Source organism: Vitis vinifera, chromosome 17 (genome assembly GCF_030704535.1).
Source record: "Vitis vinifera cultivar Pinot Noir 40024 chromosome 17, ASM3070453v1".
Lineage (NCBI taxonomy): Eukaryota > Viridiplantae > Streptophyta > Magnoliopsida > Vitales > Vitaceae > Vitis > Vitis vinifera.
In genome coordinates, this window is record NC_081821.1 from 8,839,153 (window position 1) to 8,982,779 (window position 143,627).

At 36.7% G+C, this 143,627-nt stretch overlaps 9 protein-coding genes across 14 annotated transcripts; 4 read left to right on the forward strand and 5 right to left on the reverse strand.

Moving 5' to 3' along the window:
* Positions 1–657: 657 nt before the first annotated feature.
* Positions 658–7,486, forward strand: LOC100251853 (pentatricopeptide repeat-containing protein At1g74850, chloroplastic). Its single transcript, XM_002280521.4, has 4 exons — positions 658–2,695; positions 5,564–5,878; positions 5,954–6,061; positions 6,735–7,486. The coding sequence occupies exons 1-4, from the start codon at positions 846–848 to the stop codon at positions 7,069–7,071; spliced, it is 2,610 nt and encodes an 869-aa protein (XP_002280557.1). The 5' UTR covers positions 658–845; the 3' UTR covers positions 7,072–7,486.
* A 6,903-nt stretch (positions 7,487–14,389) lies between these two features.
* LOC100265707 (transcription factor MYB1R1) lies at positions 14,390–16,216 on the forward strand. The gene is made up of 3 exons (XM_002283860.5): positions 14,390–14,840; positions 15,176–15,384; positions 15,570–16,216. Exons 1-3 carry the CDS (start codon positions 14,504–14,506, stop codon positions 15,993–15,995), a joined length of 972 nt encoding a protein of 323 aa, XP_002283896.1. The 5' UTR covers positions 14,390–14,503; the 3' UTR covers positions 15,996–16,216.
* Positions 16,217–19,270: 3,054 nt separating this feature from the next.
* Positions 19,271–24,435, reverse strand: LOC100244943 (serine/threonine-protein kinase AtPK2/AtPK19). Its single transcript, XM_002280487.5, has 6 exons — positions 23,352–24,435; positions 21,601–21,683; positions 21,390–21,510; positions 21,097–21,270; positions 19,805–19,912; positions 19,271–19,719 (listed from the first exon to the last, which is right to left on the reverse strand). Exons 1-6 carry the CDS (start codon positions 23,940–23,942, stop codon positions 19,438–19,440), a joined length of 1,359 nt encoding a protein of 452 aa, XP_002280523.1. The 5' UTR covers positions 23,943–24,435; the 3' UTR covers positions 19,271–19,437.
* A 1,668-nt stretch (positions 24,436–26,103) lies between these two features.
* LOC100243383 (transportin MOS14) lies at positions 26,104–78,128 on the reverse strand. 2 transcript variants are annotated; one of them, XM_002283818.4, is made up of 27 exons: positions 77,934–78,127; positions 67,447–67,524; positions 67,148–67,210; positions 65,315–65,362; positions 65,067–65,213; positions 55,200–55,331; positions 51,922–51,962; positions 50,872–50,963; positions 48,374–48,501; positions 46,625–46,700; positions 46,311–46,431; positions 46,130–46,229; positions 45,710–45,791; positions 43,414–43,496; positions 39,646–39,765; positions 38,983–39,034; positions 38,532–38,687; positions 29,412–29,535; positions 29,226–29,307; positions 29,057–29,145; positions 28,899–28,973; positions 28,746–28,800; positions 28,097–28,216; positions 27,920–28,012; positions 27,681–27,826; positions 26,824–27,001; positions 26,104–26,710 (listed from the first exon to the last, which is right to left on the reverse strand). In XM_002283818.4, exons 1-27 carry the CDS (start codon positions 78,063–78,065, stop codon positions 26,432–26,434), a joined length of 2,892 nt encoding a protein of 963 aa, XP_002283854.2. In that variant the 5' UTR covers positions 78,066–78,127; the 3' UTR covers positions 26,104–26,431. The 2 variants fall into 2 exon arrangements, with proteins under 2 accessions (XP_002283854.2, XP_010663227.1); XM_010664925.3 differs by lacking the exons at positions 26,104–26,710; positions 26,824–27,001 and having other exon boundaries at positions 27,687–27,840; positions 77,934–78,128.
* An 11,197-nt stretch (positions 78,129–89,325) lies between these two features.
* LOC100250081 (paired amphipathic helix protein Sin3-like 3) lies at positions 89,326–97,835 on the forward strand. Of its 4 annotated transcripts, none has more exons than XM_010664922.3 (5): positions 89,326–89,489; positions 89,596–89,739; positions 96,204–96,387; positions 96,466–96,558; positions 97,346–97,835. In XM_010664922.3, exons 1-5 carry the CDS (start codon positions 89,455–89,457, stop codon positions 97,454–97,456), a joined length of 567 nt encoding a protein of 188 aa, XP_010663224.1. In that variant the 5' UTR covers positions 89,326–89,454; the 3' UTR covers positions 97,457–97,835. The 4 variants fall into 4 exon arrangements, with proteins under 4 accessions (XP_010663224.1, XP_010663223.1, XP_010663225.1 ...); XM_010664921.3 differs by having other exon boundaries at positions 89,329–89,489; positions 89,593–89,739; XM_010664923.3 differs by having other exon boundaries at positions 89,330–89,502; positions 89,593–89,739.
* A 4,299-nt stretch (positions 97,836–102,134) lies between these two features.
* LOC100248510 (uncharacterized) lies at positions 102,135–104,042 on the forward strand. Its single transcript, XM_002283797.4, has 3 exons — positions 102,135–102,518; positions 102,681–102,747; positions 102,861–104,042. Exons 1-3 carry the CDS (start codon positions 102,453–102,455, stop codon positions 103,772–103,774), a joined length of 1,047 nt encoding a protein of 348 aa, XP_002283833.1. The 5' UTR covers positions 102,135–102,452; the 3' UTR covers positions 103,775–104,042.
* A 10,531-nt stretch (positions 104,043–114,573) lies between these two features.
* EDS1 (enhanced disease susceptibility 1) lies at positions 114,574–117,216 on the reverse strand. Of its 2 annotated transcripts, none has more exons than XM_010664719.3 (3): positions 116,406–117,216; positions 115,582–116,328; positions 114,574–115,471 (listed from the first exon to the last, which is right to left on the reverse strand). In XM_010664719.3, exons 1-3 carry the CDS (start codon positions 116,721–116,723, stop codon positions 114,746–114,748), a joined length of 1,791 nt encoding a protein of 596 aa, XP_010663021.1. In that variant the 5' UTR covers positions 116,724–117,216; the 3' UTR covers positions 114,574–114,745.
* A 1,979-nt stretch (positions 117,217–119,195) lies between these two features.
* LOC100255242 (formin-like protein 8) lies at positions 119,196–122,169 on the reverse strand. The gene is made up of 2 exons (XM_010664920.3): positions 121,017–122,169; positions 119,196–120,916 (listed from the first exon to the last, which is right to left on the reverse strand). The coding sequence occupies exons 1-2, from the start codon at positions 122,066–122,068 to the stop codon at positions 119,554–119,556; spliced, it is 2,415 nt and encodes an 804-aa protein (XP_010663222.2). The 5' UTR covers positions 122,069–122,169; the 3' UTR covers positions 119,196–119,553.
* A 1,685-nt stretch (positions 122,170–123,854) lies between these two features.
* LOC100258759 (two-component response regulator ARR5) lies at positions 123,855–126,622 on the reverse strand. The gene is made up of 5 exons (XM_002283751.5): positions 126,150–126,622; positions 125,967–126,043; positions 125,660–125,737; positions 125,280–125,350; positions 123,855–124,388 (listed from the first exon to the last, which is right to left on the reverse strand). Exons 1-5 carry the CDS (start codon positions 126,418–126,420, stop codon positions 124,109–124,111), a joined length of 777 nt encoding a protein of 258 aa, XP_002283787.2. The 5' UTR covers positions 126,421–126,622; the 3' UTR covers positions 123,855–124,108.
* Positions 126,623–143,627: the final 17,005 nt, after the last annotated feature.

The window sequence follows — 143,627 nt, forward strand, 5'->3', positions numbered from 1 at the left end:
GTCTTTCAATTATAATAATATATATATATATTATTTTCTAAATAAATATTATAATGAAAATTGTACCCACAATTTATCACTTTTAATAAAAAAAAATTCTTTCGCATTATTTTTTCAATTATTTCGCTTATATCGGAGGATTTTCATGAAATTTGTATGTACAAATTATTAAATGTATAATATCTTTTAAGACATTAATGAATAATCGTGAACTACTTCAATTTAAATATTAAATATTTTAAATTATATTTTAAAGAAACAAATTTAAATTTGAAAATTTATATTAAATTTATTTTTTGAAAAGACAATACACTATGTTATAGGTTAAAAAAATAATTTTAATACAAATTTTAAATTTTAAAGGTAATTAAGCCAACCGTTTAATAACCTATTTAACCACACAACAATATGTCCTCGATAAATATGAATGATATGAATTCTCTTATAGGAAAAACCCTAACAAATATTCTAAAAGAGAAAACAAAAAGAAAACATTTTCCTTGTAACAAAGGCAATTCAATTCCAAGTATCAAACCATTTCTTACCGTCGTAGCAAGATTGGGGCCAACCCGTGTGCAAGGAAGAAGGTCATAGGACCAATACCACGTGATCCGGCCCAAGCCCAAGGTCCTGTTATCCATATAAACTACACGTGTCTTTCTTCGAACCAGTTCAAGCTTGTTCTTTCTCGACCCATTTTCTCTGTAATTTTCTCGGCAAAATTAGCAAGAAAGTGAAGTAAGCATCTGAGAAATTTTCATTTTCTTCGTTTCATCGAGCGCGGAAACCAGTTCGCACCCGCTCAAAAGTAATTCTACAAGTCACATGCAAACTAAAATACTAAAATGAACCTCTCACCCTCTCTCCTCATCTCTTCTTCTACCTCTGCGACTCTCCTGAGACCCTCTCATGTCAATCTCAGACCAAACCCTAACCTTAACCGACATTTATTCCCCGCCAAAGCAACCGATTTCTTTGGCTATCAGAGAATATTAGCTAGTGCCGCAAGGATAAGGGCGAAGCCCAAAGAACTCGTCCTCGGAAACCCCTCCGTCACGGTCGAGAAAGGGAAGTACAGCTACGACGTCGAAACTCTGATCAACAAGCTCAGTAGCCTCCCTCCTCGGGGCAGCATCGCTCGATGCCTTGACGTCTTCAAGAATAAGCTATCTCTCAACGACTTCGCTCTCGTTTTCAAGGAGTTCGCGCAACGCGGCGATTGGCAGCGGTCGCTTCGACTCTTCAAGTATATGCAGCGCCAAATCTGGTGCAAACCGAACGAGCACATTTACACTATCATGATCGGCGTACTTGGCCGCGAAGGCTTGCTCGAGAAATGCCAAGAGATATTTGACGAAATGCCCAGCCACGGAGTGGCTCCTAGCGTCTTCTCATTCACAGCATTGATCAACGCGTATGGCCGCAACGGTCAGTACAAATCTTCGCTTGAACTTCTTGATAGAATGAAGAAAGAGAGGGTTTCTCCCAGTATTTTGACTTATAATACTGTGATTAATTCTTGTGCTAGGGGTGGGTTGGATTGGGAGGAGCTATTAGGATTGTTTGCTCAAATGCGGCATGAGGGTATACAAGCTGATATTGTTACTTATAATACTCTGCTTAGTGCTTGTGCTCGAAGGGGTCTTGGGGACGAGGCAGAGATGGTGTTTAGAACAATGAATGAGGGCGGGATTCTTCCTGACATTACAACTTATAGTTATCTTGTTGAGACTTTTGGAAAATTGAATAGGCTTGAGAAGGTTTCAGAGCTTCTTAAAGAAATGGAGTCTGGAGGGAGTTTTCCAGACATAACTTCTTACAATGTCTTATTAGAGGCTCATGCACAATCAGGGTCTATAAAAGAGGCAATGGGTGTGTTTAGACAGATGCAGGGGGCAGGATGCGTGCCAAATGCAGCTACTTATAGTATTTTGTTAAATTTGTATGGGAGGCATGGGAGATATGATGATGTCCGTGATCTTTTTCTTGAGATGAAAGTTAGTAATACAGAGCCAAATGCAGCTACTTATAATATTCTCATTAATGTTTTTGGGGAGGGTGGGTATTTTAAGGAGGTGGTGACTTTGTTCCATGATATGGTGGAGGAGAATGTTGAGCCAAATATGGAGACCTATGAGGGGTTGATATTTGCTTGTGGGAAGGGAGGGCTTCATGAGGATGCCAAGAAAATTCTACTTCACATGAATGAGAAAGGGGTGGTGCCGAGTTCAAAGGCCTATACTGGGGTTATTGAAGCATATGGACAGGCTGCTTTGTATGAGGAAGCGCTTGTTGCATTCAACACAATGAATGAAGTGGGGAGTAAGCCAACTGTGGAAACCTACAATTCATTGATTCAAATGTTTGCAAAAGGTGGGCTTTACAAGGAGTCTGAAGCAATTTTGCTGAAGATGGGTCAGTCTGGTGTTGCACGGAACCGGGATACGTTCAATGGTGTGATTGAAGCTTTTAGACAGGGAGGCCAGTTTGAAGAAGCTATAAAGGCTTATGTTGAGATGGAAAAGGCAAGATGTGATCCTGATGAGCAAACCCTTGAGGCAGTGCTAAGTGTTTATTGCTTTGCCGGTCTTGTGGAAGAGAGCGAAGAGCAGTTTGGGGAAATTAAAGCTTTGGGAATATTACCCAGTGTCATGTGCTATTGCATGATGCTGGCAGTTTATGCAAAGGCTGACAGGTTAGTATTCAGTTATTTGAGTGCTCTTTTTTCCATTCTTAAACTGTAGAGTAGTTTTCATGTTAAGGTTTTTGTTGATTATCATCCAAAATTATGATTTTGCATGAATAAGAGGGCAGGGGAGATATGGTGTGGTAACAAAGGGTAGAAGGAAGATGAAGTCATCCTAATTCACCTCTATGTATGATGTTAAGCCCTTGCTGTAGTATAGAAGTTCGGCAATATGATGGGCTACTCTAGCACTCTCCATATTGAACATGAGGCTGGACAACTATACTTCCTCTCTTTAAAATTATTGGATTCCTACTGTTATCACAATGAAGTTAAAGAAGGGTAGTGGCAAGATAATGGAAGACAGAAGAAAGTATACATGTACAGTAAAAAAACTAGTTTTCCTTTTATTATGTTATAAATTAAATCTTTTGAGTTGATGGTCAGGAGCTATGTAGGGCATTGAAAACACTTGTCAGGACCATAGTGGAGTTATTGGCTCAGCAAACATGATCGATGATTTTAAGGTGCTGAAATGATTTTAAATCATGTACCTGGGTGGAGGATGATAGGGTATCTACACAGGTTTTTCTAGTGCTAACGGTATTTCTGGTCATTTCACTAGAGTCCCCTTCATGGATGTAATCCAATTTTCTCATTGATAAGATAAATACATTGGAGGGTGCTGAAATGATTTCAGATCATGCAATTAGGTGGATGATGATAGGGTATCTACACATAGGTTTTTCTAGTGCTAACGGTATTCTGGTCATATCACTAGAGTCCTTGTCATGGACGTAAGCCTATTTCTCATCGATAAGATAGACACATTGGTTTCTCCTTCTCTTCTTATACACCTCAACTCAACCAATCAGTATGAAGTTGGGTTGCCTACACATATACTTTCACCAACCAACCAGCTCATCTTGGGATTTATCCTGAAATTATAAGCTATCATGATTCTTCTCACCCACCTAGACCAAGTTGTCATTTCTTAGCTGCCTTGTCTGTCTCTTTGACTTTCCTCTTGTCCTTGTGGCAACTTAAGTTGAGTCAAATAACTCCTCATTGTGGCACTTATTAGTCTTTGTTGCACATGACTGAACCATTTAGTTGGTTTTATCAAAATCATCTCTGTTGGAGGCACTAGGGTTGTCCACAACCCAGTGTATATTTCAGTTCATTTTTAAATTGTTCTGGGAACTTTTTTCCTATACTTTATATTTGATTTAGTATTGAAATTGTTGGTGTTTAGGATTTCCATATATTGATCGATTAAACTTTATTCAATCTTTACTTTCTGTAATGCTGGCTTCCTTACCAAGTAAATGCAAGAAGACAAAAAAAATTTGCTTTTCTGCATGGTGATTTGGAAGAGTATATTTTGAGCAATCTCCCATATATGTTGCTCAGGGAACTGAATGTACAAGTATTGTGGTTTTCTGTGAAAGGACTAAGGATATGATTTTCACTGGCTTTTTAGCAGAGAAATGATGATTGATGGTGAGTAAAGGGATTTAACTCTGTATATGAAGATGATCAGTTGAATCATATTTTTACTAAAGCATTGGGAAGAAATTATTTTCATGAAATTTGTAGTGAGCTGGGAATGCTTGGCGTTTATGCTTCAGCCAAGGTAGGGTGTTGGAACATCCATGCATAGGCTTTCAAAAACTAGGGGTTTTCTGGTCATCTATCAGACTCTCACACTTGGATAAAAACCCTTTCCTCATTCCTATGATTATCATTAAGTTCTCTTCATTATTTATGCTCCTCCTCATGGGCTTCTCTTTCTTATTTTTCTTCTTCATCCTCTTCTCCTTCCTGTTTTCTTTCATTATAACAGAGGATACAGCCTTGTACATAAAAGGAGAAACAGGACTTGCCTTTACAAACCTCAAATTTTTTGGAAAGGGCTTCATGACTAAATACCATTTCTTTCCCTTTTTTTATGGGGTAGATAAGCCCATGATTACAGTATCATATTTTGTTTTTTGTTGGTTTCCGCTGCTTTGTATCTTGATGTGGTGCTTGGTTAGATGTCTTGGGGGCAATTTAATAATGAGCAATCAATATTATCACTATCCTGTGATTTATTGAAAACATTGTGTTAGTGGGTGGAAACTTGCCTTGGAGTTGAGTAATCTAAAAATCCATTGTGTATAACTTTCTATCAGCAGAAAGAATGGGTTTATTAGCCAGTACTTCCGCCTGAAATGTTTTACCTCTTTTGCTGTTTCCTGTCTTGGCAACCTTAATGATAGATGACTCTTAAAACAACTTTCATTAGGTGTGTAAATGGCTGATTTGAAGGGAGAAGAGGATGCCACATTGTATTTTCTTTTAGGAGAAAGATACCATTTTCTTGATATATAAGTCATAAAGTTGTGTATTGATTAATTGTAGTTTTTGGGAAAGTAAGAAAAGTGTGACGGCATTATTTCTTGCTTTACCACTGAACTTTCCTGTATTAAGGATCTGGGTTACCTTTTAAATGAATGTTATATAGTAGTTCCTACCATTGATGATCAAACTGAAAATATATCTTACCTGGATATTATCTTTTGAGCTCATCCACCATATTATGGATTATACCGTGTTTTCTTACAATGTTACTTCGGGTTTCTTGTGTTTTCCCACTGTTGATGTTGGTTGCAGTTCTCACTCCAGATACACAGCATGCATTCTGTGGAAATTGTTCCACTTTAAACTAAAACATCGAATTTTGTGAAGTTCAAGTCTGGTTATGATTCAGACACTTTAAATGTGCAATTAATGGATGGAATTTTGTGGATATTTTGGAAGTGAAATTGGAGACATTCACTTCAATCTCCTTTTTTGGTGAATCATCTTACCTATTGAGCTCTTTACTTTCAGGTGGGATGATGCCCATCAATTGCTGGATGAGATGTTTACAAATAGGGTATCCAACATTCATCAGGTAATTGGTCAGATGATCAGGGGAGATTATGACGATGATTCTAACTGGCAGATGGTTGAGTATGTCTTTGAGAAACTCAAGTCTGAAGGTTGTAGTTTGGGAGTGAGGTTCTACAATACGCTCTTAGAAGCACTTTGGTGGCTGGGCCAGAAGGAACGTGCAACAAGAGTACTCAATGAAGCAACAAAACGGGGGCTTTTTCCTGAGCTTTTTCGCAAAAACAAACTTGTGTGGTCTGTAGATGTACACAGGTATTAATTTTTCATTTTTCCAAATTGTGTTCTTTCAATTGATTTTCTTTCAATCTTGACATCATTCATTTTCAGGATGTGGGAAGGTGCTGCATGTACAGCAATATCAGTTTGGCTCAATAATATGCATGAAATGTTCATTAGTGGGGATGATCTTCCTCAACTAGCAAGTGCTGTAGTTGTGTAAGTAATTTTCTTCTCTATCAATTTCTCGTGTTCTTTTTCTTGCATGACCATTCTTTTGAATTGGGCCTAGCTTAGGGCTCCCTGTTCCATCCCAAGTTTGTACTCTACTGGACCAAAAGACCCAGAAGAGCAGAAGGGGTGGGGAGCACTGGTGCTGTTCGGTGGTTTGAGCTGACCTTTGCCAAGCCTGAGGGCTAGACTTGCTGTGATGTGTTTGTTTCTAGAATTCAAAAATCTTGAATAAGTTTCATTACTGACCTTGACAAGTTTATCAGGGGATGTGAACTTTGGGTAAAACATGGATGAACTTGATTCAGGCAACTGTAATGCAGGCTGTTTGGGCTTGAGCTCGTGTTTGGGGAAAATCTTGCTTGGGGGGTTGGGTCCAACAAAGTTTTGTTCTGAGCCATTTCTTAACTGTGGTTGCAAGGTGCTGCTCAATTAGGTTGATATGCAGCAGGATTTACCATGAGTGGGGAAGGTGTCATGGTCATGGTTTAATTGGAGGGGGCAGGGAGGTTTATTATTCTGTACCCAAGGTTTACCTTCCTAATGCTATTTCTTCATCATCCCCCAAAGATTTAGAAACAAACACCATTAGGATCTGCTAATTAATTGCATACCTAAAGTTAATTTTAACTGGAAGTCATTTTTTTTTTCTGTTGATCAGGCGTGGGCATATGGAGAAAAGTTCAATAACGCGTGATTTTCCAGTTGCAAAATCTGCATATGCATTTCTAAATGAAGTTTCATCATCCTTCTGTTTCCCTGGTTGGAACAAGGGTCGAATTGTCTGCCAGCGCTCTCAGCTCAAGCGAATTCTATCCGTTACAGAGCAGCATTCAGATGAATACAAAAAGGATAGAATAATCACTCTAAGTAACTCTCCCTTTCCACTTCCTGGAACAAATACATCCATGAGTAATGTCAAAAGAGACCAGCTTAGCAATGCTGATGCTGAAAGAAGCATTATGACTAGAACAGAGCTTATGACAAGCACAGTTTAAATAAATATACAAAAACCATTCATCTGTCTACTGGGCTCACCCTCTGCCATGAACACGAAATCTTCATTGTCAAAACAATCATTTTGGTGACAAGTTTTCTGACCTTTCCCGTTCTGGAGGAGTGTCGGGTTTTTATCAAGTTAAGATTTCCAGTTTTCAGAAATGATCGAACAGTGGGATATAATGCTGTTATTGTGCTTGGCGAAGCTCAATTACCCAGTTACAGACTGGCTTGATTTAAAGGCAGGTTTGGTCCCCGGTGTTAGCAATGGCAGAGACCCCAAACAGCAAGATGAATGGTCATGATTTTGTAACTCTAGAACTTATTTCTTTTTTGTTCTTTTTATTTTTATTTTCTTTTAATGTACATGTACATTATATTTTTCAATATATTGAGATTCTTCTTTGGAGAAAAGCTATGAGAATAAGTTTGGTTCAGCAAGGGATGGCCTCTACATTCCTATGATCTTAAGTTAATAAAGTTTCCTGTAAATGTAATATTCTGAGCTGCAAATTCTCTATGTTGCTTTTTAGTTTCATGATCTGAAAGTGCCAAGTTGCCAACAGTGTTTCCAGGCTTGACACTAGATTCTCTGGATGCCAAAATATTGCTCTATTCCATACTTTCCTTTTGCTTTTTCTAGTGAATTAGGATAGAAACCTAAGACCTCCTAAGTTGTGAACAGTCATCGAGACGCATTAACATTCAACGGGGAATTTACAGAAATGGAGATAATAAAATTTTCAGAGAGGAAGAATTTCTTACAGATATATTCAATGTGGATGATGTCTGTCTTCACTAACTTTACAGGCTTTCCATCTCCTTCCGTCTTTTATGCCATTCACATGAGGCAAAAGGGAGAGAAAGGAAAGTTCCCAGCAGTTTGTCTGAGTTAATGCACCCCCAAAACTTGAATTCTTTCCATTGAGAAAGTTCACAACAGCCCATGAAAACCACTAAGGAAAGACCCACCTTTTAATTTGAGAGGCTAAAAAATTAAAACCCATGTGTTAAACGCACGCCTATTTTCCTTCAACCCTAAGTAAAAAGCTTTATGGGTGACTACTGAACTCCTTTGACTCATCAAACAAAGCAAAGGTAAAAGCCCCCAATTATCACTTCCTAAAAACAAAGCGAAACAGTGAAAGCAAAAGGCCAACAAAAAAATAAAAAATAAAAATAAAAATAAATAAATAATAAAAATGAGAAAAAGTCCCAGCTCTCAACACATGCAAATGAGCAGTGAGTGAGTGAGTGAGGGAGTGAATGAGGGCAATGGTGGAGCCCTCCAGGCATTATCTTTTGGTCTCTGTGGCTTAGCCCTCGACGCATTTTCCTTCGGTCTCTGTGGCTTATCCCCCTTGACTTATCCCCACCACCATTATAAAATTCATTAAAATTTAGTACTGCCTTTTGGAACAACCAAAATATCTTCTGCTTAGTGGACAGATTTTGGAATATGCTCCTGCCCCAACGGTCCATATTCACCACCATCTTTTTTTTTTTTTTTTTTTAATCTCTCAATTTCATTTTTATTTTGTTTTATTTTTTGTTTTTACGTATGTTTTGTTGGCGTTACTTTGATATCAACTTGTGGGGACGATGGGATCATGGGCGTGACAATTTTTTCACGGGCTATGGACTTGTTTGGAAAGATGGGTACGATATAAAATATTGGATAGAGGAGTTCGGTTTTGAATCATGATTCATGTTGGGTACTTTTGCATATACTTTTATGTTAAAAATAAAAAATAATAGTTAGTCTTAAAAATATTAAGAAAAAAAATAATTTTTTTCATATTTAAATTCACAATAAAAGGAAAAAAAATAAAATATAATTAAAATTAATTAAAAATTTATATCTTTTAAAATTATTTAATTTTCATATAATAAAGAAAAATAAGTGAAATGAATTTAAAGAAAGTATGAAAAAAGCCTATTTATTTTAAATTTATTTTTTATTTTTAATTAATAACAAATTTAAGAATAATTGTAAAAGTTAAATATTATCACAAACTCATCTTAAATTTAACGGGTGTATAATAAACCAATTTAATAACTTAAAGTGACTTAATTAACTTAATTTAAGTTATTAAATAAATTAAATATATTCAATAAAATAATTTAATGATACTAATTAAAGTGAAAAACAACTTAAAATAATCAACTTATTGTTAAACTATATCGTTATTTTACCTTTTTATCTCTATTTATCCTAATTCATAATTCATTTGTTACTCTACAATCTCCATTATTTCTTGACCTTATTTTCTTTAATTATAATTTATGAGAATAAATATGTCAATTTATTCAATAAGACTTAAATAATAAGTTTTAAGTTAATAACTTAAATCATTAAGTAATAAATATTAAGTTTTATCAAATATCTTGGTTTTTTTTATGACTAGATTTTTTTTATTAAAATATTTATAATAAAATAGAAATGCTAATGGATAATATAGAGGTTTAGACAAAATGATTCACACGATTCTTATTAGAAGAAGAGGTATAAATACAGATTTGAGAAACCAAAATTACTCCTAAACTTGTGCTAACGTATGTGAAAATAAAGGTAAGAGTGAGCTGTACAGATTTCCTAAACTAGCTGATCAAATGCAGTTACAAATTCTCATGCTGATTTTCTGCATGAATACTAGCTGTCCTTATATGCCCCCTCAAGATGGAGGTGCCATCTGCAACACCAATCTTGGATCTTAATAGTTGAAAGCGTTGACGTGAGAGTGATTTGGTAAGAAGATCAGCTAGTTGATCAATGGTATGGATGTGCTGAACACGAATAGTTCCCTTTTTGACAAGATCTCGTACAAAGAGGAGATCAATGTCAATGTGTTTCATCCGTGTGTGCTGGACTGGATTTAAACTGAAATGGTTGGCGCCAATATTATCACAAAACAGTTGAGGTGCTTCTCTGAGAGTGAGACCAAGTTCCTTGATAAGAGAATGAAGCCAAACTGTTTCTGATGTGGCAGTAGCTAGTGCCCGAAACTCTGCTTCTGTAGATGATCTTGAGACTGCCCTTTGCTTACGTGCAGACCATGAGATTGGATTAGGACCAATGAATGTGATGAAAGCAGTGGTTGAAACACGAGTGTCCGTATCTGATGCCCAGTCCGCATCACTATAGGTCTTGAGTTGGAATTGATCATGCTTTTGGAGAAGGATACCATGAAACATGGTCTGTTTAAGATATCTGAGTAGTCTTTTTGCTGCGGCCCAATGGTTTGTTGTCGGCTTCTGCATGAACTGAGATAATCTGTTGACTGCAAAGGCAATATCGGGACGAGTGAGCCCCAAATACTGAAGTGCTCCAATGATCTTGCGATACTCAGTGCTGTCAACACATTCGGAATTATCTTGAACCGTAAGCTTGGCTGTAGTGGACATTGGAGTGAGTGTTTCTTTAGCATTTTCCATGGAGGTTCGTGAAAGGAGATCCCGTATATACTGATGTTGAGATAGAAAGAGCCCCTGTGGTGTTGGAATCACTTCTATCCCCAAGAAATAATGCAAGGAGCCCATATCTTTGACTGAGAATGTAGAGCCAAGCTTGTTTATAATGTTATTCACAAAGCTGAGTGTGTTGCTTGTGACAATTATGTCATCAACATAAACAAGGCAGTAACACAAGATATTATGAGACTTATAGATGAACAAAGAGTTGTCAGTGGCCGAGTGAATAAAACCAAAGCGGAGGAGGGCATCCCGAAGAGCCTTGTACCACTGTCGTGGGGCTTGTTTAAGACCATAGATACTTTTTTTTAGCTTGCAAACATGCTGAAGTTGAGATGGATCTTCAAATCCTGGAGGTTGATGCATGAAGACTGTTTCTTCAAGATTACCATGCAAGAATGCATTATTGATGTCTAACTGACGAAGGGGCCAGCCATGCATGACAGCAATGGTTAAAAGAAGCCTAATTGTTGCTGGCTTTACGACGGGGCTGAAGGTTTGAGAGTAGTCAATACCTGGCCGTTGATGAAATCCTTTAGCGACAAGTCGAGCTTTATATCGATTGATTGTTCCATCTGGATTTCGTTTCTTCTGAAACACAAATTTACACCCAACAAGATTCTGGCCAGGAGTGGGAGGAACCAGTTCCCACGTCCCATGTTGAAGGAGGGTTGTCACTTCTTCTGACATAGCCTTGCGCCAGTGAGGGTCTTTAAGAGCTTGACTGACACAACTTGGTTCGGGTGGTTCAGGTAAGGGGTGTTTGGTGGTGGTGTGGAGTTGTTTTGGCCGAAAGATATTGTTCATCGAGCGAGTGATGATGGTTCGAGGACATGGTGGTGGAGAGGATGGTATTGAATTTTCTGGTTGAGAAATAGAAGTAGAAGGTCTAAGAAGTACCTGAACTGAAGTGGAGAGTGGTGCCTCTTGAGGTTGCACAAGAGCTGGATCTTCACTTGGAGTCGAAGAAGCAGAGGGGATAACTCCTTGAGCCCGTGTGATTGCTGGAAGCTCCCTGGAAGCAAGCTGCAAAATTGGTCCTGAAAAAGAAGAGGTTTCTGGTGGGGATGAGTCAGTGGGTGATTGCATGGAAACCTGTTTGAAGGGGTAAACAGATTCATCAAAGGTTACGTGTTTGGAGGTGTATATGCGCTGACTTTGTAGATGAAGACATAGATATGCACTTTGGCTAGTAGAGTAGCCAACAAAGATACAAGGAACAGATTTCTTTTGAAATTTGTTTGTGTTATACGGCTTCATCAAGGGAAAACAGAGACATCCAAAGGAACGTAATTTTTCATACCGAGGTTGTTGCTTGAAGAGAGCTTGAAGAGGTGATTTATGATGAAGGACAGGTGATGGAAGTCGATTGATTAGATATGTGGCTGTTGCAAAAGCATAAGCCCAATATTCTGATGGAAGAGAGGCATGACTTAGAAGGGTTTGACCTGTCTCCACAATATGGCGATGACGACGCTCAGACACGCCATTTTGTTGGGGTGTATAAGGGGCTGTCGTATAATGACTAATGCCATGGGTGGTGAAAAAGGGTCGAAGAGCAGTGAACTCACCTCCATTATCGGAATAAACTCCTTTAATTTTTATGTTAAAACGAGTTTCAATCATTTTGTAGAAATGAGGAAATATGGTTTTAACATCTGATTTTTGATGCAATGGAAAGAACCACACATATTTGGTAAAGTGATCTACAAAAATAACATAATATCTGTGGCCATTGAGACTAGGAGTGGGAGAAGGTCCCCATACATCAGTGTAAAGTAAATCAAATGGTGTTGTGCTAGTTAGACCATGTTTATGAAAGGGTAACTGATGAGCTTTATTGATAGAACACGAATGACAATTATTAGAACCAGAAAGACATGAAGTGGTGGGAAGGGAGAACGAACTAATGAGGCGAGTGACAACTTTGAATGATGGATGACCAAGGCGCTGATGCCAACCAGTGACTGATGTGCGTTCATGGACAAAAGCAATTGGAGTAGCAGCAGGCGATGAGGGCATAGGGTAGACTCCATTTTCACACGGTCCTTGAAGAAGAATCTCCCCCGTTCTCCGATCCTTCACAAGAAAATAAGTTGGGTGAAATTCCAGGATAACATTGTTTTGCTTTGTGAAGTGGTGAACAGATATCAAGTTTTTGTTAATGGTAGGAACACATAGAGTATCTTCAACTTGAAATTTTCTGTTTGGAAATGAAAGAGTAAGAGAACCGGAATGAGTAATGGGCAAACCTGATCCATCTCCAATAATAACTTCATCAGTACCATCATATTCAGAGTGAAATTGTAAATTTGAAACCTGAGAAGTGATATTATGGGAAGCCGCAGAATCAATGAGCCAACGTTTGTTGGGACTGGAAGTGGTAGTTGTGCAGTTCACAGTGGCGTCAGAGGGTTTCAATTTCGGACAGTATTTTGCAATGTGGCCTTGTTGATCACAATATTGACACCTTGGAGGGTACTTGTATTGTTTCGATTGTCGAGACTTTGATCTGAAGTCATTCTTGGATTGTTGATAAGTTGATGAAGACTGATTCTTTGAGGAGCGTGAGTCCCTGCGTTGAGTGGTATTGGCAGTAACTACCAAGGATTGAGCAGTGGAGTCAAGCCTTCGAAGATATGCCTCATGACCAAGTAACAGATCATGTAATTCTTCAAAGGAGAGTGAAGACTCTCGGGCTCGAATCGGGGCAACAATGTCACGAAAATCCGATCCTAAGCCATGAAGAACATATAGGGTGATGTCATCTTGAGATAATGGGGCATCGATGAGAGCAAGCTCATCGGCAATGGTTTTTACAGAGTGTAGGTACTCTGTAATGCTGCGATTGCCACGTTGCATGAGAGTGAGATCCTCTTTGAGCTGCATGACACGAGTCCTGGATCGACTAGCATACAGTTTTGTCAATTTGGTCCAGGCTTGATGTGACGTCTTTGAGGTTGCTATGAGTGGTATCACAGCTGGGGACACTGAAGTCAGAATTGCACTTAGAATAAGTTTGTCCTGACGGAACCAAAGGTGATGAGCTGTAGTGGCAGCTGCATCAGTTGACGTCGGTAGGGGTGGGCAGGTATGAGTGCCATCGACATAGCCAAAGAGGTTATAGCCGAGGAGGAGAGACTCAAATTGAGCATTCCATGAAGGGAAGTTGGTTGGTGTGAGACGTGCAGTAATTTGCTGGGTGGCATTGATGGCTATTGGAAAACTATCAGAGGAAGAAGTGGCCATAGCAGAAGCGAGAAAGACAGGAAATACTCGTTGGAGTTTTGAGGCTTTAATCTGATACCATATAGAGGTTTAGACAAAATGATTCACACGATTCTTATTAGAAGAAGAGGTATAAATACAGATTTGAGAAACCAAAATTACTCCTAAACTTGTGCTAACGTATGTGAAAATAAAGGTAAGAGTGAGCTGTACAGATTTCCTAAACTAGCTGATCAAATGCAGTTACAAATTCTCATGCTGATTTTCTGCATGAATACTAGCTGTCCTTATAGATAATGTCATTTATTATCGTATGTCATAGTGACCTACCAAGCAAAAAAGATAAGGCCCATTATATTTGTTATGTTATATCTAAATCATGATGAGATTATAAAGAGGATAAACTTAAGAATTTTTCTTCTACCATTTTTTCTATCCACTTAACATTATTTTTACACATATTTATTAAAATTTTGGTGATTTAAATTTAATTAATTTAAAAATAAAATTGCGAAAATAGAAATCTTCAGTAGAATCCCAAGGGATAAATATGAATTAATAGAAAATCCATGAGGATCCCATATCAACACAAAATCCAATAAATACAAGGCTCAAATAGACAGAGCAATAAATCCCACGTATCGAAGGTGTGGGAAATGACGGTTTGGCCCCCTGGCTCCACGTGGTCCACGCTTGTATGCTATATATTTGGGACACTGCCTCCATCATTAGATGCGGCCGCTCTGCTTCTTTTTTCTTCGGAGTCTCCGACGTTGCTCCGGCGAGATGTCTCGCTGCTGTTCTCAGTGTGGTCATAATGGTCATAATTCTCGCACATGTGCGGAGTCCGGTGGCGGTGGCGGTGGTGGTGATGGTGGTTCCGAAGGGATCATGCTGTTTGGAGTGAGAGTCACTGTGGATTCGATGCGTAAGAGCGTCAGTTTGAACAATCTGTCGCAGTATGAGCAGCCTCACGAGTCTTCCAACGCCGATGCCACCCCCGCCGCTGGATACGTTTCCGCCGACGATGTGGCTCACCACTCCTCAGGGAATCGCGAGCGCAAGCGAGGTTCCATTCACATCTCCGATCGTCGTTTTTGTCTCTTTCCTTTTTTTGTCAATATTTTCCTTTATTGATTGTTTTTTTCCGGTTTTGGTTGAGGTACAAATTATTTGGTTTTTTTTTATCTATTAAATCTAAAAGTCATCGATTTGTTTTTGTAAAGATTGATTTCTGTTTTATCGTTCAAATTTTTTTTTCCTCACCAAAATTTTTGGTAAATAAGTGAATTCATTAGTCAGTGTTTGTTGATTCTCAGTCGAAGTTGTTGATTTGATCGTAGAAATTGTTGCTTTCGGATCTAAAAGTACTTGATTTGTTTGATGCTTTTGGAATATTTTCAGGTGTCCCATGGACAGAAGAAGAACACAAGCTTTTCCTGGTTGGATTGCAGAAAGTTGGAAAAGGAGACTGGCGAGGAATCTCCAGGAATTTCGTGAAAACTCGAACTCCAACACAGGTCGCAAGTCATGCTCAGAAGTACTTTCTCCGCAGAAACAATCTCAATCGACGACGCCGCAGATCTAGCCTCTTCGACATCACCACCGAATCGGTAATTCACAGAAATAAAATCTTCAAACCTTTTCAGTTACTATTACTTCTTTATTTCCTCGGCAACCAAACGGACTATATATTCGCTATAACTATAACAACTATCTCAGTTTAGTTGTGTCAGATTGCAGCATCGAAACAGACCATAATCGTCATTCTGTAATTATTTCATTTTCTGTGTGTCAGGTCACGGCAGTTCCCATGGAAGAAGAGCAAGTACTTCATCATCAAGAGAACACATCTCAATCGCAGCAGTCTCCTAAGACTTTTTCCGAGACCGGCAGTGGCGGTGGATTTCCGGTTGTGCCAGCTTTTCCAATGCCGATAAATCCGGTGGTTGTACCAGTTCCGATTCAGAATCCAATGGAAAACCTAACTCTAGGACAAAATGATGTTAATACAAGGCTGGTCCGTCCGATTCCCGTTCTTCCTATTCCTCCCGAGTCAACGGATCTCAACTTGAATCTGAAGTCCTCAGTTGATCCATCCCCCTTGTCACTGAAGCTCTCCCTCTCATCCAATCAGAATCATCCAAATCAACCATCTAGGCACTCCGCTTTTCAGGCTATGTCAAGCTTCAACAACGGTGATAGCATCATAAGCGTTGCTTGAGAAAAACCGTTGATGAATGGCTATGGATAATTAGAGCGATCAGGTTAGGGAAAATTAGGTGACTATGTGTCTCTAGTATTTTCCTTTGTTTGTACAGGACCAGTCTTGCTGCTTGCAATTTTTTTTTTTCTTATGCTCTTGTATTAGGTCCTTGTTTATTTCCCTTCTTTTCTCTCTAGTTGTATAAACTCAAAACAATACAAGTGCTGTTTCATTGCTGATATTGGTGTTTGGTCCCATGTGGGTTAGGATTCTCTCTCCTGTTGCTTTGATTTTATGTGATGGGAAAGTTAGACACACTCGCTTCTACTTCCTGTGGACATGGGAGGAGCTGTGCAACCGCTTTTTGTATGGATCATATGTTATCTAGGGTTTTTATTTTCAAAAAAAAAAGATAATATGTTGCTTTTGTGTGGTGGGTTGGCTCTGTGATTTCAATTGGGTTGTTTGGCTTTGGTTAGATAGGAAAGGTGGCTGTCAGTACCATTTTATTACCGGTGGGATGGGTTGTATACGGTGAAATCTGCCTGAGTAGTATGTGAGTATGTTTGATTTAAAATTAGTTTGGTAATGATTTTAAGAAGTATTTTTAATATTTAAAATTTTTTATTATTTAAATATTAAAATTACTTTACTTTTTAAGAATTAATCTTAACTTTATGAAAATAATTACGATAGGCGGAAGGGGAGCAAACAAAGATTTGTTTAGGTCCACTATTGAAACCAAACGAGGGCGAGAAAGCCGTACAAAAACTGGTCGTCCATTGAGGGTCTAAGGTAGGAGACACCTAACACTTTTAGGCTTAAGGGTAAGCGATGCAAGCAATGAAGAAGTAGAAATGGTGGAGATGGGATTGCTTGCCGGTTTATTTATCGGTAATTTCAACAAGTGGGTATAAACAAAAAAGGAAAAAGAATATTTCCAACAAGTGGGTATAAACAAAAAGAAAAAGAAAGGTTGAGATCCAAAGTCAAGTTCTGATGTTGTGGGAATCACGCATGAACATGAGGTCTGTACGATGCCACTACATTATGTTTGGTACTTTTCATTTTGGGTGAGAAGTGTACTATTAACTTCATTATTGCACCTACTTACCGCCCCCTTTCCAAAATATATAATTGGAACTACCCCAAACCCAACACCCATCACTATCCAGCCTGGATTACCAAACACAAATCTCTTTATTTTATACCCATGATCCTGTTAGGCTCTTCTTGTCTGTCGTGTCTCTGGATAAGCCGCCCAAATCTACTCCTTAATAAAAGGTAAAAAAAAATCAACTAAATTATTTCCGGGGTGAAATGATTGTCTGAAGGGGATGGGGGGAGAGAACATAACACCTATGAAGTATGTTATTTGATCCTGAAGCAAAGAGACTTGGAACGAGATTCTTCCCCACTGCTTTTCCTTTCCCTACTTTATACTCTTCTCCATCCTTAAGGTTTTACCAATGCTTTTCATTCAAACCTCCGTTTATTCTCTGGTTTTGTTTCTTTCCTTTTTCCTCTTTGAATGCTTGAATCCGTCCATGGTTTATCTCCTCAACATGGTCTTTATGTTTCAACACTGCCATATTCATTGACAAATTGAGGAAACTGCAATTAACGAACACAGGGAACATGGCAAATGAAGAGGGCAGTATATTTCTGGTAAGAGAAAGCAGGAAAATCTAGATAAGACACTGGTTATTCATGCATTCCAAGCGAGCAAACCATATGACTGCATTTGCTGGCTTATTCTAAGAAATAAGTAACTGAAGATGGTGCTACTTTACAACATGAGGTGGAGGACGGATTGATGTCTCCTCTGAATCAGATAGGAGGCTATGTATCTTTCTGATGTAATCCGAAGCCTTCCCATCAACGCCTTTCTCTTCCTGAATCACATATGAAGACCCTGCTCCTTCATTTGGCTCAATTAGGTATGTGATGGGCTTGGAGCTACGCTCTGGAACTTGTGACCTGCTGCTTCTACCAGAATGCAGATGGTCATTAGTAACTGTGTTGGGGGCTGTTGAGGAAGCAGAGTTCCTGGGGGATGCTGGTGTTCCACCTATTCCCAGACTCATCTTCGCAATGGAAAAAGATGACAACTTAATCATATTTGCTGCCACCAGGATTGACTTCTCACAGAGGGACTGGTAACTGTTGCTTCTGGCATTGTTTTTCATGGCTACTTTCACTAGTTTACAAGAGTATTAGAAGAGATGGATGCAGATCAACAAGTGAAGCGGTAGGGTATATATAACCATAATATACTTGCTTTAGAAGCAATGTGGTAGCTATTACAGCCAAAGAGTCATCCAACTTTCTTCAGTGGGGATCCCTTTATAATTCCCCTGAATGAGATCTTCTTTTCTTAAAAACCTGACTAAAATGTAATATGACCGGATAGGAAGAATTTATCAGTTCCATTCACACATGCAAGGTAGCGTGGCTGGACAAGGCTGGACAAGGCCACTGTTCTTCTTTTCTTGAAAGACCTAAACGTAGTATGACTGGATAGGAAGAATGTATCAGTTCCATTCACACATGCCAGATAGCGTGACTTGACAAGGCCACTGTTCGAGGGTCCTCATCATTGAAGTTCAGTTCTTAGTTGTGCGTTTTCCACTGGATGCCCAGCATACCTTTATTTCTAAAAAAGATTGATCCAGATTAACCCAAAGAAGAAAATGCCAGTTGCAGCCCTAACTTTATGCCAATCCTTCTGAAAATCTAGGTTGAAGAGAGGAGAACTGATTCTAAGCTATTAATCTAACAATGCCACTGATCACATGGATAAAGTACATAAAGTTGGAACAAAACCCTTCTATACTTTCTACTATTTCTTTCTGCTTTTCTCAATGCTTCTCTTAGTTAACCATTGCTTTTCATTGTCTTCACAAATATATTCTAGACGAATTCTCAAAGCATTTAGAAGAAGTCAATCCAGAAGGTTCTTTTGTATTTTGGATTACATCACCTAATCCGGTTTAGTGGCTAAATGGGGGAAGTTTAAAAAATTTCCTCTAGTTATCAACAATTAGCGTGGGAGCCACCGAAGATAGCATTCTTCCAAATCAAGAAAGAAGGAAACTGTTATTCGCCAAAACTTAAGAAAACTTGCAAGCATAAACTTTGTTTCTCTAAGGTCCCACAGAAATGGCTATGGTTTGACAAGACTGTTAGGATGTCCCACCTGAACGGTCTAAAGGGTGGTGGAGCAGGTGAGCAGACATACATAAAGACGTTTGTGAAGTAAATATTTAAAACAATGCTGTAAGAAAGAAAGCTTGAATGGGACTCATGTTTTTTATTCATTGAAGAAAAGTATAATGTACATGAGAGATGAACACTATACAATTATTTCTTATTTTATTGTTTGAAAATAAAAATAAGAACAAACCTACAAGGATTACAAAGTGGATGGCTGGCTTGCTTCATTTCACCATTCAATTTATCAAGATGAAAGCCAAGGGTTAGGTGCAACATAAGTATACCCTTGGAAATGCCCACCTGCTGTTGGTGTGGGAGCTGGGGAGTCATCCAGAGGCATTGCTGTCCAGCATTGGTCGAAATTGGCTGTGCAGTCTTTTCCACTCACATCTGGCTTGAACTTTGGCTGCAATTCTCTGGCCTCCAATTTCTTCCAGTTGATTGACCGAAACCATTTATGATTTTGAATCTCATCTCCTCCAGTAGGACCACTGCCTAGCCTTCTTGATGGTTCCTTTTGCAGCAACTGACAATGTGAAAGCAATTTCCTTGTTAAAAGCTGTTCATTTGAGTTAAAAAAGATTAAAAGCCATATTGATGCATCTACTTACTCCTTTGAGCAAAGAGTGAGCTTCACTGCTTAGGTATGAAGGAAGCTTCACCTTCTCTTTGATAATTCTCTGCTGAAGCTTTTGTCTATTTGCATGTGTGAATGGAGGCTGAAGAAGATATAATCAATTTTGGTGTCATAAGAATTACAATAAAAAAATTGGTAACTTAACTGCTCTCTTGAACCTTGAGAACAGTTTACTGCTGCATAACACAACAATGAACTTGAATGGGCAGTAAGCTCTGAGATTTAACACGTTCTGATTGAACAGGAATAACTGGCTCCACAAACTATGTGACAAAGTGATATTATAAAAAATTAAAGAAAAACTAAGATGAGAGTGCTCTCATTGGCATATTAACAAGCTCGCCATTTCAGAGACTATTGTAGAATTCTCAGGTTATAATACCCCAACTTCACTCGCATCAACACCATAGGACAAAGGTGTGGATATGACTCTAAATACCCCCATTTTGCTTTGGGTAAGACTATTTGACTTTTAATTGATTTCTCAATTCTTTTTAAGTGTCTTAAAGAGAAAATTTCATTGAGAAAAGAGGCTGTTTGGGAAGTGAATTTTTATGAAAATATTTGGGGATAAGATAGAAAAGAGAGGAAATTTTTGTAAAGGATATCTTTGCTTCTAAAATTCTAATTAATTTTTAATTGGATCTGTCTTCTTTTTCTTTTTTCTTTTGTTATGTTATATTCAAGCACCTGTATCCATTACTGCAATCATCGTTAAGGGATATGAAAGATCACACACCTAGAGTGCAACATAGATTTAATGTGTCCTACCTTCAAATAGAACCTACAAGGGTCTTACATTATACAAACTTACATTCTAAAAGATGATATGGATTAATCATGCCATGAGTGCTGATGGTGTTTAGGGTATATATAGCTAAATTTTGCTCAAAACTCATCTACATTGGCTGCAGGTAAAGAAATGCTGAGTGGTGGTTCTGGTTGGGCTGTGGAGAGAAGGAAGGAATAAGAGAGGTGAGAAAAGGGATGATAACTCTTCCCCAGCTTTCTTGAATGTTTCTTAAGGAACATAAGGGTTATTTAACGCATAATTTCTCCCCTTATTTCCTCCACATTTTCTTTTCCCTTCTATTTTTCCACAACATCCAAACAATGAAAATTAGTTCTCATCACCATTCTTTTCCTTTACTAATTTCTGAGATGCATACATTCATTTTGGGTTTGAAAATGGAAAAGGTTCCTTATGTTGCCTAGACAATAATATACAATAAAAATTGTAGTAATAGAGAGCACTGCCAACATTACCTGCCCAGTTAACATTTCATACAAGAGTATCCCAATACTCCACCAATCCGCATCTTTATTGTGCCCCTTAGAAAGTAAGATTTCTGGAGCCATGTATTCTGTGGTTCCACACATTGAATTAGATCTGCTTGACTCATCAATTTCTTTTGCCAGTCCAAAATCAGTTAGCATAACCTGTATGACAAGCACTGAGTTCAGCAATGGAACATGCATATTCAAAATGAAAAGGGATTTTTCATAACTTTCATGCATGTTCCAGAAAAAGTATAGGAGTCTATGGGCACTGTCATTACATGCCCATCAGCGTCCATGAGAATATTTTCAGGTTTAAGATCCCGATGTACGATGCCGCTCTTGTGAAGATGGGAAACAGCAGATACTATCTCAGCAATATAAACCCTTGCCTGATCCTCGCTACCCAAGACATCACATACCCAAGAACTCAAATCAAAACAGGTAAACATACATTGTGATTAATGGTTTAAAGGTTTAAAAGCAAGATACCTGAAGATGCCCTGTCTGTATAGATGAAAGAAGAGGTGCCCTCCATTTACAAAATCCATGATCAAATAGAGTTTAGAGTTTGTCTGTGAATACAAAAGCGAAGAATAAGAACACAGTAAAGCATAGACACAAACACATACATGCATGGAGAGAGAGGGACAGAGAGTACAGAATGCAGCATTTAATTCATACCTAATTAGCAGTTGAGAACTGGATCTTATCCCATGCCACTTACAATTATGTAACTGTGGATTGCAATAGGAATTCATTACTAAAATGATTTGGCAATTACTAGGGGCTAATGGACCTCAAGTTCTTATTTTGATAAAGATTAATTTCCAATAAGCCTCTCATAATCCTCATGTATGAAGAGGCAAAGTAAGGCCTAATCTCCTACCATAAGGAAGGATGTTTTTAAGATCTATGATCTGTGCCCTGTAATCATTTAGCATAAAATTTTCTTTATCCTGTCCAAATGAGCAATGCAAAAAGTATTAAGTGCTGAAAAAACTACAGTTGAGGATGATAAGATAGCTGAGCGATGAGTGAATGCCAAATGAGCAATGCAAAAGTATTAAGTGCTGAAAAAACTACAGTTGAGGATGATAAGATGGCTGAGCGATGAGTGAAGACAGGATGTAACCAGAAGCAAAGCATTTGTGAAAAATTAGAGGTGGCATCAATATGTGTAAGCCATATCAAAGTTGAAATTGGAAGGATACAACTAAGAGTTGATGCACAAAATGCAAATTAGGATGGTAGTTGCTTCAAGAGGTGCAATTGCTTTTGGTTTGTCAGAAAATGCTGTTTGGAAGTCTTCTTCTTCACAGAGAAATCTAAAAAATGCAAATTAGGATGGTAGTTGCTTCAAGAGGTGCAATTGCTTTGGGTTTGTCGGCAAATGCTGTTTGGAAGTCTTCTTCTTCACAGAGAAATCTAATGGTTTATAAGTTATCTTCTTCTAAATCTAATGGTGTATAAGTTAATAAAGATATGACCTTATGTAGAACCAAAGGGTAGAATGTAATTTGGGAAAACACCTGAATAGTTAGGAATTAGGATAAGCTGAATCTACAGCGCCTTACATGCATATGATGTTTTCCATTAGCTTTTGGGAATGCTCATCACTAACAAACATCTTATTTGGGTGGCAGCAATGAGCTCTTAATGGACATTTTAATGACTCAAGAAGAACCTCATTATTCCATATGCCACCTATGCTCTACCTGTATACATTTTGTTTCACAATACCATTTCATTTTCCATTGAAAACTCTATACCTCCCCAACAATGTAGCTATCTAAGAAGTCCAATTAAATTAACATAGAAAAGTATAGTTGAGTTAGCACAAGAAAACCCCCAGTCCACATCTTGAAGGGAGAAGATGCCTATTTCCAAGGAAAGTGAACCAAAAAAGGTATTCCAACTAAACAATCATCAATCAATGCCTCATAATCTGTTCATACAACTACCATCCATCATTAATATGTTAATAATATGGGCAGATGAACAGAAACCACATACATAATAAGCAATCCTGTTTTAATTCATGAATAAACTTCTACATTTATTTGATTGTAAGGTGGTCAATAATGATAAATGCAACCTACTTTCCCAATCTTTCTAAAACAAACTAACCCTTTGCATGCCAAGTAAATGGAATACCGAATACTCCAATAGAGCAATTCTTCACAATAAGACAATAATAAATGAACACATAAGAAATCAAATTCAAGCAGAGTAACAATCACCTGAAAAGAGCACCTAAGGCTGACGATAAATGGATGCTCCACTTTGATGAGAATATCCCTCTCAGCCTTCATATAATCCATGTGATTCTTGCTTATGATAGTGTCCTTCCTCATCACTTTCATAGCAAAAATGCCATCACTATCGCCAGAGATTTCAGGTCCACCCTTCTTCCTGACCTGAAAAACCTTCCCAAAAGCACCTTTCCCAACGACCCTCATAATCTCAAAGTCCCCAGGCCCCACCCTTCCCTCACCCACTTCATCCCCACCCTCCTTATCACTTCCCTCGCTCTGAAAAACCATATCTTCCTTGAACGGAAGAAGAGGGGCGGTCACTGCAAAGCGAGGCGAGGGACCCAGTAAGGAGTGAGATCTGTTGTGAATAACTTGTGGGTCACCAAGAGCGACACATGGTGATGAGGATGAAGGGGATGAAGAAGAGGGTGAGGCTTTGTGGTGGTGGGGGGTCAGGGGGCCGAAAACATCGGAGAAATCCAGGGAATCAGGAGAAGAAGGAGATGGGATTGTGAGCTTGAGCTTGGAGGCGAGGATTGAGTGAAGGGTTTTCTTATGAGGTGTAGATGGAATCATGATTGTCGTTGGAAATTGGAAGCCGACCAAAAATTGCTTCTGGTTGGCTATGAGGAATGGAGATTACATGGTAGAGAAGGAAACACAGAGAAGAGAGAGGGAGTTTGAGATCTCATGGCGGTGGCAAGTGGCAAGTGGAAAGTGGAAAGCTGCATTATTCATAAACGGATTACGATGAACAAAAAGCGGAGCTCTTTGACTATACTACCACACGCGCATCTCCGGCGCGTGCATCTCTCTCTAACCGTTTATTGCCCCTCAGCTCCAACGGCTGGTACGGTTACTTGGGTGTTCCCGCTCTTTACATGGGGTTATAATAAATTGATAATAATTTAATAAATAAGATTAATGCAAAAATAAAAATAAAAAGGAAATTATTGAATAACTGGGTATGTCATAATAATGGAATAAAAATTCATACAATATTGTAATTTGAAAAACAGTATCATTTCCAAAAAAAAAAAAAAATTCATTTTTAAATAATAATAAAAAAAAAAAAGATGAAATGCTATTAAATATAAGACTATTGTATCTAATATATATTTATATTTTTTTTAATTATTCTTAAAAATATAAAACTATTTTCTATTGAAAAACCATGTGTATTGAGAATTGATTCAATTTGCCCTTAATTAATTTTTATCTTCTCTTTTATAAGTGAATTGTCCATGATCTATCAATAATCTTATTCTATTGATGCACGCATGGTGGCACGTTCACCTTCGTACCCCTAGAATTGTGTCACGTTCTTTCTTGCTTTTAGTTCCACGTTCTAACAGCTACCAGATGTCAGTAATTAATTTCAATAAAATATTAACTCTAAATGTTTTTTCTCGATTATATCGAATAGATAGCTCTAGTAAGATATCAATTTCAGATACTTTTACCTAGTTGCACTGAATAGTTTCAAACGGTAGGACTTAGATCGAACCGAATAAAACAACTCGACTATCCATCAAAGTGGAGTGAAAAGTGTTCAAGAGTGCTTGCACACACGATTCTAGTATAAAAGATAACATAAATTAGTTCTTTTTAGCTTGTATTATTGTCAAATCTTATTTTTGGTTATTAATGTGAATTTTGAGTATTTTACGAGCAAAAGAGGGTTTGAAAACATATTTTGGAGGATTAGACAAGTGAAGAAAAAGAGTTACGCATTTCGAGACTCGATGGTATCAGATGTAGATAGTTGTCATTGCAATAAAGAGGAGATCATCTCCATTTCATTTTGATACTATAGAGTGATATTGAAAAAGATAGAAGTTAAGGAAAGAAGAATTTGCACGAGACTTCTATTCTTTTTTTGTTTAACTACTTATGTTTAGTTTTATTGCTTTGAACACTTTTTATCTGATGTGGCATTATAAAGTCTTGCCACATGTTCAAAAAGCTATTTTTGTTTTGAGAACATATTTTAGTTTTTTGTTCCGAAATTAATTGCTTTCTATTTTCTGAGAACTGTTTTAAAAAATAATGAGGCAAATATGAAGAATAATGAAAGATAAAATTGTACATATAAAATTTATTTTTTAAAAAATGTTTGAAGATATGGAAAACAAGTTTAAAATATTTCAAATTCCTGAACAAACTTTTGTCAATGAACTCTAAACTGTCTTTTTGAAAAATAATTTTTAAGAATAATTTTTGAAAACCATTCTTTAATATTTTGTATGATAAAAGTCTGTTTAAAAACGTTTTTAATATATTTTAAAAATAAGTTTTATGTATAGCGAATAACTTGTGGGTCACCAACAGCAACGCACGTAGAGGAGGGTGTGGGCGTCCGGTGGTGGGAGGTAAGCAGGCCGAAAATATTGGAGAAGTCTTAAGGGATCAGGAGATGGGAGTGTGAACTTGAGCTTGAGATGCGACTGCGAGAATTGAGCAAGTACTTTCTTTTTACATGTAGATGGAATCATGACCGACGTTGAAAATTGGAACCCACCAAGAGAATTGCTTCTGGGTTAGTTTGGAGTGGAGAGAAGGAAACACAGAGAAGAGAAAAGAGAAGATTGAGATCTTAATTCAGTGGAAATTGGAAAGACCCATTCGGACGAATGAAAGTACAAGTAAACTATTTTTTTGGTAGGCTGTTTCTCAATTGTATATACATTATTTTGGAAAAATCACATATAAATCTAATAGCAGAGTAAAATAGACATGACAGTTTAAAATGCCTATGATTTTTTTTTATTATTATTATCTCATTAAATTACAAAATACAAAGGAATATTTTACTCAAAAAAAAAGGGAAAAATGAAGAAACCAAGATAATGGAAACCACTTAAAAAAAAAAAAAAAAAAAAAAAAGAGGACAGAAAGACAGTCCCTCAACTGTCCCACCCAAAATGAAGCAACAAACCTCAAGGAATTGGTGAACAAATTGACTAATACACGATGAAAACGCTACTAGACACTGAAGTTTTGCTACTTCGACAGACGAGGCCTAATCAAAATCGCCTCACTATGTCAACTCTCTCCCTCTTCCACTATGATACAGGGGCCAAGTTCAACTCATGGGGCCTTAATGCTCCCTGAACAATCTCTTGAACTGTTCGGTTCCGGCGGCACACATCTGACAGCTCTTCCATCGAAACTGTTAGGGTGTTTATATCAGCCCCTGTTGCTACATTTGACAATGTCTGCAAAAATCTAGTCCGCTCCACCTCTGTCACCGCTGTCAATGGAACCAATGAAATGCAGTCCTTTGCCCACTCCACTGCTTTCATCCCATATGCTCGAGTTAGGGCTAGCAGTGCATATGTTACCTGTGGAACAAGGAGACTCCAAGTTTCAGAAGCAACTTGCCCACATATGTCAAGACTAGGGTCATTGACACGTGAGAAGGGTACAGAATTAAATACAAACAACTAGGCCTTACCGTTTCCAGTCGAGAACTTGGGAGCGCTCCTGTTAAGCAGGCAATCAGAATTCTAGTGATGCTGGCACCTCGCGGAATAATCACAGTGTCCCTGATAGATTGGTATTGTTCTCCCGGACTAGTCTTAGCAAGATCAAAGATATCGGATAAGAAGGTCAATATGGAATTGGAGGCTTCTCTGCAGGAAAGCATGTGGAAGGTATTAAATGAGACCAATTTCAATCAGCCAAATACCTCCAGAATCATTCTAACCATTATCCTTGGTAACTACAGTGATGAAACATGATGAAAGGACTAAGTTTTCAAGATTTTCAACCAAACTAACTAGCAGGAAGGGGAAATACATAGGCACTGATAAAACATAGCAAATAACAGGAGGTTGTCAATCTCTGCAGGCCTTGAAATGCCTCATGTGTAAAAAACAAAATATAGAATCTAAGATCAGGATATCATACCTAATGTTTTTCTGTTTTATTTGCTTTGTTTTTTTTTTCTTTTCTGTTCTTTTACTCTTTTTTTCATCTATCTCTTTTTTGAATTAGGGGTTTCTTTATTGGTGAGGGACTAAGCTAAGATTCTCACTCTTTAGTTAAAAACAAAAAACAAAAAAAGAGAAGCACCTTTATGCTCACTTTTGTAATTATTCATGTTTCACTTTCATGCATAAGAAAGCAAATAACCTTACAACAAAGAGTCACATGGAGTTGTATAGGTAAAAGATGGCTCGTCTTTTCGTTACTTGCTTTGTATTACTGTGAACATTTTCATAATTAAATTTAATAAAATGATCTGAATTATCATATCTATGTAAATAAATAAGAAAACTTTTGCTAGAGAGAGAGAGAGAGAGCTAATACCTGTGTTGTACAGTGACCCCAATCATAGAACAATCTACTAATGATGGAAACACTGCTGATGGAATAAATAATTGAGGACAATAGCGAATGCATCTAGATGCCAACAAAAAACAATCATCCGCTATGTCCGGTCTGGCAGTAAACTCCTACAAAGCAGATGCTGCCATTATTAAATAATGCTATGGATGCAGGTGAATCTAGAGAAAAAAAGGTTAACACAAAAGTCACAAAAACCATACCCGAATGTTTTTGAGAAGACATGTTGTGTGGCTGAATAGCGCTTCAATCAAATTCTTTAAGTAGTTTGCACAAGATGGGTCAGACCCAAATATCTGCAGTCCAAGTTCCATAAGCTGCTCAGTTGAAGAAAATAAAAGTAAAAATGCTATTATGCAGGACTATAAAGAAAGACATACCTTTATAACTTCACTAGAAAGATAAAGAAAGCATGGTTGGTGGTGTAGTTGATATAGGCCTTGAATCTCCTCTAGCATAGCCCCAATTGTGATTCCCATGAACCTTCCAGAAGTTCTCACCTTAAACAAAAATCAAGCTCACTGTCACTGGCTAAAAACATTATCTATTTCCAAGCTATACAAACATTGGTAAGTATAACATGTCCTCCCTCTTGGAACAGTAATATGACAGCAGAATAATAATCTATGACAAATGACACAAAAAGTCAAGAACACAACTCAGTAGTAAGCTGTAATCTAAGGGTAGGGCATGGTATCAAGGTTCATAAAATGTCTAATGAACAGATAAAGTTCCTTCCCCTCAAGAAATGCGTCTTCCAGAGATACTCATTTCTTCCCTTTCAGTTTTGCTTAATTTCTACAAAGGCTCTGCTAGCCAGAGTCGATGCGTTACTCTGGAATGTGTTGACATGGCATGATAATCTTACAATGAAATAAAATTAAGGGGGCATTTTATTTGAATTATAGAACTCATATGCTAGATGAATAGCATCATTTCTAAAATTAGCATATTTAAGTTCGGATTTGACAATTAATTTCCAAAGTTCACCAAGGTACTTTAGTGAAGCCCATGGTTCAGCAAACTCACAGCATATTTGCAAGCTCGGCAAAGAGACTCCATAGTTCGCATATCCCAAGCACGACTGCAAAAAAATTTTAAAACTCAGGTCAAACAAAAAAGTAAAGTCAACACTATCCAAAAAGGAAACCATCCTACAGGTGCCATGTTATGAATCCTTACACATCAAAGATTGCCTTGAAAATTGGCCAAAGCCTCTGAATTGCATCTGCCACTGCTTCAGGGTGATTTACATATCTAAAATTGTTTCAGTTGCAAGAATCATTTCAATAATGGATCAAGCAAAGTAAAGGATATAAGCAAAGAAACACCAATCATACCTAAAAATATATGCAAAGCGATCAATATGAACTGTAAACTCACGAGCAACTTTCTTATCCAATATTTCTGGACCTTGATTGACAACTTCCTGCTTGTTCACATTATAAATTTGGGGTATTGTCTACAAGAAAAAGAGTAACTAAATAGCTCCACCAGAAATTAACTGACCTGTAGAGAAGTAACAACAGGCAAGCATAATGCCTCCAGGGCTTTCTTAGCATGATCTGGAGGAAGTTCTGTGATAACCATACTGCAAAACACAGTTCAAGAGAGATTCAAATGTCTGCTCTAGAACGAATTTCAATTTATTTTGCAACGCACTTAATCTTAAAAGCTTATGAGAGATAAAAATACCTTAAGGCTTCAACCAGGTGAAGCGAGTCTTCAGCAGGGACTTTAAAATTACCTTCCCCATTCACTGCCCTATGATATATATGGAACAGACCATCTAAAGATCCACAAAGCTTTTTCCGGCAATCTACAGACATCAATAAAATTGAATTCATACCAGAAATAAATAGAATAACACACAGCACAGCTACCATGGTAGTGTGGCCAAACAAGAATAAAATAGTAACTGATGAATGCCTCAAGTTCAAAACCAGATAAAAAATCCCACATACATTGGAAGTCCCAATATCAAAGGACAAAAAAAATAGAAGAATAATAGCATTAAAATAAAAAAATGACATAGAAGATGATAAATATATGATTTATAAACAGAAATGCAGTAGTTCACAGCATTCAGAGTAGGCACATTGATCAGATTAATCAACATAAGAAACATAAACACTCAAAGCAGCCAAATTTTGCAATATTTCTAATTTATGTTACATGAAGACTACGTGAACTTATATTGTACATGACATGACAAAAGTTTGCATATAGGATATCATAAAAAATAAGTACCCTAGGGGAATGTTTAACAAAGAAAAAGAAGAACAAATTCTCATCCATTGCAGGTGACTTTTTTTAATTCATTATAGACATTCTATCCTAGTTATACTTCAATTTACGAAGCGGATTGGAGGAAAGAGAAATTTGACTATTTAGTCATCATGTCCCTGCATCCTAAATTAACTTGGGCACACACCAACACCTAACAATCAGACCTGCATTCATGTAACACAATTCCTGATTGTTCCCTCCAACATTAGCAAGCTTTAATTACCTCCTGATCAATAATCAGTAACAGGAATCATTGGTTCAACAACAGCAAGAAAACTAATTTGATAAACCTTTATTAAGGTCACAGGACACTACGAACAGGATCATAGGTCGTATCATGGAGGGCCATTCAAGATGTGCCAATATATGGGTTTGAAAATGACAACCATCTAACTAGAAAATCATCTGATTGGATAAAATGAACCCAGTGACTCATCTGGCTGATCTAAGATAAAAACTCAAAGCCAACCAAGATATGTTCTTGTCAACACATCCAAGAAAGGCATCTTGCTCTCTTAAAGAAAGTAGGAAAGCTCACCACATAGGCAATTTGGAAAGTTAGCAACAAGACACCAATAAAACAAAATTGTCTCATTCACGCATTCAGGTTTCTTTTTTTTTGATTGGAAACGACACAAAGATTTATTGATAGAAAAAAAGTACAAAAGAAGGATGAGGAATCCTCCTGCCCAAGACAGCTAAACTAAAGAAAAAAACATTGAAAAACGCGCAACACTCTAAAAAGACCACTCCTTATGGAGTACATACAGCTATCCAATCAAGAAGTAACGCATTAAGGGGAGTCCCCTTAAAAACCTTGGAACAATAGGCCCAAAGAGAAGCAAGGAAAACAATAGAGTCCCATAGAGCCTCTGAATTCCTTGCTTTATCCTCAAAAATCCTCGCATTCCTTTCCCTCCACACAATCCGAATAAGAGCGATGTTTGCAGCTTGCCACAAGGCTATCCCCCTCTTAGACGAACCAAATCCATTGAATTTGATGTACATCATGTCAAGGATGCTTCTCGGGGGAACCCAATCCATCTTAGCTAACTGAAATAACCTGTGCCATAACCCAATCGTCAAGGAGCAATGAAGAAAAATATGATCAGCTGATTCCCCATGCTTCATGCACAGAATACAAATATCCGGACTAAGGGCTTTGTAGGGTCTTCTCACTTGTAGCATGTCATTAGTATTCACCTTCTTATGTGCCACTAACCAGATGAAGGACTGCACTTTGAAGGGAATTTGAGAATTCCAAACGAATTTAGAAGGAAAAACCTGAGGAGGACCAAAAAATTGGGATAAAGCTAGAAAGAAAGATTTAACTGAAAAAAGCCCTGAAGAAGACAAGGGCCACGATCTGGCATCTGGAACCGAAGGAGATAAATTCACTCCATCAAGAGAGCGCATGAGGCCTTCTAAGTCCTCAATCTCAGAATCTGACAAGTTACGACGGAAATTTAAATTCCAAGAGAAAGGGCGAGTAGGACCAAGAACTGAAGAAATAGGTATGTTTTTATCCAAGACTACTCTAAATAGACTTGGATATTGGGATCCCAAAGGTTGGTCCCCCCACCACAAATCTTCCCAGAAGCGAATTCTTTCCCCATTTCCTACCACAAATCGAGTAAACGAGGAAAACTCTTGAAAGACTTGAGAAATAGCCTTCCAAGGACAACGATGTGACCATCTGACTATTGTGTTAGCATCCCAACCATTGGAGTGAGAACCATAGATGCTTAATATGACCTGATGCCATAGAGCTGATCCCTCTCTAGGGTACCTCCACAACCACTTCCCTAAAAGAGCGAGATTTCTTATAGAAATATTCCCAAAACCCAAACCCCCTATTTCCTTCGGTTTACACACGACATCCCACCTGACTAGATGATCCTTTTTACCTTCCCCAATCCCTGACCATAAAAAATCCCTCTGCAACCTCTCGATTTTTGCAGCAACTGAAGCGGGTAACTTAAATAAAGAAAGATAGTAACAGGGCATATGGGTAAGGCAAGATTGGATGAGAGTTATCCTCCCGCCAAAGGATAGGTATGCCTTTTGCCAACCATCTAATCTTCTTGAAATTCTCTCAATCACAGGATCCCAAAAACCACCTGCCCTGGGGTTCCCGCCCAAAGGAAGACCCAGATATAGTATAGGCCAGCTAGAAGCCTTGCATCCAAGTGTCTCAGCCAATCTTGACATATGAGCATGATCCAAATTGATGCCATAAATATTACTCTTGTCTAAATTGACCTTAAGTCCAGAAATATGCCCAAATGCTAACAAAAGACTCTTGAGAGTCTGCAAGTCTTCCTCCCTAGTGTTAGAAAAGAAGATGGTGTCATCGGCAAATTGCAAATGAGATACCCTAGTTCTATTTCTACCCACCCTGAAACCCTCCAACATATTTCTCTCCTCTGCTCTCACAAGCATCCTACTCAATACATCTGCTACTAAAGTAAACAAAAAGGGGGATAAAGGGTCTCCTTGTCTTAATCCTCTCGATGCCTTAACCCAACCTTTAGCGCTACCATTCACCAATACTGCATAAGATACCGAGGACAAGCATCCATTCATCCATTTCCTCCATTTAGGACTAAACCCCTTCTTCTCCAACACTTGATCTAAAAAATCCCACCTTACGTGATCGTAAGCCTTTTCAAAATCAATTTTAAAGACGACTCCTTCCTCCCCTGATCGTCTTCTCTCATCCACTATCTCATTTGCTATGAGGACTACATCCATTATTTGTCTCCCTTGAACAAAAGCTCCTTGAGTAGAATGGATGGTTTCATGTAAGACCCCTCTTAGACGCCCTGAGAGCACTTTGGCTATTATCTTATAGAGACTAGTGATCAAACTAATGGGTCTAAAGTCTGAGATTTTCTTTGTCGTACTCTTTTTGGGCAAAAGAACAATGAAAGAGGCATTAGTGCTTTGATTGATAACTCCGCTCCTGTGAAACTCTGCAAACACTCTCACTAAATCCTCCTTAATCACATCCCAGCAGTCTTGGAATACTGCAATAGTAAAGCCATCAGGCCCCGGAGCCTTGTCCCTATCCATCTGAAAAATGGCCTTAGAAATCTCTTCTTCTGTAAAAGGGGCAACCAAACTTATTGCACTTTCCTCTGAAATAGGAGACCAATCTAAACCTTCAATACTCCAAGACTCTCCTATAGGATTCGCGTAGAGTTTTTCAAAGTAGAGTAAGATCTCCTCTGTGATGCTCATGGCATTATTCAACACTAAGCCCGTTTCATTTTCCAATGACTTGATATACTTCCTATTTCGCCTACCATTAGCCACTTTATGAAAAAACTTAGAATTGCAATCCCCTTCCTTAACCCATTTCACCCTAGCTTTTTGTCTCCAATGGATTTCCTCCCTCAAAATTAAATCCTCTAGCTCCCCTTTTCTTAAGGCTCTTTGACCTAACAATTCAGAGGTGAGACCCCCATCCTGCTCGATGGCGTCTAAGTTAGTTAAATCCTTGAGGATACTTTTTTTCTTTTCATTAAGCACTCCAAAAGACAGCTTATTCCATTCCTTCGCTTTGGCTTTAACAAATTGTAATCTCCTCATGAACTTGTGGCCTTCCCATCCGTTTCCTTGAAAACCCCTCCACCAATTTCTAAAGTTCTCCTTGAAACTAGGATGTTGCAGCCACATGTTCTCAAACCTAAAAGGAGTTGGGCCCCACGTGAACGGATTGGTATCCAAAGCAATTGGCCAATGATCCGAGGTCCTTCTGATAAGGGTTTCTTGAGTGCCTTGGGGAAATAGCTGCCCCCACTCATTTGAGTAAAGAAAACGGTCTAATCTCTTGCACACGGGAGACTCTTGCATATTTGACCAAGTGAATGATGCGTTCCTAAGAGGTGGATCAAGTAATTCACTTTCACTAATAAAACTATCAAAGTCCCTCATGCTTGAAGTTAGCCTAGAGCCCCCCAATTTTTCTGAACTTCTCCTTATGACATTAAAATCACCGCCCACACACCACAACGGAAAAGTTAGACCACAAATGTCATAAAGTTCCACCCAAAAATCCTTCCTAAGTGAGGGGCTATTTGGACCATAAACTGCAGAAATCCAAAGAGGTCCACATCCCTCCAAGGCGAATTTGACCGATATCGAGAAAGAACCTAATACCACCTCCTCCTTGCTCAACTTTTTTGAGTCCCAAATGAGCAAAATCCCACCGGAAGCCCCACACGCCGGGAGAAAATCCCAATCCTTATTTCTGACCGTCCATACACTGCCCACTAGCCTTCTGTCGCACTTCTCCTTTTTTGTTTCCTGAATCATCACAACATCCGGCTTCTCTAACCTAAGGAAATCTTTAATCACTCTTCGCTTATTACTTGAACCCAAACCCCTAACATTCCAACTGATGATTTTCATGGAAAAACACGCAGGCCCTAACCCTCCAAACCAAATCCACCTGGATTCAAACGCCTATGGACCTCTATTCTTCCTCCTAGAGTACACCTTAATGTCCAGAGAGCTTAGGACCTCACGTACTTTAGCCATTTTCCTGGGGGACAGGCCATCTATAAGAAAGTCTTCCGGCGGGGATGCCTCATTAACCCCTGGACTGCCTGGCATCAGGTTAGAAGACTTCCCAGGGGTGGAACTCTCGGACATCTGGTTAAAAACAGCTCTCTGATTCTCCTCCTCAACATGGACAGGGATGCCAACAATATTTAATGGTCCAACATCGCCTATTTCGGGAAAAATTTTGAATTTACCTTGATTTACCAAAGGAGACTGGAAAAGAATTTCTGAATATGGGAGATGAGGACCGGAAGGACACGGAAGATTCATTGCCAGATTACAAGACGGAGAGGGATAAGGCTCGGGTGGCTGAGAAGAAAAAGGCTGACTTACCTCCAAGCTTTCCACTCCCGGAACTTCACAATTTCCTCCCAAAATGATGTCTTTACCTCTGGTTCTTGGAATAGAAGGTGACACCGTGACTAAAGAGCTACCAGGATCATACCCCGCTCGGCCCGTAAATCCTCCTTTGTCTTCTTTGAGTTGGGATTTTCGCGATTCCATCACTCCTCTTGACGTCGAGGTTTCCTCCTTCGACCAACTGTTGCAATTCCTTGGCAGAAGACAACGGAAGATGGGACTCTCTCTGATACCTCGAGTCTGATGAGATCCCGTCCCGCCATCCACTTCCAGATTGTGGCCTTCGCTAAATGACACTGCGCTCCGTAGGGGAAGAGTCTCGCTGCTACTCCGTTGTCCATGACGGCGATCCGCGCTTGGAAGGAAGAGTTTGGACCACATCTCCCTTGAATCCATCGTTTTTTCCCCTTGCGCGAAGTCTTCCTTCTGATCCATTGAAGCTTTCCCCTTTCTTGCTGCACTTTCTCTCTCTCGAGACCCATATCTCAAGCCAGACGACATCGAGCCTCCTTGAACTTGGCCCAACCCCGAAGGGCCTGATGACTTACAGCCCACAGTCCGACGCCCATAACTCTCCTCTTTTATCTCTGAAGGTGGGCTAGGGTTGGATGAAAACAGGGCCTGAAACTCATCGGCCCGACCATCCTCTCCAAGGTTTGCTTCGACGCCGGCCCTCTCATCGCCTGAACGAGGCTGCGAGATCGCCTTTGCAGAGGAGCCCTCTCTCTGTGGAGAAGAAAAGGATGCATCAGCGTCATGGGCTTGAGGGACGTCTGGGCCAGCGTGAAGCCCACGACTCCTTCTCCCTTTTTGGACCCTAACTGGATGGGCTTTAGTGGATGACTCAGGCCCTGTGGGCCCAAGAATGACTTCCTCTACAAAGCCCAATCTGCTCCCTTCCCATACATTCTCCCTTTTGGCCGCCATGCTCGTACTTGAACGCCGATAGCGTGCCCGGGGAAGAAGCTCCCTCCTGTAGCACTCATTACCCCTGATACTACCTCGTAGCCCCTCTGCAAATTTTGGCGTCTGAGAGACGCAACCCCCTTCTTTCAACCACTCGTACCTGCAGTGGGATGTCTCGGACGTGACATTGCCGTCTTCGCCCTCTTCTCCGATGACTGAAACTGCTATAGTATGCTTCCAGGCCCCGTCTTCCACCTCGAGCAACGCTGGAAGCACGACTCTAGGATGCATCTCCACCCACAGCTTCACCTTCGTCAAATCCAACAGCTTCACGGTTTCCCTTGCTACCTCCGTCACCCTCCCCCACTTCTTCAAGATGAATTTCAGCTGGTCTACCTCCCACAAGTGAAAAGGAAGGCCTTTCAACACTAACCATCCCCTTCTGAATTTTCCAGGCATAAACATATTTTCTCTTGGCGACCATCTTCTTAGGAGAACAATCCTTCCTTTCACTAAAAGCCTCTCCTGCTCTTGTAACCATTTTGCTCTTCCTGCTGTACTCACAAAGAAACACCCCTTGAAGGCGGAAATGGGATTTATAGACACCATACCTTTCACTCCCAACAACCTCGCAATGGCCTTGCCTTCATCAGTCCAGTCTTGAACTTTTTCTTTGCATTCACATATTACGGCTCTGGCCCATTTTCCAGCTGCTAATGGAACTCCACTCCTAATTCCATCCTCTGCAACCACCTCTGCGTATGACCGGCCACCTCTATATTTGCTTTTGCTCAACTGATTATTGCCAAACATCTTCTTCCGCTCTTCTCCGACTTGATCAGAATAATCTTGCACTGAAATAATCGCCCTCCTAAGGACTTCCCATCCACTACCTTTATCACCCTCGGGGATGACGAGAAGTAAAGGATTCCTTCTTGTGGCAATCTCGGTGATTTTCATGAAACGCCCTCTATTGTTGAAGCAAATCTCCATCAAATGGATCTTATTCTCGCCCCTGAACTTTCGTGTGAATCCCCTGGTATTCTCCAACTCCACAGCTTTCTTCAAATGCTCCGTTAACCAAACCACCTCCTCCCTTCCAAATCCTACTGATACAACAAAACCACGGCTCCTTTCTGTTACTGAAACCCAAGTTCCACCATTCGATCCTTCAAACTTCACCTGAAAAGCCTTTTTTTCCACTTCAAACTTTTCAACTTTGTTCTTCATCGTGCCTAAACCTTCATCAAGTTACCTTGCTTCCGTGATCCAGAAAGAACTATGAAGATGGGAGGAGGAGATCTTCTCCACATTGAAACAAAGGATATAACCATGTACCAAAGCTTGGGGAGCAATCTCCTCCACCTATCCGCATTCAGGTTTCTTTACATATCAGAAGATCACAGAGAGTCAAAGGAGAATAATTTATCTTTCACATGTTGAACCCAAAATCATATACACTGCCAACGAAATGTGAGTCAAATTATACATGCCTCATAGAGATCCATTGGCAGTCTATGAATAGAATTCTTTGCCCTTGGTTCAAGGGTTGCATTATGTTTGAGCAGTGCTAAGACCATTGATCATATTTTTCTTCATTGTCTGTTAGCATTGCGTTTGTGTCATAATTTTTTTGTCTTGCTAGGATGCCTATCTTCCTCCTACATCTGTGGCAGATGTCATGGTGTCTTTTTAGGGTTTTGGAGGGCAATGCCTAGAGCAAGGACTTTTGGTGAATGGCTACACCTACTTTTACCATAGGGGATTTGGTTAGAGAGACAGCTATGTTCTTCAAGAATAGATGGAGATCTACGGAGTTGTAATGAGCTTTTCATCATAGTAGGTGTCACTTCTGTATTCGCCAGCATATACATGTGAATGTGATTGTGTTGGACCGAAGATCTATTTATTTTCTAGTCCATTCCAGTGCCACTACATGCTAAATAATGTCTTTTTAGTCAGGTAATGGCTCAAAACCATGGTCATCAGATGCATAAAAAATGCTACAAATTTTGCAAGTATAATTAAATACAATTTTAATCAAGCAATGGCAACCGTTGGCTCACATCAGGAACAAGTTAACCATCAATAGGAAATACTAGTAGGTATAATCCACTCAATGAGCTTAAGAAAATGACATAACACCAAGACGTTGTTTTGAAATCATGTGAAGTTCTCCATTTGTAAAATGCAAACAGAAAATACAACTATTTCAGTGATTATACTCACCAAATTCTACTGTTTGGTTCAAGAACACATGAATAAACCATGAATACCCAGTAATCCTAGTATTTCTGAACTATTTGCCCACAAATAATTTTGAATAATTCCATTTCCCAATAGTCAGTACGAGGCTATCAGTATCCAGAATTGTTTCCAAAAGTTGAATGGCTCTGAATTTGAAACTTAGACACTCTATTTTGAAAATGTAAACCAAACTTGGAAATTAGGTGGAACCTGTTGATTGATAAAAACAAAAATTACATACTGAACAAAATTAGTGCATCTGGACGGATGAATCTTGTCATTATTCTGATAAAGAACTGATGAATAATTCATCAGTTCTTTATCATGCAATCATTCTACTACACCTACATACAGTTGATGATCTGAGAAAGTTTATTTCTTTAATGCTCCAAAGGTGAATTGACAAAGAAGGGTGCAAATAATAACATGCAAGAGAGTCTGTACCATCACAGATGTGTTTAAATGCCAAAGCAGCAGCTGCTGCAGAGTCCTCAGATATACTCATGCCACTCATGAGAATATCTATGACTGAAGGAAAAATTGAGAGTCCACCTGGCGCAGCATCAAGCCATTTTGAATATGCTCCAATTGTTAAGCACACTGTAGAATTTTTTATAAACTCATCACACGTTAATTATAAATGATAAAAGTCAGATATCATATGCCAACTTCAAATTAAAAGTAGGTTATGTGCCTTCTTACAATTCCTAAGGCTTCCATCCCTAGAGGGAAATAAAATAAGCATGACTAATATCCCGGGGAGAGGTGACGACCAGAATCACCAACTGCATACTATTAACCTCACCCACTCACCAAAACAAATTCTTCCACCTTCATTTCCCCTCTTCTAATATGTAGATAAAAATGAAAAGGGGAACTACAAAGAATATATTACCTGTCTGCAATAATTGGGGTTGATGGGGAAGTTTTGGAAGCATATTCATAACCTGTATTGGGGAAACAGACCACCAGACAAAAGCATACACTTTATGAGTTAATACGCTAATAGATAATCCCAAAATATTAAATTAAATGAACAAATAAAAAGAGAAACAGACACACCAAAGCAACCAGAACAATATATTAAGAGAGTGAAACTTATAGCAATTAAATAGGTTACACATCCAGAACAACCTTTGATCATGTGAACCAAACAACACGAAGCAAATTCACCAAAGCAGAGCTGATGGGCAATGGGACTGCATAAAGACCAATCAAGTTCCAATAAAATGCTGCAGAAATTTAAGGTATCACCAGGCACTGCTCTACATGATGACACTTTTTTCCCATTCACATTGTACAATAGAAGCATGGGCAAGTGCGACATAACTAGAATAATGTTGATTTATACCATTTTGAATAAAACCAGGAAGTGGCATTGTTTAATTTGTCTATGAGAGAAACTTAGGAAGCAGATTATCCAGGAAAACACTAACAGAACAAACAGTTCTATAACCATATCCTTGCTGCCACAAATGCTTCTATCTGATATATTAACAGGAGAAGCAGTCAAAATCCAAGGAGTTTAATATGAGAGGAATTTGAAGGGCATTCACACCTGAGGCATTACTTCAGCTTCAACGACTGAAACGTAATTTGATATAGCTCGGATACAATATAAAGCAGCCTCTGCTGGACGCCACTCATTGTGTTCCTCATTTCCACAGCTAGCTACAGCCTGAAATAATCATGGGTAAAAGCATGTGTTTAAAACACAGCAAAAGGATCTTACAGTGCATCTCCACAAGAATTATGAAGCAGTATAATATAGAATTGCAAAAATATTATAAAGTTTGGTATATAAATCATCAATCCAACCCTACATTTGGTTGCTGGGGAAACTCAGGAAAATAAAATTGGGGAATCTTATGAACTTCCCTTTTCCTTCACTTTCTTACAGCCCATAACAAAGATTAATGTTCCCAAACTTCTGTAATTTTTTTTCCCTTTTTCTATGCCTTCTTCACAAATAAAAGTAGATTAATGTCATATCTTCTACCAACAAAAATATTGAGAATTTCCCAGAAGGCCAAGTTTCATGTATGCAAATTAGCAACATTCCCAAGAAACAACATTTAGGTTTTCTTGCATCCAGAGAAATATATTTAAACTAAAACAGATGCCTTCTAGTTGCCTTCTAGTTTTTCTAATATTCTAATTTCAATAACTTCCATGCCCATTTTATCTCCAATAGCCCTCTACACACTTCTTCATTTTAACACCCTACTCATTGACCTAACACTGTTGCACCATTGTTCCAGTTATTTGATTGTAGGGAAGCCAAAATTCGGAAACTGATTCTAGGTATGTACTTTCAAAGTGGCCAAGGTGGAATTCCAAATGTCTCTCTCATACAAACACTAATACTCATAATGAATAAAGGTGAAATAAAAATCTCAGTAAACCCCAAAATTCACTATTTTGTAACATCCGTTTCACCTAGTTTCAACTCCTTCCAGTATCTAAGACAACTCAACTCTTCTGCTTCCACCTAGTCCAAGAGCAAAAGATTTAACCATTTTGATATTGGAAAAACATAGGATCCAAGCAGCAATAAATCTCCCTCCATCATCTCAACAACAAGGCTATACATATAACTGTCTCAAGTGTCCATCAAACAGCTCTCACAACCTCTAGCAGAGCACAGCACAGCTGCCACAAATCGGGAAAATTAATTAAAGATCAATGTCTCTTCCTTTCAATCTGGCAAACCAGCATAAAGTATATTGGTAATAAATTTCCATAATAATACTTCTGCTTTAATTGAACATAACATGATGTGACATTTCAGAAGAGCCTCCAGTCCAGAGATGATACATCACCAATATACATTAAGGGGTTAGTTGACTGAACACTGAGAACTGGTACTTCCTGATGATATTGGTAAAATATTTTCATAATAATAATTTAGTTGTAGGCTTCCTGAAGGTATTGGTAAAATATTTTCACAATAATACTTTAGTTGCAGGCTGAACATCCAGGCTAATACTTTCCTCTTCAGCCACTGATGTGCAGATTGGTTCTGAGAATCAAGCCAAAGTATAGAACATATCCAATGTGTTTATTTAAAAGAGAAGAGACCTTTTTGTTGTGAGGCAACCATCTCATCAACCTTGCTCTAACCCTTAAGGAGTAAGGACTGCAGCCAAGGGTGTCAATATCCAATTGAAAAGAGGGCTTCAAACCAGAATTTTCAAACTGGTCAGGTCAACTGCAAGAACTCTCAGCGAGTCACATTTCCAGGTTTTAAGAACCCAAATTCCAAGGTCAACAGTATCACACAGTCAGATATTTCAAAAGAAAATTACAAAGATATTCAGTATTCAGTTGATCTATTTTACAAATTATGTTCAATCACAAAATTACATGAATTGCCTTGAAAGGTTTGAAAACATTGTAAAAGACAGTGGAAACTTTGTATGGTTCAAAGCAATTACATAAACTATTGGTTTGACAGGTTGAACATTGGTTAAAAGAATTATGCAAAAAACCAAGTAGATCACACCTTTCTGGGTGTACTTAGGTAATAACAGTTAATAGCTAAATCCCAATGGTTATGCTCAGTGTAGTTGAAATTGTTGACGTGGGATATCAAGTTTTGAGCTCAAAAGAAAACAAATCCTACATCTTTTGAAAGGGACAAGAAAGTGGTTGTGGTCAATATTCCTAGAGAACCCACTGAATGAGAGATAAGGAAACTCCTTATTGAACAGATGCAAATCAATTTCCAATCTTGTAAGCCAGTTCAATTACATGCTTCTCATCGTATCATACAAATATTTCTTATTTTGTGAGTAACTGGTCACTTTATGTTCCCAATGAGAAGAACTCATTTAGAGACAGCATACATAATCCTAAAGCACGTCTAATCTTCACCAAGAAAATCAACAATGTTAACAACATGGAAATTTGAAGGTCAAAGCACCACTAATCCAGGAAGGGATGGTTTGGTACAATATCTGTAGGCATCCAAGGATGGGAAAAAAATCATATTTCTGAAAAAAGCTGCACAATATCAGCACATGATTATGGCCCTTAATATTCTAAAATTGTTTGCTCATGAGTGGCTAAATAATGCGGTAACTATCCTGAACCAAAGTTTATTCGGCAATAATTTTTTTGTATAACTTAAGGCTAATGTCTTTTGTCATGATTTGTAAGAGGCATCAATGAAAGAAAGGATGAAAAGGGCTTGTTCAAGCATCTAATGGACAATGACAAGTTAAACCTGAACTTGACAGGGTACTCCTTCACATCGAGCCTGATCAACAACTTGTGCCTAGTATAGTGTCAAATACAATATGCCTGGTATATCAAAAGCAATCTATAGTACAACAGCCACAGGTATTCACAAGCATCTTAGAAGTTAACACAGCACAGAGTGGGAGACTACTATGGTATATGAACCGTAACCAAAGCCGACTATGGGCCAAGACTAATGTTATAAAGGTTTTACGCTAATGTGTCTTTCCAGAGGCTGAGAAGGTAAAATGAAGGGCAATTTTCAATTATTCAATAAAAGCTGCTTTAAGTTTTTATTTTCTTCACATGAAACTTTTAGATTCACTCAGACCAGCACCCAAGAGTAAGGTTTTCAATTTTTTCCCTCACAGAAACTTGAAGCATAGGTAGTACTCAGAAATTAAAGCATGTTTCTACTTTCTATTATTCCATGCCCCCACATCCATGCATATGGTCATTCATATCTCAGTTCTCAATATGCTCATTACTGAGGCCATCATCACCTCTAATATCGGGTGATTTCTTAATTTTAAAAAAAAAATGTAGATTATGAAAATAGGAAATTGCATTCTGTGATTGTACGGCCTCAATTTGCCCATTTTTCAACTCTTTGCTCCTTATTTGCTTCCTTCTCAAAGAACCCAATAAAAAACCCTAAAATAGTAAAACACTGATTTCTCCTCTTTCAGCAGGAAATAATAAAGTTGACCAAAGTCCTTAAAAGTTCTTGAATTAACTTCAACCAATATTCATCCAACCAAATGCTACTGAATCAAAACCAGAAAGAACGAGGTGATTCTTCAGGAGTACATATTAATTCCCAACTTTAGTTTCATATATACTAAATTTAGTTTTGGAATGTCAGTGGCATTGTCCCAAAACTAATTCATAGAAATAAATTAATTTGTACCAAAGTCTTCCTAAGTTTCACCAGAAACCTGATTGTAGGATTACCCATTTCAAGAAACTTGAGAATTCACAACAAGAAAATCATACCTTCAATACCAATTCCAAAGCATGCATTCAAGAGAATTTTCTCAAAAACAGGAACTAGTTTCTTAGAGGAAAATAATAAATTACGAACCTCAACAAGCTTCATGTAAAGAATTTTCAATGTTGCTTCACCGCCTAAAACTGATGCTGCATCGATTAACACATCCGCAACAGCTATCAACATCATGGATTCCGTTAGCGTTGTAGAAGCGTAGATGCCAGGTCTCATCAAGATGAAAATAAAAAATGAAGAGGCAGATCTAACAACCTTCAAATTCAAAAAGTAACTGTAACTCAATCACATAAAATGAGTAATGAGATGCAGAAAAAACACAGAACATAGAAAAATACAAATCCCTTGATTGAGTAGTTCGACATGAAGAGAACCACAAATCCATTGAGCTAACCAGACCAATCACAGAATTCGGTTCATTTCTTGGATAAAGTATTTATGTCCAGCTTTAAGTAGAAGGAAAGTTCACATTTGGTTGATAATTGTTTGCCTATGAAGCATTTCTTTGATTGAGATTCAGTTAGGGCATACTTATCAAAGTAGGTTTTTTTTTGTTTTTTTTCAATCAAAAATACTCACCACAGTAGTTTGATTTGTTTGTTCTCTTATTATTGCAATTTGATTGCATTCCAGAGACTCCAATTTGTTCGCCTATAAATCATACATACAAACACATAACCCTTATTCACTCTTTTAAAAAACAGTACAAACTCAGATCAATTATTTATTAACTTACGTGCATGCTTAGACAAAACAATACCAAGGTGCATAAAGACACTAACATAAAACTAGTGATGGGTTTGTGTATTATGTACATTGAAGTGGTTGGTTGTAGTTTATGAATACACATTTATTTCAGACATACTCTCACTCAGACTTTCCATTTTGTCGAAACCTAATCAACAAGTACTAAAAAATTAGGTGGGTGACACACTTCATTACTAGGAGAGTGAACCTTCAAGATTTTGTGGGAAGTGTATCTTAATTTGGAGGTTTTTGTTGTCCTCTTATTGATCCCACTCGCCAGTTTTCATAGATCAGAGCCTCCTAATATGGGAATAGATTCTTCAGCGAAGGTGTCTTTGCTGTTTCTAGCATGCACTCCAGTGAATGACCTCTCTTTTTCTTTCTTTCTATGCACTGCTTCTACATTTTCTGTTTTAATGATCTACATTATTGCTTAGTCACAAGAAGTAGAGAGGAAAAAAAAAGTTAAAGAAAAATAAAACTGTTTTTAGTGAAAGTGTTTTCTTTGGAAGTGATTTTCGGAGAACCACCTATCAAGTGTTTCTCCAAAAACCACTACAAGTGATTTTTTAAAATTTTAAAGTGTTTTCCAGATTTTTCCAAACACTTGATCTTTTTTTCAAAAACATTTTTTATGCTAAAAATACTTTCTAGAAACACTGCCAAATGGGCTCTTAGTGTCAATTTGGATACACTTCCCATTTTTTGTTTTTAAAATGAGAAATTTCTATTTAAACGTGTAACATGTACAAAAAGCATATATTTATCTTGTCTCTTTAAAAATCACTTTCAAAAATTCTAAAATTTAAGGTAATAAAATTCTTCTAACACCTCAATTTTTTAAAATAGTATTAAAATCATTACTTTTTAAATATAAACTTCTAAGAGTTTTGTACTTCATATAAAAGTTACAACTATTTTAGGATTATATAAACATAAAACAAGAAGCGAATCAAAATGGATACTTAGCAAAATGATTGCATCGTACTCAAAAACCCATTAACCAACTTCCTCCAATTACTTACAAAATAGTCCTGAACTCATCTTTGAAGTACCTAATGCAATAATAGGTTTTCCAAAAGGAAATCATCTACATTAGCTATGGCACATGAAGCTGATTCCTTCGCTTTTGAGAGCATATTCAAGAAAGCAACCCCAATCAGCATTTGCTATAGCAATGCATTAATGTGGGACATAGGCACAAAAAATAATATCCTACTACATGCTGATAATGATTAATGAAAACTTTGTAATCTGGTATACACTTTCTAAAGTTATGATCATGCTTTTAAAAGGAGAGGCCCAAATGAAAAGATAGGGATGATATAAGAGATTGCAAAGTAAGAGCAAAAGCATCTAAAAATGGAAATATAAAACACCATCATAAGATAACAGAATAAGTAACCAGAAATAGAAACCAAGAGAAAGTAAACAGGAATCAGTAGCTAAATTAATTATAAATGAGCAATTTATATATATATATATAATGCCTCTATATAGGTTGATAAAGAGAAAGCACAAATAAATCCAAGGAACTGAATTCAAATAATTTTTGAATAACTTGTGATGATTAAAACTATCATAAGAGACTGACAAATTTATAGCCCTCCTAATATCTAACTATTACCATATCTAGTCTGTTTAAAATCCTTGAGGTCCTCGTATGACAGATCTTGATAATCTTCGGGATATCGAACTCGAGAGCTAACCTGTGATAAAAAACCATGGTTCTCTATAAGTGATAGGGGATAACAAGGTGTCATAAAAAGGATCATAGAGGATACCAAAATACTGTAAAACAATACGATGATCCATTTTGGTGTGGGGAGAGTTACTCAGAAACCTTACACTGAACAACATACTCAGAAACCTCAGACTAAACACCCTATCCCTGTCCCAATTCAAGTGCAGCCACCAAACCGAGCTATTGCTGACATATTTGAACCACCCTGACTGGGGTTCATGTATGTCCACAGCACTATGCATAACAGTATTGAAATTCTTCATAGCTAATAGTACAAGAGTTCAATATAAAAATGAGACTCACCAGGGATACAAGTGACTCATATGATGAACGAAAAACTTGCAGCCTCCTATTTCTCTCAGCTTCAATGGATGCTTCATTACCAAATGACAGGTAAGCATCCCTGGGAGATTTGAATCATCATTATATTCAAATTTTTTTTAGTACAGCTCATTAAAGTGAGTAGAACTCTGAAAGGACTCACCTTTTAGTCAAGTTGACCTGAAGATTGTGCCAGAAGTTAAATGTCATTGAAGCAATATCATACTCCGGATGTGATGCAACTTCTAATAATGCATGCACTATCAACATTGATTCATCAGAACCTGAAGAAAAAAAAAATTGTCAACTGAAGAGGGAGATAGATTAGCCTGAGCAAATGATATCTGTCCTTAATCATGCAACCAGGCCTATAAAAAATACTTGCAATCTGAAATACTTCAAAACAAACTCATTTATAAGGGGCAAATATCATGCAATTTATGGGAAGGGGTTTGGTCACAAGGTTAAGATACATACCAGTTGCAATCAATTCAACATATGAATCACCCATGTCAGCAAATAAACGACCAATAGCTTTCACATCTTCCTCATCCTGAAAATAAAACTAAAATTATATAAACCAGAAACTATTATCATGCAATTATTTTTCTAGTAATTGGTTCTGAACCGATTGCCAATTGTTTGAAATTAGAACTGACAAAACAAAGATAAGAATATCTGGAACAACAATCAGCATATTCTTATAAGGAACCAGAAGAGTCTAAAAAATAATATCATTTCCATATGTTCTCTAAAATTCACAAGAAACTTTCTTTGATACGTTAGTTAATCAGCTTGAGATAAAATATATCAAACATACCTTGTTCATGTAATTAAAAATCAACCTTGCAGTAGCCAAAGAATAATTTCAGACTGAATCAGAACGCATTCTCACAAGCAAATTTAAAAAGGAGCCACATCTCAGTTGGCAAGGTCCCCATACAACAGAAGATGCAGCCCTGATAGCCAGTGAAATTTAGGAATAGATGACTACATACATGGAAAAAGGTGCAGTGCTTGGCCCTTGAGATAGCTTATCATGATCATGTCAATTGGGAATTCCTAAAAAATATGATTGATAGAAAAGACTTCAGGAATCAGGGCCTCTATCCTTCAGCCACGTCGTCTTGTTAATGAAGAGACCAAGATTGGGTTTTGGTAACTATGGGTTAGGCAATGAACCTTCTTTCCCCTTTCTCTTCACGATTATAGTGGATCACTAGAGCTGAAAGTCTTGGCTTCATGGAAGGATTTAATATCGGAAAAGAGAGGATTCAGGTTTCCCCTCCAATTCACAGGTGACTGCTTTTTTGCTCTTTTCCACAAAGAAGTTAAACTTTCCAACCTTAAAAACATTACAGCTTTTCAGATAATCTATGGCTTCAGAATCAATCTTCATAAGAGCACTTAGTGTGATTGTTAAGGAACATTAGGTGTAATTGCCTAGAAGCCTTAGTTTGATCGCCAAGGATCATCTTTTCTTTTGCCTTCTTTGATCTTTCATCTTATTATATGAGCCAAGCCTCAAGTCTCAATAGAGATAAATTATTTAGTGCTGAAACTTTTTATGATATTAATTCTTGTCTGCGATAGGATGTGATCATATGACATTGGATAATAGCCTTCGAAAGCTTGGCCTACCACTTAGATCCTAGGACCCTTTTGGCCCCTAGACCTATATATATATTTAATTTGGCCTACAAGATCCCCATATCCTACAATGTTGAATTAGAATCTTGAAACCTACACATAAATACAAGCATCTCACAATTGCCAAGTCCATTTAGCATAGGTTGGGGCCTCCTTGATTTAGTCAGGTCTCCCCCACATGCCAATCATACATACTGTCATTTTCTAACTGCTGATTAGCGTTGCCTCCAAAATCAGAAGCATCATCATGATTTTCTTTGTTATGAGTACAAGGAGGCTTGTAAGGACCCACATGTGATTTTCTTTGATCAGAAAAATTATTGCAATTCATGGCACATCTGAACCCCAGCCTCCATCAACAAACCATGAAAGTAAGAATAATTTTTTTTTTTTTTAACAAAAAAAAAAATCCACACAACCATCTTTTTGAACAGCCACCACTCCATCACTTTAGCAGAGAGGTCTTTGTTTTCCATCATTGCATTTTGTCCCCATTTTGGATTTCCTTTACACATAGTGTTGGCCATACATGTCCCAAGAAGATTTAAACATGTAGAAATTCTATTTACACAATACCTTTGAAGAATCTCTAAGCTGCACCTTAAGATTCATGACTTGGGGCACAATTACTTGGATTAATGGGATTTGTACAGAAGCACCGCCAGAGCTTCCAGCAGTCGTGTAGTGTATCAATTCCGAAACAACTGAAAAGTAAAAACAAAGAAATATATACATATATAACTATGTCAGAGATGTCTTAAACTATTACAGAAACATTATCAAATTATAAATAAATAAAAAATGGAGTTATTCTGAATATCAAATCCTAGACTCTGATATGGTGTTATTGATAACTTAAGTAATTCTCAGACAGAACTGAAACATCAGAAAAGATCCATATTTGGAAATTTTTTAATTTCATACTAAAAATTTGAAAATGTCTTTCCACAAATATATGTGCCAAGGCAACAGAGAAAGTGATGCTGTAATACATGTACTCCCCACATGCAAAGGAACAAATACCTCTCACTGTACTAAAACAAAAGGGGGAATAGCATAGACCAGAGAAACAGTGTTCACAACTTTCAAGAAAATCATGATAAACAATCTATCATGTTCATCCAATCACTTTTTTTTTTTTGAAAAATAAAAAAATGCATTAAAAGTGCAATTCACGCACAAGAGTATACAAGACGTATACAATGAGTGTCAAGAGGGAACACAAAAATGAGTGAAAACTAAAAACTACTCCCTCCCTCAACAAGAACCCAACCAATCTACAAAATCAATTAAAGATATAATGCTTCCATCTATGTACACATGAATCCACAAAGATAGATTGTTACAGAAAGACCTTTTGAGTCTTTGATGTAATGTCTACTCATTTCCAAATAGTCCAAATAATACATAAGGGAGCAATTCTCCAAGCCCTTTTTTGCCTTCTACCCACAAAGAAACCATGCCACCTTAGGAGAGTGTCCCTTATTGAGGCAGAAATAACCCAAGGGATACCAAATAAAGAGAATACCAAATCATGAAGCAAGACTTTCCTAAATGTTTCTATAAGTTCAATCTACCCCTAGACTCCCACCCTATTTAAAAAATAATTTAAAAAAAAAACAAAAAAAAAGTGAGAGAAGAAAAAATCTACCTCCTGATTCACCCCCAAGTAAGCCTCCATCTTCACCTATTATTTCTAGCAATAGAAACAGATCAGGAAAGGCCTCCTCAGATTTATTCCCCTTCTGCTAACATACATCTAGAATTAATCTAACCCCTTTCCTAACTTTGAAAGAAATAAATGTACCAAACTTTTGCCCCCTTTTCATTTTCCTTTCTGGAGCGCAACTCCATGACCACCCTGCACTCATCTAAATCAGAATATTATTTACCCACAAATTTCTCTTTCCAAACCTGCAAAACATAACCAGTTCTCTGGTGCAGCTTTGTTGAACATAGAGATGCCTCAATGCTAAACTCACTAGCTGAAACCAAGAAAAAAAAAATTATTTCAAGGTTCTTTAGCATTTCAAAGAACTTTGCACCTCTCTGCAGAAAATAAAAAATTATCCCTGATTTCTGGACAAAGGATGACCAAACCTAATAAACTCTTCTATTCTAGAATGATTACCATACATCTCTTACTATCCTTTGCAAACACAAGAAAATGCTAACCAACCTCTCATCTTGGCAATAGCATCAGTAATTTCCATCAGCATCAATTCCCAAGATAGTCCACTAGCCAAACAGGAGCTTTCCTATTAAACTTCCACCATATCCAGATGCCTCTCCCACTATGGGGCAAACAACCCATGGAGTTATTTAATCAACTTATTAGTTTTTAAATTTGTCTGCACATACCCCTTCACAGCTCTAAACTGCATTTGGCAGCTTTGGAATTGTTTTCCTATTCTCACCCTCCCTCCCTCTCTGCCCCTCTCTGGCAATTCATCAAAATATTTTGTGTCACAGAGATCAAAATCATTATTAATATCTCCAATTTTCTGAATGATACATACAAAATCATTATAAGTATCTTCAATTTTATGAAAATATCTTCAAATTTTCTAACAAATTTTGAACCTTATGCACATTTGCTACTCTCTCTCTCTCTCTCTGTTACGATGTTGTTGTTTTTTTAACAGTACCTATAATTTTGCTGCAAGTTGGTATAATTCATAACAGATTTTGGCAATTCATAAAAATATTTACTGACACAGATCAAAATCCCTATTAAATTTTTTCATGAGAATCAAAATCCCTATTAATTATGCATGTTTGCAGCATAAATAATAGCATGTCTGGTGTTCTTTTTTCAATAGGCAAACAACAGAATACACTGTTATTTTACCTATAAAAAAAAAACAGAGAATATATTAAAAGTGCCTAGCATGTCTGGAGTTCTTAAAAACAGTACAACATCATTACCATACATATTCGTACAAACCTTTCCAAAAGACAAAAAAAGGCCCTAACAAGAACACTATCAAATCGAATTAGTAAACCAAAACATATAATATTTCAAATTTAGCAAAATAGCACCCTGAAAATATAGGTAGTCTTAATAGTGATACCATTCACAGAAGCCTCTGAAAGTAGCTCAGAGTTTAAACTAGAGAGAGCTGTAAGCACCAGCGGGTGAGAAGCAAGCACAGCTCCAGGAATCCTGAAATAAACAGAGGTTCAAATAAGTTCCATGCATTTCCATGACATTGTTTTGCCCCCTCTCAAAAGGAATGATCACAAAAGGTTGCACAAGTTGGCTACAAAAACTTAAACCAGATATCAATCCAGAAACATCATAAGAACCACAAAATACAAATCAGGAAGAATACATACATTCACGATATCATGTATGCATAAATATGCACAGGAGACATATAATGAGGGAGAGGTGAAAGACTGTACACCTATCTAACAATACGTGACACATGAAATAAAATGAGATATTTTCCTTTAAATTCCCAAATTTTTGGAGCCCCCGTTTCTTAATAGGAAACTGAACCTTCAGTAATAAAAGAAACATTAGCTTGTAATTTGACCCCTTGTATTCTCCCAATAACAATCTTCAATTTTCCCACCATATGATCATATGCCAATGCAAATCCCAAGATAGCTTGTCTCAATCATTCTTTCTCAAATCCATAAACCCCATCTAATTCCTTCTCTACTATCTCTTCCAACATGACCATTATTTCCCCCTTGATAAAAAGTCTCATGACTACTTGTTGAATTACCTCATCCACATTTTTCCTTAAAAAAAAAAAAAAAAAAAAAAAAAGAAAGGTTGTAGTTTAATGCATTCATCTTGTCTAAATTGGGTGCATATGCACAAGCTATAATGAACTATATATTCTTCTAATACAAGATTTATATCTTCTACATCTAACCATCTGCCCTTAAACATCATATAATTTATCTTATAAATTCTTTAATTGGAAAGCATTAGAACTGCAACAGCAGAAAGCTACTAATCAAAATTTATCACTGACCATCTGATAAAAAAATAAAAAATAACAGAGACTGCATATATTTGGATTCCTAATCTAACCAAACTCTTCACCAAAAATAGTGTTCTAAAATCATTGTGATCCCAAAGCTACAAGGGCGAGGAGAATGCATACCCATGCCTCAGCCGAAGCCAAGAAGCAAACGCTTCAAGAACCTGCCAAATTAAGCAGGTGATCATAAAGGGATTATGAAATAATATTCAAAAGCAAGTGCATAATGTCCAAAAGATCAACTTCAACTAATCAAAAATTGTTTCCATTATAGATCTTAATAAATACAGACAGATAAATTAAAACATGAAGAGGGCAGAATGTCTAACATGCTCCTATAAAACAAGAATGATATGATCACTCAACATAAGTAACTCGGCAAAACAACATAAAGGAAAATCAAACCAATTACACAAAACGTAATATAATGAATGTGAAAATTCTTAAAAAATGAATGAGCAATTGCCTGTCATTCATTAAGGAGATAGCAATGTTATAATTAAGTTTGAATTAAACAAATTTACATGAGTCAAACCAAGCATAAAAGTGGTCCCATTCTTTACTTTTGGGAATATTTTATTAGTGGTCTGTTTTGTTGTGCTGTGGCAGATTCGTGAGATCCCTTTTTTTTCTTTTTTGATCAGAAACGAACAATTGTATTAAAATAGAAAAACATGAGAAGGAAAGGAACCTATGCACCTTAAGTTGAAACTATTGAAGGAAAAGAACTGCTGACTTTAACAGGCAGGCCTTTAGGGGACTTGAAAAGACAAAAATAATGGACATTCTGGGCATTTTACATACTTGAGGATCCATTTCTGTAGGAGAAATATGCCAGAATAAGGAAAATAGTATTACAGGTAAAGAAACAAGAAAGAATGAGACACCATTCCACCAGAATCCCAGATTCACTACCAAAAAGATGGGGAAGAAGGACGAGCAATGAAGCAAAAGCAGAGTTGCAAGACAGATATCCTGATGCCAAAAGACTAAAACTTTGTAATTAAAGGAAGTTGACAAATCACCAAACTTTGTAATTCTACCTCAAGAATATGGTTCTCCCAATGAGTGATATTGTAGAGACACTTTTTTCAATTACTAAGCCCTCCTAGGGCTATGGACAGGAATTATTCTAGTGACTAAGGAGTTCAGAAGTAATACACAATCCCCCAGGCAAATAGCAAGAGGATGCAGTTTGAACCTTTTGGTGGTGCTATATATAGAAACAATGACGAAGAGAAGTTTTCCATCATTTCATCAAATTCTAACGATGGATTATCTACATAAGAGGGACAGTCCAGGAATCATGGGATTTTGTGTTATAGGAAAAAAAATGAACACTTGAAAGATTTCTGATTTTCTACCTAATGGAAATGCTGCTCTAGTCCAATCCTGTAGAGGAAGGGAATAGAATATGATGGTTGCTAAATATAAACAAGCTACTCACTGCAAATGTCCCTTATCTCAGTTTCCATACCTGGACAGGAGCTGCTTTTCTAATAAGATTATCTGTGAAAGACACTTCAACCAGATGGCAAGGAAGCACTGTTGCCAAGAGGAACAGGAGAGCATGGAGTTGAAGGGTGAAGTGTCTTTCTCCTTAAAGATAGTGTGGGGCTCATGGGCTCCTACCAAAGTTGGTTTTTTCGTGTGGGAAACAGCTTGGGGAAGAGGATTCTAACAATGGACCAACTTAAAAGGAGAGAAAAGTTTTTGGCAGGTTATTGCCATATGTAAAAATTTAAAAAAAAAAAAAAATGGTAACTATCTTCTCATCCATTGTGGGAAAGCTTGAGGGCTATGGTGCTTTCTATTCTCTTTATTTGGCATTTCATGGTTCTCCCATATTCAAAGAAGGACTAGTTAAGGTTGGAATAGGAGCTTTGTCAGCGAAAAGAGTAGAAAGGTTCAGAGATCCACTCCTCTTTGTCTTTTCTAGACAATTTGGAAGGAACAAAACCGAAGAACCTTTGAAGGGATGCAATGCACAAACCAATCTATTAAGAATTTCCATACATCTAATCTATACATGTGGTCTCGTGGGTACCTTCTAGTTGATGGTCAAGTTGGTCCACTATCCTTGATAAACTTTATTGAGTGGTTGTGCTCCAAGGACTAGATTAGGGTTGTTGTTGTAGATTGTTTCTTTTTGTTTTCTCACATCTATACTTAATGTGTGCTATGTTTGCCTCTTTTGATTGGCGTTTCACATATGTGTGTGTGTTCTTATTTGCCGATCAATAAAAAAAATGGATGATACTCCCTCCAAGTTAGTTTCAGTGAAGAAGTGAGAATGAAAGGCGTTCAAAGATATATAGATGTCAAAATTACATGAGCAAATTGTTTTTTATAAAAAACATACTTTGTTTGGTCAAAGGATTCCTTGGGAAAGGAAGTTTGTCTTTTGTAGATATCATTGATAGCCTGGACTGGCCTAGGCTTTTGTCTGTGCCACTGCCATGGGTTACCTGCATAATTCACATGTACCAAGGTCTATGCTGTTGATAGTTTATTTTTAGCATTTCTATTTTATTTCCCAAAAGAAAAAGGTGAGGCAGTGTGAGAACTGGGATTGAGCTAGAAAAAGCAATTTCCACAGTGGCAGGATTTTACTCATTCAACTAACGACATTGATTTTGACAAACTATAAAAGCCAGAACAGATGATCCAGCTTGATTGGGATTAAGAAAATAAAAAATAAGAATAACAAAGGGTGGCCAATAAATAATGAAAATAAAAAGATCTGGAAAAAACATTCCAGAGACAAATAACTTAGCTGATCAATCATGGCCAAATAAAGAAACAATCCTATGTCTACAGTTCATGCATAACTTCTTACATGAAAAAATTAAGAACAATCAACACCAGAAAGCCAACATCTTCTTTTCTCTATGGAATCACATTGCCATTGAGAATCAGAAATGAACTTCCTTCCATTTTGCAGGTAATAAAAAAATTTATTAATAAAAGTTAGATTGAAGTAAGGAAAAATTCTATTCACGAAACTTGTTACTGTCTAGTTTCAAATCCTATATTTTTACGTATTCTTGGGTAAAAACAAAGAGCTGATTTCAGCCTACCATCTACATGTTCAAAAATACTATAAATTGACAAGAATCTCATTTTCCAAGTCAACATTCAGCACCAACAACCAAGACATATAAATTGATCAAAGAAAATGGACATCAAAGAAAAACTGGCAAGCATCTTAGTGAAATTAGAAGTAGCACGGCAATATAAATAAAACAGTAATTATGAGCTACATTTTCAGCAGGACCTGAAATTTGAAGATAACAAACTCGATTTCACACACATGCACAATACCACCTCAAGAAGGGCTAGGAAGCATATCTTATTAACAGTCTTAACAAAATGATAGACAGAAAATGAAGAGCTCGCACCTGCTCTTTTAGTTCATTAATATTCAAACAAGCAGTCAAGATATTCAGAGCAACCTCCATTTCAGAAGTGAGTTCTTTTTCAAATTGACGGCGTCTTTCTGGACGAGCTGCTATTTTGTAGTTGAAAACTTCCTGAGTATGAAAACAAAACAAGTAAGATAGACAGTTAGGGCAGTAAAAAGAATTCATTCACAACCTTATTATTCTATACATACTAACACAACTTTAAAATTCTGCATTTGACTTTTGTAAAGGCCGCTCATAATTAAGGGCACTGAAAAGTCAAGAATGTCCTCTATCACATAGAACAGAACATTGTCAAACACAGATAGCTATATATTTTCATAAAACAAGAAGTAATTTCTAAATTTCACCATCCAATTCAGTGAGGCTTCTAAATCAAACTGACAATAAACGAAGATGGAGATAATTGGCCTCTTCCTGAATCTAAATTTCTTTGTAGAGATTCAGAAATCTCATTTCAGTCTCAGAAAAGTTTGTTTGCAAAAAAATAAATTTAGCCCAAAAACTTGGGTAGAAAATTTGGGAAATTCAGAAAAAGCGGAAAAATAAATCCAAAAAAAAAAAGGACTGCTTCATGTAATAGCTGAGAAAACTAATATGATGAGCAAAGAAAATTATCTTGAACTTGTAAATTTGAAACCATATCAGCTTATGAAACACATAGGGTAAACATCAGTCTCAAATAATAGATTGACATTTTTTTCAAAAATAAACTCTCTCCTTTTTTTCTTTTTTCTTTTCTTTTTTCGTTAGATAGGAAAAAAGGAAAAGACCTTGTATTCAACCAAACAACGATTAATATTCCAGGTTCAAGTGATTTATACAGTACATGCTAATATAAAATAGGACACACCTAACAAGTCCCTTAGTATATACCAATAAAATTACTATGACCATTCAATAGAGAAATACAGTAAAAAAAAAAAAGTGAAATCAGATTGAATTAGAGATGTCTTTTCTAAAGCATCTGATTTTTCTTTTTTTCTTTTTTCTTTTTTTGATAGATAAAAGAGAAGCCAAGAGAAAAATCCCAAAACAGTCCACCAGAAAAATATTTTATTTACTAGATTTAATTTAACTATGAGTCATTTGTTGAAAGGTGACTTATATTCATAGGTTAATGATAAATTTCATCAAACAGCTTGATTGACAACCCAATTTTCCTTCAACACTCAAATTTTTTTATGCTTTTTGTTGTTCAGACATTTTTGTATGGGATGTTGGTTGGAATAAGTACAGCCCTGTCAAGTTGATAGGGGAAAATTTTGGATTTTGGGCATTCCTAGACCTTCATTCCTTGAGGAGTTTGAAAGGAGTCTTTTGTATGTATTTTAGGGGCCTATGGAGCCACTTATGCTAGCAATTATCAGTTCTTTACTCCTAGTCAGAACTCTCCACCAACTGCATGGGTGGGGGGAAGCAACAGTTTAATGTTTTCTCTGTGTTTTCTTGTGTTATGACAATAACAGCTGAAGATAAAGAACAACAACTTATTTTTTTGATCAGAAACGAAAAATGCATTAATTGTGAAAAGAACACCAATTTATTAGTTATTTGAAAATACTTTATTTTTAAAGTAAGCAATCAATTTAACCCAAAAGCATAAGTTATTAGGTAATGAACAAAGAATGTATATAGGGTTAATACCTCTTCTCAAGTGCAGCCCCAACTTGCATGTAGGGATGCAAACATCAAATTAACAAGTAGCACCATATGCAGCCTCCTCTCAGTTGCACATGGTGATAAATGAGGTAAATAAACAAGTAAATAGGTTCAAACTTATAGCCTCCCAGAAAATGGCATTCACACACCATGTTAAGATACCAATTTGACTATAAAGTTTACATTTTAGGTAACAAGAAAATGATATATATTAGGCAAACATTTCTAACCATGTTCTCAAAGAACGATTTCCCAAAAATAAGTAGCTAAATGAGTTTTAGAACTCCTTCATATTTTTTCATTCTTCAAGGACATCAAGCTATTCTTAGAGAATAGAATTAAACATAGCCCAAATTTTGATGCGTGTTCTTAGGGAATTCAGTTCAGATCGGAATTGAAGCTATGTTCAAGAAGCAAGTGGACAAAATGAAATCATCTTGTTGCAAGATGCCAGGTTTTGGGCATACTAACAACGAGAAGGTCCTTGCTCATCTTGAAGTGGTGGGATGGGGTAGAATGAAGCTAAAAGCAGATCTTGCATGTGGGAAGGTTCCAATTTTACAGATTCATGGAGGGCATGAGAGAGATTTTGCATATCACAAGAAGATTGAGTTCAATAGATACCACATTCCATCAACAAGGACCAAGTCCTACACAAGAAAGGAGAAGCAATCCTTGATTTCAGTGGGCATTTATGTCCTACTTAATGCATGGGGTATCGAGCTAAATGTTAGCCTTCATTCATTGTACTTTTCTTTTTCACTTCTTTTCTTTTCTATGTTTAAGGGCTTATTGTCTTTTCTCCTTATCTTGTAATAATGTAGGTTTTTATACAACAAATAAATGAATGCATGAATTGTTTGGGTTTCAAAGACCATGAATGTGTGAATCGGGCTTTAAAAGAGTCTTTCTTCCAAGTTCTTTTTTATTGGTCTAGGGATTGGTTAAAGGTGGTTAACCTTTTTTTTTGGAGTTGCTTGATTGCTTGAGGTGCTTTCATCTCATGTAAGCCTGTCTTTGTTGTTGTTCCTTTTTTGGTTTTTCCAATATATATATACATATATATCTTGGATAATATGGCGTTGAAATGGCTGATAAAAGATGAGGCGGATGTTGGTTTGCAGTGGACTCAAAGTCCTTTGAAATTTCTATGGATGTGTTTGGGGAGAAACTTAAGGGGATCATTGTGGAAAGGAGCAAAGGTTTGACTTCGTGGATCAAGTTTGGGAGCCTTAGCTTGTGTTGTCTATTGGAGGGAGTGGAGGCCTATTGTAGGGGTGAGTTTGTTCAGAGATTTGTTAAAAGTTGGGAGGATGGAGGTAGGAAGTTTAAATTGGAAAGTCGTGCAAATGAGGCAGGCAGGTTCTTATTGAGCTTTGTGGTTGACTCGGAAACAAAGAGGCATTGTTTAATGTTTCCGAAGGGGAAAGGTATTTTGGGAGGTTGGGTCTTCTTGGCTGAAAAGCTTCGTTCTCTTAGAGTATCGACACGTGATGAGCCCAGGGGAATCTCCACTTTCTATAGGACAGAGTGTAGAGTTGGGGTTTCTGAGGGGAAGGCCAAAAACTCCTATGTTGATGCGGTGAAAACAAGAGTGAGAAGATTAGGGGAAGCAGTGTGGTTACAATTGGGGGAGAAAGATGTGCTAAGCGGAAGGGAGTTTTTGGACCGATGTATGGTTGGGAGATGGGTAGAGTCTCCCGTGTCAGCTCTAGATTTGTCCGCTTTGGGCAGTTAGGGAAGATCTCACTAGAACATTAAAGGAGGGGTGAAGTTTGCAAGGATAGGGGGCCCTTTCATATTGATCAAGTTTGAGAATAAAAAAGAGGCAGACAAGGTGCTTTTAAGAGGGCATCGCTGTTTTAAGGAATCGTTTCTGCATTTGGAAGGGTGGGACCCAAAAGTGGGGTGTTCTCAAAATGGTGAGCAAGTTAAGGAAGTTTGGGTGAGAGTGGTGGGCTTGCCGCTGCATTTTAGGAGTCGGGAAGTGTTTAGAAAGATTGGGGAATGTTGTGGGGGATTTGTTGCAGTGGATGAAGACACTGCTGCTTTTAAGGAGCTTCAATGGGCTAGATTATTAGTGAAATCTAAGGGGTTAGAGTGGTCAAGCTCTTTGTAGGTGGCAATTGGATCTTCTTGTTATGCTATTCAGTTGTGGTGGGAGGTGCAACTAGGGGTGTCGGAAGTGGCTTCGGTGATCAAAAATGGGACGGGTAAGGAGCAGGAGGTTAGGGAAGATGGAGGAGGTGATTCACGCGTCGTTTGCAATGTGGAGCAGGTACAGACGCATGGGCAGTCTACAAAGGTGGTTGTGTCGTGCGAAGTTGGTGAAAGTGACTGCAGAAAAGAAAGGAAGGTCGAGCTCTTGGCCCTTGTGTCGGCAAGAGGGGCAGAGGTTAATGTGACCAGAGGAAGCATGCAGTCTGTTTGGGAGGAGATCCCAAATATCGGGCCTATAACCCAAGGTTCTAGCTCTTTGGGCCGGGTAAGGGAGATGGTATTGGAGAGGAGGCCCAACGAGGAGGGCCAAGTTAGCGTTATCCTAAAAGACTCTTTGGAAGTGGGTCGGCCCACGTCGGAGTCTTTAAAGGCCCAGAGTTGGTGGGACGACCCAATTCTAAAGCTTTAAATGGGGATAGGGCTTGCGGGGGTCTTCATGACTGCGGAGGACCAGACAAGGAAGTTTTTGGTCTTCAGTTGGGGTCGTCTCCACCAGCGCTAAATTTTACAGAGATTACCAACGAACCTTTGATGGAGGAGGCTTCCAGGTACACAGATTGCCATCCTTGTTCTTGGTTTTCTTTGGGGAAATAGGATTTCTCTCCATCTTCTACTCCTTCTGGGCGGGATGGGGTAATCGTCGCCACTGCTGGGGGATCCGAACAAGGTTGTGGTTTAGAAGCAGTCGGAGGAGCAGAGTTGGGCCCTTTAAGGGTGATTTTGGCGGAAGGGAGGGAGGTGGAGGTCTCTGAGTTGTCAGGAAGGGCTAATGGGGTTGTCGAGGAGGTGATAGAGGGGGTTCGGAAAGGACTTTCCAAGAGGATGTGGAGGAGAGGAATGAAGTGGGTGAGCCATGCTGGCATTCCAGTTGCTTGGCTAAGTTCAGTTGTTATCTTGGAATGTTGACGAAGGGTTTCAAAGGGGAGATTTTGTTTTTATTAAAAAGAATGAAAGAGAGGAAACTTCAGAAAGGGAAGTTGGATGGTAGGAAAATTAAAAAATTGGAGTCGTCAAAATTTGAAAGAGAGTTGAGAAAACTGGAATGGACAGTGAACTATCTTGGAGGAGAAGGAGAAGGGGGGGTAGTACTTGCAGGTCTAAATGAAGATTAGACTGCTTTCCTGGAATGTAAGAAGGGCTAATAATTGTGATAAGAGGAAGGTGATCAAAGCTTTGATAAAGAAGAATAGGGTGGATTTGGTTTGCTTACAGGAAACCAAGATCCAGGAAATGTCAAGGGGTATTATTCATAGTTTAAGAGTAGGGAGATTTCTAGAATGGGGAGCTATGGATTCAAGGGGTGTTGTTGGTGGTATAGTGGTGTTCTGGGATAATAGGGTGTTGGATTTGGTCTACCTACAAAAGGGAATGTTCTCAATTTCATGTATTTTTAAGAATTGTGAGGATGATTTCATGTGGACTTTTACAGGGGTTTATGGCCCAACCATGAGGAGAGATAGGGAGTGTTTCTGGGATGAGTTAGGGGCCATAAAGGAGCTTTGGAATGGGTCGTGGTGTGCTGTTGGGGATTTTAATGTCATCTTAAGTCTAGAAGAGCGCAGCAGAGGAGGGAGCCTGTGTCTACCCATTTTCCGATTCTTTTAGACGGAGGGGGTCTGAGAAGAGGTCCTTCCCTTTTCAGATTTGAGAATATGTGGCTAAAAGTAGAGGGTTTTAAGGATCTCTTGAAGTCTTGGTGGGAGGGAGACAGCTTTAGTGGCTCTTCAAGTTTTATTTTGGCGGAAAAACTAAAGGTTTTGAAGTCTAAATTGAAGGAGTGGAACAGAGACATCTTTGGTAGGGTTGAATACAAGAAGAATTTGGCTTTGGAGCAAGTGGAGTTTTGGGATGCTAAGGAGAAGAATAGCATATTGTCCTTGGAAGAGCTGGAAGCTAGAACAGAAGTGAGGGAAGAATATAAAAAATGGGTTTTACTTGAAGAGATTACGTGGAGGCAAAAATCTAGGGAAGTGTGGCTAAAAGAGGGTGATAGAAATACAGGTTTCTTTTACAAGATGGTCAATGCTCACAAAAGAAGGAACAATGTGGACAAAATTAGGATTAATAGTGTTTAGCTTACGGAGAAGAATGGAATCAAGGAAGGGATAGTCAATGCTTTTAGGTCTTTGCTGCCCAATCCGGGGGACTTGCGTCCTCCTGTTTCCGGGCTGTAGTGTGAGACTTTGGAGCAGATGGATGCATGCGCTTTGGAAGTGCCTTTCACGGAAGAAGAGGTGTTTGATACGTTGTTGGGATGTAATGGTGATAAGGCTTTGGGGCCTGATGGCTTCTCTATGGCTTTCTGGCAGTTTGCTTGGGACTTTGTGAAGGTTGATGTGATGAGTTTCTTCAAGGAATTCCATGAACATGGCAATTTGTTGAAAGCCTAAATGCAACTTTTATGGTCTTAATCCCAAAAAAAGCAGGGGCTGAAGATTTAAGGGATTTTAGGCCTATAAATTTGGTGGGAAGTTTGTACAAGTGGCTGGCCAAGGTATTAGCCAATAGGCTAAAAAAGGTTGTTGGAAAGGTGGTCTCTAAGGCTCAAGGGGCTTTTGTGAAACGTAGACAAATTCTAGATGCAGTGCTGATAGCTAATGAAGCCATTGATTCGGTCCTCAAGAATAATGAGAATGGCATTTTGTGCAAACTGGACATAGAGAAGGCATACGACAATGTGGACTAGTCTTTTCTTCTCACAGTTATGCAGAAAATGGGTTTTGGAGAGAAATGGATTGGGTGGATCAAGTGGTGCATATCCATTGCAAGCTTCTCTGTGTTGGTTAATGGAACCCCTACGAGATTCTTTCAAAGCTCAAGGGGATTGACGCAGGGTGATCCTCTTTCACCTTATCTATTTGTGATTGCCATGGAGGTCTTTAGCTCTTTCCTTAAAAGGGTTGTGGATGGAGGTTTTATGTCGGGTTGTAGGGTGAAGGGTAGGAGTGAAGAAGGGGTTCTAATTTCCCATTTGTTGTTTGCGGATGATACCTTAGTGTTTTGCAAAGCTTATCAAGACCATTTGACTTACCTTAGTTGGCTACTTATGTGGTTTGAGGTCGTGTCAGGGTTGAGAATAAACTTGGAAAAAAGTAAACTCATTCCAGTAGGGAGGATAGAGAATATTGATGATCTTGCTTTGGACTTTGGTTGTAGAGAGGGTAGTCTACCGTCCACTTATTTGGGCATGCCCTTGGGTGCTCCATTTAAGTCAGTAGCAGTGTGGGATGGAGTGGAAGAGCATTTCCATAAAAGGTTGGTCATGTGGAAGAGACAATATTTATCCAAGGGAGGGAGGGCGACTCTAATCCGAAGCACTTTGTCGAATTTACCTTTCTATCTTATGTCATTGTTGTGCTTACCAAGCTCAATTAGACGGAGACTAGAGCAAATTCAAAGGGACTTCCTTTGGGGTGGTGCTAATTTGGAGCGAAAGCCTCATTAAGTAAGATGGGAGTTGGTGTGCTTAAGTAAGAAGAAAGGGGGTTTGGGGGTCAAATGTCTTTCCATTCTCAATAAGGCTCTTCTTTCTAAATGGAATTGGCGTTTCGCAAATGAGAGTGAGGCTTTGTGGAATCAAGTGATTAGAGGGAAGATAGAGGGGGTTGGTGCTCTTGGGAAGTGAGAGAGGCGCATGGTGTGGGGTTGTGGAAATGAATAAGGATGGATTGGGAGTTGGTGGACGCTAGGATGTTATTCATTGTAGGTAATGGGCGGAGGGTGAGATTTTGGCGGGATAGATGGTGCGGGGATTCCCCTTTGTGTGTCTTTTCCTTGTTTGCTTTGTCTATTGATAAGGAAGCGTGGGTGGCAGATATTTGGGACCCCTTGGCTGAGGGGGGTTGGGGCCGTTGGAACCCCTGTTTTTCAAGAGCATTCAATGATTGGGAGGTAGAGGAGGCGGAAAGATTCTTGGAGCAACTACATGGAAAGAGAGTACTTGGAGATGTGGATGATATGGTGTCTTGGACTGAAACAAAGAGTGGAAAATTCTCGATCAAGTCTCTCTACTTTGCCCTAGAAGCGGGTTGTCCCTTTTTGTTTCCTGCTAGCTGCATTTGGAATGTGTGTGTGCAGCCCAAGATTAGTTTCTTTGCATGGGAGGCTACGTGGGGCAAAGCCCTAACTTTGGATATTGTTCAAAAAAGAGGACGGGCCTTGGCAAATAGATGCTTTATGTGTCTTGAGAAAGAGGAGACCATAGACCATCTCCTTCTACATTGTTCAAAAACAAGGGTCTTATGGGATTTACTCTTTACTTTATTTGGGGTGTTTTGGGTGTTGCTTTCTTCAATTAGAAAGACTCTCCTTAGCTGGCATGGTTCTTTTGTGGGCAAAAAGTGCAAGAAGGTGTGGAGAGTTACTCCTCTTTACATTTTTTGGACGATTTGAAAGGCGAGAAATAGATTGGCCTTCAAGGATGATGTGTTGTCAATCCAGAGACCGAATACTCTTTTGTTTTTTCTATTTGGTCAAAGGGTAAGTTGCTTATGGTTGACTGCCCTCTAACTATAGTTAATTTTATTGATTGGTTGGGCTTTAATTAAGGTTGTTTTCTGGGCCATCTAGGTTCCTTTTGGTCTTTTTGGAGGTGGGTGTATAGGTATTGTATACCTTGAGTCATTTTTTTGGCATCTCTTTTTATATGAAATTTTTCTTTACCAATCAAAAAAATATATATATATATCTTGGATACCAAGGTTAAAACTCCCTTTTTTGCTAATCTAAAGCATTGTGGTCTTTCACAAAGTTCAGCAAATTATTTTTTATATTAAATAAGAATAAGTTCAGCAAATTATAAATAACTATTCACTGAAAAAGCTCTATGCATTGCAATGGATGGCCAAAATTTTTTGTTATATTTCCATCCACATCCACATTAGATTAAACCTAGTGTAGGATTCTTCCTTTTTTCCCTTTTTTTTATAGCCAAATGGAAATTTTATTGGATAACAGTGCCTAACAAATAAAGTGGGGCACACCCAAGTATTCAGATACAAACACCATAATTTTAAAAACAAAAACAAACACCATCTATTGCACAAATCTTAAAGACATTATATGGATGATTCTTCAATCCATTTTCAAACCAAGCATAAATTTTTTTCCCGAAAAGCCAAGCAAAAGTGCACTTGCATGGATGCCCTCAAGGGTACAAGCAACCAGAGAACTAAACCAACCCGACAACCTCTAAGGTAAGTTAGTCCGACTCTTTTAGGGGTTTAGCACTCTCCTAGGTTAGGTAAGAGAAGAACAAACTTTTCTTGGTTAAGTTCTAGATTAGGGTGTATTGAAATTTGAAACCAATCCAAAACCAAGAACCTACTTTACATAAATAGTAAAAAAAAAAATTATCATATAACTCTAAATACCTTATGCCATATTTCAATTGATTTATTTCCAAAATCATGACTAACTAAAAGAGAATTGACCCTTTTTTCCAAGAGGATGAGAAGAAGAATCGAGGTCAGCCTCTTTACAAATATGATTGCATACATTAGATATTGTCTATAGGTATGCTATAGATTGATATCCTTGATAAGATTTCTTTGTGATAAAGGACTTCTAAATTTTATTAGGCCGCCATTCATCCAAAAAAAAAGGGGTTGAAGACATTCTATCTCATATTGTAATAGAACAATTTGAAGAATTCATCAACCAACTTGAACTTTGCAGGTGTTGGGTTAGTATGGTTCTACTAGTTCATATGCTGATTCAGGGTTAAGAAAATGGAAATTACACTTTGGTTGATTCAATTTGGGATCGAGGCCGATACAACTCAAACCAAATCAAGTTGCACCACTTGTTGCATTTAGTAGAATGATTTCATCAACTTGACATCATTTCCACCATAGTTTCCACAAAAGTGTTGCTAGATTAAAAGGGAAAAATTTTCCTTGAATAAAAAAAGTAAATAAATAAATTGATAAAGAATGAATCTCCAATATGCATGATTCATACCTCAGGCAAAACCATGAGTAGCTCTAAAAATCCCGGTATGAATTCTGGATGAGAATTCATCTCATCCCTAAGCCACTTCACAATGCCACCATCTCCCCAATCTTCCGCAGGAACATGAACAGCCAAGGCAGCCACCGCAATGCTAATCTATTAAATCCAGATATTAAAGTGCAATATCATCTAATGTTGTAAGATTACAAGACAAATATGCTCACACATGCGTATGAAGAAAATTTTCAAAATAATACCTGAGTTCTGACTTTAGGGGGGCCCTTGTGAAATTTTTTCAATAAGGTCTGCATTTAGAATCCATAGATCAAATAGACAATAAAAGAAATATATTAGTATGTGTGTGAGCATACAGAAGCAATAAAACAACTCTTGATGAGAAAAACATAAGCTTTAAGGTATAATGCCACTAAACAGAAGATCATGTTAAAAAAACTCATTTTACATTAGCAAGAATAAGAACTATTAAAATCTGAATTGTTCCCACAACTGTTGTCCCAAAAATAAGTGAGCTGTAACTGAAGCAAGCAAAATCTCCTATATATATAGAGGAGATTTTGCTCGCTTCAACTCAAAAACTATGTATTTCTTAACTCCTAATTCAATACATAACATTGTTGTTTCTCATCAAAAAACATCTCCTATATCTTTTCATTTTCAAACTACTCCATTAAGAAAAAAATTCAAAGTCACTTCTCCCAGGACCACCTATATTTTATAGCACCTGGAAAAATGCAATATTTAGATTATAAAGAAAGATTTCAATGCCTTTGAAGGTTGATAGTGAGAGAAAATTCTTCCTTATCTTATTTCGGTTTTACAAACTAAAATTTCAGGGAAGTTTCTCCATTTGAATGCCATTGCTTGCCCAGTGTTACCTAGATTTGCAACCACATGCTTCCAAAATGAAAGAAATGATGATGAAATCCGGTGGAGGCCATTGAACACAAGCAGCAGTTACCACATTAGCAGCATGTCCCACATCAGTAGCATGTACCACATCAGCAAGTGGAGATAGATTTCAATTTAGTAGTAGTTAGTTATTTGATTCCTATTAGAGTTTGGAAAGTCATCTTTGCCGGAAATTATTGTAGAAAGTTCCTATAGAGTTGCTGTTTGAGTTCTATTTAGGATTTGGAAAATCCTGAGCTGAAAACTTCTTATTACAAGAAGTTTCTACACTTTTAAACTTTCTAATTTCTTTTAATCGGTTATTTGATTCTTGCATTATTTGAAGAGTTTAGGAGTTTTAGGAAACTAATTAGTCCCAAGAGAACAAAGGCTACTGTTTCCTAGGGTTTTCTAAAGCTTGTAAATAAGCCTAATTTTTGTGAAACAAAAAAGAAGGAAAGATAATAAATTTTGCAGATTTTACAACCTTTGACAGTGAGATTTCATTGTGTCCTCTTCCAGGTGAAACTCTTAGAAGGTCTTGGTAAAACTTTGAAGTTTATATATCTCTTTTTTTCAATCTAATGATTGATGGCACTCCAATTTTTTTCCTAAGTGAGACTCCTAGGAAATGTGAAACCTTAAGGGTGCTCCCACTCAGGACAGAGACATCCCAGGTGAAACCTTAATGTGAAACCTTATGATGAGATCCTCGCGCCTTATCATCATTTGACTCCATATTCTTCTCTCTCCATGTGTAAGAAAGATCCATTAATTAGGACATTGAGCACAATTATAATATATTTTACTAAATAACAAGCATGTCTAATATCTTTTGTTAGAGAGGAGGAAATGTGTCATGGCAAAAATAAAAATAAAAATAAAACAATTAATAAATATTTATTAAAAAAAAGATTATCAATTACTTATAAGTAGTAATGAAGAATCAATTAAGAACCATAACATATAACTTACAGCTCCATCTAACACAACAAGCAATTCATGCTTTGAAATAGAATTATGGAAATTAAAGGTTCAATCAAAGGTCATCAATTGCATAGAACATTGTGTGGCTAATCATAATATTAATAGACCACACCAATATTATTTTCTAATGGATGGTGCTTCATCAATATGAACACAAGCTTATTAGATGGTTAAAAGTATAGGTACTCGCTCACATTGAGGGAATCCCTTAATGGGCGAAAAGCTTCTGAAGGTAGTTCTTCAAAATCTCGTTGCACCTATAAATCAAATACAAAATGGACTTAAAACTTATAAAAACAAGTAACAACCACATGAACAAGATTTTAGTAGGTGATTCCTTATGAACATCAAAATATGAAGGTGGAATTGCACAATCACACAAGTATAGTGTAAAAGTAGGCATATAACAATTCGACCCAAAAATATAAAGAATAAACACATTAGTGCAATATGCAAGTGATAAATAAATATAGAAGAAGAAGAAGAAGATTACCTTGCTTCTAAGGGTTTGAGAACAAAAGATTAAAGTTTCTAGATTGCTAGTTGCATCATGCAGCAAATTATCGGAGACCTAATAGAAAAACAAGATGTTAATAAATCTTAAACAAAACACACAAACGTATGTATATTCAGCACACAGGAAGAGAAAAATTAAAATTCATTGAACGTGAAAATTTCAAATTAGGGTGTTGCAATACATAATAGCATTCAAAGATCAAATAAAAGGATAAGCATGAAAGCATCAACAAAGAAATGCATAAACATGGCAGAGGAGGATAATCCTAAATTTAGGAAAAAGACAAAGCACCTACAATAATCAAAGACAAGCATATGCATTAAGTAGAAAGTCTATTTATGCCAAAAAGGTTTTACATTTTAGAGCAAAGGCCGCCTAAAAACCCAAACACAAGGTTAACATGAGGAGACAATAATTAAAATTTTTTGTTGCACACTAGGATTCTTTTTCTTATCTATCATACTTCATGGCTCTTTGTTTTGATCTTTGAATGCTTTGCTCAAACTTCTTTCCTTTTCACTACCTTGCATGGTAAATCAAGGAGATAAAAATTGCTTTCAGATCTCTAACACACAAACAAAACAAAGCAACCTCAATTCTAGAAACAACTCCAATTCTAACTTTGAATCCAATAACATTTGTGAAACACTAGAAGCATTGGAAATGAATAAATAGAGATAGCAATGAGTTGTGTTGTATCGGCTTCATGTCATGTTGAAGTAAGAAATAGTGAAAATTTACTTAACCCCCAAATATGATCCATTTAATAATCATGTCAAAACACAACTCATTTGTTACACGGATAACATAAAATGACCCATTTAATGAATGAGTTAAATTAGATAGTCTATGAATTAACACGAATAATTGATTAACATGATTCCACTTAATTGAATCCATTAACACAATTCTAACCCTTTAAACCTGTTAACACAATTTCAACCCGTAAACCAATTAAACCTATTAACACAATTATAATCCATTTAACCAATTCCAAATCTAAAATTTTCAAATATATCATTTTAAAATACTTTGAAAGTTAATCTTTTTATCTTGATGATTTTTGGTCAATTAATCAGCCAAGTTCCTGGTTTCTGGATTTAAGGACTCTGTTTGTAGACTTTTATGTTTCTTAGAAAAGTTTGAATTTCCCAATTCTTTAGAATCAGACCAGGGAATTTTTATTTTCTTTGATTCTTTCCTATGTATTTTCCTTTTTCTGAACAAAAATTTTGTGTATATAACCATGCACTCTGATTAACGATTAGAACAGTTTTGAAAACCAAGTTACATGTTTTCTTCTATTCTATTTCCGGTCTTCTGCTATTTCTCAACCCTTCATTCATTTTTTTTCTTTTCTCCAATTGAAGACATGATTAAAGCATCTGGAAATTCCCCTTCAAATGTGGTGTAGAACCAAAACAAGCCTAGCAATAGTTTGGACAATCCAACATTGCATATTGCTACAGAAAAACTTACTGGGAAAAACTTTCTAGAATGATCTCTCTCAGTCAAACTATTTCTAGGAAGCGGTAAAAAGATAGGATAACAACTTAAAGCAATCAAAGAACCAAAGATCTCAGATTCACTTTATGAATTACGAGATTTTTTTAACTCCATAATTATGTCTTGGCTGCTTAATTTTATGCAACCAGAAATTGGGAAACCTTTTTTATTCTTGTCAACAACAAATGATATTTGGGATGCCATGGTGAAGACCTACTCACAAGGAGTAAAGTCATTTGAATCTTTGAGTTAAAAAGCGCCATTCATGAGACCAAGCAGGGGAATCTTGATGTCCTCTCATATTTCAACACACTCAAGGTCCTGTAGGAAGAACAAGATGTCCAATGAAATGAGGAGATGGAAACCTCAGCTGATGTAGTGAAGCTTGTTCAAGTGCTTGAATGTGAAAGGGTGTTCAAATTCCTTGATGGGGAAAGATACTCAAGAACACTTGGCTCTTGACACTGCCAGAGGGACCCCTGGATCCCATAAGAAAGAGAATGATACTGGGTGGTGTGATTTCTGCAATAAGCCAAAACATGCAAGAGAGAGTTGCCAGAAACTTCATGGGAGACCACCACAGTTTGAGGGAAGGAATCAAGCTAACCACCAAGTGTCACTCCAAGTCCAGAAAACTCTCCTTTCACCAAATAGCAACTCGACCTCCTAAACAAACTCATAGGGAAATATGAAGTTACTACTCCTGACACTTCTTAGGATTTTGCACAATCAGGTATCTTTGAATTCCCTCTTGCTTTGTCTATTATGTTGCACTCAGCTCCTTGAATCATCATGGATTCAAGAGCAAGTGACCATATAACAAAAAAAATCTTTTTCCTTTCTTTTTTTTTTCTTTTTGAAAAACAACAATATGATATATTAAGATCAGTAAAAAGAGGTAGAATGGAAGGATGAGGAATCCTAAAAAAAAAAGGGGGAAACTACACACGAAGTATGTAGGCACCTCTAAAGACAAAGTAAATCTATACATATGTGAGATGTCACAACCCATATGGGAATATACAAATATCAAACAATCCTTGCTAGCCCACACCATTGGAATTACGCACCAACATCCAATCAAGTTGAATCACATTAAGGGCAATACCCTTAAAAGTTGTGATACAAGAGGCCCAAAATCAAATAAATCAATGATATCCCAAAAAGCCTTTAAAGTTCTCATCTTATCCTTAAAAAATCCTAAAGTTTCTTTCCCCCCACACAACCCATATCAAAGCAAGACAAGCAGTTTGCCACAAAACTTTGTCTCTAGTGGAATTTCATGACCCTTTATATAAGATGGTCATCATATCACATATACACCTAGGAAGAACCCAGTCCAAATGAGTCAATTTGAATAGTCCCTACCATAAACTCAAAGTCAAAGATAATGTAAGAAAAGATGATTTGTCGATTCACCACTCTTCATACACAACAGACAAATATTAGGATTAAGGGTTTTGTGGGGATCTTCTCAATTGTAGCATATCATTGGTGTTTACCTTCCTGTTTACCACCAGCCAAATAAAGGACTTAACCTTAAATGGGACTTGTGATTTCCAAACAAAATCAATAGGGAATAATTCAACTGGATCAACATGGTTGGGTAAAACTAAAAAGAACAATTTTACAATAAATAAACTTGAAACTAAAAGACCAAGCTCTCACATCTGAACCGGATAGAGATAAATGCAAATGAGAAAGAAAGGACACGAGTTTTTCAAGATCTCCTATCCCAATATCAGACAAGTTGCGAGCAAAGTTTAAGTTCCAAACAGAAAAAAAAAAAAAAAAAACCCTCCATTTTGCTTTGCTCATATTCTTCAAGTTTAAGAAAACAAAAGATCCAAGTAGCAAACGGATCTTATATACCAATTAATGGTAACAAGGATATTTTGCATGTGCCTAAAATCTTTTCCCTATTAGTAAGCTGACAAAGTCTCAAAATTGTTGAGTGCCCTTCTATCCAAATTATTGTGTCTTCTACAATCTTACTACAGGGAAGATGATAGGCAATACTAAGGAGAAATAGGGCATGTACTTCTTAATTTCCAAAGGAAAAAAAAAAAAAATCAAGACTCAAGCCTATCAAGTTAGGGCCAATTCCACTAGAAGAGGGTTACGTCATGAAAGACTACATCATCCAAGTTTCTCTATTTTGAGAGTTTTGTATATAGATCTATTTTAAAATTTGGATGCTTTTATCTTTAAATGTAAAGTTTGTGAATTGGCTAAAAGTCATTGAGTTCCCTACCCTCTAAGAAATAATGATGTGAATTTCCTTTCCTTTTACTATTGTTCACACAGATGTTTAGGAACCCTTTAAGGTTGCAACACTTTTAAGAATTAGGTGGTTTGCACAAAGATGGTGTCAGGGGTTCATTTACTTGAGCAAAAATCTAGTACATTAAAGGTTTTTCAACGATTTTTTTAAAAGATCAAAAACCAATTTGATACAAAAATAAAGTTATTTGATCAGATAAAGGAGTATTTTAACAAATCTCTAAGGCTATACTTGATGACCAATGGAATTGTTCATGCCCATTTACACAAATACACCAAAATAAAATGGCATTTTAAAGAAAAAAAACAAAGCATTTGCTAGAAGTGGGAAGATCACTTCTATTTGCCCAAAATGTGCCAAAATTAGATTGGGGACATTTTGTGTTAACTGCATCTCATCTCATCAATAGGATGCCTACTCGGGTTCTTGAGAATAAGAATTCCCTGGAAACTTTCAAAAATGAAATAAATTCCTCTATTTTTTTTATGAGAAACAACAATAAAGTATATTAAGGTAAGTAAAAATAAGTACAATAGAAGGATGAGAAATCCTCTAAAAACTACATCAAAAGCAAGTAGGAACCTCCAAAGTACAAGTAAATCCATACAACTATAAGGTTGCACAAATCATGTCCCATGTGGGAATAGACAAAAAATAACCTATCCTTACTAGCCCACACCCTTGGAACTACATGCCAACAAATCCAACCAAATCGGATCAAATTAAGGGGTAATGTGTTTAGTTATATTGCCTTTGTACTTTTTTCCAAATAGAAGTCAATCACAATTGGACCTCAATCCAATAAGTGCAATTTTTTAGGATATTCACCTACACAAAAAGGTTATAAGTGTTATCACCCCCATCAAGGAAAGTGTCCGTTTCCATGTATATATGTCTTTTGAATCATGGTTCTATTATTCGAAAGCTGATCTTTAGGGGGAGAGTTTAGGCATTGGAGATCGAGTGGTTACTCCTTTTCCGACTAGGGAGGATGTGGTTGATGATTCTCTCTTTTGTGGTGAGGGGGAGCTAGGTCAATCTCACAAACCTCATCAATCAACAAACCACAAGAAGCCATTGAAACAACCACTTTAACAGCAAACTGAATTACTAGTTTATTCACAAAAACCAAAGGAAAGAGTTGATCAAGAAACAAGCCCAAACTCCACTTGCACAGCCAATTGTCCACCCCTAAGGTAAGTTCTTCTCTTGAATCTAGTCCTTATAGTTCTAGTTCTCCACCTATTGACTCTAAAAGATGTAGTTTAGTCTAACCTTGATATTCCTACAGCAATCTCGAAAGGAGTTAGATGATGCACAAAGCATTCAACAGCTCAGTTCTTGTCGTATCAAAAACTCAACTTTGGGTATAAGATCTTTGCAACAATCTTCGCATCCGAAAGCATTCCTAAAGACATAGACTTTAAGGAATCTAAGATAGAGGGAAGCCATCAATGAAGAAACGAAGCCACTAAGGAAGAATGACACTTCGGAGGTGGTGACCATACCAAAAGAAAAACAACCTATAAAAAAAAACAGCATGTAGGTTGTCAAATATAAGTTGGATAGTACAATGGAGAGAAATAAGGAATGGCTAGTGGCTAAGGGATATGCCCAAAGCTATGGCATAGACTATCAGGAGATGTTTGCACTTGTGGCAAAGATGAATTTTATTTGAGTTCAGGGGTCTCTTACAGCTAATAGAGATTGGTCCCTTGAACAATTTGATGAGAAAAATGTTGTTCTTTATGGAAGCTTGGAAGAAGAAGTTTACCTGGAAGCTCCTCTAGACTTTAAGAGATATTTTGGAGATGACAAAGTGTGCAAATTGATGAAGTTACTCTAAAGGTCAAATAGTCACCTAAGGTATGGTTTGAGAGATTTAGTAAGTCTCTTATTCGATTTGGATACTCCCAGAGTCAAGAGAATCACACAAACTCTCTCTATCTCTCTTTATTAAAAGGTCACATATTGGTAATAACATTGCTTTAATCATCTATGTCAATGATATTAAGTTATAGGGGATGATATTGAAGAGATGAAGAATTTGAAATGGCAGGTATCAAAGGCTTGTAGGGAAGCTAATCTACTTGCCAAGGAATTTGAAATCAAAGACCTTGAGAACTTGAGATACTTTCTGTGAATTGAAGTGGCCCAGTCAAAGGATGGAATATACACGTCTCAAAGGAAGTATATTCTTAATCTATTGATTGAATCCAAGATGCTTAGTTGTAAACCTAAATCAACACCGATTGATCCTAAGCATCAATTAGGAGGAGCTATTGATGGACTTCCTATGGATAATGGCAAGTATCAAAGGCTTGTAGGGAAACTGATCTACTTGTCTAATACATGACCAAACATAACCTATGCTATTGGAATTGTAAGTAAATTCATGCATGCTCCTTTGGAACATCATATGGAGGTGATCATAAGGATCCTAAGGTACTTAAAGCTTACACTTGGTATTTTTTATTTTTTTTTTATCAGAAAGCTTACACTTGGTATTGGACTCTTGTTCTGGAAAAAAGGCTTGCATCAATGCAAATTCGGTAGGTTCACTTTCAAACTGTTAATCAACATCAAGACTACACACTTGTGGCAAGTAATTTAGTAACCTAGAGGAGCAAGAAGCAGCATGTAGTTGCTAGATTGAGTGTCGAAGCATAGTTTAGAGCCATGGCTTTAGGAATCTACGAGCTTATGTGGGTAAATACTCTCTTGCGACAACGAAGTCTCATAAGCTCAATATTGTGACAACAACGCAGCCATTAGCATAGCTCATAATCTTGGTGCAACAAGACAAGACTAAGCATATAGAGGTAGATAGATGCTTTATAAAAGAGAAGATAGAAAATAAAGTTGTCTTTATTCCATTTGTATCCTTGAAGTCTTATTTAGCCAACATATTTACTAAGGTTGTTCCTTTGGGTGACTTTCAACAATGGTTTTTGGTTAATTAATCAACTATGGATTCTGAGACTCGATTTCCAATTTCCTGGATTTAAGAATTCCATTTGGAGACTTCATATATTTTAAGAAAGTTTGAATTTCGTGATTTTTTAGAATCAAATCAAAGAGTTTTTTTGGTATGTTTGGAAGTTGTTTGCAAAGACTATTTTCGGTTTTTAAGAACAAAAAAAAAAAAAGACATGTTTGAAAAAAAAATAGAAAACAGTTTTTTGTTCCTAAAAACATAAAACATGGTATTTTCTCATAACATATTTTAGCTGTTTTCATTTGTTTTCTAAAAGTTGTTTAAAAGATAACTATACAAATATGTAGAATGATTGAAAAATAAAGCACTAAAAATAAAAATAAAAAATTTTAAAACATAGAAAACAAGTTAAGAACAATTCAAACTCCCAAATAGACTTTCGTTTTACAAAACATCACAAAACAGTTTTCAAAAATAGTTCTCAAAACCTATTTTTTTTAGAATTGTTTTCAAAAATACTTCCCAAATACAACATTTATTTTCTTTCATTCTTTCCTTTTGCATTTTCATTTTTTTGAACAAAAATTTTGTATATATAGCCACATACTTTGATTGATACTTAGAGATTTTTTTTTTTATAAGGAAATGAAATAAATATATTAAAAGTGCAATCTAAGGCAAACCAAAGTACATAGGTTATATACAAAGGAAACCTAGAAAGCAAAACAAAAAAGAAAAGGCAATAAAAATATCATCCACTCCTTCAATATTTGAATGCCAAGTTTACATTTTAAGACAAGTTTACATCTTCAAAGAATGGTTAGAACAATATTCAAATACCAAGTTTACATTTAAATCTTAATCAATTAATTATTTAATTTTAATATATATGTTGATAATATATAAAATTTTAATTTTACACTTGTTTATTATTCCATTTAATGTCTTTTAATCATAAAATATATTTAATCTTTATAATGAAATATATAAAATTTTAATTAGTTATTCAATTTTTTTTAACTATACGATGTTTATAATTAAAAACATATATATATATATTTTTTTTTTTTTTAAGTATATAAATTAATAAATTTATATAGATTAAATGGGTTAGGCCATAAATGGATTGCTTTGGCACAATTAAGTAAATAAATTAGATGACTTGAATGGTCAAAGACGAACATGATCCATTTATTAAACAAGTTATAAAGGTTGGTATGATTATGACACGAACACAAACACACACGATTACATCTAACGCAAACCCGCTAAAGTTTGTGTCATTTTCAAGTTGTGTTATTGTTTTGTGCCAAAATTGTCACCTATATGAACAAGTAGAAGTGTCAATATATATTAGAGATCAATTAAGACTTAAAGAGTAGATGTTGGGGGAGAGACTCAAAGTTAAATGGTCATTTTCCCAATGGCATCCATCATTTGATTAACGTTTCATATTACAAATAGTTGTCTCCAAAGTGGAGACAAAGGTAAAAGAAGGCTCGCCAATTAAGTTGATAATTTCGTTTTTAGTATGCATTGGTCTGAAATTGCGTACTAGCTCAAAGTGAGTTCAAGCTAACACAAGCATGGAGTTCTTGCATGGAGTTTGGTTAAGGTAAGTATGCATTTGGATATGAAACAAAGTAATGGAGGTATAAGATAGTAGAGTAAAATCAAGAAAACATAAGAAAATAGAGGAAAATAGGAAAGGACATTCAAATGTCCTCTAAGGATAGTTCAAATGCCTATTCACAGTTCAAATGTTCCATGTGGAAAAATTCAATTCTCGTAGAACACTTAAGCATAGCAATCTAAATTTAAACATCTCCTAGGGGACGGTTTGAACATTTTGGATTTTTTTGTAAAAAAAAAAAATGTACTTTTAATTTTAAATATTTGCCACGTTAATAAAATAATAGTTTTCTAGTTGACTCCAACCTAAACTCTTAGGGTTTTCCTATAAATACCTAGATTTAGAACAAAAATGCAGTGTCACTACTTTGCCCATACTTCAAACTCTCAAACCTTCGATGGAAATACCAAGTAGTGTATCAACATGTTAACCTCGCTATGAGATTGAGGTCATTTACCAAGGAGATGCACATGGTGTTGTATCAAGGTCATAAAAGAAAAGTACAAATGTTGACTGCTATAAGCCCCTTAGGAGAAGGCTGTGTCTAGATCAGGTAATATTGTATACTTTTTTTATACTTAGTGAATCTTATGTCAACTAGATCTGCGGTTTCACAACTACGAAGTTTTCTGCAAGTTGTTTGCATAAATATCAGGTTTCTTTCTTATGGATTGACTCTTTTACAATTTTCCATATTCTTAGGCATATATAATTGATATTGAACAAATTGGAAATTAAAAGAATAAGGAAATTGGATTTGGACCATAAAAAATTCGAATTACCAATTCACCACCTCTAAGTAATTCAATGAATGAATAACACGCTTTCAACATATTCACTCAATCAAAACTCAATAGACAACCACTTGGACAGGTAATATAACTTGGCTAAGAAACATAATGCTGCGCAAAAAAGATTCACTAATGCAATGGACAAATTTGGATTACTAAGGTTGCAAAAAATGCAACTTGAAAATTTATAGAAGAATTATCTAACCTTCAGCGTTATCTACAGATCTAAGCAAGATAACATGTGCACCACGAGTTGCAAGATGGAACACCACGCATTATAACCTATTATCCAAGACAAGTTGACATCATTTCGCATAGGGATGAATTCTTTGCTCAACATGCAAGAGAGAATTCAAGAACCAATATAAGGACATCAACAGCGTCAACATGACTACACACTATCATTAGTTTCAAAATTCTTCCAATTTTCTTCATCATCTGGTCCAATGGAAGAAATAAATTTTGAATAAGATCCTCTTTGTGAACAAGATGCGCAATGGTTTGGAAATAATCCTGGGTGTAGTGACAAACCCAGAAGCCTGATCATTCCAGAAAAGAAATGAGAAAAATACCACAAACCATTCAAATGAGCACCTTATCTCTAACAGACAAATCCTCAAATCCTAACGAATACATTCACTCCTAAAGCCACCACATTCGGACAACATTGACAATAGAAAAAATAGCCTTGTGAATTAAGATTATTAGCTTGGGCACAGTTTGATTATAATTTTATTTTTGGCTTTCAAAAAGCAAACAAAATTGCTCTAATCTCTCTTGACAGCAACAGAAGTGCTTCCAAACTAATGCCAGACAGAACTTTACTAATTCCACTACTGCCTTACTGTCAGAACCTGCAACTTTAGGTTTCCAGAGTGCAGACACTGACCTAGCAAAAACCAACCAATCTATCAAAAACTAATCCTCCATTCAACCGCGGAGAAAATTTAAATCCCAAATATCCTTCTTCATTTCTAAACCCAGAAATAAAACCCTACACCAAATACCACTATCGGCCAAATTTAGGCGTTTCTTTTCCCATTGACACTCATAAACCAAAAAAGGCGCAAACCTCACAATCCAAATTTCACAGTTCTCTCCTACTACTCGGTCCTCTCAACCACCAAAAAAATGCCAAGGTCTCCCGTCTCCGCCTAAACTCCTTGGGAAACCTAAGTTCATACAAATCACCTAAGTACCGATTCTAACTAAAAACGAAACTCAAAATCAGAAACAATCGATTGAGCGATCTTGAAAAGGCAGCAAGGATCGAGGAGAAGGCAAGAAAGGGTAATGGAAGGTGAAGAGCACCTGCCAAGCATCGATGGTGCGTTGAAAATCTTGGAGCCAACGATCGGCTTGCATCCGAACGGAGTCGTCTGGATGATGGTAGAGTGCGTTTAGGGCTTCTTTCACTGTGTTCTGGAGCTCCATGCTTGACATCTGCTCAGCGGAGAGAAGACGACTCACGACTGCTTTTGATTTGATTTGTTTATCTTTGCTTTTGGGTTTGGGTTTTGTCTTTTTGAATTTTACGGTGTGCCCCAGCGAGGGAGGGTTTTGCCTCTGATCGTTGATGAGATGGTAACTGCGAACGCCAGCCGTCGGATTACAGAGCGTCATGTGATGGGTCCTGCATATTTTTCAAATCTATATTTGCTTATTCTATACGGAAATTTTTTAATATTTTAAAATATTTAATAATTTTTTATCACATTTCAAATTTGTAAATTTAATCTTTCACGTTTCTTAACCTTGAAAAATGATTCCTTCTTTATGAATATATTCTTTCCTTTTTTTCCTTATAAAAATAACTTTTTAAAAAAAATTATATGAAAATAATTTAAATATTACAAGACGTTTGTGTCAAAAATATAATATTAAAAAAATTCTTAATCAAGGTTAGATTTACAAATTTAATATCATTTTATTTCTTTTAATTAAATAATTTTATACTATAATAATTTTTAGTTATTTTCAATTATTTACATCAATTATTTAAAAAATAATTATATATAAATAATGATTAAATATAGGATAATTTTTTCTCACCTCCTCAACTAAAGACATTTAGGTGGTGTTTATTTTTTTTGTTTTTTTTATTAAAAACAAATTGTTTTCATAATTTCAATTGTTTGTTTTGTTATTTTTTTTATGATTTATTATAAACTTTTTGCTAAATAGAAAAATATAAAATATGTAACTTTTTCTAAATATAAAAAATAACATAGATTTTTCTTTACTTTTTAATACTTAATAAGAATAAAATACTATAAATATTTTCCTTTAATTAAACCAAATGAAAAAATATGTAAAAATAATAAATGAGAATAGGATGTTGTGTTTAATTAAATTTCAAATTAATGGTTGTTAAATGTATTTGATTTAAACCTCATAAAAGATTGATGAAATTAGTATTTATCATTAAAAATATAAAAATAATAATAAATATTTAAAAATACAAAAAAAAAAAAAAAAAGTTCTATGTCCCAAATCAACTTTTATTCTAAAAAAATATTAAGTAATTATTTTTAAAAACTATTATAAATCTCTGTATTAAGGGTGTGTTTAGTAAATAGGATTCATGACCCTAATTTTTCCATAAATTTAGCCATTTTTTCAAATATTTATTATTTTAAGATTGATTTGGGTGGGTATTTGAAGATTTAGTGTCGTTTTTTAAAGCAATTAGATAGGATTTTTTAATAAAAATCTTACCCATTGCGGTATGATTTATTGAGAAGTGGATTAGATGTATTTTCCTTTTTAAAATTTTTTTTAATATCTTAAATTTTAAAAATCGTTATCCTAACATTCAAAGAGTTATAATATCATTATTGTTGTAAAATTATAAAGTGAAATGAGAAGAAAATAAGAAAGAGAAATTAGAATGTAGGAAGAGAATAGAATGCACGAAAAACTCTATTGAAATTCAATAGGAGTCTCTCCCTTTTATAGGGAATTACACAAGATATTTATGGATGGTCATCCACAAATTACCATAGTGATACAAAATCTCATATTTTATAACACTCCCTATTTGATGATCATAAGAATATGCCTCATTAAAACCTTAATAGGAAAAACCCCATGGGAAAAACCCTAGTGAAGGAAAAAGAGTACAATATTCTTTTGGATTACTATAACTGCCTCGTTAAAAACCTTGCTAGCAAAACCCAATGAGACAAAAACCTGGACGAAGAAAAAAAAAAAAGTGCAGTATATCCATATTATCATTCTCCCCTTCATATAAATATGATTATGATTTCTCCAACATTTCAAATGGTAGATCTCTCAATCTTCGCATTCCAATGTCATACCTTGACTTTTTCAATGTGGTGGAAGGTAACGCCTTTGTGAATAGATCTGCTAGATTATTGCATGATCGAATTTGTTGAACATTAATCTCACATTTCTTTTAGAGCTCATGAGCATATAAGAATTTAAGGGAGATATGCTTAGTTCTGTCACCTTTTATGAATCCTTCTTTAATTTGTGCAATACAAGTAGCATTATCTTCACATAACACGGTTGCATTGCCTCTGATAGAAGGTAGTCCACATGTTTCTTGTATATGTTAGATCATTGACCTTAGCCATACACATTCATGGCTTGCTTCGTGAATTGCAATAATTTCCAAATGGTTTGAAGATGTGGCTACCATTGTTTGCTTGACTGATCTCCAAGATATTGTCGTTCCACCATAAGTAAAGACATATCCCGTTTGAGATCGAGTTTTATGAGGGTCTGAAAGATATCCTGCATCTGCATACCCAATCAATTGTGATTTTGATTCTTTTGAATAATATAAACTCATGTCACTTGTTCCACGAAGGTATCGCAATATATGTTTAACCCCATTCCAATGCATTTTAGTTGGGGCAGAACTGTATCTTGCTAGTAAGTTGACAGAGAATGCTATGTCTGGTCTAGTATAATTTGCAAGATGCATTAGTGCACCGATTGCACCGAGATATGGTATTTCTGGACCAAGCGATTCTTCATTTTCTTATTTAGGATGAAATGGGTATTTGTTCACTTCAAGTGAACGAACAACCATAGGGGAATTGACTGGATGTGATTTGTCCATATAAAATCGTTTTAATACTTTCTCTATATATGTCGATTGATGGACTAATATGCTATTTGAACAATGCTCGATCTGCAGGCCGAGGCAATATCTTGTTTTCCCAAAGTCTTTCATTTCAAATTCCTTCTTTAAATAATTGGTTGCTTTTGTGAGCTCTTCAAGAGTTCCTATAAGGTTTAAATCATCCACATATACTGCAATTATTGTAAGCCCAAATTTTGATTTCTTGATAAAAACACATGGGCAAATTGAATTATTTACATATCATTCTTTTAATAAATACTCACTCAAACGATTATACCAAATATGTCCAGATTGCTTTAATCTGTACAAAGACCTTTGTAGTTTGATTTAGTACATGTTTCGGGGCTTTGGATTAGTTGTTTCAGGCAATTTGAATCTTTTAGGGATTTTCATATATATGTCAATATCTATAGACCCATATAAATAGGTTGTAACAACATCCATAAGACGCATATCTAGTCCTTCAGAGACTGTTAAACTTATCAAATATCGAAATGTGATTGCATCCATTACGGGGGAATAAGTTTCCTCATAGTCTATACCAAGTCTTTGAGAGAAACCTTGAGCAACAAGTCGTGCTTTATATCTTATGATTTCATCATTCTCGTTTCCTTTTTTCACAAAGACCCATTTATATCCAATAGGATTTATGTTTCCAAATGTTTGAACTACAGGTCCAAATACCTCTCGTTTTGTTAACGAGTTTAGCTCTGTTTGGATTGCTTCTTTCCATTTTTGCCAATCTTTCATTTTTTGACATTCATTCACAGTTTGTGGTTCTTGATATTCATCATTTCTCATGATGTCCATAGCCACTTGGAATGCAAATATATTATCTATGATAATGTCACTACGGTCCTTGGTTTTTCCCGTGTGACTCATTGAGATCTCTTCAATTCTAAATACCGGTATTTGATCAATTTGTGCTTCTTCAAGAGTTAATTGTTTGTCAAGTTGGGTTTCATCATTTAACCCTTTCATATTTGTGAACTCTTCAAGAGTACTAAGTTTTTCATATGTTGTACCTTTTCTTTTTCTATGAATTAAATCTTTTGAGCCAATAGGTCTTCCACGCTTCAGGCGTGTCTTAGATTCATTTGCTATGGCATTCTCCAATTGTCCTTCAGGGACATTAATACGTGACGGGGCATTCACAGCTGGCACGTGTGACTTTTACTTTCTTTATATATGTGAAAGCATCAAGTAATTAATTTGCAAGTCTTTGCAAATGAACAATCCTTTGAACTTCTAACTCACATTGTCTTATGCAAGGATCAAGATGAGACAAGGAGGGTACATACCATGTAATGTCTCGCCATTCTTTTGACTTGTCTCCCCCTAATGACGGGAAAACATTTTCATCAAAATGACAATTTGCAAAGCGGACAGTAAAAACATCACCTGTGACAAGTTCAAGATAATGAATAATGGAGAGAGAATTAAAACCAACATATATACCAAGTCGACGTTGAGGTCCTAACTTGGAACGTTGAGGTGGGGCTATGGGAACATAGACAACACAACCAAAAATCCGAAATTGTGAAACATTTGGTTGAAAGCCTAAAGCAAGTTGTAAAGGTGAGCAATAATGATTAGTTGTAGGGCGAATTCAAATTAAAGTGGCAGCATGAATAATAGCATGCCCCCAAGCAGACAAGGGCAATTTTGTTCTCAAGAGTAATGGTATTGCAATCAGTTGCAAACGCTTAATTAGAGATTCAACTAATCCATTCTGAGTATGGGTATGAGCAACAAGATATTCAACATCAATACCAACTGACATATAATAATCAAGAAATGTTTGAGAGTAAAATTCACCAGCATTATCAAGACAAATTTTCTTAACATGATGATCAGGGAATTGTGCTTTGAGTCGAATTATTTGAGCAAGTAACCTGGCGAAGGCAATATTTCTAGTTGAAAGAAGACAAACATGAAACTAACGAGTTGATGCATCAATTAAAACCATAAAATAACGAAAATGTCCACTAGGTGGATGAATAGGTCCACAAATATCACCTTGAATACGTTCTAAAAAGGCTGGTGATTCATATTCAACCTTGGTAAATGATGGTTTAATAATTAATTTGCCTTGTGAGCAAGCAACACAATTGTAATCATTGGGCATCAAAATCTTATGGTTCTTCAAGGGATGCCCTAAAGAATTGTTGATGATACGACGCATCATGGATAATCCTGGATGACCAAGACGTTCATGTCATATCATAAAAGTTTTTAAGTCATAGAACTTCTGGTTCATGACAGCATATGATTCAATGGGTCTAATGATTGTTTGATATAACCCACAAGAATAAGGAGGAAGCTTTTCCAAGATGTGTTTTTCCCTATAAATAATTGAAGTAATGAGAAGGTATTCATTACTATCATCATTCATAGTTTCAATGTGATATCCATTTCGGCAAATATCCTTGAAACTAAGATGATTCCACTTTGATTTAGCAGAATAAAGGGCATCATTGATGTGGATTTTAGTTCCTCTGGGTAAAATAATAGTTGCTCTTCCGGAGCCTTGAATCAAGTCTATAGGACCTGATATTGCATTAACATTAGACTTACCCAAAGATATGTTGGAAAAATATTTTTTATCACAAAGGATTGTGTGTGTTGTGGCACAATCCACAAGACATGCATCTACATTGGATGTCGTATGATGTACCAAGGTATGAGAAAGATCTATGCATCTTCAAGTATAAACAAAGAGAATAATTTAAGTAAATTGTGGAATAAACTATAAAAGGTAAATAATAAACAACGTGTTCAAAGATGATAACAAAATAAACCTATTTGCAAATAACTAAATAAATACATGACGTTTAATCGCAACAAACATTCCCATCACCAATTAGATGGTCAATTTTCCCATTAGGATTCTCAAAGAAACCCGAAACATCTAAATGGGTTAGATCCACTTGGCCATCACTATTAATGAAGTTCATTTCAACTTCCTTTCCTTTTGCTTTTATTGAGGCTTGATAAAGGAAAATGTTTTGGTGTACGACAAGTATGTGACCAATGTCCTTTCATGCCACATCTATGACACTTACTCTCACAAGCATGTTTACTTTGTGGTTCTATCCCCTTTTCAAGTTGTGTCTCTAAATTATTCCACTTCTGGTGGTTTGAGTTGCTCTTATTCAATATGTGCCTCTTTAGGGGCTTTTTGTTTAATATGTGCCTCTTCAGGGGCTTTTTACATTAGTTGTGTCTTTGGAAGGATTACGGTCTTTTGGTGGTCATACCGTTCCCTTAGATTATTCCAAATGATGAAAGGATCTTTAACCATAAGGTATTCACCTTTTAATCCTTCATTAATGTGATGGCGAAGGAATATCAAAGCTCTAGCGCGATCCTGCTGGGATGCATCATTTCCTTCTTTAATGGTATTTCCAAGATTCATTGCATCTAAATGAATTTCGGCATCTAGAACCCAAGAGAAGTAGATCTTGCACGAAATATCAAGGGCAACAAACTCAAGCTTTGCAAGGTTTGACATTATCTGAAAGCTATATATAATATTAATCAGAGAAATATTTCAATTATAATAAACTAAAAATGCTTTATCAATATTTCAAGTAAACAATATCTAAAAATATAATGGCCTAAAATTTATCAATAAATATGGTAAAAATGTATAAATATGAAATAAGAATCAAAATTTAACATATATATATATATATATATATATATATATATATATATATATATTTCCTTTTCATAGCTTCGGGCTATGATTATTTTATCATAACAAAAACGTGCAAAGTAATATATAGTTTCAAGTTATAAATTATTTTATGTAAATTTGTACAAGGCTTCGGGCTATGAACATTTATTTATTGATTTACTTTATAGCTTCTGGCTATAATATTGTTTGGTATAACATCCAATTATACCATATAATTAAAAATAAATAATTGTGGATCATATGCATAACTTTCCGGTTATGTATTTGTAATTCTGTAATTTTTTTCCCATAATTTCTGGTTATAGGAATCACACATACTTCTCATAACTTCAAGTTATGAATTTACCCCATAATTTATAATTACTCTCATAACTTTTGGTTATAGATATTGTAAATATTTTTCATAACTTCTGGTTATGAATTTACCATATAATTTATAATTTATCCCATAACTTCTGGTTATAGGGATTGTACAAGTTTTTTCATAACTTCTGGTTATGAATTTATCCTATAACTTCTGGTTATAGGGATTGTACAAATTTTTCCATAACTTCTAGTTATGAATTTATCCTATAACTTTTGGTTATAGAGATTGTACAATTTTTTTTTTCATAACTTTTGGTTATAAATTTATTCCATAATTTATAATTTATCTTATAACTTCTTATTATAGGGACTATACATTTTTATGTATTCAACTAAAATAAATAAAAATTATATATCAAATAGTAATAAAATTATGAATTTACCATATAATTTATAATTTATCCCATAACTTCTGGTTATAGGGATTGTACAAGTTTTTTCATAACTTCTGGTTATGAATTTATCCTATAACTTCTGGTTATAGGGATTGTACAAATTTTTCCATAACTTCTAGTTATGAATTTATCCTATAACTTTTGGTTATAGAGATTGTACAATTTTTTTTTTTCATAACTTTTGGTTATAAATTTATTCCATAATTTATAATTTATCTTATAACTTCTTATTAGAGGGACTATACATTTTTATGTATTCAACTAAAATAAATAAAAATTATATATCAAATAGTAATAAAATATAAAATCATGATATAAGTTTATCAAATACCTTTTTGTGATAAATAAGAGAGAAGATCTTTCTATTTCTTTTGTATAGACTAGTCATGTTGATAATGTGTTGTAAAATTATAAAGTGAAAGGAGAAGAAAATAAGAAAGATAAATTAGAATGTAAGAAGAAAATAGAATGCACGAGAAAACTCTATTAAAATTCATTAGGGGTCTCTCCCTTTTATAGGGAATTACACAAGATATTTATGGATGGTCATCCACAAGTTACCATAGTGGTACAGAATCTCATATTTTATAATAATTATTTTTTGTTTTTAAAATAAAAAATACTAAATGTATTCAAACTAACACTTTATTTTATTATTTTTGAATTCAAACATTTTTTTAGTTAATATTTTTAAAGTATAAAAATATATCATTGTATTCTATAGAAGCATTTTATACTAAACATAAAAAAACATAAAATCACACAAAAGTGATACTTTTGCTTTCACTTATCTTACTATTAGCACTAATCTTAGAATATGTATGGTAAAACTTAATACTTATTATTTAATGACTTAAATTAAGTTTAAGTTAAATTATATTTAAGTTGCTGACTTAAAACTTATCACTTAATTATTGTTTTTAAGTATTAAGGTTATTTGATAAAATTAACTTTAAATTTATTCTAAATCATCAAATTGATATATTTATCCTTATAGATTATAGGTGTGACAAAAAATGTTAAGTAACGATGGAGGTTATAGTGGAGTGACAAAATAAATCGTTAAGGTAATTATGACAAATTAAGATAAAAATGTAAAATAAATAAGTGCACTTAAAAATAAGTTAAATATTTTTCTTATTGTTTAAAGTTGTTTTTTATTTTAAGTCATTCTATTGAGTTATTTTATAAAATATACTTGATTTACTTAATGACTTTAGTTATTAAGTCAAGTTATTAAATTAGTTTACCAAACACCCCCTTGGTCTATTACTATTACTAAAACTTAAAAGTTATTACAAATACAATAAAACCTCAATATGATAAATTAATAATCTTGCTTAAATTATAAAATTTTCTTATCCCAATTCAAGTTAGTTCATAAAATAACAAATAGAATTTTATAATATTGAATTGAGTAACTTTTTATAATTTGTATTTTCTATCAAAATCATTACATGCCTGAAACCTTTTTATCTTTTAGAAAATCTCTTTGCATTTTAAAGCGTAAAGTCCTTCAACATTTCATAAATTTGAAACTTCTATGATAATTCTTCATTAGTGTTCACATGGAGCATTTGAAAAACCAATGTCCAATAGGGTAACACTCAAAGGGGTGAATGTGTGTATTTAAAAATTATAATATAATGAATGAAATTTATTATTTTAATTTTAAACTTGCGAGATATCAGGGATAATCAGCGTAATCAAAATACTCAAATGATCAAATAAGTATGCAAAGGGATTTAAGAATAGTTTACGTGACGAAAGTTAGGGGAGCGAATAGGATTATATACCCTAGTAGTCCTAGCCGTAAACGATGGATACTAGGCGTTGTGCGTATCGACCCATGCAGTGAACCTTACCAGGGATTGACATGCCGCGAATCCTCTTGAAAGAGAGGGGTGCATTCGGGAACGCGGACACAGGTGGTGCATGGCTGTCGTCAGCTCATGGCGTAAGGTGTTGGGTTAAGTCCCGCAACGAGCGCAACCCTCGTGTTTAGTTGCCACCGTTGAGTTTGGAACCCTGAGCAGATATTTCCATTAATCGTGGAGATAAAAAATCATAGGGTCTAAGACTTCAAATCTAAATCCATCTCTAATTACTGCTCCAATGAATACATCTCAATATCGTTGAAGGGATAGAGATGTTTAAACAATTCCCCAATCCTTTTAAGAGATTGGGAATGGTAGGACAAATTAGATTCAGTCTCTCTCAATGTGTTCCTCAACAAAACACATTTATTAGGTAAGCCACGTATAGAAAAAACCTAATGGAATTATAAACAATTTAGAAATCATATTTTACTAAAAACAATTTAAAAACTTAATAGTTTTTAATAGATTTCAAATTTTAAATTAAAAACCATTTGAAAAAAAAATTATATTTAAAATTATTAATTTAAAACTTTAATTTAAAATGAATTTCCAATTTATTTTTATTATTTGGAAATATTTTTAAATTCTCAATTTATTATTTTTTTCAAATAATTAAAAAATATTTCAATTCAATTAAAACTTTTAATTTAATGTTACCTTATGAGAAAAAACTAACTTGTCTTTACTCCATCCAACTTTTCAATTGAGTGAACAACAACTTTGAATCTTCAATTAAAAGTAAATTACTATCTAAAAAGTTTCATAAGGTACAATATAGACTTATTGTCCTAACAACAAATTGCTTTCAATGCAACACTACTATGTACTGAATAGCAAATATTTAAGAAATTACAAACTCGTAACCATTTATCTACAAAAAAAGGAAAAAGCTTAACTTTATAATTCATGCTCACCTTGATTATAATTTCTCAAACTAAAACGATTGCCTTAACCTCCAATGGTTGTTATCCGATGCAATACCTTTAGATTTAGGTATTCACACATGCAATTAAGGCAACTCTATTTGGGTATCCATGCATGCGATGTTTCACTCGGAGATTTTAGGTTTTTTTGCAACTTGATTTAAGACTTTTTTTTTTTTTTTTACAAAACTTAATACTTAATACTTAATGACTTTAAACGATTTTAGATTTAAATTATTAAGTCGTATTAAATCATCAAGTTGATTTGCCAAAATTATTTTTGACTCTAAGTTACAATATTAAGTTATTTTAATTAGACATATCGAGAGTATGTTTGTCGATATTTTCACTCAAAGTGTTTTTAATATAAGTATTTATTTATAAAAATATATTTGATAGTGATTTTGAAAAGTGTTTTTAGTATTTTTAATACTTGAAAAATAAAAATTTTAAAGTATTAGAAAGACTAAAAACACTTTTCAGAATCATTGCCAAATACATATTAAGAGTGCATTTGATAATGATTCTGGAAAGTGTTTTTAGTATTTTTAATGCTTAAAAAATAAAAATTATCAAGTGTTAGAAAAATTAAAAACACTTGTTAGAATCATTGTTAAATGCACTTCAAGTATTTTTAGATGAATTACCAATAAAATGTTTATTCAAAAAACACTATTTGTGATTTTTCAATAAATTTTTAATAAAAAATATATATATTTGACAAAATTTAGAATGTGTTTGACGACTGATTTTGAGAAGTATTTTTAATATTTTTAATGTTTAAAAAATAAATATTTTCAAGTGTTAGAAATACTATAAACACTTATCAAAATTAATGTCAAACGTATTCTTAAAAAATATTTTAAAAAATATGAAAAATCATTTATAATATTGAAAAACTACTTATAGTGTTTTTTAAATAAATACTTATAAATGATTTTTCTAAAAACACTTTTAAACAAAATACTTTCACTAAAAACACTTTAAATAAAAATTATACCAAACACACTCCTAATTTAAGTCATTAAGTAAATTTAAGTAATACATAAAAATAATTAACTTATTTTTAAACTAACATATCCATTTTATTTTTTTACCTTCATTTGTCTTGCTTACTTTTATGATATTTGTTGTTATTCCAAAATATTTAATTTACTTAAAATTTTTTATTATAATTATAATTTATGATGATAAATACGTTTGATGATTTAGATTAAATTTTAATTTAATTTTATGAAATAACTTTAACAAGTATTAAGTTTTTCGGAACCAAGAAATCGGCCGAAAAGAAAAAGTGCAGTACAAAACACACCAAACAGCGTGTTGGCCCATAATTTCCCTAATAAGCCCAAGGGTCCAGAATCATCTTTGCAGCGAAACAGAGCTACTAACTGCAACAACCGCGAAAGAAACGACTGTGGGTGTTTGAATTGAAGCTCCGACGCGTCATCATGGCCGATCCCTATCAACCATCGCCGTCTTCTCAGTACGATCAGCGAGTCTCTCTCATCTCTCTTTCTTTCTCTTTCATCTTTACGTAATGTCTCTTTCTCACTGAATCTTCAATACGCATGTCATTTGTTATGAAGAAGTGTTTCAAGGGCTAGACCGGAAGGGAAGCGAACGATAGAACAGGGAGTGGAGTATCTCAAGTTTGTGAGGGATACATTTGGGTCTCGCAACGATAGCCGATACCGTGGTTTTTTGCGAGTCATGAAAGATTACAAGGGAGGAATGTACGTTCATTTATTTTCTTCTTCTTTTTATTTCCCCCCTACTTTTGGGTTTGTTTTTGTTTTGATGTCCTCTGTTTCATTATTCATGGGATGGATGTGTTTGGTTGACGAAGAAGTGTGGGAAAATATGAATTTGGGTGGGTATTGGAGACGCGAAACTAAGCCATCCGGTTGTGAGGACAGAATTTGGCTTTACGGATATTGTTTAAATGGCTTAGGGTTAGGTTTAGAATGAAGATGGTGGCTTGGCTAAAATAAGGAAATAAGTATACATTAGTGAAAAAAAATAAAATAAAAAGATCAAATGTACCTGGGGTTTCTTAATCACAATTTGGAGATGAGGCAATCTCATCCTAAGGCTCTCTTTCTTAATAGGAACCCAAGAGGAAATAGGATGGAAAATGTTGACAGTAGATCGAGGAAGGAATCCATTTTCATCTTTTTTCTTTTCTTTATTCTAGTTCTAAAGCTTATACTTTGATCAGATATTGGAACCAATGAGGGAAAGAAAGAAAGACAAGTGGAAGCAATATTAATTTCTTTTGTATGGTTACAATAGGAATATGAAGAAAAACAAAATATTACGAAAACAGGGAAAAAATTTTACATTTTGTAACTCCTTTTTTTTTTTTGTTCACAATATTTGAGGGAAGTTAGGGAAAGTGTGCAGGAATATTTGGCACAGATTTGCATTTTATTTCCTTCCTCGTTGTATTTCTTTTTTCCTTTCCCTTTGCCTCAGCTCTTGCGGAACAGAAAAAGTAAGCTTTTTAGTCTGCCAGTCTTCTCAGATTAATACAACCTTTTTTAAGACCACATCCGTACCTTAGAAGTCAGAACAATAATCCTGGATGCTGAATATATTAATTCCAGTCTTCAATTAATGTGGTGTTATTTTTGTCATCTCTTAGCTTCTATGCAAAGTACCTAAAGTATTGCAAATGATTCTTGCCTTTTGAGTCAATCTTTCTCAGCACTTCATAAGTAGAGATGTAAGTTTTGGCTAGGTAGCTCAAAACTTGGCATAGAAAAATTTAGGTAAGTGCTGTCCAAGCTTGGCCCAAGCCTAGCCTGGCCCACTAGAGGAGCCAGTGTGGGTTCAACGGGGTCTGGGGCACATGCCATCCTGAAATTTGAAACAATTTCTGTCTACATGAAGCAAGGATTATTGTAGCTCTGAAGGCTTTATTATTCTCTGTATAATAGCCTTCTATCTGTAAAGGCAATTTTGACCATCTATGGTACCTTAGATTCCTCTTGGAAATTTCACTTTATGCAATAGTACAATATCGTATAGATGGTCGGCCTCCCTATCTTGTAAACAAGGCCTCTATATCTCCTACAAATGTGATATGGTTTCTTGTCTCATTTAATGCAATCTCCACCCTCCTGAGGGTTTGTCAACTGGTGGATAACACATTAAAGGTACTTGTTTTTCTTTCTAAAGCTTTCCATTGGGTGAAGACTACAAGAACTTGGACCTTGGTTTAGGTTTCTGATTTATCTCAACATGAAGATAAGGATGTAAAAATGAAGAAATTTTTTTAAAAAATATCTTAATCCTTGTCAAGTTATATACTTGTGTGAAGTAAAAACTGATGCGAGTTTAATATATTAATGGTGTAATTGACATTTTATTTACAGTAGGAGTCTGTTTAACTTTAGGTTCATTAAGTGGATTGGAAAGGTAGGAAGTGGGCTTTTATTTTGCTTGTTTAATTTTGAAGGGAAGATTGTTGTTGTTGTAGTAAATTTGAACAAAATATAACTTGCCTTAAAGTGATTTTATCTGGGTAGAGTCAATTTAGCATGCTAAAGTTTTGCTCTTCCATGATGATGGTTGTTGTCTTTCTCATGTTGAATATGTTTGAGTAGGGTTCTTAAGAAGAGGCCAGCCATATAGGATGAGATATCATAGTTTGAAGGGAAAATCTAGGAGAGTTCATTTTTCTCTTCTTTTTTTTCCTTGTTTTCCTTTTGACAAGAATTAGAGCCTTGCTATAGTTGTTTGAAAAGGTAGCTCCCATACAAATTTTCCTGTGATAAATGAAAGCTTTTTGGTGATGAAATGTTTCTATAAGACGTGATGATATTCCCTTTCTCTCATTCTGATCAATATGCACTCAATGCATGTCAATTCTGCATTGAGTTTGCAATTCTAATTACCAAACCAAAAGGCTTAAACAAATTGTTAAATTACTTAGTGGTGGATGAACAGTCCCATCATCGAGATTTATTAAGCCTGTCCCTAGTCTTGTTCCCAATTTAAATAGATGTCTTAGTATCTAAATGTTGTGTTGAAGTTGACATATTTGAGTGGGTATAAGAGATCATTGAGCCATAAATACTTGGAAGGAACATACCTAAATAAATACTAGGAAGGAACATTTGCTCTTTTTGCAACAAGAGTGAAGTAAAGATTCCTTTCAGGTGTATGTGATGTCACCTGCATCTAAAGATTTATAGGAAAAAACCCCTTGACATCCACCATGAGTGGGCGTGCGCATTCTATGGGCCTAGGAGGTACTCAGGCATCTTTGCCCTAGTGTTGTAGGGATGGGGAGAAAGTGAAACACAGGAGAGAGTATGGATGTAACCTTTCATTAGAGCTTAGAGGGAGTAAGTGCCCAGAGTATGCTAGTGGATATCATTGTAATTATTTGACGTTGAGTCATAGGGCATACAATGTTTTTTAATTTGCCAGACCTTAGTGACGCATATGTATCACAAATTAGACACATGACATGCAATGACCAAGCCATGCGGATCCTGTAAAACAAGATGTCAGCAGCATCAAATGACAAAAACTAAGGAAGTTATGCTTTTATTTATTTATTTTTTGTTAGCATCTATCAAAATGGTGATACTACATGAAATATCAACCAAATTTTACATATAATGTTAATTATTTATATTACCGTAGGAAATTGTTAAAACTGATTTTTCAATACCACCATGGAGTATATGGTTATAGTTTCTTTTTTATTAAACAAGGGTATATGGTTCCAGTCGGATATGTTAGATAAAACAAGATAAGTTTATCACCTCACCTTGTGGATAGATTGTAGAACAACTCTATATTTTGGGATTTTGTTGGCACGCGTGGTTTTGTTAAAACTTGTGGATTTGCAGTTTATGCTTTCTAGTCTTTATGTGCTAGAATCTGTAGGAAGCCTGGCCATATCGAAGAGTGGAGGCACCAATTTTTCCCTTGGAATTTTATAAGTTACTGCAGTTTTATTGGATTACTTTGTGTCCATTTGTATACACTTTCTGTTTTTGATTTTTAAAACCAGGAATTTCTATATGAAAGTAAAACATCTTGTATAAAAAGTATAAATTTGTCTTATGTGTTTAGAAATTACTTTAGAAAATTTTAAAATTTAAGATAGTAAAATTTTTTTGATACCTCAATTTTTTAAACAGATTTTAAAATCATTATTTTTTTTAATGAACTCTCTAAGAGTTCTTGTATCTTATATAAAAGTTACTACTATTTTCTTATCTTAAAAATAGAAAACAAGAAGAGTATCCAAACGGACACTTAGTGGCTAATTTTAGTTTCAAGGAAGTATTGCTACTGATACGGTTTTATGTGTATCTACTACAACTTGTTCTTGCAATTCATCCTGTCCAAATTCTAGTTAGATGTGTGTTTGATGCTATCATCTTTGGTTGACTTGCTATCCTCTAATGTATTTTTTTGTTCATTAGGAATGAAATAGTTGAATGAGAATTCCATTCCACTAGTGGCTCATTCTAGCAGTAGGTTGCAAATAGTAGCCTGGAATGGGAATAGAATTTCTTTTCCATTCCATGGTAACTTCATGATATTCATTTCTTCATACTCCTTATTTATTATCATTCCCCTTTCAAGCTGAAAATAGAAAAAGACAGAACAAGCTATCAAAAAAATATGGGTATCAAACAAAAGTTCTCATATATTTTTTTTAAATTTCATATTTTATGTTCTTTTGGTTGATGAGAAAGTGAAAATTTTCTATTTGGGCTCTGAGATATGGAGGAAAAAAAAGAGATAAAATTTTATTCTTATTAATTTTTAAGTTTTGTTGTTTTTATTTTATTTGTTGATGGGAAATTGAGTTGCTTTTTTATCTACTTATTGAGACAACAGAGGAAAAAGAGGAGAGAATTGATTGTTTTCCCCTTTCAATTTCATGTTTTATTTATATTTGGACAATGAGAATTTCTTTTTGGTTGAGAAAATGGAGGAAGGGTTTATTTGATTTGTTGCCACACAAATAAAGGAACGAAAGAGAAGAGGAGAAGATCAAAACCCACAAAAATAAAGAACTGTGTATGGAGAGTTCGGACCCTCTACATCTTCATCCTTATATTTGCATCTGAAAAACCTATGTTCCAGTAGGGTAACACCCAAAGATATATGAATGAGTGTATTTTAAAGATTTTAATATAAGAATTGAAATTTTTATTCCAATTAAACCTTATAAGAAATTAGGAATGATCAATGACAATTTAACACATAAGATCAAGAGGTTTTTTATGTGGAAAACCCTCATACTAACTGTGGGGATAAAAAACCATGGGGTTTAAGACTTTAGATCTAAATCCATTATATGAGACTATGGTACACAATTTTATTTGGTTGTTTACCCTAAGACTTACTATCCAATGTTTTTATCATGATCTACGTTTGCTATGTAGTACTTTGAATGCTCTAGTGGATTCGAATGCTCCGGTGGATTCACCTTAGCTCCTGAAGGGATGCAAGTCTCTTCAACAACTCAAAGTTCATTCAAAGAACCTTTGAGAACTTTTGAGAATGGTAGGACAAGTTAAGGATGTTTTCTGAATGAGAGCATCCCTTAAAACACATTTAGGTAGGAAATAGAATTAAAAAAAAAAAAAATCCCAATTTTCCAAAAATTAATTAAAACATTTTAGCTCAATTTTAAAACTTCCAATCCAACCCTACCTTATAAAAAAACTAACTTACCTTTACTCGAACCTTTTTAGACCTACCTATGATGGTCTAGTTGATGAAACGACAACCTCAAATCTTCAATGGAAAGTAAGTTATTGTTTAAAAAGACCTTATACTAGAATGCAAAGGAACAAAATTGCCAACAACAAAAACAAAACAGTGTCCTAACGACATCTTCATCCTTCAAACTTTGCATCTTCATATGGTTGCTTTGTCTAGTTTAGAGCCTTCAAAAATGGGTATTGTGCAGAGAAATAAGGAGTCATCCATTTAGAGGTGAAATGGGTATCATGCAAAGAAGGGGAATAGGTGTTTGATGGGGTGTATGGGTAATTTGATAGGATTAAGAATTTAGGTTTTGAATCATGAGCATTTGTCTTTGAATCATGGGCATTTGTTTTTAAGTAGATAATGAGTATTTGGTGGGTATTTGTATTTGAATGGATGATAGAAATTTGATGGAAATTAGGATTATAGCAAATGAATAATAAATATTTAGGTTTACATCAAATAAATAGGAAATGAATATTAATATAAAAATTAAAATTAACGAATATATTTGATAGGAAAAATGATGTTTATTTTTTTAAAGACGATTCATGGTTGTATTTCTTTAATAATTCAAAATATTTAATTTAAACAAATCTGTTATAAAAAAATAAGTTCACTTTTTCTTATTTTCATCTTCAATAAGAAATATTTACTATTAAGTAATTGAATTAAGAATTTTTAAATTTTAATATTGTTATAAATCATTCTAAAGGTATGCTTTTATCACAATCTGAATAATTCTATATGCAATAAAAATTTATTGTATTAATTTTTCAGTCTATCTATTTGTATTTATTTTTGTAATCTTTTAAAAAAAATTTAAGCTTTTAAACTAGAATCTTTTGCATATCATCCGATACCAATCTAAGATGTTGAGACTAATGTGTCTCGGGACCCTCAAGTCGGTGATTGATATTGTGACTTTCAACCATGCTTAGGACTTCCATTGAGGTTGTCGATTGATATATGGCATCCATCATTATTTTTGGGGCCTCTCAGTTTTCATAGAGTTTGGAATTTTTTACCTTTATATTTGAGTTGCAATAGGTTAGTGGCATGATTTTGGTACACGTGTTTTTTTTAACCTTTTTCTAATCAAGCTTTTATCATCTGACAATAAAGATAAGGTCTACTCTTTTTTAAATGTTGCTTTATTTGCACTTCTTTTGAGTAGATGTACTGGAAATTACGGTTGTGGGAGACAATGGTTTTTAGAGAATGTTCTCAGACGTTATGAATTTCAACAAGAAGATTTTATAAGGATGCTTTTAGCATATAATTGTGTATACTTTTATTCTCAAATACTCATGTGATTTTCACTATTGAAAGTATAAATGCCATTAGATGGGAGTCTCCACGTATTGAAGTAGTGAAGATAATGTTCAATTATCTAATCAGTAGTTACATTGGCATACCAATATCCTCTGTTGTGTGTGCATGCTGACAGATTTGATACCCTGGAAGTTATATCATTGGTGAAGGAGATGTTTGAGGGCCACCATGAACTCTTGACGGGTTTCAACATCTTGTTGCCAAGAGGATACAGTATTAATTCTGTTGCACCTACAAAAGACCCACCAACAGCATTGGAAGCTCGTGTGGAGGCCGTCAACTTAGTAAACAAAATCAGGGTACGATCTAAGAACAGAAAAACAGCACCATTTTCACTTTCTATTCTCCTAATTTGAGTCAATGTTTTATGATTGCAGACCCGGTTGCAGGATGACAAGCTTTACAGATCCCTCGTTGATGTTATGTGCAAATATGGAAGGAATCCCCGTGTTAACATTCTTCTCAAAGAGGTGCTCACCATTAAAGATTCATGTCTCCCTACTTATATGTCATAGGTGTACCATATTCAAGGCCTGATGGATCCAGACAGGCCATTGTATCCTGGCTTTTAACTATTTTGTCCAGTCTGGGGATAAAACGACTAGAAACATACACATGTTACCTACACAAAGACAAGGGTTTCCTATAGTGATTATCGTTTTTATTTTTTAAAGAACTTGGTATAAAAATCACTACCACTCAAAAAAATCCTCACAAGTGAAATGAGGAGTAACTTGGTGAGGAACTTAAAAGAAGGGGAGGAATCCCACTACCCTTATAATTGTCACGGTCAGACTCATGTCATGAGGCAAGTAGCACTTACTTCAATATATACCTGTAAAATCCTCCGAATGCTTTCAACGAGCTCTCTTTTTAATCAGTACATTTAGCATTGCATTTGCAGGGCTTGCTGGGGACCTGTTGTGGGTGCCATCACCTAAATCTTTTTACCTCTCAAAAGTGCAGAAATCTTTGGAATTTGGAAAATAAAACGAGGGAACAATAGGAAAAACAACTATACTTCTAATTTCTTGAAATTCATACATCTATATATCCAGGGGGCATGCTACTAATGGATCCTAATGAGGTTTAACCCCCTGTAGGGTGTTAAACAATGGAGTCTCTTTTATAACTTATCAACCTAAATCCTAGAAATCAGGGTTGGATAAGTCAAGTAAGGGGAACCCATCCTCACATCTGATATATATCTGGCCTATTTTGTTTGAACTGTTTGCTTAGCTTTTTTCCTTGTTGCAGCTACCCATCCTTTTTCAAGACCATCCAGATTTACTCGCGGAATTATATATCCGCTACCCAGAGACAAAAGGACAAGTCCCAGAGAGATGTACAGAAGGTTCAGAAACATGAAAAAGGAGTTTTATGGTTTAGTGACTTTCTTGTTCTAACCTGTATTGTTATTGAATACAACTTTTCTTGAATTGGGGGCTGGGTGGGGCTTTAATTGGTTGCAATATGCGAGGTTCCATCAATGACAGCTGAAACACATGTGCCACGGTTTTCTCTTATATGGTTTTGGTGATTCTCCATGTTGAAGTAGATCATTGTGTTGTCTGGTAGGTGAATAAAGCTTTTGTGCAGTTTAGTTGATCCTGTTTAGAACAAGGAATGAGTATTAGAGGATAGCGGCTTTCACTTTGTCTCTCCTCATAGCTCTGCAAATTGCATTGAATAGTTTTGAAGCTGAATTTGTTACCTTTTTAAAGGAAATGAGAATCAGTTACAGGTATGGTATCAATGTGAATAACAGGGTGTATATGGAATGCAACTTCAACAAATTATTTTTAGTTACACTCTTTTTGGCAAGTGTAGTCTTTTAGGAACATGTTTGGAATATCGGAATAGGTAATTAGAATAGAAAATCTATTTCATTTTCCATTCATTGAATCATTGTTGCATTCGGGTGACCTGTTCATTTTCATTGAACTTAAAGCTCTTTTTTCTTTTTTTTTAGATTTTGATCTTTCTTTTTTATATTTCATCCTCATTCTTATTCCTACTTTGATTCCTGCATACTAAGAGTGCGTTTGACAATGATTTTATGAAGTGTTTCTAATCTTTTTAATACTTAAAATTTTTTATCTTTCAAGCATAAAAAATATTAGAAACACTTCCTATAATCACTATAAAACGTACTCTAAATGTATCTTAGATATCATAAAATTATGTTTATGGAGGTTATTTGGATTATAAAGAATCCAAATCTTTAATCTTCTATATGATGTTGCATCAGGTTTTTCGGGTTTGACACCAATGGTGATATTCCAAAACAACCTGGTTGGAATAAGAGAGGTGGGTAAGGACTCTTTTTCTAAGCATCTAAATTGGATTTTTCTAATTACGGTGACAAAGTTTGATATAACTTGACATGGTTAATTTTTTTCTAAATATAAAAAGTCAAAAATTTTAACGTTAACTCCATCTGAATCATGCCATGGAATGTTTTTTAATGTCCACTAAGAAGAAGCCACGTAATCAAGGGAAAAATACGTGTAAATAAAAAGAAAATATCTCTGGGTTTTATATACTGTTGTCGCGGAGCGCCATGCTATCATGTGTGTCTCTCATCTCAGCCACACGCTGAATAAACAAAAACACTCATACGTAACGCCATCCTTCGCCACTTATCAAGCTTGGCATGGGCCGCACCCTCAACCGTACACGTGTTTTTAAAGCGTCGTTTTGGGCCGGCAAGCGTGGCAAGGGAGGATGGTGAGTGAGTTCCGTCTCTTTCTCATGGTTGAAATTACGAAATGCCCCCTAGAATTGTGTATCATTTACGAAACAATTTTTTTTCGTTTTTAAAAATAGAAGATAATAATGATTTCTATATTTTATATAGTAATTTTTATACATAAATTTAAAATTGTTTAAAATTTGAGATAGTAATAATTTTTTAATATCTGAAATTTTTAAACATTTTTTAAAAATTATTATTTTTAAGATAAGTTTTGAATAATTCTTATATTTTTATATAAAAATTATTATTATTTTCTGATTTTAAAAATACAAAACTAAGAGATAAATTCAAATGATATTTTAGTAGAATGATTTAACCATTAATAAATGAATGGAATCTCTCTAAATGCATGAAAAGTACGATTTTTGCCAATTTCATTTTCTTATAGAGTTTTGATTAAACAATAAGTCAAATAAAAGTGGAAAGCCAAAATTAACTCGATCAATTGATCAATTAGGTGAGTACATGCTTTTGCAAGAGAGAGAGAGTTATTTCACCTCAATTGGTTTAGCCTAATCGACTTAATCGGTTTCTCCTTACCTTGTCAAATATGTGAAATATCTCACTTTGAAGTTTGATACATTTAATAACTTGTATTTAACTTTGAATGTCGTTAAACACGTAAGTTGAGAAATATTTAGACTCGGGTTTTAATAAAAAATATGAAATCATCTAAGTTATAAAATAATTTAGTACTTTTATGATTTTAGGCTTGTAAGTAAAAAATTAATTACACAGTCTTAATACGTTAATAACCTTATACAAAGATTCTATAAAACAAGTCTTTATTATTTTTTTCTTTAAACTGTTTTTATTCTTCTTGATTATCTTCAAGTTGATATGTCTTTAATTATTTCATATTGTTATTTAACATTATTTATGAGAAATCATTAATTTCAAACTTGGTTTTGTTACCACCAAAATTGAGATTAATATTAAAATAAAAAACATTACATTTATAACGTTTTAAAGGTTTTTTTAAAAATGATTTTCATTTCCGATTTTAAACTATATACACTCTTAATCACATTAAATTAGGTGAAATAATAGGGGTGATCCACCATCTTTTAGTCCAAAATAAATATTTGTCCTACCTATTTTTAAGCACCACAACACACAAAAACAATATATTGTTCATAAGTCTATTAGTAAACACAATAAGGTTATTACACTGGTTTTATTGGGATTTATATCAAATAACTAAAAAATTATTTTTAAAATTCAATAATAATTTGTATAAAATTCATTAATTTACCAAAAATTAATATTCATATTCTCTTTCGAAAAGATTGAAAAGTACCCATAAATACTTGAATTATTTGGAAAATTTGAAAAGTTCCCATAAATATTATCTATTTTGGTATGTATTAGAATAAATGTAATATTATTTTTATTTTTATATTCTCTTTCAAAAAATTTTGAAAAGCACGTACAAATATTTTCTATTTTAGTTTCAGAAAACATTACAAATGTTTTTTTAAAGTTATAAATGATTTTTTAGTTTTTTTATAAATATTTCGTAAATTGTGTCAAATATTTAGCTCTCTTTATTAATTGTCTTCATAAATAGTTATAAAAAATAGTATTCGAGAATATTTTTAAAAACCGATATTTGGTATTTTGTAAAACATAAATTTATTTGAAAATTTGAAATGTTTTAAAATTATTTTTAATATTTTAAAATACGTTTTTATTTTTAAAATGTTTCATAAATTGTGTCAAATATTTAGCTCTTTCATAAATAGTTCTAAAAAAAATAGTTTTTGATAATATTTTTAAAAATCGTTATTTGATATTTTGTAAAACAAAAGTTTATTTAGAAATTTGAAATATTTTAAAATTATTTTTAATATTTTAAAATACGTTTTAAAAATAATTTTTATATCCTGTGCTTAAGATTGTTTTCTGTTTTTAAAACATTATATTTTATGTTTTTAAAAATAGAAAACATAAAATAATTTTTAATTGTCAAAAGTGTTTTATTGGTTTTTTGTTTTGGATAATAAAACATTGTTCTAAAAAATAGTTGTCAAGTAAAAAAAAAAATATTTTTTTAAGACTAAAAACGCTTCTTACCATTGTTGTCAAAATTGATTTTAAATGAAAATTTAAAAATCATTAATTAATAAAAAAAAATTATTGGATATACACACATTGATGCGCATTTTTTTTTAACAATATTTGAAAGTTTGAATTTGGACAAAAATATCATAAATAGTCCGTCGGACCCACTAAGTGACGTTATGTCATTAAAAAAACTAATAAAAAATATTATCGTTAAACATTAATTTCTTAGATATATATGTTCAGTTTTTAAAAATATTTTAAAAGTTCAATTCGGACAAAAGTAATCATAAATATAGCACGATTTTCGTGGATGTGTTAAATTAAGTGAAGTTTAGAGGATAATAGATATCATCAAGGTTAAAAAAATTGTCATAATAGATGAAGATAAGGGTTTGTTTGATTATTGTTTTTTTTTTAAATATATATTTTTTATATTTAGTGTTTTATTTTCAATCATTTTACATGTTTATATAATTATTTTTTAAAACAGTCTTTAAAAAACAAGTGAAAACAATTAAAAGATGTTATAAAAAAATATTTTGGGTCTGTTTGATAATTGTTTTAAAAAATAATTATAAAAAATAGTTTTTTAGAACAAGTTTAAAAAATTGTTTTATTGATTTTAATAGAACAAAAGTTTATTTAAAAACCTAAATTATTTTTAAATATTTTGTATATCCAATGATTTATTTTTAATAATTTTATATGTTTGTATAATTATTTCTTAAAATAGTTTAAAAAAAACAAGTGAAAATAATATAAAAGAACTAAAATATATTATTTGAAGACAAAAAACAAATTTTGGTTGTCAATAGTGTTTTTTGTTATGGATAATAGAAAACTATTCTAAAAAGTAGTTCCCAAATCGACCCTATTTTCTGTTATAAAATTATTTAGAATCCGTGTAGTAATTTTAGGAAACGTTTTTAAGTTTTTTAACACTTCAAACATTTTTATATTTCAAGTATTAAAAAAGGTAAAAACACTTCTGGAAATGGCAAACACTTTTAATTAATTATATTTTGAATATTATTTTAAAAATAGACTTAAAGGAAAATTTGGCCATATTATCTTGAGCAGATGGTAAGAAAATTGAGGGTGAAGAGATAATCGTGTAATAATTACATTAATTAATGGCATAATCCAAATTTAGTACAACAGGAAGGCAAAGACAAATAAAATAGAGAAAAAGGTGCCACCAACCTTAAACGCCCTCACAAAACGACGTCGTCTCAGTGTTGATATGCGATTTCCTAGGAATTTTTGTGCCCATATGAACATGAGAAATCAAGCTTTCAACAGAAGGGTAGCTCGGAAAATTAGTTGAAAACCAGGGGTGGTTTGGTAACTTAGCTACTATAAATTCCTAAATCGGAGGGTTTGATTTGTTGGTCTGGGAAGAGGGGTTGAGCGAAGCAGAGGAGTTTCCGTTATCCATTTTCTATCTAAATTTGCTCTCTAAGAAATTGACGGGATATTTTCTCGAGAAAATTAGGGTTTTTTGGAATTTCCGTTCTGTGAAGGCGACTCGACTCAACCATGATTACCGATTCGATCACCAGCGCTGCGGCCTCGATCTCTAAGGAGTTCGGCAAGAAGAAGAGGGTTAGAATTCAATCTCAGTTTCTTTTTCTCTTTTCTAAATTTGTTTTGTTTTGTTTTGTTCCTGGTTCTCTTCAGTTCAGTTTGTTTTTGTTCCTCGCAATCTGTCTGTGTTGTTTGTCCTCTTTTGTTTGACGTGATTTGTTTGTTTTCTGTGGTTTTCAGACGAACAGGACAGCAAAATTGAAGCAGTGCAAGCTCGATGCTCGCCGCGAGCAATGGCTTTCCAAAGGTATGCGGTTGATCTCTCCTCTCTGTCTCTATATATGTTTAGGCATGCATGCATGCATTTATATCTTCAACTGATCTATTATTTTGATTCCGATTGATGGCTGTTTTGTACAGTCAAGAACAATGGATGTAGGGGAGAATCGGAGGGTATTCCGGAATCTTCAATGCATAAGAGAAATGAAAGCAATGAAAGCAATCGTTCATTAGAAAATTTAGAGGTGAGGCCGAGAGGGGGAGAAAATGATGGATCCGTTCACCATGACAGTGATTCGGAGTCCCCTGCAAACAGTCCCACAAGTCATATTAGTAGCATCTTGGGCAGTACTGATTCAGGAACGAATTATCATGCGAGCAGCAGTAGCAGTAGCAGCAGTGGTGGGTGTTGTTCAGGTAGTATCACAGAAGAAGAAGAAGAAGAAGGGAATGATGAATGTTTGGATGATTGGGAGGCTGTTGCTGATGCTTTGGCTGCCGTTGACAAGCAGAAAATCCCAGTCCAGGAAGGCCATGTAGAACAGGAATCGCATGTAGAGCAGAAACCTGTGGTCCGTTCGGGTTCTCCTGGTGGAATAAGTAAGGACACTGGCTTAGGAATTGAAATCCACAAACCAGAACATGTGGGAATGGTTCCTAGGGCCCCAGCAAATGGACAAGCGTGGAGGGCTGATGATGCTTTCAGACCTCAGAGTTTACCGAATTTGTCCAAGCAGCATAGCTTTCCCATGAATTCAGACCGGCATTATGGTCATGGAGGGGTCCCATGGGCTCGTAGCAGTGTTGCGGCCATTCCAATTTCATGCCCCATATGCTATGAAGATTTGGATTTCACGGACTCTAGTTTTTTACCTTGTTCTTGTGGGTTTCGTCTTTGCCTTTTCTGCCACAAGAGGATTCTTGAAGAAGATGGGCGCTGTCCAGGTTGCAGGAAGCCATATGATTGTGATCCTGTTGAGGCAGAGGCCATTGTGAATGGGGGCAGCCTGACATTCCGGTTGGGTCGCTCTTATAGCATGATTGCAAGGTCTTAGGAAGAGTCTTTATGTTTGATCAAACTATAGTATGTCTGGTCCATCCTCTTTCACATGTCTTGCGTGTTCAGTTACTCTTAGGTTCTTTTTTCGTAGAATTGGCAGTGGGTATAGGGTTGTCATACTAAAAGCACCCGGGAATTGAGCTGTTTCTCTTATGAGTTTGGTTCTTATTGATATGGTGCATTTGCTGATATAGAGGATTCGTGTTGGTATGTGAATAGATAAGGTGGTATAGAAATTGAATACATCAAAACCATTTACATTACATTCTGCTCTTCTCTGCCTTTTCTTCCTTTTCTCTAGACATTTGGTTGAGTGATCAATCATTATTTTTGAGGCGTGCTTATGCATGCTATAATATAGTGGAGTGAGCAAATTTATAAGTGTTGTCTATTTATAGTTTCTCCTCGGTCTAAAATCTTAATTTACTTGTACACGACCATTCTTCTGACTTGACAGATGCATCTTTTCTGGATGTGTGAGGCTTTTAAGGCTATGGTTTATGAGATTTAGACATTAGGCTCGGGTAGAGAAGACAATGAAATACATTATAGGTTAGATTTTCAGAATAAAGTGGCTGGGCTATTTAAAATACCATTGAGGTTATCCCTTGAAGCTAAAATTTCTTAGAAACCACCTTAAATGAGGCTTATTCCAATATAGCCTTGGTTATCAACATTTGCATGAGTCATCAAGGACATGAATCAGGAGTTAGCCCTTGGGGCTAAAATTTTTTTGTCACTTAAAACAGGTTCGAGTTTTTTACAATATTAGAATCTCATTCCTTAAGCTTTGCTTTTTCTATTTCAAGCATACAAATGAAATATTTGTCAATTATTTTTACAAGGTGGTGCAGTGAGCTCACAGTTCTCTTCTAACTCTGCCACATGGCTAAGAATTTGTTTTGATAGCTGATGGCTGTGAATATTATGTCATAGCTATTCTAGGTCATCTTATTTATTTGAATTTATTGCATTTTGAACAAAGCAGCTCTCAACACGAATATAATTTGCTCTTGCCTTTCCATATTGTTTAGCTTTTCTTTGGTGAGATTAGTAAGTTTTAGGAGTCACTTGCTCCAGATCATTTTATGAAAATATAATAAGGATAAAGCATCACCAATCGAAACTCAATTTAAATATTTCAACAATATATTATGCAAAGTTGACTTGGTTGCATGAATTTTAGCTTTTTGCTTTACATGAAATTAGATGGAAGCTAAATGGCTGAATTTAAACAGCATGGCATTATTTTGTTATTTATTATGGTGTATTAAATGTAATACTACATGGAGGTTTGGCCCATCTGCTGGTTAGCATAAAAATTGACTGCAGAGCTGCTCTGATAAATCTAGCTTCTGCAGCTTGTCTTATTGTGTTCTCTTAAAAGGATTTATGATAATTGTTGACACAATGAATAGCATCATCCATTGTTGCATATGAAAAAAAGGATATATGATCTTTGTTATACTCAGTATCGAGATTGTAATGAGTGGTCTTGATCATAGCTTCCATTGCCTTAAATTTATTTTTCATATAATGGTTTGGGACAAGAGAGATTCAATGCTATTTGTACATTTCAAAATCATTTGCAATATCCTTCTCTAATTGTATACTATCTCTGGTATGCCCTGCTCAATGTTTGTGGAGAAGGGCCAAAAAAAAAAAAAAGAGACAATGATTTGGCATTATGTTTGAGCCTCATGTATACCGAGGCCTGGTTCCTTATATCATGGTTTTTCTCCCTCTAATGCTCTATGCCACTGCTCATACCCCTCTTAAGAAACTGAATAGAGGAAATTAAGTTCTTGTTTGGTTACTCCTCTCCCTCTTCTTTACTGGTGACAGCTGAACTATGTAATGATTATGAGGAGCATCAGAAGGTTGGTAATCCAATTGTTGTTGCCTCTCACTGCACTGTAATGGTGCTGTTCACTTGCATACCTTTACCTTTATAGTGCATATCTTTAACTTTACATTGCATACAAGCATAGTAGTACTCTTTGCTTCATCGTGAGGACAATTTGAGTTCAAGTATTAATTTAATGTTTCTGTTGCCCTTAATTTGTTTTCAGGATTATAAGTAATCTGTAATGACTCCTTGTCCATTACTATTTTGACTGCAAAGGAGATCTGGGGAATCATGGATCCATTTAGTTCTCTGGGGTAATTTACTTTCATAACAATATTGGATCCAACATTATATTTCATGAAATTAGTTAGAATTCTTTGCTTTACATGGTTTTAGTTGGGTCTTCTTTGGTATCTAAAAATTTTTCTTATTGCTAAAAACTTCGAAGGAGATTATTTGAGCAATTTTAGTTCATGCATCTAGATCTTATTTTCTTGTTTTTTCATGACTGGTGGAAGTAGATGCCCATGAGATGTGTATTACAAAAATGAGAAAATTTAGTATGTGGACATAGACATAGGCAGGTCATGTGCCCATTTGACATTTTGTTGTCTATTGTTCTCTATTCCAAAATCAGGATTCTTTGTCTAATGCCTGGATACCTGAGACATCTAGTAAACAGGAAGTCGTCTTTGTAGTGTTAACATTAAAAAGTTATACATAGATAAAGGTTTGATGCCTTAAATTGATTTTCATGATTGGTTGGGTTCTTGCTAAGCAAGGGAGTTGTTTTTTTTTTGCATTCTCTCATGTGGCTATTCCTTGCTGCTGGTTTTTTTTTTCTTTGTTTTTGGTTTTTTTTTTCCCTAGTGGTGGGGTGGGAGGGCGGGGGGCAAAGGGGGTGGTGTTGGGTTTTACCTTGGTGTGCTGTTTTGTTTTTTTTTTTGGTGCTTGTTAATAAATATATATTTTGATAACCGAGGAACCTTCCATGGCTAAGTCCTTGGGACTCTCCATGGGGACCTAAACCTTGGGGTGCTGACCGCCTTCAACAATCAACACCGGGTAAATTTAGGGTATCATTAGTAGTAGGATTCGAACCTAGGATCATGTGCCATTTACTAGGATCACACTTTTCAGTGTTCGCCTTGATCAATTGGTGGCAGGTATTGCCTATCAAAATATTAAGAAGTGCTGATGATTGAAATTCTTTTCTACATCTGAGGGAGGATCTGAACAGAAACTATTTAGGAAGAGACCTCCTTATATTCCTGTTACAATTCATTATTTTAAGTGTGGATGTTCTATGTTAGCAAATAGAGAACTTATCCAAAATAGATGTTAGCATTTAACCAAATTGTTTGTTGTGATATCGATATCAAAATTCTCTGAACTTCTCCTGAATCTAGAAGAGTATCTTGTGTTCTATTGTGCCATCCTTAACAATGTTATGTTTTATATTCTATAAATTCGGATCTACACTGAATTCCTCCTCATTTTGTTGTGGTTGTTAAATATCTCTTCCAGTTTGTAATTTCTCAATCCTGTATTTGATATCAGGACATGTGGGATGTTGGATTTGGGAAGAATTGAAAAACAATCCAAGATTTTAATTAGTTAAGATTTACCAGTTGAAATAATAGAATGATCTCAATTTTCTTGGGCAAATTATGTGTTTTTTCCTATTTATTTATTCCTTCCTTTATCAAAGTCATTTAGAATCATTTGCTTTTTGTTGTCAAGGTTTTATTCACTAGAAGGAGAGAAGCTGAAGATTATAATTGGCAGAAGGAATATATTAGGTATTATTCATAATTACTGATGTTCTATCAGAAGGTCATAATTATTGATCCTCCTTTATCAAGAGGACTCCGTATTATATGTTCAATATTTGAATGTGCTACAAGATGACCTCTTACTAAAAAATTTCTCTTTATTGGCAGACATATTTTACTCATGAATCTAAAGGGCACATGTTCTCCCAGGATAGTGTACAAAGGCACCAGAGGCAATTGTTCTCAACCATTTAGGATTAGATTTCCAAATTTCAGTTTGTGCATAAAGACACCAGCGGCAGTTGTACTCAACCATTTAGGGTTTGATTTCCTAGTTTCAGTTTGTTTTAATTTCAGTTCTAAGTTTAAATTGAACAGAAATGCAAAATGAAAAAACTGGGTTTGTATGTGAAAGGGTCGAAATGATCAAGTTCTTAAAACTGTTGAGAACTTTCAACGAATTCAGTATGAAATGAAATTTTTTTTGAAGTTTTATCTGAAATCTTTGGACAGTTGTCTAAGGATCAAATTTTTATTCATTTTAGTATGCTTCTTTAACTAATATTCATGGCAAAGAAATGTTAATCAAACTATGCCTATCAACAAAAAGAAATGTTAGTCATTGTAACATCTGTTGTAAGTACTTTGCCTATCTAAAAACAAACACCCTCTGTAATTACCTTTTATTGATAGTGTCAGCAAATTTATTGTTAGAATGTACTTCTCTGAAATCTTAAAATCTATATTAGTTTGGATTTTGAAATCTGGTTATGTTTTAATTCCATTAGAGATGTGTCGTCTGCATTTTGTTCCAAAGTTAAATGTTACTAATATTCGATTCTCTTATTTACCTAGCTTGAAATCCCCATCCTCACTTCTGATATTTTCTGTCTTTTCCACTAGAAGATTAAAGTTGTCAGGTTTCATAAAACCTTCTTGGGGCATCATTAGTATATGTAAATGCTAGGTAGAACCATCAACTTAGGTACATCATCATCATCATCATTTTGATCATTGTCATTTGTCACTATGTTTGAAGGTTCTCATGGGGGAGGTGGAGTTCGGTTACTGAGAGAAGTGGAGGTTTTGCTGTTTCTGTGGATTTGAAAGAGAAGAGATGGGCTAGGTATTGGAATATGGTTGAAGAAGGCATCTGGGATGGAGAGGCATTTGGGTTTCAACTGGAAGTTCGGAGGACAAACAAGGACACATCTTATGGACTTTTGTTTTAATCACAGAGGGAGGTTCATCAAGTTGTTGGAATTTGCTACAAATCAAAGAACCAAAACAATGGCAATTCCTGAGGGTGATAAAGGCAGAGGTGAGGAATTACTCGGGAAGGTGATTTTTCAGTAATGGAAATCCCATTCAGGGTTCCTTTGATTAGATGAGCTGAGGTGGGGAATGATGAGAAGGAAATGTTGATGATTTTGGTTGGGTATTGGGTAAAGTGCTCTTTTGCGAGTGTTGTTGTTCGAGGGGGGCCAGAAAAGGTGCTATAGTTGCAGTGGTGAAGTGGGCTAGAGCAGTAATTTGTGAAAGTAAGGTTGGTTTGCAAGATTGGGTGGGAGTGGGTAGACCGATTGCTAGAAAGTTGGGCTTGAGTGGGTAGAGTGTCCACGACCCTTTTTGTTTTTCAATGGATTCCTCTGAAAGGGCTGTATGGCTTCGTGAGCAAGGGAGGGTTTCAGTGAAGGGAGGTCCTAGTATTACTTTAAGAAGATGGGTGCCAAAAGAAAACACAGAGATCCTTGGAAAATTCAAGTAGGGTTGGATTGAACTAAGGGGTTTTCCTTTAAATCTATATGGTCTGAGAATCATTTTCGACATTTATTGAAGTCATGGGAGAGGGGGGTTACAAAGATAGATAATCACACCTCGAAGCTTGTTGATTTATGAAAGGCTTTGTTGAGAGTGGAGATCAATCCAAATGTGGTGCTACCATCACTCTTGGACTTTGGAGGTTAGAGATGGAGCTTGGATCTTCACTGTTTCAGTTTCAGTCATTGGAGGGGAAGAAGAAGGGTTTTAGGGGAGGTTTGAGTCACCTCATAGTAGAGCCGAGTTTGACTCAGTGGGAGGTGGTGTGTTTCCAACGCTTTAAGGCATTTTTAGGCTTTCGGGACACGACGTTGTGCCAGGGAGAAGATAGGATATAACTGTCCTCTTAACTCCTTTGATTTCAAATTCAAATTCAAATTTTAATTCAATTTCTTTTGTAAGACAAAATGGAGTCTTAATTCTTAAAGAGGAAGGAAGGGAGGCCCATTTCAGAAGGATGGCCCTGCTATTAAAAAGCCCAATCAGTTAAGGAGGAGTCGAGTGGCGACAGGCCCAGTGCTATCTTAATATGTAGGGCTCAGTCTGGTGGAAGCCCAAAGGATGGAAAATGCTCTGGGCCTCTATCTCAGCTTTAGGGAGGCGAGCTCACTTAGGATTACTGCAGATAAGGGCTTGTGCTGCAAATTAGGTCAAATGTTGTTGCACTTAGATCTCCCAAAGAATCAAGGTTTCATTCCCTTGGCACCGGTGCCTCAGGTTTCCAGAGTCATCCTTGAGCTACTGCTTCCAAGGCATGTCACAAATTTTCCTAGTTCACTCGTAAGAAGTTTGCCTCCATCTTTCCAAGGATCGTCTTTGCATAAATACCGTGGTTGGTGTCGCTGTAAATATTAGAGAAGGTCTTCATCTAGAGAGATACTATAATGGAGGTCGAGAAATCCTTGGGAAAGGAGAATGGGTGCTCTGTCTCATTGGAAGCAGTAAGGTCGTCAAAGGTCCAAGGCGTGACTGTAATGGCTGGGGGTGAGTTAAATCACAACTTAGTTTTGCCTAGGGCAGCTTCAGGCGTGGCTGAGGGTAGAGGGGGTGTTCTCCACTGGTTTTCCAGCCTAGGTATGTTCTTCTAACCCACAAACCATTAACAATGGCCAGATTTTAGATAGGGCTTCTGATGTGCCTCCTAATCCCCTCACTCTTGTTCGGTCATTGACTCATTGCCCACTCTGTTATTTCCTTTTCGGTCGAATTGTCGTTCCTCAGTCACCTTGCTCGAACCATCAGTGATTAACAATGTTTTGTTTGCCTCAAAGGTTGGTTATCCCATTTCAGAAGGTGTAGAGTCTCCAATAGTTATTCCTAGCCAAGAGTCAAAGGGTGTCTCTTTCCATATGTCACCACATAGCAACCCTAGTGGGCCTCTCTCCCCAATTAGACGTTTGTCTTTAGAATCAGGTCCTTCTCAGTTGGAGGATTTTCATGTAGAAGGTCTCACTCCTAGTAAAATGGCCACTATTCAATCTGTTTTGGGTGTCGAATGTAGTGAGAATGACATTCAAATGGGCAAACCCTGAGGGGTAGTTTAGTTGGTCCGGCCTTGGGTTTGCTCCCCAATGGTCACCAGTTCGAGTCTCCTTTGGGCCACTGGAGGTTTACCCGGTCGTTAACTTCAGGGCTCCGTGGGATTAGTCGAGGTGCGGGTAAGCTGGTCTGGACATCCACGGTTATCAAAAAATGACATTCAAATGGGCAATGACAATGCTCATTCTTTGGATAAGGTCTACTCTAGGAGGAAGAACAAAACCTTATCTGACATTTTAAAGCTTTCTTAGGTTCTGTTCCTGCGGTTTTCTGGGCTGTAATCTGTACTTATTAAAATCATTAGTATGAATATTAGAGGTCTCAGTTCTAGAAAAGAAGGGTTGTGAAGGAATTTCTTGACCATGAAAATTCGGATATTGTAATGTTTCAAGAAACAAAGAGTGAGTCTCATGATAGGTGGTTTGTGGGCAGTGTGTGGAAAGTTAGAAACAAAGAATGGGCTGTTCTTCTAGCTTACGGGGCGTTGGGAGGGGTTGTGATTATTTGGGATGCATTGAAGTTCAGTTGCTTAGAGGTGATTCCAAGGTCATTCTTAGTAACAATAAAGTTGAAATTAGATGAAGAAGGGATTTTTTTTTGGCTTACCTTGGTTTACAATTCTATTAATTCCAATCTTAGGAAGAATTTCTGGATGGAGCTACAAGACCTTGTAGGTCTAACTTTTTTGAATTGGTGTGTTGGAGGGGATTTTAAAGTTATAAGAAGAATTTTTAGAAAAGTTAGGATCTTCTAGATTAACCCCATGCATGAGGGTTTTTTATGGATTCATAAGAGAAAGTGAGTTAATAGACCCCCTCTTAGAATTGCGTATTTCACATGGTTAAACATGCAAGAAAATCCCCGTTTGCAAGAGGTTGGATAGATTTTTATATTCAAATGAGTGGGAGCAAAAGTTGTCTCAAAGCATTCAAGAAGTGCTCCCTAGATTGACCTCATATCACTTTCTGATTGTCCTAGACACCAATCCTTTTAATTAGGGATCGAGATTGCTTAGATTTGAAAACATGTGGTTTCTACCCCCAAATTTCAAGGAAAGATTTGGTTTTTGGTGGATTGAGTTTCAGGTTATAGGTTGGGAAGGTCATAAATTCATGAAAAAGTTAAAATTTGTCAAATCAAGCTGAAAAAATGGAATAAGTCATCTATTGAAGATTTAAAGGAGAAAAAGAAAAATATTCTTATAGACACTGCTAGCTTTGATGCTAGGGAACAAGAAGAGAATTTGACTCCTAAACTTTTAGCAATGAATGCCTTAAAAGGAAAGGAGAATTGGAAGAGTTGTTGTTAAAGGAAGAGATGTTTTGGAGGCAAAAAGCTAGGTTCAAATGGATAAAAAAAAGAGGATTGCAACTCTTAAGTTTATTCATAAGGTGGTCAATGGTATGCTGAATAGGAAATTTATTAAGTCCTTAGTGTTAGAAGAAGGGATAATTCTAGATAACATAAAAAACATTTCAAAGGAGATAAAGCATTTTTTTGGAAAGTGATACTCCAAGCCTTCGGGTTGTTTGCAGAGGATAAAAGAATTGGATTGTTTCCCATTTTAGTAGAGAGTGCTGAATGGCTAGATCACTCTTTTTCAAAAGAGGAGATTCACAATGTTGTGTTTCAATTAAATAAGGAAAAGGCTCTCGAGCCTAATGGATTAACCATTGCACTGTATCAGGAGTGTTAGGATGTGCTTAAGGATAATCTTCTAAGAGTGTTTCGAGAGTTTCATAATAATGGGAATGTAAACCAAAGAACCCATGCTACCTTCATTACTCTTGTGCTAAAGAAGAGTGAAACCAATGAATCTCATATTTCAGACCTATGAGCCTGGTCATTAGTTTGTACAAGAGCATAGCTAAGGTTTTATCAGGCCGTTTACACAAAGTCCTCCATGATACCATCTACAATTCATGGGGAGACTTTGTTGACGGGTGATAGATTTTGGATGTTGTTTTGATTGGCAATGAGTTGGTGGACAAGAAACGGAGATCAGGAAAGGAAGGGATAGTCCTCAAAATTGATGTTGAAAAAGCCTATGACCATTTTTTGGACCATGCACTAGAGAGAAAATAGTTTAGTTCAAAATGGAAGTTTTGGATGAGGGGATGCTTGTCCTTGGCAAGTTTTGTGGTCTTAATGAATGGAACCGCCAAAAGTTAGGTTAAGTCATCTAGAGACTTGAGAAAAGGAGATCCTCCTTCTCTTTTTCTTTTTACCATTGTTCTTGATGTTTTGAGTAGGATGCTATTGAGAGCGGAGGAGAGGTTTATTTGAGGGTTTCCTAGTAGACAGAAATAGGACTACAATGTCTTATTCACAATTTGCTGATGACAATATCTTCTTCTCTAAAGCTTCTATGGAAGATTTGCAAACTCTTAAGCTAATATTGTTGGTTGTTGGGTGTTTATTAGGGCTTAGGATCAATCTAAACAAGAGCACTCTTTCTAGCATTAACACAAGTCAAAATCAAATCTCTAGGTTGGCTATGATGCTCGAATGTACAGTCTTTGATTGGCCCTTAATGTACCTAGGCCTTCCATTAGGGGGGAATCATAAATCAAGCATGTTTTAGGATCTAATGATTGATAACTTTAATTCAATCACTTAGGGGACAAAAAGCTTTTTTGTCCTTCAAGGGTAAAGTAACTCTAATTTAGTTTTGTTTGTCTCACATCCTATGTTATTTCTTATCCCTTTTCAAGATTGCAACATCATTAGCATCATGGATTGAAAAATTGCAAAGAGTTTTTTTATGGTCTAGGTTTGAGGAGGGTAAAAAGGATTATCTTATTAGTTGTGATAAAGTGTTTAGGTCTAGGGAGTTTGATGGTTTGAGGTTTGGAAAGATTTCTTTGAGGAATTGTGCTTTATTAGGAAAGTGGCTTTGGAGGCTCCCTAAGGAAATTATGCCCTTTGGGATCAGGTTATTTTAAGTATCTATGAAACATTTCCTAATGAGTAACACCAATAATATAGTTAGATGGTTACATCGGTGTCCTTGGAAGGCCATTGCACATATTCTCCAATTTTTTTCTACGCACACTTGCTTTGTGGTGGGTGATGAGAGACCAAAATTCGTTTTTGAGAAGATTAATGGTGGTGGGATCAACCTTTGTGTTCACAATGTTCAAGACTTTATAAAGTCATCAAAGTTAGAAACCTCTCCATTTCAACTATCATTAGCAATGCCTCCTCTTCTTCTTGGAATCATATTTTTTGCAACAACCTAACTAAATTGGAGATTGAGGAAATGTAAGGAATTTATTTCTTGTTCTTCTCCAAGGCAAAATGTGTAATGACCCGTTCCTAATTGTATGGATATTGTTCGCTAAAAGCCTAGAAGATCTTCACACCTTTAAAATGCATCTACATATTTAAGAGAAGTTCATACATATATAATGTTAGAAACTTTTTCTTTTATTTGATATTGGATATTACAATTATTTCCTATGCAGATACAACATCCTCGTCATGTCCCATGATTTTGAGACCAAACAAACATACATCTTTTGTGAGCCTAAAAATACTTCCACACCAAGGTTGTGGATCAACTTTGATATCAATTGTAATAACTTGCTTTAAACCGTATGAATATTATCAACTTTGAGCTCAAAGTGTTGTCATGGTTTTGACATGTTTATATGTTTAAAAAGAGTTTAAACACATATGGTTTTAGGAACTTCTTCTCCTATCTGATGTGGATATCACAATTACATTATCTACATGATCTACATGGGAGCATGTTGTTATAAAATGTGTAGCAAGCTTACAATGACATTGATTTTAAGGGCAATGGGATTTTGCTGAGTTCAGGAAGAAAATATCTTATTACTACATAATGTTTCATCAAGTACATTTCGGTTATCAAGAAGCAGTCAATCCTAGAGCTTATTTATTGGGTGATTGCTGTAATTGGTTTAGCAGGTTTTGCACAAATGCCTTGAGATAACAATATAAAACCCTCTCAATCTTACCCATGGATGAGATTCGCAATTCTAGATGATTCAGGGTCTGATTTATACTCGAAAGGGAGGGTTTTCCACCATTTAACAAATGTGGAATCCTCCAACAACACATCCTTTCCTAAAGAGCCTTCATGAATCCATTCAATTACATTTTTCTGTAGTTGCTGAATCTTCTGCTTAGTGTCTTGAAGGGATCCGTTCCCGCTAGTTTGAATGCAGAGCTCCTCTAGCTCAGCCCAGAAACAGGATTCTGACCTGGATCCAGATGGCTTATTTTCAGCATGCTCGAGCCATCTTTGGGTGTATCTATATCGTTTTGGTCTCCCCCTTGTCACGTAGGTTCCTGTGTCTTCATTCTTCAAGTGTCGATAGTAGTTGGCAATATCTAGAGGCTCAACTATGCGGCGATATATGGTTGCAAGTTCTATTAACTCTTTCCTGTTCTCAAATTCATCTGGAAGTTCGTACCTTCTCAACATTTCAATGATCTCATCCCAGATACCAGCTAGCACAAGCCTGCTCACATTAGCATCGAAGTCAGCTTTTTCTTCTTGGTGCTTGAAGGCGTCGTAGTAACCCAGTTTGCGAGTCTCGGCCTTTTCTTGGTAATCTTTCAGCTTTCTTAATTCGTCATTAATCTTTTGCTTATTATCATCAATCTTAACCTGGTTTCTTAACCTTCGGTTCTCAAACCCTCCTGCAGCTCGAAGGCATAACCTGGCTTGTGGGCTCTGCAATCCAAAACATTATAATATCAGCTGAAATTTACAGCCATACGGAATTTTCAGAACTAAATTTCTGTAGTTAGGCAGTAAGGTCAGGAGCAAGAAAGAAAGCTCACCAGGCCGAGGTCATTCAAGGCAATGTTAACTGTGGCTGGACCGCCATTGGAAGACAATGGAAGGTCTTCCAGACTATCTAAATAAACTACATTCTGCATTCCTAAGCTCTCCTGTAGTTCATTTTCGTAGGCCAAATGTTCATGTAGGCTTCTTTGTGCAATCTCTGCAGCTTCTTCTTGGCTCAACTGAGCACAGTAAAACAGTATCTGCAGAACTGCATCCGGGTTCTTTAAGACAACCAATTTTCCATTTCCAGTGCAGAAGATGTAAGTCCCGAAAGGTCTGTAAGGGCTGAGCTCAGTGAAGTTCCTTAGAGTTTCCAGTAACGGGTTTGTGCATCCCATGAGAATGCAGGCATCATGGATTGCAACCGAGGAAGCACTTCTCATCACGTTGAGATAGAAACCTAAAGGAGGATCAAGGGGTTCCCTGTAAAATTGAGATCTGGGATTGAAGAAATTGAGAATTTGTTGGTGCTCAGTGGATGCAGGGCCAAGCATAATACGAGGGATAACATCAAATCTCATCACAAAATGGATGAAGTGGTCGGACCATTTCTCCCGCCTGACAGCATGACCGAAGATCCGATCACCGACAAGGGGGGATCCGAAAGTGATGCAGCGGGGTGGGTTCTGATTGGGCCCTGCCTTCTCCAAGAAGTATAGAGTTGCCAGGATGGCCATTGCACCACCCCAGGAGTGGCCAGTAAAAACAACTTGCCTCCTATCTGCAATTACTTTTTGCACCTGAAAAACCAAAACTCGAACATCACCATTTTGAATCTACGCAAGTGTAATATATATACATGCATAAATTGAAGTACCTCTCTCTCAAGTGGTAGCTGATCTAAGATGGCTTTGAATCGCCGGAGGAAGGAGGCGTTGACCACAGCGACTTCATCGTTGCCTACACTTCGAAGAGAAGGAAAGGTACTAGCATCCATCTTTGTTTCTCCAAAAGGTGGGTGCGTAAACCAATCATCGGGAAGCCAAGATCCAGCAAACGCAAAAATAGCAAAGCCACGGGTTTTGTCGAGAAGAAATGGCCTGCCAGCGGAATTGTGAGCTCTCATGGCTTGAGAAGCAGCCCTGTTCACGATTTCTTCGCTCAATCTAATACGATTTCCAAGTGTTTCTCCCATATTCTCTCTCCCTCTCCTGTGTGTATCTCTCCTTTCTCTCCCTCTGTGTGTGTAATTTGAAGGTCTTGGTGTGCTCCTTGTTTTGTAGGAAGGCAGAAGGGGAAGAGGGTGAGTTGTTTATGGGCTTTTTTGGTAACTACACAACCATTGACGAAGACTTAAGGTTGACATGGACATTTTCCGCCCTTTCAATCCACCTAGTCAGCGTGAGCATCAAAGACTCTTGGGATGATTAAGCGGAGAAGCCGTTGGATTGGAATGACAGGCGGCTGATGGGGGATTCTTTCCTTTATTCCAGTTGCGAGGAAATGAGAGTGAAGAGGCCCACACGATTTTTAAGCCCTGTCTGAAAAGGCTTTTGATTGTGGGAGGTCCATTTCCAATCTGAAAGTAGCTACAAGAACGTATCAAATACGACATTTGTGGATGGAGTTGTGGTTAAAAAAATAATTAGATTTTTAAAAAGTTAAAAAGTAACTTTGAGAGAGATTTTAAAAAGCATTTTTAGTCAAATCCGGTTGATTGTGATTCTAGAAAACACTTTTAATATTTTTAATACTTTAAAATTTTTATATTTCAAGTATTATAAATGCTAAAAATATATTTTAATAAATGTTTCTAACATTGGTAACATTTTGAAAATTTATTTTTTAAGTATTAAAAATATTAGCAACACTTTATATAATCATTGTAAAATACACTTTAAATTTTTTTAAAAAATTTATTTTCTAAGACTTGAGTTGGGTTGACCTTATTTATACATTTATATGAAAATTCAAATTGTTGAGACAACATTTTAATATAATGATAAAAAATAAAAATATTTAGTAAAGTGAAATAGTATAGAATATAATTCTATTTGATAGTTCTTCTATATTATTGTATATATCATATTTGATATTTCTTCTATATTATGTTTGGGTTGTGTTTGTTCTCAAAAAATTTGAGGAAAAATGTGAGAGAAAAAAAATAGAGGAAAAGTAAAAAGTGAAAAAAAGACTTAAAATCAATATATAATTTATGAACTCACTTATTAAATAATTTAAAAATATATAAAATTTTAACTAATTTTTAATTATATTTGATTTTTTTTATAGTGAAATCAAATATGAGAAAACTATTTTTCTTAATATTTTTTTTTCTTTCCTTAACATTTTTTTTTTAATTTCCTTAATACTTTATGGAATCAAACATAACATCATGCTTTGAGTGTTGATTTATTCTACAATTTCCTGCTAGAGTTATGATTTTCTAGCTATACATAAAGCTAATGATGTTATATATTTTAGACTTTTTTATCAATAATATTCATAATTATTTGAAATTCTCTCTTCCAATTCCATTTCTTTACACTATATTCTTTTTTCTCCGTGGACAATTGATTGCCTAACATCAGTAAGGAGTTGTTTGTTTTTTTTTAACTTAATGTTCAATGCAATTTGTTTTCAGAATTTATATGTGTGGACCTCGTATTTCCGCTTATATGCTTCCATTCGATGGTGAACTCGCTTTTTATTTTAAAAATGATTTTATTTTTAAGAAAATGACTTAAAGTCGCCACTTATTTTTGTTTTATTTTTAAAGGGTAAACAAAATAAGAAATAAAACCTTAAGTGTAACTCCTTATTTTAGAAAATGTGGTCCATGAAAAACCAACTCGGGTTAGGGGGTCAGGTTACTTATCGGAAAGGTACGATAAATATCGTAGCACCCTTCTAAATCCCAAAGAACGGATCTCTACTAATGAGATGAAGCAATTATGAAAACTAATAAATAGATCAATGGATATCAACATGATCGCACACTGAAAGCCAAAGCATACATGGAAGATGGTCAGATGAGAAAGGATGTGTACCTTGGCAACAAACAACGATGCGTTATCAAGAAATGAAGTTAGTGCACAATTAATGAACATAAAATATGACTCACATGTCACTAAATCGAATACGAAATCATCAATGACACACCTGACACTTCACTCAAGTTTATTTTTATTTTAAATAAAACTTCTTTGATGTTGGGCTTCCACAAAAACCCAATTTATTTTTGCACGAATCAATTTCATAAATTCTATCATTTGGAATTACGAAATTGAATTTATGCTTATTTAAAAATATTTTAGAAAATCATAGAAGTTATGAAAGTTGCATGCCGAAGAAAATGGTAGCAAATTTTATTGGAAATTTGTTTTAATTTTTTTTAATTTATTACTTAAAAAAAAAAGATTGTATGAGTAAAAAATCCAATATATTTGGCTTTTAAATGCTAAAAATAATTTTTTTTTAAACAACCAAAACACAATCTAAACGCAACGCTCGTCTTATTGATACTTAATAGAAATAAAATAATAAAAACAAACAACTTAATACTTAAAGCTATTAAGTTGAATTTAAAGTTTAAGTTAAGTTAAATTTTATTTATATTTAAGTAAAAAAACAAACATTACTTAAGTATACCTTAATTATCTTTTTGAAGGTTGGAAAATATTTTATTTTAAGCCCAATAAGAGCTTATATCTATGTCCAGACATTTGATGAACAGAAGTGATTATGTCATTAGAGAAAAGCTTAAACATGGAAGTAAAAACAAAGTTGCTTATTATGGAAGTCTATTAGTAGATTATGCACAGTAAAACTTCTATAACACCAAGATCACTCATTGGACTTCAGCTGTCACTTCTAGTCAAAAGACAAAAACAATAAGTCATTAATCTACCTTTCATTTAAAACTTACTTTACAAATCATGTGGCTGACCTTAGGCTCAAATTGTAGCAAGTTTAATCCTTCCATAGTCATTGACCAATTGTTCATACAGAATTGTAACCCCTCTTCAGAAGTCATCCTCTGAATCGCTGGAAGATGTTGTCCTACACATATCTGACATGAATTGTAACTGCAAGTTTGTGAATCTCACTGCCTGCCTTGTTGGTGACAGTGGTGGGGATGATCCTACAGTCTTTGTCACATTCTTCTTCTGCAGTCTCCTGTAAATGTCTTGGCAAGCTTGATCAACCATGTCAAGAAAATCCTTCACAATGAGAAACAACTGAAGAGGTTGTCCCCCTTTGTCTTTAGAAGCTCCCGCTTGGTAATATTCTGTTGTTCTCTTCACAAGCTCCATTACCCTTGTTTGCTCTACTCTTACCACTTTAAGCTCCTCCTCACATTCCTCTAGAAACCCTTTCATTTCCTGCACAAACCTGCCCTTCTCGCCATTGCTGCAGCTTGCCACAAGCAGCTGAATTTCAGCAACACGGGCTGTGAGAGTTGAGCACATGTTGATGAAAGTATCATGGTCTATGACTGCAGCTTTCTTTACATTATAGAATTCAGTACTTAGCCCCCCTAACACTGGTAATCCAAGCATAAGGTACTCTTTCTCTTTTTTGTTCTCTTTCTCTTTCTCATTCTCTTTCTCTTTCTCTTTCTCTTCTTTTGGTGTCTGACTTACTGAATTTGGATCACTGTTTTTGCCTCTTTGACTATTACTTCTGTCCAGGCTATCGTTCTGATTGATTGCACAACGCCTACCCTCTGATCGAACTACTTGTTCCACTACAAAGTGAAGTAAAGTAGTCTTTCCATCAATGCTCTTCACATCTGAAAGTCTACGAAGAGCACTAAGGTTGAAGCCTTGGGCATTTCCTCTGGCGGTTCCTGCATTCATTCTATTGCCAGCCTTGAGAATGGCTTCAAGAAGTTTTAAGAAAAGCCCACGACTTCTTAGCTCCTTGCAGGCCAATTCAAGTGTTTGCAAAGACTCCTTCAAGTGAAGGATTTCAGGGTCGTAGTTTGTTCTGAAAAGCATTGCATTGAAGCGCATGAACGCTGAAGGAACAACTTTCAGGATGTGGTAGAGAAAGGACTCTGCATCAGCAAGCTTAGTTGGATTGCCATTGAATTGCAGGATTTTGGATTCTTCTTCTTGAGTTGGAGAAATTTTGGTCAGTTTTTCAAGAGTATCAGTGGTGAGGCCTTGACCTTCCAGGAGGGCATCTAGAATTTCTCTACGAGAGACTGCAAGAGATCTAAGTACAATTGCAGTATTTTGTGATTTTCGGGGTTCCAGGATGAAAATTTGGGTTGGCAGGGCAGAGTTGGAACTGCTTGAAGTCACTGGCTTGTTATTCATTTCAGGGGGTTTCTGGTTCGCAGTGTATCCAAACAGAGATTCCATAAGTTCATCATCAAACCTGATAGATTTATATAAAATCAGTAACAGGAAACAATAGAGGGATGAGAGGTAAAGGGGGAAATGTTAACAAATAAGCATAAGTTTCAAGGTACTTTTACCTGAAGGATCCATCATTGATCTCATCCCACACAATTGAATGATCAACATTAGCTATGACCTTATCCCAGTGCAATGGCTTCAGCTTCATCTGCCCAAAATCAGTTCCCTTGGAGCTTCCTTCAGTTGATGCCTCTGCCCTGTTATTACTGTTCATCTTCCCCCTTGGTACAGGTGGAGGTTTCAAAGCTGAAACCAAACCACCTGCCTTAGGTGGTGGAGGTGGTGCTGCAGGCTTCCTCCTTGTTGGGATTGGTGGCAGAGGAGGTGGTCCAGGGATTTTCCTTTCAGGAGGAGGTGGTGGAGGAGGAGGCGGTCCGGGGATTTTCTTGTTAGGAGGGAGTGGTGGAGAATGTGGGTTGGGAGTTTTCTTTATTGGAATCACCTGTGGAGGCGGTGGAAGTGGCTGAGAGGGTACTGGTGGTGGAGGTGGAGGAGGAGATGGTACAGAAACCTGAGGCTGTAGAGTTGGAACTTTCAAAACTGGTTTGGCCTCTTTCTCTAGGATAATCACATCTGATGACTCATGAAGAAATGGGATCTCTTGAATTCTCTTTGATTTTCTGGGTCTATCTACCATACTCTCCACTATCTTTCCTCTTTCTTCTTCATTAGGATTATTCAAAACCTTAGAGAAACTATTCCTCAATTGCCCACCTTCAAGTTTCCTCAGATAGAGAACCTCCACTCCATTATCATCAACAATCAATCCTTTCAGAGTTCCACGATGCTTGAATTCCTCATGCATCACCTCAGCTTCTTCACGACGAAAACTCGATTCATTTTTATCTCTCTGACGTTGACGAGCAACAAATTTTCTGAAGCAGAAGAACACCCCAGCAACAACAACAGCACTTGCAGCTGTTGCTCCAGCTACCTCACCAACTTTTCCATGTGATGCTGCTCCTGGAATTTGTGGAGAGATTGGAGAATTATTAGGAGAACTGGGGATGGAACTTGCAGGTGAAGAACTTGGTTGAGAGAAACAAGGGAGACAAAGAAGAGAGAAACACAAGAGAGAGGGAAGAATCCATGGATGACCCTTCACACCCATGAACTCTGAAAAGATAGAATCACAGAGAGAGTAGAAGAAATTGGTTGGTTTTGGCTGCAATGGAAGTAAAATTCTTCTGCCCTCTGTGTTTTGAATTTTGGTTGCTGAACGTTTCAATGAAGGTGGTTGTGGCTGGTTGGGGTTGTCCAACTCTCCCAGGGCTTTCCTACCATTCATTGACTACAATACCCTCATCCCCATCCAAATGCCCCAACCAGAGGTGCCCCCAAAGGGATTTCATAGTAAATTCACTTGAGTTATATAGTATAACCATTAAGTCAGAAGTTGGGTGCAATAGTTTACTCCGTCCTACGTCTATGCTGGTATGAAATTGCTGTCTTGGAGTGCTATTTTACAGTATATTCCTCATAACTTCTTCTGGGCCATCTACAAATCAACTCCAGCTGTTGAATTCAAGGTCATTGGGGTCATAAAACATTATTATTTATCAATCCAACAGTCGGCATTCCTGTGATTAATTTAATATGAATGGCATACTACCTCGGGTTTGTCAGGATCTTGATGTTTCATTAGCTTTTACCTTCATATAAACAAAACCGAAGTAGGATATTCGCTTTCTAAAAGACACTAATTAATCGGATCTTTCTCATGTTTTTATGTTTTCTTAATCAACTTTTCAGTAACAGACCTGCATATGCCTTCGGAATCGAACCATCAAAGGTTTTGCTGTCTGGTGCCACAATCATAGTAACCGACCTGAAACCTCCATGTCTTACTGTAACTCTGAAAAGGAAGATGTGAATTTGAATGGTGGGGATGTTAATGAATGAGGCAACGCAACCGTTCAATCTATGGCTTGGTTTGTTGGATTGAGGTTGCAAGTCCCGGAAGTAGGAGACCTCGATTCTGGTTTTGTGACCGCATTGGGAGAAGCAGGATGATAATAATGTGGCCCCCTGAAATGATTGGCAAAGGGTAATGTAGAAGTTGAATAGAACCCTCTGTTGGCTGTCTAAAGAAGATGAATTTTCAACCACTTTGGAGGCGGATCCACAACATGCTAAGTCACATACAGCTCAATTAGTAAATAGTTTGTCTTCAAGTAGATGAGACTAAATCCCATGAGCATGATTCTTGTCCTCCCTAGCCGATTTCTAGAACTTATGGCAGTGTTTTTCAAAGTGTTCATGAATATGTTTCTTTATTTTTTAAAAGCATTTTTAAAATTCAGATAAACATCTCATTTCTTTCTTTTTCTTCCAAAACACTTTTCAAATTAGAAGCGTTTTTTAAAAACATTACCAAGCAGACTCTTCTTAGTTGGGTCTTGTGTTTGGGGTTTGGCATTGTCTTGGCCATAGAGAGATCACATAACTACACCCAAATGAGATCTCTGGCTATGATACAAGGTTCCAGCCAGCAAACCAGGTATAAGCCAATTAGGCCGGGTACATTGCTTTGCTCTGATTTTAGGCATATTGTAACTACAGTATGAAGGACCAACTCCAGCCTCCAGGTGTGGCTTCATATGCAAAACCCATCATTTTAAAAGGTTGGGATAGAAGTCACACTAGCATTCATGTAGTTTAACATGGATTAAAATCCTATTCAAGTGGCCCAGAGTACTTAGTACCAATTGAAATGGATTGAAGTAGGCATTAAATGTATAAAAAAGAAGCAAAGTAGAGAAGAAACTCAATTAGGACCATGTTATGATATGTGCAGATGGCGTTTGGTACTTGGAAGTGCCAGGTGATCCAATTATCATGTAAAATACAAAGCTGGAGGAGTTGCAGACTGAACCAAGAGTTTGATGCAAGCGATATAACTCTGATGGAATAAATTTTTTCATTAACTACATCATCAGAGAGGAAAAGAATTTTTCTGGACTTCTCTCATGTCGTGGTTCTGGTTTTTAAGTTTTGGGTCGTAGTGAAATCTTCATTTCAGTAATTTTGCACATTTAGTATAAGATTCAAAACAGAACAAGAAGTAACCTCCACCAGAGCGCGCAGCTACAATGCAGACACCAGGTGAGGCTGACAAAATAGGCCCACTCAGATGAGAAGTCACAGCAACTTAATCTTCAACCCACAATCTAGGTCGCTTTGAAGGACACTCTGGAGAAGAAGAAGAAGAAGATGGTAGTAGCAACGAGGATATCTCACAATCAAGTGATGGTGCTGGTGACAATGGGGGTGAGATGCTGTAATCATCTTGTAGCTTTCTCTTATGGTTCCCTTTCTTCCTATTTTCCTCTCCCTCTTCCTCTCCTCTCATTATGAAATCTCTCAGGCGTCTCACGTCTGCCAGTTTTACTGGTTTCACTATAAACTCCTCTGCACCTTCCTCTAAACACCTGTTATTCATTGAAAACATATGCTGTTAACCAGCTAACAATACAAGCAATCCTTCAACACAAGAGCACATGTAGAAAAAAAAAATTCAACATATTAGTTTTACTTCATGCTGATAGAGGCCATATTGTTTCCAAGGCCACAAGTTAATGAATGTGTTCCAGAGGTTTAAGGAGAATATATTGATATTATTCGGTTTTTAAATACAATGGAAGGGCAACTGGGATTGGAGTAGTTGGCACATTGATGCTCAATAATCGATATACAATGAAAGGTTTCATCCAGCTGAACTCAAAATGTTGAGCCAAGGCTTTGTTGAGTTGGATTAAGTTAAGGAGGATGATTCGGTTGTTTCTGCTTGTTTTCTTGAGATTGTTTAAAAAAATAATGATATAAAATGGAAAATGATTGAAAATAAAGCATTAAAGATAAAAGTTATATCTAAGAAATATTTGGAAACATAGAAAATACATTGAGAACATCCCAAAACTACCATCTCAGATAACATCAAAAAACTGTTTTCGAAAACTGTCCTCAAAACCTGTTTTTGAGAACGTTCCCAAAAAGAAAACATCGGCTAGCGAGGGTGTTGCCAAACCTTGACAATTTCATCTCCTAAATCCCAAAAATTTGATTTGGGGTTTCATATTGGTTTAGATATCAAGAACATTTGCTTTGGTTGAATACATCTGCCATGACACCTCAGATGTCGATCCCAAGTTCAATTAAGATTTCATATGCATTCACCTACTTTTCTATTTTCAAATAGGAAATACATAAATGAATCACAGTGACATTTTTAAAGCTCATTAAGAGCCTGTTTCTGCTTTAGGTTTGAAGACACAGAAACCTTCATTAAAGCAAATAGATTGCAAATTCAGATTCCTGGATACCTGTCAATGCGAGTCAGGATGTTTTCTGAAGACATGATCACCACTGGTATCTTTCTGAAAGCCTTTGACTCCTGCTTAGATTTAAGATAGGGAATCAGTCCGATAACACTCAGATATATCTGGGTTTTAAGTTCTTGTCTACCTTTTGGATGCTGAGAAAATGTAGGAAAAGAAGCCAAAATTTTGAATGTTTCCATTGTTTGGGACAGAGGAAAATCAAAACCTCCACTCAGGGTTAAGATAAGGAGAGCTTTCGATTTTTTTGAATTAAAAAAGAAAAACCATAAAATGGAGGAACCAGATTGTATTTCCTTTCATGGGTTTTCCCAGCAACCAAGCAGACCCACAAGAGGCAATTTATCAAACGGCAAATATCAAACCTTGATCTTCTTGAGCAACTCATACCCTGTCATCCCAGGCATAGAATAGTCCGTCATGATCAGATTCACCTTCAAACCCTTCAAGGAAACCATTGAGATATCAATCATCCAAACAGTATTAAAGAAATCTTTGAATTTAATCAAAAAAGGAAAAACAAAAAGACCTCTGTTTATTTGCAGGGAAAAACGTAGGAAAATGATAAAAATTAAATTCTGCTCTTTTAAACCAACACTTTAACACTTTCTTTTTCTTTTTCTTTGCAACCAAACAGGGGTCCAAACGAATTTCCAAGCTCATTCTTCTTACATCAAATCCAACTGAGTTCTCCTCCCCGTCCAACCCCAGAAACTGCAGAGCCCTCGTTCCACTCTCCACAGCCGTCACTGAAAATTCCGTTCCCATCGTTTTCAGAAAAGAAAAAAAAAAAACCCAAATCTCAAGACCCTCCAAGCTCTAAAATCGACAATCGACACACACACAAACACACACCTTTACAAGAAGATATCTTGAGCAGCCTCTCAATCACCTTCCGATCCACATGGCTATCATCAACAGCAAGAACATGGAGCTCCGATCCAGCAGCGGAGTGATCAGAAACCCCAACTTTCTCCGGTAACACATGCCGAAGAAATTCGCCGGCGGCGGAACCCATAACCAGAAATGTGCGGGGAATCTGCTTCCAATATTTATACAGTGGTGGAGGAACCGAATGGAGCGGAAGTGACTTGTAATGCAAGTTGTGGGCGATTGACGAGAACATCAAAAATACTGAAATAGTGTGGTGTAAGAAGATGAAAAGGACCTGGAGGGTACGAAATCAGAAGAAAGAAATCAGAAATCTAGCTTTTCTAAGCTAAAGAGGTAAAGCTGAGATTCTGAGATCTTGGAAAATCTCCTCGCATTATCCCACTTGTCTCTTTCCTCTGCATATTCAATGCCACACTGCCTTTCTATATGCCCCTGCATGGTTTTGCGGTTTGAAAATGACTTCTTTTCTTTGTATTTACTGATAATATAATAATTATTAATTTCTATTTTCCCCCACAAAAATTTAATAATTATTTTTTCATAATTTTAATGTTCACCCATGATTTGGATGGGTACGATTTTTCCTAGATTCTTATCTCAAATGTCTAATATAATTTCGGAGTACAACCTTGTCTTATCATATGATTCGGTGGTACATTTATTTTCTAATGGTCGGACATGCAATGTAAAGCTTTATTTATGAAGGATGAAAGCCATGGGGTCGATCAGGGGTTCTGTGTAAACTGTTGAGGGTGTTGACCAGGGGTCAAGAGGAGAGCAGCAGACATGGGGGCGGCAGACACATCTGAGAGCGGCGGCGTCAAAAGAGGAAAGCCGCCCTGAGGAGTGACTGCAGGTGAGTGGTGTCAACTCCCAAAAATATATTTTGGTACGGCAATATCTACGTTTACGGGTCGCACCTGGGCCCACCTCCCCTGCAATTTTAATTAATATAAAAAAACTTATTTATATTCAAGAAAAAAAGAAATTATTTCTTAAAAGAAAATTTGAGGAGAAATGGGAAAATGGGAGAGAGAGAGAGAGAGTGGGCCAGTGGGGAGTGTGGAGGGAGGCATCCAGGTGGGGGCCATGGAACGGAGGTGGAGGTGGTATTATGGTAAAATTGTAAATTTTGGTTGCTTCGCTTTAGCAAGGAAATCGTATCTGAAAGATGTGATGAAAATATGAGCAAGGTGAGCCATCAGATGGGATCGGATTGGATTGGATTGGACGGAATGATATTTGGAAAGCTTTGGTGGGGAAAGTGGGAGGAAGATTGTATTGTTGTTTCATTTCGGGGTGATTGAGATTTTCAGATTTGTGGGTCCCCTCACCATTCCACTATCATTCTCTTACCATCTCACATTTCACTCTTCTTTATAATTATGCCATTGTTCCTCGCCAAATTCATTGGGTCTCATCATTTTTTTCCTTTTTTAATTATTTGCTAGTGGGTCAGTGGGTGTGCACCCAGATCTTGCCTGGTTTGTAGCTAATGACATGTCCAGACCAAAATTTCTTTATAAGTTTATGGTAATTGGTCGGGTTTACACTACCGTATCTTAGTTTTTTGGCACCACCAATCTTATTGTTACAATATGCGTATTCGCATATTCTTAAATTTGTTTGTATCTTTGTTCCGCAACCTAAATCGCATCATACATATTGAATAATTTGAATTCTTTATTCTATTGGTAATATCAATATTTTAAAATTTGGATCGAATTGATTGGTTCAACCAATCAAATCGTCAATTGGACTAAGTTCAATTGAAACCTAATCTAATTTGGATCGTCATTTGGGTTTGATCAAAGCTTAATCCGATCCAAGTCATCATTTGGACTGAACAAGCTATTGAATCACTATTGAATCAGACAAACTAACTATCAAATTGCTAACTCTATGAATCAATTTGTTAATTTTGGCACGAAATCCTTTATTTCCAATTTTTTTTTTTTGACAAAATGGTTGGGTTTGCTATCACAATGTGGATGAGCATTCACCTTAACCTCTTTATGGTTCATAATGATATGGGTGGATAGACAATCTAAAGCCTATTTTATTTCTATCAAATTCCGATGTAATGCTGATGGGAGGGTGACTAAAAAAAAAATCCTAAAAATAGGATACAACTACTCTCCTAGGGCAAAGCTCCATAGGAGAGAGCCTCATAATGTGATGCTTCATAGAGCATAATTTTAAGTCCTATCAAGTAAAGCACTAGAGGAGCACTATCCTGATCCATATGGGTCAATCAATTACTCTATTTCAGCCTCACAAAAGATCACACTCATTTTTCATTTTTTCAAAAATTGAAAGGTAAAATAAGAATATTAATCAAAACAAAGCAATAAAAAATCATGTATGAAAATTTTCACCTAAATTATCAAGTACTAAGAGAACATTAAAATATTGTATCCATTAAAATTAGGGTAGACTTAAATGAGGTTGTAGTAAGAATCTCCTCCTTGCTACTAATATTATACTTTTTGAGGGCCTCATTGTATCCATTATAATATCTTTTTATTTTATCTTCTTAAAAGCTAAATACACTACCACTTCTTTTCTACTTAGAACTGTGCCCATAATTCAAAAAGAGCCCTCCTTTAGTCGCTCTGCTTGATTATTTTCATTCCTCAGTATTTTATCCATCTTTACTACCCTTTCTTTTAGAATAGTAACTTGACATTCAACCATGCACAACTTCTCAAGGGCTCAAAGAGATTCCTCTAATTAGCACTTTAAAGCTTCCCTCTATTTTTTTCTCCTCCTCCTTCTATATTCCCTTGACTTGGTATTTAAGCTCCCTAACTCATCTTCTTAGGTTAGTAAACTCGGTTGTTGTTTCCTCGACTATCTTATGCCTTTTGCCTGGTTTAAGAAGGAATGTTCCACTATCAATGAACATTATAAAAGTCAAGTACAAATAAGAATAGAAAAGTGAAAAATAAAAAGCAAAGAGAATAGAAATCTTATTTCAATGGAATTACACCTTGACACTATTCATTTTCTTCATATCTGTCTTATAAATGGAATTGCACCTCAACATTAATTATCTTTTTCATATTTGTAAATAATGTAGAGGTGACCAACTTCATTATTAGGTGAGCCGTGGCTACTCTAGATAGGGTCGGAGGATATAACAAGTTTAATAGCAACAACAAGAAGCTCGAGTTTCACCATAAAATCAATAAATGAGCTAATGTTAAAAACTTTATTTTTTTCACTAGCTTCTAGCTTTCCATTAGTGCTTTTACTTTTATTATCCTTAGTAGCACCTTATTTTCTCTTGCTCAAAGACTTCCTTAAAGTCTCTTCCACAAGTATAGGTTCTCGATCATTTTTTTCTCTTGTTCTTTAGATTGTTTAGATTTAGAATACCTTAAGCTCAATCAAAAGAATTTCATAATCATCCCTTGATGTCTTACAATTAGGAATTTTAGGATCAATGTAGGGATAAGAGTTATCAAGCATCATTTGCAAGCTCTCTATAGTTAACACCTTGGTATAATCCTATTGTTCCAGAGGATATCAAATAACTTGATACGATCATTCAGGCAAACAAGGACCACAAAGTGAAAAACTCACCTATGAGACCTCTTATTTAGTCAAGCTTGGTGTCGAGGAATGAAAGGGCATTGTTTGGACTCTTTGCACGAGTATTCATTAATTGGTAATTACACTATGACTTTTCTGACAATTAAGGTTATCACTTAGTCACCCAATGACTATTCCAAAAAGATATGCATCCATTTGCTGAGTAAAGATATTTGAGAGAAGGTAACTTAAATGAATAAAAAAAGTGGACTTTCTAGACTACAAGGGAGATCTTGTATCACTTATCTAATACCACACAACTCATTAATATCTTATACATGTTAGGATGTGACAAAAATAAATGCACGCCTATAAAATGTAACTCTTAGACAAGAGCAAAAAATAGTCAACTAGAGACTTGCTTAAAAATTTGCATGTGCAACGAATACTTCATTTGGACTCAAAGAGTTTGTATAAGGGGATTTTTCCAATTGGGGAAATGTAAGGTGGGTAACATCATCATCATCATCTTAGTCAAGGAACAAACCCTTGATAGGATGCTTTAACTGTCTTTCTGCCAACTCATCATATTGACCATCCAGAGCCAATTCAAAGGTTGAGAGAGTAGTTTCAAAGCCTAGACTATGCCTTTCCACCATGGCCCCTATAAGCCAAGAAAAATCTCTGTCCATAGGTGAAGAAGGAATCTTAGCACTCTTCATAGAATGTAAACAGGAACTCAGAATTTATGACAAGAGATAGAATACCATAAACAATTGACCATGGAAGAAACCTTAGGAACTATTGATCCTTAACCAAAACACCTTAGTCACATAAGTTTAAACAAATGACCATTCATATAATGAAATTACAAAAACCTAGAAAATTTATCAAACACTTCAATAGATAAAGTCAAAGAAATACTAATGCAAGAAAGTAAAAATCCCTTACAACTAAGGAAAATGAAACTTTTAAGCTTGAGAATTAAAGGTCCAACAAGCATTGTAAGTGCCTAATGTAACAAGAATAAACAAAGCTCATTTTTTTATATGTTACTTTCCAATATTGAGACGATGCAATGATAGCACATTATTCTCAATAGCCACCAAAATTGGCAATTTTGCCATCGAACACACCTTTCATGAAAATGTCATATTTTTTTCATTCATGTTTTCATTAAAGTAAAATAAAAGTGGAAATGATAAAGGTAAATGGAAGGGTGTCGCCATGTGTCAATTAAGGTGCTTGAGTAGAGCATCTCGAGTTAAGTACTATTATTAAGTGACATTGCTCCCATCATAGTATTTTGAGTTAGGTGTGAACTATGAGATACAATCTTGACATTCTAACTCACATTTTCCCTTACCACCTCGCTATTGAGATCGAGCCCTAAAAAACATAACATGATATAACATATTAAGATTTATTTATAAATTTATTTATCTATGTTTCTTGGCTTCCCATTTGTTATCCTGTATGCATTAATTGGTTAGTTGAGTATACATGTTTACATCATTTACATCGTGCATAACTTGGGTATATCATAAGTTGCGTAGAAGATCCAAGTCATGGATTCCTTGTAGAGTGATAAGTATAGTTGGTTCATGGATTTTGACAATCCATTTGAGACTGTAATGCATTTACCTCCTAATTGGAAGGATGACTTTTCTTGGTTATTGAGATAATTTTTCCATGGTAAGTACACTAGTTTATGTGATACACACTAGACATGACCTACGGTAAATCATGACGTAAGATTATAAGTTGTCATGATTCATTAAACTACTATATTACATGGTCTCTCAACCTTTAGAGAATATTAAGTTTGTGTCAAAATCAATAGGAGGCTTTGATTTATGAGTGAGACCCTAAAGTGGTTATATATTTTTATGGATTGGGTTACTTTTGATGGAGACTTGTAGCGACAAATATTATCAATAAAGGTACCATGATATCTCATGGTATCAAGATAGTATGTCCCTTTGGGTTATCCAAAGGACATATGATCTAAAAGACTATGATCATAGCATTTCACTTAGTGAAATTTGATATATGCTCCTTAAGACTAGATCATGTTAATTGGTTATATAATAAGAAGGATCTGTAACTTAAAGATTGGAGAGGTAATCTTGATAGGTAATAACATTACCTTGTTAGATTATGAACACCAATTTATGGGGAGTTTGTATGTAATGGATAATATGTCACAAATTCGAGTTTTGTTTCGTTATTATATATGTAGAGTACTAGAGTATAGTCGATTCTTTGTAGTGGAATGTTGAATCAATTTCAAAATTTTAAGGGAGCCAATACTATCCAATGGGACCTGTAAGGACCCCTCCTCCTGAGAACACGTGCCACGCACCTCATGGTGACACGTGACACGCATTACCATCCGGATCACCCCTATCCGGATACACGTGACGCGCCTCTCATATCCGGACCGCCTCAAGGAAGTTCAAACGACACTTATAAACATAAGACATCCGGACGACTCCCACCTCATATCCGGACCGCCTCAAGAAAGTTCAAACGACACTTGTAAGCATAGAACATCCGGACGGCTTCCACAAATACATCCGGATGACCAGCATAAACCATCCGAATATAATTGTCCGAGTCATTGACTGAAGTAAGCAAGTCTTACACGTTATCACAATAGCCTGCCATGACCCACGTTCCGCCACCTGCAGAGTGAAGGGACAAGATGAAGTGACAACAAGTCACTTCCCACGATCATTTCACATGATCACCTACCACGATCTCTAACAGCTGCATCACCTACCACGATCTCTATCAAACTGCCCGTAGGGTGATGATGGCCCTGCCACCACCTAGTGTCATCATGACAATACAAAATATCTCCCCACCATTAAAGAAGAACAAAAGCTTCTGATACTATATATATCAACCTTCACACAAAGAGGAAGGTAAGCTTGCTATACCTAGTAAAAGGCCAACTGATTTATCCCTCTCTCTAACCATGGCTGACAAAACCATCGGAGGGTGCGTCCGGACACCCCGTCCGGACGTCTTTTGCAGGTAGAACGACTGAATCAAGAACCTATATTGGTTAAGATCGTGCGTCCATCCATTTGGCAACTACGTGGATCACCAGAGACGCGAGACCTCAACATTGGCGCCGTCTGTGGGAATCTTTTTTATTTTTGATTCAGTCGCTAGCAAAGATGGCCACACCTTCTCGAAGCCGTTCATCCGGTAGGCGAGAGGAAGATAATTCTGAATGGCGCCAAGCCATCGAAAGAAGACAGTTGGTAAGCGAACAACAACTGAAAGTTCTCCTCCAGGAAACAAAAAGATTAAGAGAAGAAAACGCGGTACTACGCATCCAGGCTTCAACTTTAGGGCCTCCTCGTCGTCAGCGTTCGAGAGGCCAAGTAGCGAATTCAAGGCCAGAACCAGAATCAATATATCCTGGGACAATAGGACTTATCCCAGAAGCATGCAACGTGAGGCCACATGAGCCACACACTCCCATGCCTCGAGCTCTCCATGAGGAAAACTCGGACTCTACTCACTTTTCAGCAAAAAGACAACGCGATAGAAGATCTCAGTTGTCAAATTCAATGTGCGTAAGACTAGGCCCACAAGAGCCTAGGAGACCAAGGCCACCAGTAGCCACAACCGGGGCAACGCGCCCCGATCCTATGATCAACCCCGTGGTGCAGAACGTGCTCCCGCACCGTGACCCCATGGTCACCCCCATGGTACGGAACGTTCACCCGCACCTAGCGGTACAACAAGCTGGGAGAAACCTCCCAAACGAGCCACCCATTGGCTCCATCAGCAAAAGGCTGGACGACATGCTCTCCACGCCCTTCTGTTCCAATATCATTCATTACAAGCCCCCAAGGGGATTCCTCGTACCAAAATTTTCAACATACGATGGGACTAACGATCCCTTCGATCATATCATGTATTATCGACAGCTCATGACGCTCGATATTGGCAACGATGCACTACTATGCAAAGTGTTCCCCGCCAGCCTACAAGGGCAGGCCCTATCATGGTTTCATCGCCTGCCTCCCAACTCTGTTGGCAATTTCAGGGACCTGTCCGAAGCTTTCGTCGGGCAATACTTGTGCTCCGCTAGACACAAGCAGAACATCAGCACTCTGCAAAACATAAAAATGCAAGATAATGAATCCTTAAGGGAGTTTGTGAAGCGATTTGGTCAGGCCATACTCCAGGTAGAGGCTTGCAGCATGGACGCTATCCTACAGATCTTCAAGCGAAACATCTGTCCAGGCACTCCATTTTTCGAATCGCTAGCCAAAAAGCCTCTTACAACGATGGACGACTTGTTTAGACGTGCCAACAAGTATTCAATGCTCGAAGATGACGTGCGTGCAGCCACCCAGCAAGTTTTGGTTGCCGGACGGACATCTAGAGGTGACGCGGAAAGAAATGCTAAACCTCTGGACCGGCCAAAGCCATCCGATCGAAGGCAGGAGGGACCGAGTCTCCCGGATAGGCCGCCCCTCACGCCTATTTCCATATCATATGAAAAACTTCTCCCCATGATCCAAAGTTTGTCCGACTTCAGGTGGCCCAGACCCCAAGGAACGGACCCATCCACAAGGGATCATAGCAAAAGGTGTGCCTTCCATAAGGAACATGGTCACATGACAGAAACATGCAGAAGCCTCCAGTATCTAATCGAGAGGCTCATCAAGGCTGGACATCTAAAGCAATACCTTCGCTCAGATGATGGAGGAAAATCCACTTCCCAACATCACCACCTTGGAGCCCCCAGGGCCCCGGCCACCCCCAAGGCCGTTATAAACTATATTAACGGAGGCCCATCCGACGAGGAGTACGACTCTAGGCGAAAAAGGTAGAAGTTGTTGCGGGCCGCATTAATACATGAACACATCAATTCCATCCGGCCTGGGCTAACTGGAGGGGGCCCTCGCCCCATAGATGGGACAATCATTTTCCCACCATTAGATCCCACCCGGACGCTACAGCCACATCGCGACGCCCTCATCCTGTCCCTAGAGATAGGAGACTTCGATGTAAGACGCATTTTGGTTGACCTCGGCAGCTCGGCCGATCTTGTACAAGCATTGGTCGTTAGCCGCATGGGACACAGTCTCACAGGCCTTGAAAACCCAGGACGAATCCTGTCCGGATTCAACGGATCGTCAACTACATCATTAGGAGACATTATACTGCCGATCCAAGCTGGCCCAGTCACTCTCAACGTACAATTCTCAGTGGTTCAGGAGTTGTCACCCTTCAATGTCATCTTAGGGCGCACTTGGCTACACTACATGAAAGTCATCCCTTCTACGTATCATCAAATGGTGAGTTTTCTCACCAACGAAGGACAAATTGACCTATACGGCAGCTAGTTAGCCGCTCGCCAATGCTACTAAATAGCACGAGAAGCAGGAACCAACCAGGAGGGTGCACCCCTCCCTAAGCCCAGCCACACATGTGACCAATAGCAATTACTGGGTCCGGCAGACAAAGATCCACCGGCAGCAGATCCCTTGCAAACAATCCAAATTTCGGAGGAAAGTATTCACCTCACAAACATCAGCTCCCTCATGACACCAGAGGAGACCCAGAGCATGCAAAACGTCCTCAGACGAAACCATGACATCTTCGCATGGACACATGTTGATATGAAGGGAATTCATCCCTCTATTACATCTCACAGGCTTAACGTCTTTCCAACTGCCAGACCCGTCCGGCAGAAGATCAAGCGCTTTCACCCGGATAGACAAAAAGTCATTCGGAACGAGATTGACAAATTGCTAGAAGCCGGATTTTCATCAGAGAAGTTGATTATCTGGATTGGTTGGCCAACGTAGTGGTGGTACCCAAAAAAGAAGGAAAATGGCGGGTTTGCGTAGATTACACCAACCTCAATAATGCATGCCCAAAAGATAGTTTTCCTTTGCCACGAATAGATCAAATTGTGGATTCCACTGTCGGGCAAGGGATGCTCTCTTTCTTGGATGCCTTCTCCGGATATCACCAGATTCCCATGTCCCCGACTGACGAGGAAAAAACAACATTCATAACGCCATACGACCTCTATTGCTACAAAGTCATGCCATTCGGACTCAAAAACGCTGGCGCCACTTATCAGAGACTGATGACAAAGATCTTCAAACCTCTGATAGGCCACACAGTAGAGGTATATGTTGATGATATCGTGGTTAAAAGCAAAACCCGAGAGGAACATGTTCTTCATCTACAATAAGTTTTTTACCTTCTGAGGAAGTATGACATGAAGCTGAATCCTTCCAAATGCGCCTTTGGCGTAAGTGTTGGCAAATTTCTAGGTTTTATGGTCAGCTAAAGAGGGATAGAGGTTTGCTCGGATCAAGTTAAGGCAGTTATGGAAACACCTCCCCCCAGGAGCAAGAAGGAATTACAGCGCCTCACGGGCAAACTCGTCGCACTAGGGCGTTTCATAGCCCGCTTCACTGATGAATTGCGACCCTTCTTCTTGGCAATAAGAAAAGCTGGAACGAGTGGATGGACGGACAACTGTCAAAACGCTTTTGAAAAGATTAAACACTGTCTCATGCAGCCACCCATCCTGAGCAGCCCCATCCCGAAAGAAAAATTATACATGTATCTGGCTGTATCAGAGTGGGCAATCAGTGCTGTTCTATTCCGCTGTCACTCACTTAAGGAGCAGAAACCTATCTACTACATCAGCAAAGCATTGGCGGATGTAGAAACCAGGTATTCAAAAATGGAGTTGACAGCCTTAGCCCTTCGTAGCGCTGTCCAAAAGCTCCGCCCTTATTTCCAAGCCCACCCGGTGGTCCTTCTGACCGATCAACCCCTTCGCAATATTTTGCACAAGCCAGACTTAACCGGAAGAATGCTGCAATGGGCTATCGAATTAAGCGAGTTTGGAATCGAATTCCAACCCAAATTGTCCATGAAAGGCCAAGTAATGGCTGACTTCGTGCTAGAATATGCCCGAACGCCTAACCAACACCAGGAATCAAATGAAAAAGAATGGTGGACTTTGCGAGTGGATGGAGCCTCACGATCATCAGGGTCCGGAGTCGGGCTTCTGCTACAGTCCCCAATTGGGGAACACCTGGAGCAAGCCATCCGGCTGGGATTCCCTGCCTCCAACAATGAAGCAGAATATGAGGCCATCTTATCCGGATTAGACCTCGCTCTGGCCTTGTCCGTCACTAAGCTCCGGGTCTATAGCGATTCGCAACTTGTTGTAAGACACGTCGAGAAGGAATACGAGGCCAAAGATGCGCGCATGGCACGATATTTGACAAAAGTAAAGGACACCTTACAACGATTCACCGAGTGGACAATTGAAAAAATCAAAAGAACTGAAAATAGACGTGCCGACGCCTTGGCAGGCATTGCTGCCTCCCTCCCCATCAAAGAAGCCATATTGTTGCCTATACATGTACAAACCAACTCTTCTGTCGCAGAAACCTCCACTTGCAACACCATTGAGGCAAGGCAAGCAGACAACCAAGAATGGACGAACAACATTGCAGAATACCTTCGGACAGGCACTTCGCCTAGAGATCCCAGAGAGGCACACAAGGTCCGGATACAAGCTGCCCGTTTCACCATAATCGGGGGACACTTGTATAAGCGATCCTTCACAGGACCCTACCTTCGGTGCCTAAGTCAATCAGAGGCCCAGTACGTCTTAGCTGAGTTGCATGAGGGAATATGCGAAAATCATTCAGGAGGACGATCTCTGGCACATAGAGCCCATTCACAAGGATATTATTGGCCCACGATGAAGAAGGATGCGGCAGCATATGTCAAAAAATGTGATAAATGTCAAAGATATGCTCTCATTCCACATATGGCATCAGAAACATTGAAACCAATATCAAGCCCATGGCCCTTCGCGCAGTGGGGCATGGACATAGTGGGACCCTTCCCAACTGCACCTGCCCAAAAGAAATTTATGCTCGTCACCACAGATTACTTCAATAAATGGGTGGAAGCTGAAGCATATGCAAGCATCAAAGACAAGGATGTCACCAAGTTCGTATGGAAAAATATCGTCTGCCGTTTTGGAATTCCACACACCATTATAGCCGACAATGGTCCACAGTTTGATAGCATTGCATTCCGGAATTTCTGTTCGGAACTGAACATCCGGAATTCATACTCTACACCGCGTTATCCTCAAAGTAACGGGCAAGCGGAAGCCACAAACAAGACGTTAATCACTGCCTTAAAAAAAAGGCTCGAACAAGCCAAAGGAAAGTGGGTGGAAGAGTTACCCGGCGTCCTGTGGGCCTATCGAACCACACCCGGACGGCCAACAGGAAACACTCCCTTCGCCCTCGCATACGGAATGAACGCAGTCATTCCTACTGAAATAGGGTTACCCACTATCCGGACTGAGGCAGTGAAACAGGATGATGCCAGCACGGTGTTAGGAAGAAACTTGGATTGGGCAGATGAAGTAAGAGAAAGCGCAGCCATACGGATGACCGATTATCAGCAAAGGGCATCCGCCCATTACAATCGCAAAGTATGACAAAAAAGCTTCAAAAATGGTACGCTGGTACTTAGAAAAGTTTTTGAAAATACAGCTGAAACAAGGGCAGGAAAATTCCAAGCCAATTAGGAAGGACCTTATATAGTATTTAAGTCAAGTGAAAATGGAGCTTATCATCTACAAAAGCTAGACGGAACTCCATTACTCAGACCATGGAATGGGTCGAATTTAAAGCAGTATTATCAATAAAAGAAAAAGACAAGTACAAATGTCAAAAAATGTATGTTTTATTGATATTTGTGAAGTATATACAAGGAGGTCTTCGGACTACAAAAGTTACAGAAAGAAGATAGCAGCAAAGATTACAAAAAGAAAAACTGTCAGGGAGTAGGCTTGTCGAGCAGCTTTTTCTTTTCACTCGGAAGAATTGAAGGGACATCACGTTTAATGCCGTTTTTTTTTCATACAACAGCGATAGCCGAAGAAGAACATATCGTCCACTTGCTTTTGATACTCCGCTTCAAGTTCCTCCCTCTCTGTAGCAAACTCGCCTTCCAGCTCTTCATTTTGCGCTGATAAGCGTAGCTGCAGATATTTTCTTTGCTTCTTTTCAATTGAAACTTCCGTTCGGAGGTGCCTCACCTTCCCCCTCAAAAGAGCCACCTCATCCTCCGCCTCATGCAAGCGGGCCTCCATCGATTCCTCCCAGTTCTTTGCCTCAGTTAAATCCATCCGGAGGGCCCCATTCTCCCCCCGAGTGGTGGATAAACTGGTTTCGGCCTCCACTAGTCTCAAGCGCAGCTGATCTTCACTATTTTTTCGCTGAGACGTGAAGGCCTTCATATAATCGGTGGTCCGCAGCAGGTCAGTAAATAGATCGTGTTGTTGAGCCATGCCGCGAAGACCACTCACCAGCTACAAACAAAGCACACAAGCAAGAAAAGCGAAATTAGAAGTCATACCACAAACACATCAATATGACAAAAGACAATCAAGAAATATACTATACCGTTTCCACCACTTCGAACATCTTTGCTGAAGGCATGGCAGTGGTTGAGCCGGGTGGAATCTGTTTCAGCTTCTCTTCCAACTCCGCATAGCTAAAAGAGCCAGCGGAGATGCAAGCCGCATCATCAACAGGATCCCCCCCTGATGAGGTGTTAGAGAGTAAATCCTCCTCCGGATCCGGAGCCCCCTCATTTGCAGCCGGATGGGTCTCACCGGGCATACCCTCATCCGGGGCCACCATCGGGATGGCTGGGGTCTCAGTTGCCGTCTCCGTCTCGCTCCCATCCGGATGGTCATCCTGGACGGAGGAGCAGCAGACTTCGAGGGTTTCTTGGAAGCGATCTTACAGTCGCCCGATGAGGCCGGACTTTAGGTTCCGCGCTGAACTCATCCTCCTTGAAGTTGGCCTTTTCATCGGAGGAAGGGCAGGAAGGCTTGGCCCGACTGATGGCAGACTCTGGTTTTCTGCCCCCGTCTCCTCCATAGGTGTCGCCATGAGAGGCGACACATCCGCGCAAACAGCCTCGACCGCGCCGGCATTCGGATGGGGAGAGCCGGGTGTATTTATTGATGCAGCTTCCTCGGCCAAAATAGCCAAACGGGTAGCCGCTGACAAGGAGGGCCCTGAATGATTCAGACCCGCGACGTGTCTGGGGCCACTTGAGATAGAGGGAGGAAGAGGATTTTTGGGCTCCTTTATTATTACCTCCGCCTCATAGGTAATAGGAGGGATTACAAACTCCTTTGGCGGAATGGGGATTTTCATTGCCTTCCCCTTCTCAGTAACCTTTCCCTTCTTGGTCACCTTCCCCTTCTTCTTCGCTGGAGCGCCAACCGGAGAAGGTGCGGACCTTTTACCACCCGGTGCCTTCCGCAAGAGCCCTTCTTTTCTTTTATCCTCCCGATCAGTAAGGCGGGCTTTGCGTGTTTGGGCATCTACCTCCTGCATCGCCGCGTAGAAAGGCAAATCTTGAAGGACAAAATGCTCCCCGGCTACAACTTCTTCAGGCAGCCGCCTAGGGAGTATGTTCATCACATACGGATGCGGCTCCTTCATGACCGAACGGAGATTCTGCGTAGAAAGCAGCTTTTCGCAACTCCGCTCGGCCGGCGCAATCTCGAAGAGCCTGTTCAAGCGATCGAACGAGGCCTTCTCCACCCATTCTACCAATTTCCCCCTTTTATTCTGACCTGTACCCAAGAAAGCAAAAGTATGTCAACAACCCAACTATATTGACCTAAACTCGCAAGACATGGAAAAACAAAAGATAGTCTAACCATACCAGGGACCTTCAGCGATCGGTTGAGGGCGAAGGGCCTGTCCGGGTGCGTCCCTAAACCCGCCCATATGCCCCTCACCAGCACATGGCCCTTGGCACCTCCCTTGGTTGAGTCCGACAGGCTGGTCACCAAATGCATGGACGGCAGGCAAGCGACAAAACTGAAAATATCAGTCTTCAGCTTCTTGATCGAGTAGATAAACAGCACCTCCAGTAGAGTAATGTCCAAATTGAACAACATGCTCAGGACGCTGCACCCCATCAACACCCGGACCATATTCGGATGCATATACGCCGGGGGAATCTGGGTGAAATGCAGAAATTCCTTGAACAAGGACGGAAGGGGGAATCGCAGCCCAGCGTTGAACTGCTCCTTGCTAAAACAAATAGCATTGTCTTCAGCATTTCTAGTAGACACGACCTCTCCCTCAGATAATTCAACTGATACACCGTTGGGAATACAGAACCGTTCACGGAACTCCTTCACACTCAATTTGTCAACCGATTTTTTGGCATGAGCAGCACCACACGGGACAGGTGAAGTCACTTCCTGGTTAGCAGACATCTTCTCGTTTCGTAAGACTACATAAAAAGGTGCCAACAGTTAGAACACCCTCAACAAAACCCTAGAAACCAAAAAAAACACATCAACATTTACACACACAATCACAAACAAGTTGCCCAAAACAAACCAAAAACAAACCAACAAAGGCAAACACAAAGCAAGAAAAAGCCAAGAACGATGCACATACCAAGGGTAAATCTGGAAGAAAAGGTTGAACACCGCAAACACAGTCAACAAGTGCGATACAGAAATCACCGGCAGGAAAATTCTAGGGCTTCACTCAGGAAAACAAAGCAAAAACACAGAAGGAAGAAGAAGCAGTACTCTCAGGAAAAACGCAGTAGGAAAAGGGCAGCAGAATGCACAGTATGCTATTTATAGGGAAACAGTCCCTCGGTATACCAAACGATCAGCTACGCTATCATTGAAACGACATGCTGCCTAGGAATACACAGAAACGACGGCTCATCATAAATGATCATCTCTCTCTTCACCCTCGTTCACCACGTGGCCCAATGAGCGCAAAAAAGTAGCCTCAGTTTCAAAAAATCAATTATTTTTAACCCACCCATTTTGCACGGGCAAAATGGGCAAGTTAAAAAGGGGGGCATTGTAGGGACCCCTCCTCCTGAGAACACGTGCCACACACCTCATGGTGACACGTGGCACGCATTACCATCCGGATCATCCCCATCCGGATACACGTGACGCGCCTCTCATATCTGGACCGCCTCAAGGAAGTTCAAACGACACTTATAAACATAAGACATCCGGACGACTCCCACCTCATATCTGAACCGCCTCAAGGAAGTTCAAACGACACTTGTAAGCATAGAACATCCGGACGGCTTCCACAAATACATTCGGATGACCAGCATAAACCATCCGAATATAATTGTCCGGGTCATTGACTAAAGTAAGCAAGTCTTACACGTTATCACAACAGCCTGTCATGACCCACGTTTCGCCACCTGTAGAGTGAAAGGACAAGATGAAGTGACAACAAGTCACTTCTCACGATCATTTCACATGATCACCTACCACGATATCTGACAGCCGCATCACCTACCACGATCTCTATCAAACTGCCCGTAGGGTGATGATGGCCCTGCCACCACCTAGTGTCATCATGACAACACAAAATATCTCCCCACCATTAAAGAAGAACAAAAGCTTCTGATACTATATATATCAACCTTCACACAAAGAGGAAGGTAAGCTTGCTATACCTAGTAAAAGGCCAACTGATTTATCTCTCTCTCTAACCATGGCTGACAAAACCATCGGAGGGTGCGTCCGGACACCCCGTCCGGACGTCTTTTGCAGGTAGAACGACTGAATCAAGAACCTATATTGGTTGAGATCGTGCGTCCATCCATTTGGCAATTACGTGGATCATCAGGGACGCGAGACCTCAACAGGACCTATTGGTCCCCATTTTAGCTCATCGATGACATGATTTGTGAGGGTTGAATAAATTTTAGGTTTATTTATATGCATAAAGACATTTTGATAATTACGCAATGTTACACAAGGGTGGGTGAACAATATCTCTTAATTAGACTAATTAATTAATTGGACAACTATGTTGGGTTGATTAATCAATTAGGACCCTTTTTAGGCTAGATTAATTGACCTAATACTTCAATGAGCTTAAGTCACTTAAGCTTAGTGGGGAACCCTATTAATACCTCTTTAAGGGTTAGGATTTTCATAGTCTTTTTCCATTTCAAAGAGTTGAGAGAACTTTAGTTTCCACCTTGCCCAACACCCATTGTTTGGAGTGCCAAGGTTCAAGGTTGAGTCATTGGGTGAAATATTGTAAGTTTATGAGGCTTCCAACAATTTCAAATTTGATCTTCTTCGATTGGATTTGATTTGGGAACATTTAAATCAAAGGTAATGTTTTTAATGCACAAATCTAGATTCTTTAATTGTTAAAAAGTGTATTTTTGCTTCAATTGTATAAAATCTAAAAGTCTTAGGAAGTTTTCATGCACCTAACTTGAGGCTGAGAGAGGGAACAAAGATATTTGGATTTCCCTACACTTGCCTTTAAGGAAAATTTATATTGTTAAAACTCCTCCATGTAGAAGAACTCTTCATCCTTGTCTATAACCACATTTGGATGATAATAAAGATTAAGGGCATTTGGAAACGATAATTATGTCTTGATCTTATAATGTATATATTTATAAGATAAGTATCAATTAATATAAATAAGAGGGAAGTGACCAAAAGAGATTGGTGGGTGTTTAACAAACACTTAATATTTATTACCTAATAATTTAAGTTGATGATAAATTAAACTGTTGTTAAGTTGTTAACTTAAAACTTATTTTTTATTTTAAATATTAAGATTTTTTAGTAAAATTAATTTAATATTTATTATAAATCATCAAATTAACATATTTACTCTCATTAATTATAACTAATATTTATATTTTTACTAATTTTGTGCAACAAATTTATTTATTAAATATTTATATTTAAAGTATTGTATATATATAGATATAATAGCTATAAAAATATTCATTATAAAAGATGAATTATGAATA

What these genes read in the sequence shown, in the direction of transcription:
- LOC100251853 (XM_002280521.4), top strand. Translation starts at nt 846, where the DNA reads ATGAACCTCTCACCCTCTCTCCTCATCTCTTCTTCTACCTCTGCGACT. An exon ending in GTTTATGCAAAGGCTGACAG is followed by an intron (nt 2,696 to 5,563) that starts GTTAGTATTCAG and finishes CTTTACTTTCAG; the next exon opens with GTGGGATGATGCCCATCAAT. An exon ending in CTAGCAAGTGCTGTAGTTGT is followed by an intron (nt 6,062 to 6,734) that starts GTAAGTAATTTT and finishes TCTGTTGATCAG; the next exon opens with GCGTGGGCATATGGAGAAAA.
- LOC100265707 (XM_002283860.5), top strand. Translation starts at nt 14,504, where the DNA reads ATGCGGCCGCTCTGCTTCTTTTTTCTTCGGAGTCTCCGACGTTGCTCC. An exon ending in GAATCGCGAGCGCAAGCGAG is followed by an intron (nt 14,841 to 15,175) that starts GTTCCATTCACA and finishes GAATATTTTCAG; the next exon opens with GTGTCCCATGGACAGAAGAA. An exon ending in TCGACATCACCACCGAATCG is followed by an intron (nt 15,385 to 15,569) that starts GTAATTCACAGA and finishes TCTGTGTGTCAG; the next exon opens with GTCACGGCAGTTCCCATGGA.
- LOC100244943 (XM_002280487.5), bottom strand. Translation starts at nt 23,942, where the DNA reads ATGATTCCATCTACACCTCATAAGAAAACCCTTCACTCAATCCTCGCC. An exon ending in TCATGGACGCTGATGGGCAT is followed by an intron (nt 21,271 to 21,389) that starts GTAATGACAGTG and finishes CTTGTCATACAG; the next exon opens with GTTATGCTAACTGATTTTGG. An exon ending in CTCACTCTTTGCTCAAAGGA is followed by an intron (nt 19,720 to 19,804) that starts GTAAGTAGATGC and finishes TCACATTGTCAG; the next exon opens with TTGCTGCAAAAGGAACCATC.
- LOC100243383 (XM_002283818.4), bottom strand. Translation starts at nt 78,065, where the DNA reads ATGTCAAGCATGGAGCTCCAGAACACAGTGAAAGAAGCCCTAAACGCA. An exon ending in TACTCATGGTTTTGCCTGAG is followed by an intron (nt 55,332 to 65,066) that starts GTATGAATCATG and finishes TTTCATACTCAG; the next exon opens with GAAGTTTTCAACTACAAAAT. An exon ending in CGCTTTGCATATATTTTTAG is followed by an intron (nt 28,974 to 29,056) that starts GTATGATTGGTG and finishes AAACAATTTTAG; the next exon opens with ATATGTAAATCACCCTGAAG.
- LOC100250081 (XM_010664921.3), top strand. Translation starts at nt 89,455, where the DNA reads ATGGCCGATCCCTATCAACCATCGCCGTCTTCTCA. An exon ending in CAACCATCGCCGTCTTCTCA is followed by an intron (nt 89,490 to 89,592) that starts GTACGATCAGCG and finishes TTTGTTATGAAG; the next exon opens with AAGTGTTTCAAGGGCTAGAC. An exon ending in ACTTAGTAAACAAAATCAGG is followed by an intron (nt 96,388 to 96,465) that starts GTACGATCTAAG and finishes TTATGATTGCAG; the next exon opens with ACCCGGTTGCAGGATGACAA.
- LOC100248510 (XM_002283797.4), top strand. Translation starts at nt 102,453, where the DNA reads ATGATTACCGATTCGATCACCAGCGCTGCGGCCTCGATCTCTAAGGAG. An exon ending in AGTTCGGCAAGAAGAAGAGG is followed by an intron (nt 102,519 to 102,680) that starts GTTAGAATTCAA and finishes TGTGGTTTTCAG; the next exon opens with ACGAACAGGACAGCAAAATT. An exon ending in CGAGCAATGGCTTTCCAAAG is followed by an intron (nt 102,748 to 102,860) that starts GTATGCGGTTGA and finishes TGTTTTGTACAG; the next exon opens with TCAAGAACAATGGATGTAGG.
- EDS1 (XM_010664719.3), bottom strand. Translation starts at nt 116,723, where the DNA reads ATGGGAGAAACACTTGGAAATCGTATTAGATTGAGCGAAGAAATCGTG. An exon ending in AGCTACCACTTGAGAGAGAG is followed by an intron (nt 116,329 to 116,405) that starts GTACTTCAATTT and finishes TTGGTTTTTCAG; the next exon opens with GTGCAAAAAGTAATTGCAGA. An exon ending in CCTTGAATGACCTCGGCCTG is followed by an intron (nt 115,472 to 115,581) that starts GTGAGCTTTCTT and finishes TTTGGATTGCAG; the next exon opens with AGCCCACAAGCCAGGTTATG.
- LOC100255242 (XM_010664920.3), bottom strand. Translation starts at nt 122,068, where the DNA reads ATGGGTGTGAAGGGTCATCCATGGATTCTTCCCTCTCTCTTGTGTTTC. An exon ending in ATCAATGATGGATCCTTCAG is followed by an intron (nt 120,917 to 121,016) that starts GTAAAAGTACCT and finishes TAAATCTATCAG; the next exon opens with GTTTGATGATGAACTTATGG.
- LOC100258759 (XM_002283751.5), bottom strand. Translation starts at nt 126,420, where the DNA reads ATGTTCTCGTCAATCGCCCACAACTTGCATTACAAGTCACTTCCGCTC. An exon ending in CAAGATATCTTCTTGTAAAG is followed by an intron (nt 126,044 to 126,149) that starts GTGTGTGTTTGT and finishes CGGAATTTTCAG; the next exon opens with TGACGGCTGTGGAGAGTGGA. An exon ending in AGTTGCTCAAGAAGATCAAG is followed by an intron (nt 125,351 to 125,659) that starts GTTTGATATTTG and finishes AAATCTAAGCAG; the next exon opens with GAGTCAAAGGCTTTCAGAAA.